This window comes from Quercus suber, unplaced genomic scaffold (assembly GCF_002906115.3).
Source record: "Quercus suber isolate HL8 unplaced genomic scaffold, Cork oak 2.0 scaffold_211, whole genome shotgun sequence".
Taxonomy (NCBI): domain Eukaryota; kingdom Viridiplantae; phylum Streptophyta; class Magnoliopsida; order Fagales; family Fagaceae; genus Quercus; species Quercus suber.
The window spans coordinates 208,246-352,424 of NW_027069669.1; the positions used below are offsets into that span (position 1 = coordinate 208,246).

At 35.6% G+C, this 144,179-nt stretch overlaps 8 protein-coding genes, 1 non-coding gene and 1 pseudogene across 9 annotated transcripts in view; 4 read left to right on the forward strand and 6 right to left on the reverse strand.

The window, feature by feature from the left end:
- Window positions 1–3,490: 3,490 nt before the first annotated feature.
- Window positions 3,491–39,526, reverse strand: LOC112004554 (protein NRT1/ PTR FAMILY 6.2-like; annotated as a pseudogene).
- A 23,612-nt stretch (window positions 39,527–63,138) lies between these two features.
- LOC136070116 (uncharacterized) lies at window positions 63,139–64,128 on the forward strand. Its single transcript, XM_065779545.1, has one exon. It carries the CDS (start codon window positions 63,139–63,141, stop codon window positions 64,126–64,128), a length of 990 nt encoding a protein of 329 aa, XP_065635617.1.
- Window positions 64,129–68,830: 4,702 nt separating this feature from the next.
- Window positions 68,831–82,738, reverse strand: LOC112008993 (protein NRT1/ PTR FAMILY 6.2). The gene is given in 4 exon segments (XM_024041350.2): window positions 68,831–69,351; window positions 70,063–70,403; window positions 80,975–81,525; window positions 82,526–82,738. Coding segments are annotated over 4 exon segments (1,602 nt in total). The 5' UTR covers window positions 82,715–82,738.
- A 13,837-nt stretch (window positions 82,739–96,575) lies between these two features.
- Window positions 96,576–99,126, forward strand: LOC112008949 (pentatricopeptide repeat-containing protein At4g32430, mitochondrial). Its single transcript, XM_024041309.2, has one exon. The coding sequence runs from the start codon at window positions 96,694–96,696 to the stop codon at window positions 99,001–99,003; it is 2,310 nt and encodes a 769-aa protein (XP_023897077.1). The 5' UTR covers window positions 96,576–96,693; the 3' UTR covers window positions 99,004–99,126.
- Window positions 99,127–99,357: 231 nt separating this feature from the next.
- TRNAS-AGA (transfer RNA serine (anticodon AGA)) lies at window positions 99,358–99,439 on the reverse strand. Its single transcript has one exon. It is a non-coding gene; the product is annotated as a tRNA-Ser (tRNA).
- Window positions 99,440–100,087: 648 nt separating this feature from the next.
- Window positions 100,088–107,934, forward strand: LOC111996535 (glutamyl-tRNA(Gln) amidotransferase subunit B, chloroplastic/mitochondrial). Its single transcript, XM_065779509.1, has 9 exons — window positions 100,088–100,735; window positions 101,051–101,260; window positions 102,646–102,786; window positions 102,902–103,105; window positions 103,788–103,985; window positions 105,258–105,326; window positions 106,900–107,016; window positions 107,131–107,222; window positions 107,308–107,934. Exons 1-8 carry the CDS (start codon window positions 100,097–100,099, stop codon window positions 107,209–107,211), a joined length of 1,659 nt encoding a protein of 552 aa, XP_065635581.1. The 5' UTR covers window positions 100,088–100,096; the 3' UTR covers window positions 107,212–107,222; window positions 107,308–107,934.
- A 1,346-nt stretch (window positions 107,935–109,280) lies between these two features.
- Window positions 109,281–111,314, reverse strand: LOC112034461 (UDP-glycosyltransferase 90A1-like). Its single transcript, XM_065779510.1, has one exon. It carries the CDS (start codon window positions 110,918–110,920, stop codon window positions 109,502–109,504), a length of 1,419 nt encoding a protein of 472 aa, XP_065635582.1. The 5' UTR covers window positions 110,921–111,314; the 3' UTR covers window positions 109,281–109,501.
- A 5,529-nt stretch (window positions 111,315–116,843) lies between these two features.
- LOC111996540 (uncharacterized) lies at window positions 116,844–118,774 on the forward strand. Its single transcript, XM_024028523.2, has 2 exons — window positions 116,844–117,262; window positions 118,327–118,774. Exons 1-2 carry the CDS (start codon window positions 116,844–116,846, stop codon window positions 118,481–118,483), a joined length of 576 nt encoding a protein of 191 aa, XP_023884291.2. The 3' UTR covers window positions 118,484–118,774.
- Window positions 118,775–119,009: 235 nt separating this feature from the next.
- On the reverse strand, window positions 119,010–123,263 carry LOC111996539 (uncharacterized). Its single transcript, XM_065779511.1, has 7 exons — window positions 123,187–123,263; window positions 122,737–123,096; window positions 121,955–122,024; window positions 121,640–121,695; window positions 121,177–121,252; window positions 121,038–121,074; window positions 119,010–119,359 (listed from the first exon to the last, which is right to left on the reverse strand). The coding sequence occupies exons 2-7, from the start codon at window positions 123,015–123,017 to the stop codon at window positions 119,142–119,144; spliced, it is 738 nt and encodes a 245-aa protein (XP_065635583.1). The 5' UTR covers window positions 123,018–123,096; window positions 123,187–123,263; the 3' UTR covers window positions 119,010–119,141.
- Window positions 123,264–127,527: 4,264 nt separating this feature from the next.
- Window positions 127,528–144,179, reverse strand: part of LOC111996530 (DNA mismatch repair protein MSH1, mitochondrial) — a 31,172-nt gene continuing 14,520 nt past the window's right edge. The window contains exons 9-21 of the mRNA XM_065779512.1: window positions 144,088–144,179; window positions 143,866–143,971; window positions 143,698–143,773; window positions 142,045–142,103; window positions 139,525–139,592; window positions 137,933–138,106; window positions 136,763–136,969; window positions 135,577–135,833; window positions 135,321–135,464; window positions 134,543–134,600; window positions 133,147–133,446; window positions 128,331–129,062; window positions 127,528–127,955 (exon numbers count right to left, since the gene is read on the reverse strand). The exon at window positions 144,088–144,179 is cut by the window's right edge and continues 18 nt beyond it. Coding sequence (XP_065635584.1) covers window positions 127,728–127,955; window positions 128,331–129,062; window positions 133,147–133,446; window positions 134,543–134,600; window positions 135,321–135,464; window positions 135,577–135,833; window positions 136,763–136,969; window positions 137,933–138,106; window positions 139,525–139,592; window positions 142,045–142,103; window positions 143,698–143,773; window positions 143,866–143,971; window positions 144,088–144,179 — 2,501 coding nt within the window. The 3' untranslated portion in view covers window positions 127,528–127,727. The remainder of the gene's footprint in view (window positions 127,956–128,330; window positions 129,063–133,146; window positions 133,447–134,542; window positions 134,601–135,320; window positions 135,465–135,576; window positions 135,834–136,762; window positions 136,970–137,932; window positions 138,107–139,524; window positions 139,593–142,044; window positions 142,104–143,697; window positions 143,774–143,865; window positions 143,972–144,087) is intronic.

Sequence of the window (144,179 nt, forward strand, 5' to 3'; positions counted from 1 at the left end):
TTGATGATTTTTTTAATATATGCTTTGAAATGAGTGTAAACAATAGAAAAGAAATGAATGAAATGGAACATACTGAGATATACTAGCATAGATTTTTTATTTTTGGGTCAAATGAAAAAAATGTTACTTGGAACTTGGAAGTTGGATGCCCGAGCATAGATTTTATTTTATTTTATATTTTTTTGAATCTTTCAGTCTTCAACCTTTCTATCTACCTCCCTTGGACTTATTATAGGAATTCAAGCTTTTGTCATTGTCTTGGTTTATTTCTTGCGCTATATAATTTTAACGGTTCATCAACTTCATCTAATAGACATTTTCATATCTTAGGTAATTCTGTTTTAGCATTAATTTCTCATGCATTGCAGAGTGTATATGTTTAAATCTCAAATTTTAACAAATTTTTGTAACATAGTGTAATATACTTGCTAAAGCTGAAAATCCAATTAAGATGGATGATATTGACACAAAAATATAATAAATATTCTGATAAAAAAAATAAACCATAATGTTAAATAATAGCATTGATACACCATGTTGAATATGCTAGTATGGATGTGGAAGCGAAAACATAAAGTATAGAACACAATAACACGTGAGAGTTACGTAGTTCAACCTAACGGCCTACACAATAAAGTATGGATGATATTGACACAAAAATATAATAAATATTCTAATAAAAAAATAAACCATAATGTTAAATATTAGCATTGATACACCATGTTGAATATGCTAGTATAGATATAGAAGCGAAAGCATAAAGTATGGAACACAATAACACATGAGAGTTATGTGGTTCAGCCTAACGGCCTACATCCACGAAGGAAACTCTAAAGGGCTACATCAATAATATATTAGAGTGTAGTACAAATTCTGTGTCACAATAAATCATAACATGTGTATAGAGAGTAGACTAAACCCTAGACTAATAGACTTCTAGTATAAGTAGGAGACTTGGTTTACACACAAAATAGAATTATGCTTGGGCCTATGCTAATGGGCTAATATATCTCTAACACCCCCTCTCAAACTCAAGATGGAAGTTTGATGAAATCTTGAGATTTGATAAGGTTGAGAAAATCTCTTAAATGAAGTTGGCTCCGTGAATGTAGTTTGAGGAAGGCAATGATCTTGTAGTGTTAATGCAACTTCTAACGGTGGCATGACTATACCGGAGAGTTTTGACGGCAGTAGTCGGAAGCCAAAGAAGATGAATGTAGCGAAAAAAACACCGAGGAAGACAACAATTGCTCTTAAATATATCATAAGGATAGAAAACCATGGCCACAAGAAGGTGGCTCTGATACCATGTTAGAAATACTGAATAATTGTATTGTATTTCTTAAATGAAAGAATATACATGAATGCCTTTATATAGGAGGCATATGAGTGCAGTACAAGTAAGAGTGGGTACAAGAATGTGTGCTATACAAGTAATTTAATCTAGTTGGGCCTAAAGCCCCAACACTATACATGTTAACAACCCCCTTTAAGCTCAAGGTGGATGTGAAACCAATTTGAGGTTGTCAACCAAAGTACGAAGGTGTCCCTTAGGATATGACTTGGTGAAGATATCTGCAAGTTGATCTTTAGAAGAGACTGAGATCAGCTTGAGAGCACTATGGACAAGATGATAACGGATAAAATGACAATCGATCTCGATGTGTTTAATCCGTTAATGGAAGACATCATTGTGAACAATATGAATGGCACTTTGGTTGTCATAATAAAGAGGAGTTGCAGAGGATGTAGACACACCTAAATCTTTAAGAAGTTATTATAGCCAAATGAGCTCAAATGTGGTATCAGTAAGGGCACAATATTCTGCTTCAGTACTGGAGCGTGCCACATGAGTTTATTTCTTACTTTGCCAAGAAATTAGAGAAGGACCAAAAAGAAAAAATAACCAGTGGTGGACCTGCGATCAGTGAGATCTCCTGCCCAATCAGCATTAGAAAATGCATGAAAAATAAGAAGAGATTGAGTAGAGTAGAAAAGACCATGGAAGAGAGTGTCTTTTAGGTATCGAAGAATACGCATAACAACAACATAATGAGTCAATCGTGGAGCAGACAGATACTGACTCACCTGGTGAACAGCATAGGAAATGTCTAGACGAGTAACAGTGAGATAAATTAGGCTGCCAACCAAGCGTCTGTAAAGAGAAGGATTAGACAATGGTTTCCCCCTGAGGGAGTCAGATGCGCATTAAACTCAATTGGAGTGTCAACAGTCTTGCTATCAGTGAGTCCAGCTCGAGACAAGAGTTCAGAGGCATACTTGGCTTGAGTAATATAAAGTCTATTTGTAGAATGAGTGATTTCAAGACCCAAGAAGTAGCTGAGATGTCCAAGATCTTTCATCTCAAACTACTAACTGAGAAAATATTTAAGTTCTTGAATGTCACTAAGGTCATCACCAGTTATGATCATATCATCCATATACAAAAGAAGTAAAATAGTGCCTTTATCAGTGCGACGAAGAAATAAGCAGAATTATAATGACTAGCCATGTAACCCAAGCGAGAGATGGTAGAGTGAAATTTGACAAACCAAGCTCGTGGAGCTTGTTTAAGGCCATAAAGTGCATATCGAAGGTGACAAACTTTGTTTGAGTTAACAGAGAGACCAGAAGGAGGTTGCAGATAAACTTCTTCACTTAAATCCCGATTAAGGAATGTATTTTTTACATCCATCTGAAAAAGGTTCCATTTACTGGTAGCAGCAACAGCTAAGAGGGCATGAATAGATGAGATACGAGTAACCGGAGTAAAGGTTTCTTCATAATCAATCCCATACTCCTATGTAAAAACTTTTACAACAAGAGGAGCTTTGTAGGGCTCAATGGACCCATTAGAGTGAGTTTTAATCTTGTAGATCCACTTATAACTAACTACAGATTTCTTAGCGAGGAGTGTCACCAAATCCCAAGTATGGTTTTTAGATAATGCATCAAGTTCCTCTTTCATTGCAATTTGCCATAAAGGGTCAGTGGAAGCCTCACGATAGATGTAAGCTCGTGTAGTGTAGCAAGGGCAGTATAACAATGATAGTTAAGTAAATGTGCAGAAATAGATCTTACCCGAGTTAAGTGATGAGGTGGAATGTCTTGTGTAAGATCCTCAGGTGGAGCAGGAGCAGAGACCCAAGCTCAAGGTTGGGGTTGGGTAGCTCGTATTTGACCTGTTCATTAAAGAGTGAACAAGGAAAGGGATTAATGATATCTGATGGTTAGACAGAGAAGCCTATAGGAGGATCAGGAGCAACTACAAGAGGATCAAGAGCAACTACAGAAGGAATATGTGCCTCATCTGGAAAAAGATCTAAGACAGAGGAGGAAAATAGGGAGGCACGGAAGTAAGAAAGCACAACAAAGAGGCGATGTTCCCAAAAGACAACATTGCAGGAGATACGAAGATGATGAGAGATAGGATCATAACACCGATACTCCTTTTGAGTTTCGCCATAGATAAGAAACAACAAAATCTTGACTAAGGGTCAAGTTTGTTATGCTCATGTGGTTGAAGAAAAATGAAACGAGTAGAACCGAAGGAGCAAAGGTAGTGATAGTTTGGAGGTGACCCAAAAAGGCACTTATATGGAGTTTGGTTTTGGATAACAGGACTTGGAATGCGATTAATAGCATGAACAGCATGAAGAGCAGCTTCGCCCCAAATAGGAGCAGGAACTTTGGTAGAGAGAAGGAGAGCATGAACAGTGTCAAAAATATGACGAACTTTTTGTTCAACTCTATCATTTTGCTGAGAGGAACTTAGACAAGTTAGTTAATGAACAGTGTCATAGGAATGCAAAATAGCTGGGAAAGCATATTGAGTGTATTTAAGAGCATTATCAAATCAAAAAAATTTGATGCATTTGAAAAACTGAGTTTCAACCATTTTTGCAAAATTAGAATATACTTGCAATAATTCAGAACGATGTTTCATATTAAAAATCCAGCTATAGTGAGAGTAATCATCAACAAAGACAACAAAACATCGAGACCCACTAATATTAGAGACAGACGAAGGACCCCAAACATCAGAATGAATAAGGCCAAAGATCTCGTTGGATATTGATTCACTAGTATTGAAAGGCAAAGTTGGTTGTTTTTCTAACTGACATGAAACACAATCAAAATTTTCTGTAGACACTGAACCTACCAAACCTCTAGAAGCCAATTGTAGTACCCAAAAGGAAAATGCGTGACCAAGTTAAGCATGCTAAAATGCAAGGGAAGGAATTGAAGAAACTGTAGCAGCTGCAACAACAGAAACATAAGCAACAAGTGGAAGACGAAGGTTATCCACGGAAAATATACGCCCAACTCTAGGACCGGTCCCAAGCTCCTGTCCCGTCCTCGGATCCTGCACAATGCACCTAGAATAATAAAATATAATGCGATAACACAACTTTGCTAATTGTCCCACAAAAAATAAATTTTAAGAAAGGTCAGGAACATTAAAGACCCCAGGAACTGAGAGTTTGAAGGTCGAAATAGAATCTATATTATGACCAGACATTGTGGAACCATTTGTTGTGCGAATATTAAGAGGGTGTGGTACAGGTTTAAGTTTAGAAAATAAGGATGAGTGAGGTGTAATGTGATTACAACAAGCAAAATCCATAAGCCAAGAGGAAGGAGACCTACCAGATAAAGTTGAGAGAGAAGATGAATAAGATGCATTACCAACCATACGAATGACATTGGCGATGATATTTTTAAGGTCATCTGTGGACATGGTGAAAGTGCGTCCTAAAGACTCAGACTGTGTAGAGACAGGAGCCATTGGTTGGACACTCTCAGTGTTAGCAATAGTAGCAGCAGAAATTGAAACAACTGATTTGTTACGATGATAGCAAGTCTCAATATTGTGGCCAAAATGTTTGCAAAAACATTTGATGGATTGGCGGCAACGATTGTTGCAATAAGAAGAAGATCTGTCGTTATTCTTCATTTATATGCAAAATATGCAAAAATAGACTGTAAAAATGAAATCTACGCAAAAAACTGGATAATGAGCACCTAGATTGCAAAAAGTCAACTCTGCCAAAAAGTCAACGGTCAATTCTACCAAAGTTAAAGTCAAAGTCAACGGTTGAAAGAGTCAACTGCCTGAAGTCAAAGTCAAGCTGGAGATGACATCAGCGATGACGCGAGCTGATGATGTAATTAGGGCTGACGTGGCAGAATGACGTCAGCAGGTGTGGCCTAGGCGTGTGACTGTGTGTGAAGGTGCGTGGAGGCGTACGGCGGTGCGTGAAGCGCATGACTAAGGCGCTGCTTCTTTAGGCAATGTGTGAGGGTGCGTGCAGGCTCCATTGAGTGTGAGACTTCCACGATTGAGTAGATCGAGGCGAGTCGATCACTGTGGTACCTGAAAATCACTTATCGGAGCAAGATGCACGGTGGAAACGGTGATGCAGTAGTTTGTGTGGTTCGGGACTCCTCAACGACGATGGTTGCCGGCTCGAAACCTAAGGACAACGGCTAAAAGATGTTAGAGGTTCAATGGTGAGTGGTTACAGTAGCTATTGTGACAACGGAAGCAACAAGAGTGGAGTAACTCCAAGAGAGACAAGACTACTAAGAGAAAGGTCATTGCAATGGCTTTGATACCATGTTAAATATTAGCATTGATACACCATGTTGAATATGCTAGTATGGATGTTGAAGCAAAAACATAAAATGTAGAACATAATAACACACGAGAGTTATCGTGGTTCAGCCTAACGACCTACATCCATGGAAGAAACTCTAAAAGGCTACATTAATAATATATTATAGTGTAATACAAATCCTGTGTTACAATAAATCATAACATGTATATATATATATATATATATTAGACTTAAACCCTAGACTAATAGATTTCTAATACAAGTAGGAAACTTGGCTTGCACACAAAGTAAAATTAGGTTTGGGCTTATGCTAATGGGCTAATATATCTCTAACGCATAATAAATATGAATAATATTTCATGAGGTAAATGGAGGATTTAAAATTAGACCTAGAAAAAAAAAAAAAAAAAAAAAAAAAAAAAAAAAAAAAAAAAAAAAAAAAAAAAAAAAAAAGAAAAAAAAAAAAAAAAAAAAAAAAAAAAAAAAAAAAAAAAAAAAAAAAAAAAAAAAAAAAAAAAAAAAAACCTAGACCTTATGGAAGGCGAAAAGCAAAGAGGGCTACTTCACGTTGAAGATCAAGCAGAAAAATTGGAAAGGAGAAATTGATAATTCATATGTGAATAATTCATAATTCACACGAAAACCTGTGCAGCAATTTTACCACTATGCAACAAAGATTCTGCTGTTATACATTTTCTTCTTCAAGATGAGTATCAATAGCACCATTCATCTCTGGAACAATTTCAGTAGAATTTGGTCTAAACCTTATGGCATACGCAATATAAAATCCAAAGTTGATCAAAGTTAATAGTGCTAGAACCCAATAAAAATAATCCAAGCTGCCGTCATTAATACTGGGAGGAAGCCAATTGTGCCCACCATTGCGTCTAGTAAAATTAGTTATTATTGTGACCAAAATTGTACTAAAAACCATACCAAAAGAGGTGGTTGTGAGGCAAAGACCAATGGTAATTGCTTTCATCCCATTAGGTGCATTGTTTGTGAAGAAATCCAATTCTCCAGATGATATAAAGGCCTCTCCAATGCCAACTAAGATGAACTATGGAAGTAAAAAAGAAAGCACTTATTGGTAGGGTTATTGATGAGAATCAACAAGCATTCAAGGACCCATTGCATGTTCCAGTTGGGCCTATTACTAAAGCAAGATCCAAGAAGATCACAGAAGCACTTAATGGGTTGATTCAAGAGATTTGGATTGATTCTAACGGAGGACATTCCAAACTTGGCCTAAAGAAAGATGAAGGCATAATGAATTTAATCCAAGCTATGGAGGGCTAATCTGGTTTAATTGGGCGTGATTTATGGCGTGGATTAATGGCTGATTGATTTTCCAACTCCATATCAGTTAATGGATATTTTTCCTAGTCTGGAGTATCTAGTTTTGGACCAGATCTACCTTAATTTTAGGCTTTTATTATTTAGAACGTTTTTAGCTATTTTTCCTATTTTGGATCTGCTAATTTAAGATCAAATCAACTTTTATTTAGGGTTTTATTATTTAGTACATTTTTTTTTATATATTTTTCGATTTTCAATCATGCCTTATAAATAGCATGCACTCATTGTAATAAGGGTTGGTTGAATAAAAATCAAAAAAGGTGAGGCTTTGCTCTTCTTTTGGTTCTTCAAGAACAGTGAACTTATCAGGGATTCTTTCTTGTGGCGTTCAAACTTTATACATTTGGTTCGTGATTCAATTATAATCATTGGGTCAAGGTTTGTTACTTATACTTTTGGTTCGCGTTTCACTTATAAACGTTGGGTTAGGGTTCTATCAAAATCTGAATTTTAGCTTTCTTGGGCAATTATTCCAATATTGTTTGTTGGGTCTCAAAGCGTGTCGATTGAGGTTTGCATCAGTTATCGACCTTGTGATGGTGCCTCTATTATTGGCTCCTACAACTGACAATCTTCTCTTTTCCACAAGTGTTGCCGCTGCCATTCCTAATATGGGGAAGAACAAGCCTAGCCCTACTTTTTGCAAATTTGTTAAACCTGAAAAAAGGAAAAAATGGGAATTAAATAAATAAATATTTTCAATTATCAAAAATTTGTTATTTTGGACAGTAAAAAAAAAAAAAAAAATTGTAATTTATGACTTGAATCACATTCTTAATTGAGTAAAACTTAGAAATAGTACCCTTTTCAAATTCAGTCACTTGTCTAACTACTTAACAGAGCAAATGTCATTAACACCTTTTTTTACCCCTATTAAAACCAATTCAAAAAAATATATATCTCTGTCTCTTTTCTCTCAGATCCTGATGGACCCATATTTCTATCTCTCTTCTCTTAGATACCGGCAGACTCATATCTCTGTCTCTCTTCTCTTAAACCCTGAAGTATATTTAATTATTTATTACTACTTTTATTACAAATAGATGCAATTTTTCATTTAGGAATGCCAGAACACCAATCTTAAGTTCACCATTTACGTACCTTGACTATTTCTAGATTTTTTCATGAGAGGCATAATCAGGCGGTCATATATAGCAAGAGTGATCATTATGGCCACAACGAAGAAGGCGTAGAGTGATGCCGCAGGAATTTGGAAATTTCCTATTGATCTATCCATGGTAGCAGATTGCTGCACAGCCTGCTCTGAGAAGCTAGCTAAATGTGCATGTGTCGTCCAGAAGATAATTGTTGGGTCCGTTTAGATTCAGCTGAAAACTAAAAACTGAAAACACTGTAGCAAAATAATTTTAAAATGTGTTAATAGTATCGTGAGACCCATTTTTAATAAAAAAGTTGATAAAAATTGAGAATGGTGGGATGCATAAACAGCGCTCAGTGCACTGTTCACTGGCTGAAAGTCAAATAATGCGGCTACTGTTCAATAAACAGTAGCCGCACTACACCTGAAATGCTTGAAAACCAAAAAAAAAAAAAAAAAAAAAAAAAAAAAAAAAAAAAAAAACAGAAACGCGCTTTCAGCAAAACGCAGTCCCTAGACGCCGAATCCAAACAGCCTCGTTGTCGCCCAAATTGGCAATAACTTGATTAACATTTTAACTTCTTCCACATTTGTAACTGTGCAAAGTCTCCATGGATTTGGAGTTTCAAAGTCTTTGCTGGTTATGATTGCCGCCTTGTCCAAGCAACTGTCATGGAAGTATCACTTGTTAGCTTTGAAATGATCGTTCCTGAAATATCTATTTGACACTACTAATTCTGACAATCTTTATTGTCAGCTTTTTTATTGGAGTATTCTATCTGAAAGTTCCTATTAAAATTTAAAATTGAGTAATTAATGCTACAAACACAACATTGTTATAATAATTTCACAAATCTTACGTGACAAATTATTACAAGTTCTCATTTGAGAGAAAGTATAATACATGCCCGGCCGTGGTGGTTGTAAGAATTTTTTTAGGGAGGTTATTAAGAAACTTAAATAAAATTTAATAAACAAAGAAGTTAAATATATTGAGTTATTAGCTCAAAAAAAAGAAAAAACACACACGCAAATGCATGAAGTTTTATAATTTCTTTTTACGACTTTTCATATTTCAAAATCCTTATATAGTTATTTGTTAGTTCATTATCTGTTATCATTATTTGTTGTCAATATAAATAGATGTAACCATTTTATTTTATTAAGTTTGTATAACATTTTTATTTTTATGTAGTTGTCATTTTCTATTTGTTATTGATTTATATAAAAATATTTTAAACTACATAACCAAAACTTAGCACTATATTAATTATTGATTATACAACCACACTCATTTATACATAAATAATACACTAAGTTTCTATTTAGCCAATCAAATGCTTAAACAATCACAAACTTTACTAGTTTTTTTTTTTTCTTTCTTGAATCACTAACTTTATAACAAAAATTATTATAACATGATAACAATACACACAAATGTAACAAATTCTTTGTATTTCCTAATTATTAAATTATATAAAGTTATGTTATATTTATACTATGCACACATCACAATTCACACAAATAAAATTGTAAAAATTAAATACACACAATTAGTATCCAACACACACTCACACATATATAATATAAATTTAAAATAAAGAGAGACACACTCGCAACTCACAAACATTTGCTCTTTACTCTTAGAGTCAAAGATATTAAGATAGTCAAATAAAGAAGATGGAGAGAGGTTTGTAATTAGTGATATGTGTTGTTGTTTGATTTTGGGTTGAGTCGATGTGATCAGGGTGTGCAAAATTTAAGTCAAGGTATGCAAAAATATTTTTAATTGTTTTTTGGTTAAAGTCAGGGGGTCCATTTGAACCCCTTCATTGCCATTTAGTGCTACTCCTGACGCCCAACATATAAAACCTATGTGAAAATGGCATGTGGACCCTGTAGTTGTATACGTTGGGTGTATACAAAATTTTTGCCTCATTTGAGCCTACCACTAATGTCAATTTTATACCTACCATTTATAGCTTGCCACTTATGCTTTGTTGTGAAATCATTATGCTTGTAGCATTATTATTACAAATTTAAATATGTATTTATTATCATGTTCATTTAAAATTTAAATGATATGGCACTCATTACACCAATAGATCCAATAAGTAATTTTTTTTTTTTACAATATTTTATAATTTTCATAAAAGTGATATCAAAATTTTCATAAAATAATTTATTAACAAATCCTTTAGGACAACTGTTAATTAGGCTTGTAGGTGGTAAAAATAAGTAGTTTATATATTTTTTTTCTATGCATTTGGTAGTTTCTTATGTATTTTAAACTCTTGTTCTTTAGGATCATTTATTTGCATGTAACTATTTGTTTATTTGGCTAGCTTATTTTTTCCCAATTTATTTTACTATTCATCTTATTTTTGCTACTATTCATGAGTTCCACTGCACTTTTTGGTATTATTTATGGATCCTACTGTACTATTTCAATTAACATTTATCTTTATTTACAATACTTTTAGCAAAAAAAATTTAGTTTTAACAAAATAAGTGGATCCCAAACAGACACTAAATGTGTGTACGGTGGACAAGTTTAAAGGTTACCATTTATGTTTGAAAAAATATCCATGTAATTGGTGTAGACGTGTAGTAGAGAATCTTTTTTTTTTTTAGAAACACATTGTACTAGAGAATCAATTAATTGAATAGAGAGAAAGAAGAAATTTACAGCTCCATTCTCTATCCATTGTTTAAGAAAATACTTACTACACTCTTTAAAAAAAAAAAAAAAAANGATTCTTTTCTTCGGTTCTTTATTTATTTATTTATAATGAAAAGTTTTTTTTTTTTTTTTTGATAGGAAATTTATAATGAAAAGTTGATTATGGTAAAAATTTAATCATAGGGATTAATATGTTTTGATTTGATTACGTGTTCCAATCACTGCCACTGATATAATTATATATCCACGGCTTCGATTAATTGGGTTTTTATTACTTTTACTATTACTATTACGTTGCTTCTCAAAAAAAAAAAAAAAAGGGTTTCGTGTCCATCACAAATTCGACTAGTCCACTTTTACGAGCTGAGCCCCGGTAAAAAAAAGGACCCAATGCCATTAAATTAAAATAAGGGATTGAGTAAAAACGTGCTATATAAATATAATAATTTCATCTTTCTACTTCTCTAACACTTTCCAATCCAATTAATAAGCAGATAACAGAACAATTTTGGGCATGTTTGGTTGTGTTATTTAATCAACAGTTTTCGTTGTTTAAGGCTCCGCTTGGGAGGAGAGAATGGAATGAAATAGAAAGGAACAAAAAGAATAATTTTAGAATATTCTTTTCTTCTCTTGTTTGGGAGTTTTAATGGAGGGAATGGAAAGTTCATTCCCTTGTTTGGGAGTTTAAGTAGGAGAGAATGGAATGGGTAGGAGGGAACACTCATTCCTTTCTATTCCCTTAAAACCTCAAATTTTCATTCCCCCCGAAATTGGAAGGAATGAGAGGGAATGGAATTAGATTTAATGATTTTTTTACTAAAACTCCCAAAATATCCCTATATATTGAACCCTTTATTTTAAAACAGGGGTTTAATAGTAATATTGTCATAAAATGATTCCATTCCATTCCCTCCATGTTGCTCCCAAACAAGATTACTTACATTCCATTCATTTTCATTCCTTTCCATTCCTTTATTTTAAAACATCCAAACAAGGTTACTTAATTCCATTTCATTCCATTTTTTTCTATTCCTTTCCCTTACTTAAATACATTCCATTCCATTCAATTCCTTTCCATTCCCTTATGATCATCTCATTCCATTCTATTTCATTCCCTTATGAACTTTCAAGCGGAGCCTAAATGACATCATATAATTTTTCATAACACTCTTTCAACCATGCGTATTTTCATAATATTTAAACAATGTTATTAGAACAACATTACCAAACATGCCATTTGTTTCCAAGATCCACAAGGAGAAATTATTACACCTTGCCGAAATAATGTCCTCGTCCACTTCAGTCCATTCGTTTTCACTTTAGTCTAAGTCAGTTCATTTTAGTGCACTAACCTACAAATAGGGAAAGATAGATTTGGGTTGACTGTACTTATTTTAAACCCAAATTTATTTAATAATATAGATCTCAAACTCATTCCCAATTTTATTAAATTTTAGCAATTTAATCTTAAATTTGTTCCACGTATATTTAATGAATCCAAACTCATTTCAAACTTATCAATTTATTTATTTTATTTTCCTTAAAAAGAGACAAATTAATATTATTTGTTGTTAAATTCTAAAACATTATTAGAAAACATTCAATCTTTAGAGCCACTATATTTAGTCTTGAGGCATGACATATATTTAGTAATATTAATTTATAGATATTTGCAAGATTGTTAAAATTGCGATTTGGATAGTAGGATTGCATGATTTTATAATCTTATCTCACCAAAACGTTTAGGATCGCACTAAGATTATAAAAACAGAAAGATCATAGGATCATATAGGATCCTACCAAAAACATAAATTTTTGGTTTTATTTTTTTTTATGGGATAAATTTTTTGTTTTGATGAAACTTTAAAGGTTTTTATTTTTTATTTTTAGTCTAGGAACTAGTTCCCACACATCATTCCGAACGAATTGATGAAGTTCTTCATGCATGGAGTTTACCCAATCAGCATCCTGAAGTGCTTCATCTACCTTCTTCGGTTCAAATTGGGACAGATAACATGAGTGTGTGATCACATTCAAGGCTTTTGATCTCAACCTCATGTTATCATTCAGACTGCCCAATATATTTGTGGAAGGATGATTCAATCTCACTCTAGAGGATGGACGTTTGACAAGAGATGTTGTAATTTCTTTCTGTTCAGATGAAGGACTGAGCTCATTTTGTATCTGTCGAGTGTCACGAACCGGAGTGGATGGTTCTGAACTTGATGGTACTGAGACTGTATCATTCAACACTAACAGCTCGTCCTCACTATGTTTCCCAACATACTCAGTAGGAAAAGAGTCATCAACTTCTAGGAGCTTATCTTGAGCAGGAACAATGCTTTCTGAAGATCCTTTATCATTTATCACAACATTGGAAGATTCCATGACTGTTTTGGTTCTCAGATTGTACACTCTATAAGCTCTACTGGTGGAAGAGTATCCTAGAAAGTATCCTTTGTCACTTTTTGCATCAATTTTTTCTAGGTTCTCTCTATCACGCAGAATGTAACAATCACTGCCAAATATCCTGAAATATTTGACCACAGGTTTCTTCCCTCTCCAAAGTTCATAGGGAGTCTTCTTGGAGTCAGGTCTAAAATACACCCGGTTGAGTGTATGGCAAGCAGTGTTAACTGCTTCTCCCCAGAAGGATTTTGGTAAATTTTTGTTGTGTAGCATAACTCGAGCCATTTCCTGCACAACCCGGTTTTTCCTTTCCACAATCCCATTTTGTTGAGGTGTCTTGGGTGATGAGAACTCTTGGTGAGTGCCTTGATCATTGCAGAAAGTAGCCAGCTTGGTATTCTCAAATTCTCTTCCATGATCACTTCTGATTCTGGCTATCACAGTATCTTTCTCAACCTGCAATTTCTTGCATAGATGTATCATCTTCTTAGGAGCCTCAGCTTTATCCTTCAACAGCACAACCCAAGTATATCTAGTAATGTCATCCACAACAATTAGAATATACTTCTTTCCACCCAAACTTTGAACTCTGGCAGGACCCATGAGATCAATGTGTAATAACTCTAAAGGTCTTGAAGTTTGAACACTAGTCACAGAAGGATGCTTGGATTTTACTTGTTTACCTATCTGACATGGTCCACAAATGCACTTATCAATCTTCTCAAATTTAGGTAAACCAATAACTGCCTCACACTTGGAAATCTTCTCTAACTGCTTGTGACTGGCATGCCCCAACCGTTGATGCCACAAATCAACTTGATCAATCTTTGCACTAAAACACTTGTTATTTACACTTGGTGTTATGCCATAACAGTTGTCAGCTGTCCTTACACCAACACACATACAGTCACCTCCTCCATCAAGTATCTCACATTCATACTTGGTGAAAAGAACATTCAGTCCATTGTCGCAAATCTGACTTATGCTGAGTAAATTGGCCTTCAATCCATCAACATACCAAACATCTTCAAACACTGGCAATCCTGGAATGTCCACAGTACCAATGCCTTTGATCACAGATTTGATTCCATCTCCAAAAGTGACTGTCCCAATCTTTCCTTCGAAGAATGTTTTGAATAGACTTTTATTTCCTGTCATATGCCTGGAACAACCACTATCCAAATACCAAAGACAAGAATCACGTGCCTTTAAGGCTGTTAAAGCAGTATAACATACATAATTCTTATCACATGTGATTGAGCCAAGATACTTAAGGAAAGATTTACCAATAACAACAACAGGCAAAGACAACAAATAGGCAAGTTGACAATTAAGCACAGAGATTTTCCAAGAATTCATGACAATAGGGGTCAAGGATCAGCTCAGAGATCAAGAAATCTCCAACTAAAGAGCAACCTGCTCTGATACCACTTGAACGATTTTAGACCCCTTAAAACACAACCAGATTGGTTAGCCTAGATTAATTAGCCAAGTTGTTACTTAGTCAAATTAAACAATTCTAGGTTAAAACAATCAAACAATCATATCAAGATATAAAGCAGCGGAAAATAAATGAACACAAGATATGATGACCCAGGAAACCACACGGTAAAAACCTGGGGAGGATTTGACCTAGCTATCCTCAAGGTAAACCTGAATCCACTATGCGAAAGAATTGAAGTTCATACAGAAAGACTACAAGCTCCCCGCTTGACTTCCTAATGCTACCCACCAGTAGAACTTACTGACATGACCACGTGCAAGCTCTGAATCCACGGACTTCTTCTTTCTTGGATTCTTCAATCAGCTACAAGCACCACCGCTTGATTATCTTTAAGCTTCAATGGTAGCAATCAAGTTGATTATTAAGATGTAGATAATATCTCCAACTTGAAAACCCTAAGCTTTGTGTAAAGGAAAACTCCTCAAAGATCTCACAAGAGATTTACACAAAACAGCAATGTATGAGCAACAATACAATTGGAGCAACCTTCAAAAACGTGGCTAGGGTTTTGTTTATATACCTAGGGTAACAACATAAAACCCTAAACGTTTAATGAAGTAGGGCTGAGTTGGAAATTCTACAGAAAAATCAACCTGTGCGATTTTCGATCGATTGAGTCTGTTCTTCGATCGATCGAGCCAGGCCGAAAGTCCCAAGTACTTCTGCAGCCACTCGATTCCAACTTTACAATAATAAACCAACTTTGAGCAAGCCTAGACAAGACTAAATACATTGTTTTGATCATGGTTTGCCAACATTACAAATTAGAGTTCTAAATACATAAAATCCTAAGACCTTAGAACCTAACAATACAGACAACAGAAACAGAGGGTAGTACCTGTAGAAATTGTAGATCTATGGGCAGAAAAAAAATCCTGAGAAGAGAAAGCAGCGAGTGAGTAAAAGGAAATACCCATACAAATAGATGAGAAAAGAAGAGAGAGAGGGTGCAATACCTGTGGAAATCGCAGACCTAAGGGAAGAAGAAAAAAAAAATTTCCCTGAGAAGAGGGAGCAGCAACTGAGGGTGAAAGAAAGACAATACCCATATAAATAGATCTCTAGTAGCGGGAAAATAAAATTTTAGAGAGGAGGGAGATGGAAAATTTAGGAAGGAGATGAAATTTTGGAGAAGATGCAGGTAGTGAGGGATTTTGGAAATTTTGTTAACAGAGCAAAGAGAAGGAATTTTGGAGAAAATACGGGTAGTGGGGGATTTTGGGATTTTTGTTAACAGAGCAAGGAGAAAGAAATTTTTGGAGAAGACATGGGTAGCGGGGACATTTTGGAAATTTTGGGAATTTTGCTTAACCAGAGCATATTACGTTTAGCAAGGGAATAGGGATTCAGTACTTTTAATAAGGAATGTCTATTCCTCATTTTAAGGAATAGAGATTCATATGGAATGATTATTACAAGTAATAAAAACATAACCAAACAACTGTAAAGCTAAACCATATGAATATTTATTACATTACAATTGCTATTACAGTCTACCAAACATACCCTTAGTGTATCTATTAATAAAATCTTTTTCACTTTTGTAAAACATTTATAGCACAGTAAATGAATAGTGTAGACTATGTAGTACTAGCATTTACGAAGGGCAAAATTAGAAATTCATCTTGCGCGTGGTGGAGGTGGTGAATATGAATAAAAAGTTTTTGGAACAAGAACGAAAAAGTATACTAAGGTGTAAGACTAAATTAATACATAGGAACGCGAATTCTAAGGACCATGGTGCGTCTATTTTTCGTCCTGTGGTCCGCTGGTTTCCTCTGCCTGATGATCATTTCAAAATAAATTTTGATGCAACTTATTTTGAGGAGTTGGGTTTAGCAGATATTGGTGTAGTTTGTCGAGATCATTCCGAGCAAGCTATTGCGGCATTGTGTTAGAATTTGGGCAAGGTGCAGTCAGCTGAGATGGCTGAAGCTTTGGCGGCTCGAAGGGCTGTGATCTTTGCAAGGGAGATGAGTTTATTCGACATTATTGTTGAAGGTGATTGTCTTATTGTTATTCAGGCTTTGCTGCGTTGTGGCCCGTCCATTGCTGTTTGGCCATATTATTGATGAGACAAAAAGACTTGGTGGAGTACTCCGAAGTTGTATGTTCCAACATGTTAGGAGCGATGGGAATAGATTAGCTCATAGTTTAGCAAAAAAAAGCAGTTCTATCTGCAGATCTTGAGCTTTGGGTAGAAGACTTACCCGAGGACGTGGAGGTTGTTTTTCAGTCAGATCTTCCTTGAGTTTGATGTTTGTTACATTTTTTGTAGTTTGCTGTTTCTTTTAATAAAATTTTGCTTACCTTTTTTCTCCAAAAAAAAAAAAAAAAAAATTAATACATAGGAAATTAGACGAGTATATATTAATAAACTTTTATAAATCATCCTTTTTTTTTTTTTTGGTTGTAAAGACTGATTTTTTGACAATACTTATTATTCATAGCTAATAATCCTTGTTCCGTAGTTACAATAAAAATGACTCCATAAACATGCATGTTGGTAGGATTTTAATTTACTAACCCTTACTAAACATTGGCGAAATTCTAAAATAAAATGATGATAAAAAAATTATATGTGATCTTCAAATCTATGTATAAACTGCCATCTACATCAAAATTTTGAGAAAAAGAAATTAATATGAAACATATTAATATAAAAGAAAGACACATATGCATGTTCAAGACATGGACCTACTTAGTGTAAAAATAAAACAATAACCTTGCTTAAAGTCTTTAAACCTCTTATTTCTCCGTTCACACTTAATTTTCTACTGATTAGGAAAATGTTTATTTTTGTACTAAAATAATATAGTATTATAAAATACAAAAAGTGTATAAAAAAGAAGAAGAAGAGTTTTATGTTAATTTTTTTTAGTGCTTTTGGAAACGAGGAGGGTCACATACCATGTCCTACTCGGCTGGTGATCTTGTTTTTTTTTAGTCACTTAACACCGATTAGATTCCTAAAGGATTTGATGTGTTAGAGACATATTAGAGATATTAGCTCAATGTAATAGGCTCAAGCCTGCTCTTACTTGTACTAGTAGTCTAGGGTTTATTCGCCTATATATACTCATGTTAGGATTCATTTTAACACAGGTAATTGTAATACACTCTTACATAATAAAGATGTAGCCCTTAAGGGATTCTTCTGTGGATGTAGGCCGACAAGGCTGAACCACGTAATCCTCGTGTTCTCGGTGTTCTTATTCTATGCTTCCCTTTCTGCATTCACTCTAACAGACACAACATGGTATAGTTAACACATCACGTTGCTAATATATTTAACATGGTATTAGAGCCAAACTTTATTCTTGACATCAAACAAACATCTCTACACAACAAAGAAATTTCCCACGTGCACAACAACATAGATTAACCCTTCTTCACAACTGCTTGCCTTGTTGCCTCCCTAATTTGGACTCCACGGAATCATGCAGCCACCGTTGCTCACACCTATGTCTAAGATCCACAAGCCAAGAAAGTCGTGCCCCTCCAATTGCAGATTTGTGCAAATCGAGTCTTCGCCTAATGAAACCAACCACACAGACATACTCTATGGCATCTTGTGACAAAAACCCAGGAATCTGGCCTCCATCGAAATAAGCACGTGCCTTCAGGCGTGGCTAAAGCTCAGGCGATAATCTCATGCGCCTCTCATGGATCTCACTCTTAGCTGATCTGTTCGTTGCAAGAGACGCCTTATCAGCCTCGGCATCTGCCGATCTACAAAGCGGTGAAATCTGGAGGTAATTTGCCGCTACACACACCTATACGCGCCACCTAGAATTCCTGTCACACGTTGTCTCCGACATGCGTCGGAAAACTCATTGACATTGAGACTGATGTCATCTGATGAAGTCATCTTGCCATGTCATTAGACACGCAAGCATAGTCATGTCAGCCTTAGTTTATGTCACTAACACATCAACATATGATTTTAGCGGCTTTGCAGCCTGATTTGTGACTTGACCCGAAAAACCTGGAACTGACTCGGACCGTGTAGATCGTTAATCATGCTAACTGTTGACTTTGACTTATTGCGTTAACCTTTGACCAAAAATCAAAATTTCCAAAATGACCTATTTTGCTCAGTTTTTCATGTAGATTCTGATCTTGGACTCTGTTTCTTCATTTGAAGCTCCGAAATCGATCAATTGATTCACATTTTTCTTCATGGTTTCTTTATAGGTACTCTTCAACGCATCTCCAAGGGATCTGCTCATACTTATCCAACCTCAAGCCTTTATCGAGCTTCCGCCTTGAGTTTAAGGGAGGGTTTTAGAGATATATTAGATATATTAGCCTAATGTAATAGACACAAACCCACTCCTACTTGTACTAGTAGTCTAGGATTTAGTTGCCTATATATACTTATGTTAGGGTTTATTGTGATAGGCCAAGAATGTACTGACCCCTTAGGTAAATTAACCAATTAATTAGCCAAGTGAATTAATTAAGTCAATTTAACATATAATACGTGTGGTAGCACAAATAAATCATCAAATAACTAAATGCAGCGGAAATTAAATTTGGCATAGGTGATTTGTTTACGAATGGAGAAAACCACCGAGGCAAAACCCCATTGGGTGAATTTAAGGTTACCACTCTCGACAATTCACTATTATCAAAACAAACGGTTACAAGTAAAGGAATCTCAGTACCTTATACCAACTTACAGTTGAACCTTTACCCCAATTCACAATTGGACTTGTAATGTAGTGATAATCTCTCCTTTCAATGCACGGCTCCAAGTACGTGACTAACCAATCGATGCACGGATTCCAGTACGTGATTAACACACCAGCTTGAGAAAGATGTTGGTTGCAAAGTTCTTCAGTTCATCCATACAATGAAGATCAAGAAACTCCTTGATCACAAAACCCTACGGCGTACAAACGCAGCAGCTTTTTCAAGAGAAAGTTGAACTAGGGCAGGTTGTCTCTAGTAACAATGTGCATGTAACAACAAGTGCAACAACCTTTGCATCAAGTGAGACGGCCCTTAAAATAATCCTTATATATGTCTAGGGTTGTGAGAAAAGAAAACCTAAACACAGCTTGGATATGCGTGAAAAACAAATCTGAAAATTTGAATTTCGTAATTCTCGATAGATAGGGTATCTTTTGAGCAGTTGTGGAGCATCGGGCTAAAATTGCATTGTAAACCTCGATAGATACAATATGTTGGGTTATCTGTCAAGTTTTAAAATACAACACTTCTTCACTTACTTCTTAAACAGATTTGCATGGCTTTAACTCTTAACTTGAACAAAATGTTTCTTGAAGACTTAAATCATTCTAGATCTACCCAATTACAAGTAAAGTACATTTTGTCAAAGGATTAGCCAACTTACATAACATATGTTCTAACAAGTTTCACATATGTCCTAATAATCTCTCCCTTTGGCAATCTGTGACAAAATCACAACAAACAAATGAAATATAAGAGTTCATGGCATGAAAGATTTTGACAACTTGTATTCTAAAACACTTTAAATAAAACTCATCAAGGCATCTTAGTGTGAAACAGAAATAAAAGATTACAAACAAAATAAGAAACATGTGTATAAAGAGAGAAAAGAAACCACACATGGAGAGATAGGTGAAAATGTGATAACAACATCATCAAATATATATATCAAAGATAAATACATGTTTGCTATCACTAAGTGGTCATGAGACCAATGTGCAGCAGATAATGTATCTAAAAGAGAAAGAAAAGAAAAGATACAAAAGTCCTCATTACATCCCTCATAAACAAAAACACTCCCCCTAACAAAAATGTCCTATGCAAACTCTCCCCTTATGTACATGACTACTCTCATACCCAAAACTACTCTCCCTTTTTGTCACGAATGACAAATGGCAAGTCATTGAGAAGCAGTCATTTCCTCGTCACCGGAAGAGCTAGCATCCTCATCCTCATTAGCATCATCATCACCATTAGAGTCACCATTATCGCTCTCGTCCTTTGAAGCTTGTGGAGATGGAGATGGAGACGCAGTGAAGCCACCCATGATAGCCTGTCGTCGTGCAATACAACTAACACAGGTATTCATTTGACATAGCTCTTCACTGAGAGTGTTAAGGTGAGCATCCATGCACTCAAATTGTGCCATGATGGCCTCGAGAGTCACACTACCAGCAGAGGAAGAAGGTGTGGAGGTGGATGGAGTAGAACGGGTAGGAGGAGTCACCATCTCGGTTCGTGGTCGATACGGTCGAAGGTGGGCCTCGCTTCGTCTAACGAACACCGCGTTGATGGCACCCGTGATAGAGAAATGAGGAGACTTGGGATAAGAGACATAGGAGTGGCGAATGATCCTTGTGATAGTAGAAGGGAAGATAAGCTTATCAGGGGTTGCCATGTCTCTATAGACATTGATGAGAGAGAAAATGAAGTAAGAAGGGAAGTCTATGATAAGATCCTCAATGAAGGAAAGCAAAAAGCGAGTACGAGGCTCAGTAATAGAATTATAGTGAGACAAGGGATGTAAAAAAAATGTCATTACCATATTCAGGAACCTCGGACCTTTTGCAAAGCCCGAGCAAGGGGTGTATTGATGATCACCCCAACATGAAGGTGTCTCACAAAAGAGAGATAAGAGTTCGTCTTTGGACACAGTCCATAGACTAGGACAACTGGGGTAATCAGGATGTGATACCCTCGGGACATGTAACATATCGGAGATAAGCTCTAGAGTGACTATTATATGGATACCTCGAATAGAAGTGATGAAATGAGGTATAGAATAATCGAATCCGTGCATATTGGAGTAAAACTCTTGTATGATCACGGAGGGACAGGTTACCGAGATCTCGTAAAGAGATTCCTAACCCCGACTGTGAATGATAGTGGGTAGAGCGGTATCAGAGAAGTTCTATAAGATAACGTGGCGTTCCAAATGAATGTCACGTTTGGAGAAGTTCTCCGAGAAGTCCTGACGGGCCTTCTCATCATGGAACTAGACAGAAAGTGGGGTAGGATCAAAAGATGATGCCCTGGAACGAAGAGGCACTACAACAAAATGTATTTTCAGTGATGAAAAAATTCATCACTAAAAGTTCAGTTTTTCGTCGCTAAGGACCTTTAGCGATTAAATCTACTAATTAGCAACGAAACTCATTTTGTTGCTGAAATCCCGTTGCTAAAAGTCCTGGCGACGAAATATTTTCTTTGCTAAAAACACTATTTAGTGACAAAAATATTTCGTCACAAAAACTATTTTTAAAAAAATTCAGGCACATATAGTGACGAAAATTTTCGTTACTAAAACCATTTCTTACAAAATTCTGCTACGTTTAGCGACGAAATATGTCGTCACTAAAACAATTTTTTGTTGCTATATTTTGTGACGAAAAAATTCGTTGCTAAAACTTATTTTTTGTTTTTAATTTTTTCATGGCTTTGATATTAACTTGTAACTTGTCAATACATTATTAAAACCTCACATTTGAATAACACATTTATTTCAACAACACATTTATAAAAAAAGATCCATACATTCAACAAGTAAAAAAATAAAACAAGTATTCAATTCAAACTCCTTCCTTACAATAATTGTTTGCAACACATACAATAACTTAAGATGTTTTATAACAATACAAAAAATGTAGCATAATATAATTAGAACCAACGGAGGATGTCCTCATATGTTTTCAAGTAATGCCAAAAGTAAATCCCCTAAAAGCCACCAAAAAGAAATCTGTAAAAATATAAAAACAATACTACATTACAATCGTAAAGTAAAAACAATAACTATGTTATAAGAAACATTTCTAACAATGCATAAATAGTAGCCACACCAATGAATTAAAATCACAACTCCTAATGTATAAGTTGTAGAAAGCAAATATAGAGTTTCAAGTGTAATATAATAGAATTAGTTTCAAATAATGCATTAAAAAAAAGTAGTCACACCATGTCGTGCGAGTCAATTGCTAAAATAAAGTACTAATCAATAAGTGTTTTAACTTGAAGATGAACCACCCCCATAAGTAAGAGCGTCATTATAACCCTTGCTTCTCAAAAAGTTAAGAATATTGTTTTGGACCTCTTCTTGCTTAGCTAGTGCCTCTTGCTCCCTAGTTTGCTCCTCTGTGTCCCTAGCTCTTGCCTGTTTGAGCCCAATTATCTCACTTTCTAGCCAATGAATAACTCATGCATAATGTATTTTAACATCTAAATCTATAAGCTACTTAGATAAAGTTTTATCCCATTCATGAATGCATAAGTTTATATTAATATTTAATCAAATATACATTGCATACTCAAACACTCCCAATATGAATTTCAACCATTTTATAACACCATGCAAGCCACCTACTTACTCTAACACAACAACTCACCATAAAACCAATCACAAACATCACAAGTACAACGCTTACAAGTATTGAAATCGAATAAAGTAATATTCATCACATCTAATTAACAAGTTCCATTCACATTTGCAAGAAACTAAAAACACTCCCAATATGAATTTAAACCACTTTATAATACCATGCAAGCCCGCTTGCTTCAACACAACAACCTACCACAAAACCAATTACAAACATCAAAAGTATTGAAATCAATTAAAGCACTATTCATCACATTTAATCAACAAGGTCCATTCACATTTGCAAGAAATTAAAAACACTTTCAATATGAATTTAAACCACCTTATAACACCATGCAAACCACTTGCTTGCTCCAACACAATAACCCATCACAAGACCAATTACAAACATCACAAGTATAGAGTTTTATAAGTATTTAAATAGATTTTACTTACTATGATCAAGCTAAATGTACAAGTCTGATTTGTTGGCTAAGCTTTGGTCTTTGACTTTTCGTAGATCTAAACATTTTTCTATTCCCCCATAGCAACCCAAACAATCACTAACCTTGTCATCACATTCAACCAAAAATCATTAAATTTTTTCTAAAGTACATAAATAAAAAAACACAGTTCAATTATAGATTAATTAACACTTGATTATGAAGCTAGAATTATTAAATATATCATAAAGCTTCAGTTTTTTGTTCTATTAAACACTCCTAATTAGTATTTACTTTTGATATTATACACACACACACACACACACACACATAGAAGTTTTGGCGATATTACACAAATGGTGTGTCCACTACACCTACCTAATGCACAATACTTAGAATTCTTAGCTTGAACTTAATAGATGTGTTGTATAGACAATATCAATTCCTTAATTTTTAAGACATATATATTTGTTTTTTACCTGACAAAGTTGAAAGATTCACTCTTTAAACCTATCAATAGGCAAGGTACAATGTATCATATAGCATATTAGAAAAAGTAAAATAAAATAAAAGATGCAAATTGTCATGAGTCATACTCTTTTTTTAAAACTTCTGTATAAAGTCAATTTAGCATTATGAAAAACTCCAAAAGGTTGGTGGACATGTTTTCAAGTCTTGTGATCAATAAGGTTAGTTTAAGTCTCTTAATCAAAATACATTGGGATCACTTAAAAGAAATTCATTCTTATAATTATGTTTTTGAGATAATCCTTATAATAATTTAGTGTGTATGAAATGGAGATTATATTTATGAGCAATGAACATTTCTATTAAAAAAAGCATTATAAAATTCACATTTAAAAAAAGCTATAAAAACACTCCCAATAATATGAATTTAAACCACCTTATAACTCCATGCAAGCCACTCGCTTGCTCCAACACAACAACCCACCACAAAAACAAAAATCATCATCACGATATATAATGCTTACAAGTATTAAAAACAATTACATAGTATCCATCACATATAAATCAACAATATTCATTCATGATTCCAAAAAATAAGACACTCCTAATATAAATTTAAACCACCTTATAACTCTATGCAAGCCACTCGCTTGCTCCAACACAACAACCCACCATAAAAATAAAAATCAACATCACAATATATAATGCTTTCAAGTATTAAAAACAATTACATAATATTCATCACATATAAATCAACAATATTCATTTACAATTCCAAAAAATAAGACACTCTCAATATAAATTTAAACTACCTTATAACACCATACAAGTCACCCGCTTGCTCCAATACAATAACCCACTACAAAACCAATCATCAACATTACTAGTATAAACTTTTTTAAGTATTTAAACAAATTTTACTTACTATGCTCAAGCCAAGCATACACTTTAAGAAAAAATCCAAAATTATCACAAATAATGAATATTTAACCTATAAAAGAAAAGTATAATTTATGAAGACTTTATCAATACACTTACTAGCTATCATAGCATAATTGTCATGACCCAAATCTGTATATCAAAATTTAGAGCATAACCGGCATGTTAATATCAAGTTTACCTCAATACTAACACGAACCAACCTAAGCTGAAGGTGTTTATCAAGAATAGTTTCTTATATTCCTTCTTATTTTCTTGCATAAAAGCCACTATGCTTTTACATAAATATTTCATAACAGTAGCATTACTTTAAATATTACTTTCGTGATATCAATATGCTAAAATTATCATATATATAGGATTCAATAAGTCACGAACATAAATCTTTACTTAAATCATGCTTATATGTAATATCTCTAATTAAAAGGTTTTGATGCATAATAATTTTCTAAATAGTCTTTATACTTATTAAATGCACATGTCACCCATCCTTTACTTGAAAATAGAAGACGCGAGAGATTTGTATAAGAGGAGCTCAAGTGTCTATGTTCTCGTTCTCGTCACCTATATGAAAGACCAAAACTTATTACTAACAATTCTTCCTAAATATATAAAATTATACATCAATCACAACCTAACTCTCAAATTCAAGAAAATCCTTGATTCGCATCACACAAGATTCCCTAAAGCACATGATATATTCATCAAAAAAATTATGTACCCAAAACATAGAGAAACCAAGGCATAAAATTTATCTATGATCCAAACATACCAAAGGATGAGCATACTAATTTATAGCTCAAAACATTCACCATAACTTTAGAATTAAATTCTCAAAGTCAGGAGTATCATATGCTATTCATTGCTCATTTTAGTAGCATATGCCTCATTTGTAAAATACAAATGGACTGTCCATACACATCCAAACATCATGAAATTTTACAAAACCACTCCCCTGGATATCTAGTATATACCATATCAATTTCAGAGTCAAAACATAAAAACCATGATTAATTAAAAATCATACAAGACAACATGCTCAAATCTATCTTGACAGAATTTCATGCAACTTAGAAATTAAACCATTGTTTTTATATTGATCCAAATTTTGCGAGACCACTTCCATGGCAACCATGTGTGTCTTATAATTCATAAACCACTCCCCTGGATGTCTAGTATATACCATATCAATTTTAGAGTCAAACCATAAAACCATGATTAATTAAAAATCATACAAGACAACATGCTCAAATTTGTCCTGACAGAATTTCATGCAACTTATAAATTAAATCTTTATTTTTATATTGATCCAAATGTTGTGAGACCACTTCCATGACAACCATGTGTGTCTTAGAATTCATAAAAACTACTCCTAGCATCCTAATTCATAGAATATGATTTAATCCAAATTTTTCTTATTGTAAACACCAAATTTGTCACAGTGACAGTTTTAACATGTTTTCTTACAAAATCATTAACTAATAGCAATTGACCTTCACTTCATGTGGGTATTTCATACCTATACTATACATGTTAGATTACATGAATAGGCATCTAAAAGACCATGATATCTTCAATCTTTCAAATAGCTAACACAAAACCACAAATTTCAGCTTTTAACAATCAGATTGGAGAACATAGAACTGAAACTAAAGCAAACCATTACACCATTAAAATAATCATAACAGAAAATAAATATATATACTTACCCATAACTGAAGCTGAAAATTTAATAAGAACTAGCTTTGATTCAACAATTTTACAAAACCCATTAACTCATACTTACACTTACAAGAAAAAAAAACTCAAAACCCCTATCATTTAATCAAATACAAACCAAATATTACCAAAAAAAAAAAAATTTACAATGCTGAAATCAGTGGAGAAGAACAAGCTTTGATTCAACACTTTTACAAAACCCATTAACTTATACTTACACTTACAAGAAAAAAAATAAAAACCCCTTATCATTTAATCAAATACAAACCAAATATTACAAAAAAAAAAAAAAACTTACAATGCTAAAATCAGTGGAGGAAGACAAAGGGAAGGAAGAAGGGAGGTAGTGGAGGAAAAGGGGGAGGGAAAGAAAGGAGAGAGGGAGGTCGAATGAGAGAGGGAGTGGGTGAAGGGGTTCTCACCAGCGACGGGCTGGTCGGCGGCGGCTAGGGGGTGGGTTGGTGTTGGCGGCCTAGGGTGAGGGACTATCGGTGTGAGGCTGATGTGAGGATGAATGTGTGAGGGAAAAAAGGGGCTAATGCGAGGTTGAATGTGTGAGGGAAAAAAGGAGTTAATGTGATATATATATGGCATCTTTAGTGACGAAATGCAAGTCGTCGCTATTGCTTGCCTTTAGCGACGAAATAAGATTCATTGCAGATACTTCGCACAATCTTTTGGTTTTCCTTTTCAGCGACGAATTATTTTGTCGCTACTTGCTGCCTTCAGCGATGAAACAGTTTTCATCACTAATAGCATGACCAACAACACCTTTAGCGACGAAAGCGTTCATCGCAAAAAACTTAAACTTTTAGCGACGAAAAAATTCGTTGCTGTAGATCAATTTGGTTTTGCGCCTACACTTTTGTTTGGTGCCCTTAATTCAGTACAACCTATAGTGATGAAATCTATGTTTCGTCACTAAATGTTACTAAATTTTTTTATAAATAGCGACGAAATATAAATTTTGTCACTATAAGGTACTTTTTTGCGACAAAAATATTTTCGTCACTAGAGTTACATTTTGTTATAGTGAGGGTTTCGAGATGAAGTAGATTTGCGCTTAGGTGCCATGTGCAAACTGTTTGGCTCTCTCTCTCTCTCTCTCTCTCTCTCTCTCTCTCTCTCTCTGAGAGAAAGAAAGAGAATAAAACACAACAGAAGTTCAGAATAAGAAAGATGAAAAGAACGTATGCATAAACATGTGACATGAGAATTTAAAAGCATCATGGGTAAAAACCCAATCCAACCTAACAACACTCACAAGTTTAATCAAGCACACAATCCTAAAATGCATGAAACATTGTTATAATGCAATGATGATGCAATGCATGAGCATATAACACTAAATCAATACAACCCAACCCAAAAATTTCACAAAAAATCTCAAAAATCCCAAAAATTTTCAAAACCCAAAACCTAGGTCTAAAAATGCATAAATGCATGAAAAAAAAGTGTTGAAGAACACTTACCAAGAGATTTAGGCTTGATCTAGGCCGAAACTTGAGTGGGTAAGGAGATTTGAGTAAGAGGAGAGTGTTTGGGTCGAGAGAGAAGTGAGAAAAAGTGAATTCTAAATCGCGCCTATCCTTTAAATAGAAAATGCAGCTCGACGGATCGAAGACTCTATTGAGGGTCTATCAAGCACTAAATCTCGACAGAAATGAATCTGTCGAGGTGCTGTCAAGGATCTGTCAATGGCAAAACTCACCTCAATGGATCGAACAATCTGTCAAGAATCTATCGAGCAGACAGAGAGCAAAGAAATTTGGCTCAATGGATCGAAGAAGTTGTCAAGATTCTATCGAGAAGAAACCCAGAAATCTCGATGGATCAAGAATCTATCGAGATGCTATCGAGAAAAGAGAAAGAAGGCTCGATAGAAAGAGAATTTATCGAGCTTGAAGAAAAGGAGTTTTCAAAAAGGGAAAAACAACACATAAAGATGAATGCAACAAGCAAGCTACTCAACCAAAGATCCAAACAACATATTAATCTCTCAAAACATCTCTCAACATATATGTAAAGCAGATAGATCCAAAAGCGCATTCACACACACTAAACAAGTCTAACCAATTTTATATTTCAAAAATAAGTTAAGACAATTTAGTAAGCATATATTAACACATGTATCTCCTGTGAAGGCCAAATCACATTGTACCTGCACATAAATCAAAAGTAGCAAAAAAATTGTGTGTTGCGTGTGAAACATAGCAAGAGTGCATAAGTGTCTCATATTATGAAGATTTGAGATATGAGAAAATCAAATACATTCACACACAATCATAACTGCTTGATAAGAACTATCACCTTCGAGGTACATCCTATAACTCTCACATCTCCTAGCAATACGCTTGCAATCATATTCAAAGCATTTTGTTTCTTTTTGCTTTTATTTTCTTTGCATATTTTTCTTTTTAAGCATAGCATGCATGGGCATATAAGGGAGAGAAGAGATACCCATTTATGTAAGCTAAAACATCCCAATTTTGCTGTGCCTAAGCATACAGATGTTATTCATGATTGACAGGCTTTGGTAGTGAGATGATTACTTATACCTTTCTCTTAGGATTTTCAAGTCATTTCCATCAAAAAGAGTGATATGCGTATGAGATATAAGAGACAATCTTAATCGTACTTATCACAAACACGAGCCACAAAACTTACTTGCTTAGTTGTGCATTGAGATGCTCATCTAAGTTACAAGAGATTTAAAGTTTAGAAAACTTTGTTCCAATGGCCATCCAAGGTACACAAGTACCAATATACACAAACACACTATTTTTGTATTTTTCAATTTTTCAATCAATTTTTTTTTAATTTTTATGAAATACAAAATAAAATAAAAAATGAAAACAACCAAACAAAAACATGAAGAAACACACAAAGCATAAAACTAGACTGACTCAAAAACAACTAAGAAAACCAACAAACAAGCAAGATATGCAAGCAAGGGGAGAGATAAAGTGAATAAATCATTTGGAGCCTTTTTCCTTCCATACTTTAGGTTTTGAGGAAGGACATTTCCTTTGCGCGAACCTTTTATCTTGAGGAGAGGGGGAAGAATTGAATCCATTAAGGTTCAAAAGGAACATAATGGTTTTAAGAAGATCTCCTAGAGGAGTAAGAGGGGATGGAAACTGATTCTGGTTTCCAGATGAGAGCATACTATTGCTTTGTTGAGTGGCTAACCACTTATAGCAATTTGGACGTGTATGCCCTGAAGCTATGCAGTGATGACAGAAATGCAACTTTTTTTGTTGAGACTTTTTGTTATTTTCCTTCTTAATCCTAGGGTTTCTAGTCTCTTTCTTTTCAACCTTCAAGGGTGCTCCTAGTATAGATTTGCCTTTGTTTAAGTTCTCACTAGCTATTTCAGTTTTAACTTCATTATTTTTAGCATCATTATCATTAGCTGCTGAAACAAAAACAATCTTACTAGAAGAGGCAATATTAGGAGAAGAGAATTCATACCCCAAACCAGTTTTATCAAAAGCAGCTTTTTGAATGCCTAGCATCTCATCGAGCTTGCACTTGAAGTCCTCTCCAATTAAGCTCTGACTTGAAACAGCTCCGCTTCAAGCTTCTTAGTTCTTTCAGCCAAGAAATTGTTCTCAAATTGTAGTACTCCAATGGTTTGATTGACTTCATCAACCTTGGTAGAGAGCTCCTCTCAATCTAGTTCTACATCACTTAGCTTCTTGGTGGCCAGCCTATACAATTTCTCATGCTTCTCAAAAACTTTGTACAACTTAGCATAGGCTGTATGAATGTCCTCTTAATCGTCCATTTTCTCAAATTTGGATTCCACCAAGTCCTCTTCTTCATCCACTGCTTCTATGATCCCCTTAGTAGGATCCATTATGGCAGTTAAAGCACTTAAAATTCTCTTGTCATCACTGCCATCTGACTCAATCTTAGGTTCAATATCACTTAAGGTAGCAGCAAGAGCCTTGCTTTTCCCAATTGACTTGAGATATGTTGGACATTCTTGTTTCATGTGTCCAAAACCGTGACATCCGAAAAACTTTGGCCTGGAGGGAACAGTAGACTGACCGCCATCCTTAGCATCCTTCTTTTCTCTGTCTTGACTTTTGAATTGTGAAGAATGGGATTGCTTACGGTCCTTATCAAAACCTTTCACATCGGCATTCTTCATGAACTTCTTGAACTGCCTAGTGATGTATGACTTCATCTTGGAATCTTCATCATCTGAAGACTCGTTAATCTCATTACTTTTGGTCTTTAGTGCCATGCTCTTACTTTTACTTCCTTTCCTAAGTCTAGTCAAACCTAATTCATAGGTCTGCAAGTTGCCAAACAGCTCCATCAAAGGAATGGTGTCAATGTCCCTTGATTCTTCAATGGCAATGATCTTAGAATGGAATCTCTCAGGCAGAGACCTGAGCACCCTTCTCACAATCTTGGGTTCGGGAATCTATTCTCCAAGTTTGAAGGCTGAGTTAACTTGTCTTTCAGCTTGGCATAGTTAGTGCCATCAAATAAATGAGGTATAATAAGAGACTGTCCTCTATCTATGACAAACAGGAGTCCATGGATCACATAGTAAAGATTAAACCTAATCAAAGTGTGCCTGCTCTGATACCACTTAATAGGGTAAAAATGTATTGACCCATTTGCAAACTAATTAATTACCTAAGTTAATTAATTAGGTTTAATTACATGCAATGGCGTGGTAGTATAAACAAATCACCAAATAACTAAATGTAGCAGAAAATAAATTTAACACGGGTGATTTGTTTATAAACAGGGAAAACCACCGAGGCAAAACCCCACCGGGTGATTTTAAGGTTACCACTCCCAAGAATCAACTATTATCAATCACAAGTGGTTACAAGTATAAAGAATCTTATTAATACCTATCTTGAAATATCAACCTACAGTTGAACCCTTACCCCAATACCCAATTGGACTTTTATTGTAGTGTCAATCTTTCCGTTCAATGTACGAATCCCAATATGTGACTAACCAATGATGCACGGATCTCAATACGTGACTAACTCACCAATTTGAAGAAGATTGTTGGCTGCAAAGTTTTTCATTTCATCAACGATGAAGATCAAGAAGCTCTTTGGTCACAAAACCCTTGGTGTAAAGACGTAGTAGCTTCTACAGAGAAAATAATGAATTAGGCCACTTTTTGCATTCAGTCACACAATGCATGCGCAACGGTCTTTAAAATAATTTTTATATATGTCGAGGGTTGTGAAAAAAGAAACCCTACACAAATATTTCAGCATGGGTCAGAAATCAAATCTGGAATTTCTGATTTTATAAGTCTCAACAGAAACAGCTTGTGTCGAGCTTCAACATTAAATCTCGATAGAAAGGATTTTTTCAAGAATTCTGTTGAGCTTTAATGAACAACTCTTCTTCACTTATTTCTTGGTCAGATCTTCATGGATTCAACACTTGACTTGGACAACATGTTTTTTGAAATCTTAAACTTATTCTAGATCTACCTAATTATAAGTAAAGTGCATTTTGTCAAAGAATTAGCTAATTACATAAAATATGTCTCTAACAGAAATGACAAAAGACATGATTTTATGCAATGGAGTAAATGTATTATGGAATTTTTCTTTAGCTTTACATGGTCAACAAAACATTCTGCCCAACTTTTTTTCATTAAATTATTTTATATATAACACAAGACGGTCATTCACAATTTGGGGGTGAGTAGGCGGGTAGCATAGGTTTTATAGAAAAAGGAAGAAAGAAGTAGTAATATATGTGATCCAGCCCACACTTCTTTTTTGTGGGTTTTTTAAAAATAAAATTTCACCTTTGTAAATTTTCAATTATAATTTTGTAGTATTTTGTTGCTTAATCTCATAGATAGTGTTTCTTTTAGTAATATTGTATTGCTTTATCCAATTCATTGAATAATATAATGAATCCGATTACATAACCCAATTAATGTTTTAAATTATATATATATATATATATATTACTAGATTCTTTTCTAAATGCATGCATGTATTGCTTATATAATATTATGATCAATACTTATTACAGTTGAGTTTTAGATTATCTATGTCACAAAAAAGATTAAGTAAATTTCTTATATTGTTAATTGAAAATGAAATGTTACCAAAACTTATATACAAAAACTTAATTAATAATTTTGCATCTAAAAAAATAAGAAAAATAATAACGAAAATTAAATAAATATTATTTAATTACAAATATTTATTTAATATTTAAATATATAAAATGTTAGGTTCTAAAAGTTTAGAACAATTGGCAAACCGTGAACACAAACTTGTCTAGATATAGATTCTAGAGTCTATAGGTATTATTAGACAATACTCAAGGTGATACAAGTCAAGATTCAAGAATATACAAGTTGCAGAAAGAAGAGTTTAGAAATTGCCTGGTTCAATTGATCGAAGAACAAGCTCGACCAATTGAAACACATATCTACAAAATTTTAAGTTGACCCAAATAGCAGTTCAAGCTCATTAAGTATTAAGGTTTCAATCTACTTTTCCTAGTATATAAAGGAAACCCTAAACACGTTTTTATAAGAGTTTTCAAAGAGAGAAGAGTGTGCCTCTTTTATATCTAGGGCTTTGTACCCAAAAAGCTCTCTCATGTCTTCTACCAATGTTATTTCTTGAAAAATTTCAAGATCCAGTATTGTAGAAGTTGTTGCCTTCTCTAGTCATCAAAGGTGCTGATGATTTAAACCTTCAAAAGTGGTCTTGGAGTCACAAATAAGAGTTTTTTTTTTTTTTTAATCATAAGTGTGGGTGCTTGTGTTGCAAAGGCCTAGGAAATAAGTAGTTTGTAGACTCGGAGCTATCATGGGGTCGTGGTAGTAAGTTTTCTACTCAAGGTAACAATAGAATGTTAGTGGTCTAAGTTCTATTATACAAACTTCAATTTTTTCATAGTGGATTTGCTTTTTACTTGAGGATAATTAGGTTAAATTCTTCCCAAGTTTTTTACCGGTTTGGTTTTCTTGGGTCATCTTATCGTTTTGTTATTTATTTTTCAACTAATTTGCATGATATGATTGTTTTGTTTTAATCTAGATTTGAATAATAAACCTAAGTATTCACTTGGTTAATTAATTAAGTTAAAAAATCTAGTTTACAGAGATCTAAAATGTAACATAAAAAATACCCCACTTAAATTAGTTGCCTTAGAGCTCTTGCATCAGTAAGTGTAAAATAGTGCAAAATAGAAAAAGTGTTGAGATTGCACATTTTGACCAAAAAAACACCCACATTAGTGGATGTAAAATTGTGCATAAATGCACAAGTGCTACAGTAACCGTGCATATATACACGGTTACTGTAACTCGTGCATTTAATATTTTAATATTTTTGGGTAGTGTTGGGTATGTGAGAGAGAGGGGTAGTGAATGAGGAAATAATAAAAAATTATAAAAGAATGAATATTTTATTGAATAGATGTGTAGAATAGATAAACTGATGTGAGCGTTTTGTAAAAATGAGTGTGTAAAATAATAAAAAAAAAGTAGTTTTTTGTGTGCAAAATAGACGAAAAGTTTGTATGAGTTGATGCAGTTGCTCTTAGTTCCCCATGTCACCCACGCTAGTTGTACTTCTTTATTTGCTACCATAGCCTCTACAGCACAGTAATGGTTTCCATTATTTTGAAAAGTGATGGAATCGTTGCCATGGCTCTTGGTGTGAAGGGCGTTTGGGATTCAAATGATTTTCTTTACTTTATTTAATATTTTTAATTTAACTAATGAAGTATATTATGATTTAATTATATTTGATATTTCAAAAAATTCTTTAATTTAATTTAATGTTTATTTTTTATTCCATGTGGCAGTACACATGTCATTTGATGTGGCATAAAAATAATTTTTTATTTGGGCTGTTAGCAATGTCAGCATTTTCTATTTATCATTTAACAACCTAGACTATTTTGCTACAATAACAAAAGATTAGTGACCAAATTGACACATTTGAAATGTCATGGACCAAATTGATATATACGACATAAAAGATAGGGATCAAATACCTAATTTATCATTTTTCTTGTTTCTTGACATCTTTCAGTCTTGAACCTTTCTATTCCTTGGACTTATAGAAATTCAAGTTTTTGTCATTGCCTGGGTTTGTTTCTTGCGCTATGTACAGTCCATACATTTTCATATCTTAGGTAATTCAGTTTTAACATTAATTTATGCATTGCAGAGTTTATAGGTTTAAATCTCAAATTTTAACTCATTTTTATAACATAGTGTGATACTTTCACCTGCTGAAACTGAAAATCAGATTAAGATGGATGATATTGACACTAAACTATAATGAATATGAATAGTATTTCATGGCGTAAATGGAGGATTTAAAATTAGACCTAGACAATTTCAATTAAAAAAAAAAAAAAAAAGACCTAGACCTCAAGGGAGGTAAAAGGCAGAAAAGGGTTGCTTCACGTTGAAGTTCAAACAGAAAAATTGGAAAGGAGAAATTCATAGTTCATATGAGAATCCAAATGAAAAACATATGCAGCAATTTTATTAATATGCAGCAAAGATTCTGCGGTTACACATTTTCTTCTCTAGGAGGAGTATTGATAACACCGTTCATCTCTGGAACAATTTCAGTAGAATTTGGTCTATACCTTAAGGCGCACACAATATAAAATCCCAAGTCGATCAAAGTTAATAGTGCTAGAAAACAATAGAAATTATCCAATCTGCATTTATTAATACTAGGAGGAAGCCAATTGTGCCCATCATTGCATCCACTATAATTACTTATTATTGTGACCAAAATTGTACTAAAAAACATACCAAATGAGGTGCTTGTGAGGTAGAGAGCAGTGGTAATTGCTTTCATCCCATTAGGTGCATTGTTTGTGAAGAAATCCAACTCTCCGGATAACATAAAGGCCTCTCTAATACCAACTAAGATGAACTGTGGAAGTAAAAAGAAGCACTTATTGGAAGGGTTGTCGACCTCATGGTGCCTCCACGGGCTTCAACAACTGATAATCTTCTCTTTTCCACCAGTGCTGCCGTTCCCATTCATATGGAGAAGAATAGGCCTAACCCTACTTTTTGCAAGTTTGTTAAACCTAAATAGGAAAAAAGAGATAATTAAATAAATAAATAAATAGAAAAATATTTTCATTTATCAAAAATTATTATGACTACTTTGAATCCAGATTCTTATTATATACCTCATTAAAAAAAAATAATAAAAAAAAGGAGAAAATTTGGTAGAATAGACTTAAGGGTGTAAATAAGCCGAATTAAGTAGAGTATTAAAAGTTCAAAATTGTTTTTTTAATTTTATTTTGAATGCAAGTTGAGCTCATCACCAAATTAAATTAACTTTTTCTTGTCAAAGCACAAATTACTTGATTAACTTTTTTTCACATAACATTTATAGTTAACATTAGAACTAAATTATTCTATCCCTTCACAAATCTATACTAATAATTAACAACTAAATTATTTTTGAAGTTTTTTTATTTGATATAATTAGATAGAATGAATTCTAAATTTATGAACTTATTGACAAGGGTAGCTTGATACATTTGGGGGCCTAAGGTGAAAACAAAATTGAGACATTTTATATATTTAAATATGACTTTAAAAAATTCAATATTACTTAAACTCTTTTTTTTTTTTTAGATGCAAAATTACTAATTAACATAAACTGCATAATTTTTTTTTTTTTTTTTGAGAAAGTCTATAGACACAAAAAATTTGGCAAAATTTTTCATACTTGTTGATGTGGCAAATTGAGTGGTAAGTAAAAATATGATGTTAATGGTAGACCTAAATGAGAACTAATAAAAGTTTGCCAACTTAACTATTGTGAAAAATATTATGAAATTTTTAATGTATTGCTCTTTTTTCTAGACTTAGTGTTAAAGTTGTTACTGGTTTTAGTTTGAACTTACTACTGAAATTACTTTTTTACCCATTAATAATAGCCAGTAACAATTTGCCATTTAGAGTTTAATTTATTGCGAAAAATATTGTAGACATAGTATTTTTTTTTCTTCTTTTTCATTTGATAAAAATATTTTTTTTATTGGCTAATATTTGTGCTTAATTAATACTATTAGAAAAAAAAAAATCATATTGGTTAAAATTTGAGGGACTTTTTCTACATGGGAGCCTTAGGCGACTGTCTCTTTCGCCTATACTATAGAGGTAGCATTTCTTATAGAGATTAGATTTACCAATCTTATATTGTTAAAAATTATAATAATTTTTATTATAAACAAGATTATTTGTATTATCAACAAATTACAAATAATAATTTTATACCTTATAAAATAATTGACATACTTACCAATCCAATCTTAAGTCTAAATAATAACTATATTTTTTCTTACATTTTAAATTATAAAATATTATATATACTCAAATTGAGTTATACTTACAAACTTGTTTATAAGCAAATTATTATGTTTAAGCTTATTCATAAACAAGTTATTATGTTTGAATTCGCTTGTTTAATAGTCAAATTTAAACTTAGAATTGAATTTGTTCGAGTAAGAATATCTCTACTTTACGTACCTTGACTATTTCTAGAATTTTTCATGAGAGGCATTATCAGGCTGTCATGTATAGCAAGAGTGGTCATCATGGCCACAACGAAAAAGGCGAAGAGTGATGCCGTAGGAATTTGAAGGGAGGGTTGGGTTGGGTTGGGTTGGGTTTGTGAGGGGAAGGGAGGCGAAGGGACGTTAGGAGGCAAAGGGTTGTCGGGAGGTGAACGGTTGGGAGTTAAACAGTCAGCGGCTGACGTTTGGGTTTGTGAGAGAAAGGAAGAAAGGAAGGGAAAATAGTTTGTGTTTGGGAGGGAAGTGAAATATATTTGCTGAAATGGGTTTAAGGGAATTAGAAACCCCTTTAGCGACGAAGCTCAATTTTGTCACTAAAGAACCCAAATTTTGTTAAGATTTTTAGAGAGGAAATTCAAATTTTGTCGCTAGAGTATACTTTTAGTGACGAATTGTGATTTCATCGCTAAAAAAATGAAAAGAAAAACCATGATTTTTTTTAGTGACGATTATTTTCCGTTGCTAATTCTTCCTTATAGAGACGAAATGATTTTCATCGCTAGTACTATCCATAGCAATACCTACAGTGAGAAAATATTTTGTCACTAAAAATTTCAACTTTTAGCCACGAAATATTTCGTCACTATAGATTAATTAAGTTCCCACCAAAGTTTTCCCTACTGGTGCTCATTTTTCAGATCACATTAGTGATGAAATTCATAATTCGTCACTAAATCTGTATTTTTAGCAACGAAAAATATTTACTCACTAATTTTCGTCGCTCAAAATACAATTTGCAAGAGTGCACTATATGCATACTTTCTCCCCTTTTGATAGGGCAGTATATGCATACTTTAGTTATAACAATTCTATCAATGATTTGAAAACTAGTTAAGGAGTTTAGGAAAAAAAAAATAGAAAAACATAATTTAAGAGAAGTAATTATTTTCATAGAGAAAGAAAACAATATTCTCAACAAACCTCTAAAATTAAGCAGTTCTAATGGTCACATACCGTAACTTATAATTTGTATGATATATGATTGATTCTTGAGAAGGGTCCTCATATAAGGCACTGGCATTAGATGGAAATGTTGTCTTCCTTTTCGTTACAGCAGCCACTATGACTTGAAGAATTTGAAGTATAGGGGTTCCTACACGTTTCTTGTACCTATGTCTTTTAGTCCCTAGTCCAAAGACCAAGAGAGCAAGTATCATTGAGGCCGAGCAAATCTCATATGCCCAGCTTCGTCCCACTTGATCTTGTATATAAACAAGTAGTGTACATGCCAATAAGGTGCCCAAGTTGGTAACTAAGAAGAACCTATCAAAGAAACGCACCATTTGAGCATTTTCCTTGTCATCATTTTGATCAAATTGGTCTGTTCCAAGCCCTGGAACACTTGACTTTATTCCACCAATTCCTATATTAGTTAAATACACAGCCTTGGTGAGAATGCCCATTTGAAGACTGTCGGCCTTTACACATTCATTGGATAAAGCAGGATCACAAGGAGGCAGGCGTAAGTTTGGCAAAGCAATGGATATGGCTAACAAGCATATTCCCTAATTATCAAATATAGAACTTCGCAAGCAAGGAAGCAGAATACTTAGAGATATATATATATATATATATATTGAAGTGTAGCATATAAATATCATATTAGGATTGCATGTTCACATGCTAAAAGAGTACCCACCCCTACATGAATTGCAATAGCAATGACTATTGTCCAATATCGGCCTAAAAAAGAATCTGCAACAATGCTTCCGAACAAGCATAGAAGATATGATGTGCCCCCTGATGTTGATGCGAAATTTTGAAACACTTGCGCTAGAAATATGCACTGTGTCAACTAAGTATGTCACAAGGTTCACAATTATTGCCATTGAGGAAAGTCTCTTGCACATTTCAATATCTTGGAAAATGATCAAAATCGGTATGAGTATTATAAAATATTTGAATTTTCTTTATTAGAGTTATGACTAAAACCAATTAGAATATGAACTAAATTGCTTTAATAGTTCTTCATGATAATTAAATGTTGCAATCAATTTGTAAATAGGTAGTAATAAAATAAATGGAAGCAACTTAGTGTTTCTAATAAAGATGTCTAAGATTCAAATCTCTCCTCCTTATTATAACTATAGAATATCAACAACAAAAAATATTTGAAATAGAGATAGAAATTGGAAGCACCTGCTTTGGTCCCTTCCAAGGAATATAAATTTACTGTAAGATTCAAATAAGAACATTTGGGAAAATTCAAGTAGCTAAAAACCATATATATATATATATATGCACAATAAGAGACAATGGAATTTACCAAGGATTTGACCTGTACAGAACCAACCACCAATTTTGGTCCTATCAGCTGGATTACCTTTGTGATCAAATGCATCTAAGTCGAAAGAATTCATTTTCGATCCCTTCCTCTGTGCTTTAAGAATTAAGATAAAGATCAATCACTAGTGTTTTTTTTTTTTTTTTTTTTTCGTTATTTGAACGACCACTTTAATTCAAGCAATTTTTTTTTTTTTTTTTTTTCGTTATTTGAACGACCACTTTAATTCAAGCAGGTTTTATATAAAAGACCAGCTATGGCATTTTTGGGGTGCGTCATACTATACATCAACAATCTCTAAAATAGATTTAAAGATTATGCAAACAAATAAGGGTTTAAAAATATATATAATATCTGAATCTGATACTCCCGTGGGAATATTTGATTCATATATTATAGAAAAGTCAACTATAATATCCGACCTTCTAATTTTTAACATTGACTTCCAAAAGAAAAAAAAAGAAAAAAAAAAACTATGTACGATATAGTGCTACCTATGTGAAGTTGTGAACCTTTATTTTTATTTACATTTACATCTTAACGGTTAATTTCAAGATTATGAATAAGATTAAATTTTTATTTTTTAAAATTTTTAGGTATATACAAAACTTTAATTTATAATTTCTCAAGTAGGACAGTATAGCCTTAGTTAAGGCTTATTTTATTAATTTATTTAAGTTAAATAATAAATTGGAATAAAAAAATAACTTGACCAATAATTTTAATTTATCCCAAATAGAGATTAGGAGCAATGAGAATAACACTTATAATTTGGCTATGATTGATTTCCTAAGTCTGAATCGTAAAATAATTGTCGATATAAAAAAAAATTACGTGCATACATTTAATTTTTGTTTATATATATATATATATACATTTTTATATGTCACTATTGTGTTGATATTTTTTTTAAGATAAATATCAAAATTTTATTAATAATAACAATATAAACTGTGTTGACGTAGCATTCATTACTTAACAGCCTCTATGAAATACTATTACTCGCATGTCATTTCGTGTTGATACTAGATACTTAGGGTGTGTTTGTTTGGAGGTTAAATAGGGTGGATGGAAAATTATGGTCACAATCAAACATTAAACAAATCAAAAAGATGAATGAAAACTATATTAATAAACCCATATGAAACGTATTAAGCAAAGAAAGAATCTATTGAAAGAATACTCGCCTTGCTTAGCTCAGATCACGAGTTTGAGGTTGTTTAACCAACCACTCAATGCCTACAATACTGAGATCAAATTGTGATTACAAGAGAAAATTAAAGAATACAATAGAACTCAAGAACAAACTTTAATTGAAAAGTATTTAGAAAACAATTTTGAAAACAAGTTTCTGCCCTAGTTGTATACTAGAGAGAGGTTTGGAAAGATAAAAAAACATACAATGGTGCTGTGTTTCAGACCTTTTTAGAAAAGGTGAATAGGGTTTAGATCTTGTGCACCCTAATCACATATCAATCCAACCCAAAATCGAACAATAGCACATTTTAGCTCATCCCAACACCAAACAACACAAATCACAGATCACTCTCCCTCTATCTCATGAATTTAATCTTATCTCTCTTCACTATCTATCTCTTGTATCTCCAACTCTAAGAGTAAAGAATGAGTATTGGTGAATAGTAAGTCTCTCTTTATTATAAATTTATATTATATGTGTCTGAGTGTATGTTTGATATTGATTGTGTATGCTATTTTTTTGTAATAATGTTATTTGTGTGAATTGTGACATGTGGGCATGTATAGTATATAGATATAATATAACTTTATATTATTCAATAATTAGGAAATACATAAGGTTTGTTACATGTATATATGTGTACTGTTGTCATGTGATAATAACTTATTGTTATAAGGTTAGTCCTTCGAGAAGAAAAAAACATAGTAAAGTTAATTATGTTAAAGGATTTGAAAGGTTAAAAAGACACTTATTGTATTACATTACAAGTGGGTTGAGTTTTGTCATTTGGTTTAAAATGTTTTTTTTTTTTTTTTTAATAATGACAATTTGATAATGACAATTGCATAAAAACAAAAGTGTTATACAAACTTAATTAAATAAAATGGTTACACCTACCCACATTAACAATAGATAATGACGAATGATAATAAATTATCATGTAACGATTTTGAAATATGAAAACTCATAAAAGAAAATTGTAAATCTTCATGTATTTGCTTGTGTGTGTATTTGGTGTCGATATTAAGATTCAAGTTTTTTTATATTATATTTTGTTTAATTTAAGTTTCTTAATGACCTGCCTAAAAATATTTCCTAGGGGCTCCACTAATTTTGGGGACTTAAAAAGTTCTAGTGACTTGAAAATGAGCCTGTGTAAGCATGCTTAACCCCATGCGTATGCATTCTTCCCAAAACCCTAATTTCTGACACACTGATAATCCGACTTCAAATGATCATATCTCACTCAATTTAAATCCAAATTACACAAAATTTATATTCAAATTAAAGCCCAGGATATCTAATTTACAATGAAACATTCACTAAAAAATAATTTGCGGATAAAAAAGTTACAGTCAAAAAAGTGAGAAAATGTCATTTTTCAACATCGTTTTCAAAGCGATTTGAGCACTTTTGAGTTATGATTACTTTCAAACTATTGTGAACTCTTTAATTACCCTTGGTTGACATATTTCAAGCTCATCATTGGGGCTTCTAGGGAGCAAAGGTTATTAACAGGTACAAAATGAGGCGTCTACAAAGGTGTATTGTTTTGAGATTGTCATAAATTATATATATATATATATATATATAGTTATTTATTTATATGTCCATAGGTCACCGTTCATACAATTTGTTGAAAACATTTTCTATTATGATGTTCATATATAATTTTATATATTTTTGGAGAAGATTTCATTAAATATCCTAGTCTTGAGTAAAATATCAAGATTTTAATAACAATTATATAATAGATATGGATATACAAATAATAATAATTAGCCTCATCACTTGTGCTCTAAGGCTTTTTTTTGGGTCTAGTGTCATAATTTTTCATTCATCTCCATTTAAGGTTTACATGTCTGTCCTCTAATATTACACATTTGTAAATGACTAATACAGATAGCACAGTTAGTAAAATATGATACATGTATATTGTGGTAATTATACCAACGAGTATAACATAGCACCTTTCAAGAAAATTACGTTTCAAAAATTATGTAAAAAAATACAGAAATGAATAAATAATGGGATGTGTATTGTACGAGTATAATATCTTTATTTTTTGAAAAAAAAAATCTCAACGAAAATATGGAAACATTTTCATATAGTCTTTTTAAAGATAACTACAATATTATATCATATGTATTTCTATCTTTATATATATATATATATATATATATATCATATCTTGGTAGGTATAAGAGAGAGGGATACTCTAAAAATAGATAGAGAGAAAGGGAGAAAATATAATAATAGATGAAAGAGATTTAGGGGGTTGGTGGCCAAAGAGAGTAAAATATATTAAATTACAAAAAATATAGTATTTACAAATCATATCATATATTATGTAATGAAAATTGGGTTTAGAAGTTGTGGTTGTACAAAGTGGTTTCACTAAATTGCTGCAATTTTTTCTAAGTTGTGGTTTTGCCAAATTGCTTCAGCAATATTTTGGATAAACATAAATTTTTAGACAAAGAGAACAACTTATTTGTTCTTATCAATTTTTTTAGATAAAATAACAGTAAGTGTTTTAACAAAACATGCATCTAAAGTTTAGTTAATAGACACAACAACTTATTTGTTCTTATCAATATTTTAACAAAACATGCGACATGCATTTTAGATAAAATAACAATAAGTATTTTAACAAAATATGCAACATGCATCTAAGTTTCAATTGATAAAGACAACAACTTATTTGTTCTTATCAACTTATTTGTTTATATATATATATATATATATATATGTATGACTAAAGCCGTACAACGCACGAGACTTTTACTAGTTACAATAAATAATTTATTGGTGTTGGAACTGTAATGCACAACCTTAGGCAAAATAACAATTGACTCTATTAGAGCACTCACATCAATGAGTCTAAAATACAAAAAATGGTCATATATACACACATTTTGGGCCAAAAATTACCCACATTAGTGGGTCTAAAGATGTGTAAATATACTATCTTGCTATAGTAACTGTGCATATATGCACAGTTATTGTTCATTTGTAAACCATTTTTTAATTCTTTTTTTCTCTCACTTCATTATAGACCCATTCTCCTCACCTAGCTTCTTCCTCAATTTTCTCTTCCCCTTCATCTTTCCTTTTCCCCTTTGTCTTCTTCCTCTATTTGTACAAAACCACCGCCCCAACCCAAGAACAAAACCACCACCTGACCCAACCTCAACCACCGCAGTGTAATATCACGTGGGAAGGGATCGGAGATGCTGGTAGTCGGTTGCTGGCAGTGGTGTGATGCTGGGGGTGGTGAGGTTATGTCAAGTTTGAGATGCCGCTTTCATTCTTATAAACTTGTGTCTGGATTGGTTGGATTTTTTATTTTGATTTGGGTATTATTTGAGTTATTTTGCTTGGTAGTTTATAGAAGAAGAAGATGATGATGATGATGATGTTAGGTAAACTTGTAGCTTGCATGTGCTTGGTTCGGATTAGATTTTGATTTCATATGTATTTGGGTTGAACGGGGTTTTGGGTATAGTGGATTTGGCCGGTTTGAGATTTCTTTAGATTTGGGTTTTTGGAGGATGGTTGCTTGATGAAGGGTGGGTTGATGATGGTGATTGATCCCGTTGATAGTGGATGGGTGGGTTAAGGATGGTGGTTGATCTCATTGATGGTGGCTGGTTAGGTTGATGGTAGGTGTGGATTGATCATTGATGGTGGATGGATGTTGGTTATTTTGGGTTATGTTAGGCCTATAAGAGAAAGAGTGGCAATAAGTGAAAGGGTTCTAGAGAGGAGTGTGAAGGAAATAATAAAAAATGTAAAAGAATGAATATTTATTGAATAAATGTTTAGAATAGATAATTTGTTGTGAGTGTTTTGTAAAAGTGATCGTGTAAAAAAAAAAGTATGTTCTTTTTGTAAAATAAATGGAAAGTTTTAGGCCCACTGATGCAATTGCTCTTAGTGTAATAGAAAAAGGTGAAGGATAATGCAATGGGCTTTGGCAGCTTTAGTTGTTAAATTTTTGAATTTCACTATTTAATATAATAAACATATTATACTAAATCTATGTGTAATAGGCTGATAGCTAGCTATAGGTTTTATTTAGAATTGTCTAATGATATATATTTTGTGTTTAACTGTGATTCATTTAGATTATATCTTTTAAGCACCAGCATCACGTGTTATAAAAATATGTCATTTTAACATATAAAAAACCTACTTTATTATTTAGCACACCATTTTACAACACACCATACATCACATCTTCTGTTGGGTTCTAAGACTTTAGGTTTAAATGTATTAGAACTTCATTTTGTAATGTTGGCAAACCATGATCAAAACGTTTAGTCTTGTTTTAGATTTGCTCAAAGTATGTTTATGTGTAAAGTTAGAATCAAGTGTATTGTATGATTTATTGTGTAAATCTGTCTGGCTCAATTGATCGAAAATTAGACTTGATCGATCGAAACTCTTGCAGATTGTTTTTCTGCAGAATTGTCTAACTCAGTCCAAGCTCATTTGACATGTAAGGTTTTATGTATTGCTTCAAGTATAAAAGGATAAACCCTAGCCACATTTTATTGTTGTTGTTTATGCTATGTATGTGAATCTCTTAAGTGAGATTTCAAGGTGTTTGCCTTCACATATACTTAGAATTATCAAGAATCAAGATTATGTCAAGAGCTTGATGATTGGTTTAGTTGCTGCATAAAGAGCTTAAAGAATATCACAAGTGGGAGTACTTATGGTTGCTGTGAATCCAAGAAAGAAGTAATCTGTGGACTTGGAGCTGTCACATGGTCGTAGTAGTAAGTTTTCTACTCGAGGTAGCAATAGGATGTTAGTGGTCTAAGTCGCTAGTGTGTAAATTTCAATTCTTTCATAGTGGATTTTTTTTACCTTGAGGATAGCTAGGTTAAATCCTCCTCAGATTTTTTACCAGTTTGATTTTCCTGAGTTATCATATCGTTGTATTATTTATTTTTCGCATTATTTCAATGATATGATTTATCTATGTTAACCTAGATCTGAATAATTTACTTAAGTTAATCACTTGGCTAAATAACTAAGTTAATTTGTTTGTATTTAAGGGGTCTAAAAACGTACAAGTGGTATCAGAACGGGTTAACTCTAGTATTTAGATCCTTTGATCTAAGAGTTGATCCTTGACGTAGTCATGGAACATGGTCACTCTCTTGTTATCCCACCTCACTTTGATAGGAATAATTATGCTTATTGGAAAGTAAGGATGAAAGCATTCCTAAAATCGATTGATGAGAGAATTTGGAATTCCGTTGAATACGGATGGAAGAAGCCCACTACTCTTATTAGTGAATGGCAAACTTCTTAGAAAGAAGCAACCGCTTTTAATAACAAAGCCATAAATGCTATTTTCAATGTTGTTTCTATGGAAGAATTCAAAAAAATCTCTAATGTTGAGGTTGCTCATACTGCATAGAATATTCTTCAAATTATGCATGAAGGCACAAAGGCAATTAAAATTAACAAACTGCAGCAGTTAACTTCTAGATTTGAAAGTATTAAAATGTCTAATGATGAAAGTTTAGATGAATTCTATGCTAAATTGAATGATATTGTTAACTCTGCTTATAATTTGGATGGAATCTATGATCAATCTAAAATTGTTAGGAAGATTCTTAGATTTTTTATTAAGGACTTTAGACCCAAAGTGACTGCCATCACTGAAAGCAAGAATGTGGACTCCATATCTGTTAATGAACTTGTAAGATTTCTTCAGTCCTATGAGTTGGATCTACCTAAGACAAGCAAATCCAAATCAATGGCTCTTAAGTCTGTTGATGATGTTGATGTTAATGAAATTGTTGATAAACTCTTTGCTATAGAGATTGCTTACCTTGCCAAGAATTTTAGAAATTTTTTGAGCAGCAATAACATAAGGGCAAGAGGTAAAAACAATGCTGAACCTAAAAATTTTAGAAGGAACGAACCCACTAAGGTGAACAATAATGAGAAACCTAAAGAAAAAATAGGTCAAATTTCTAATAATTCTATGGGTCAACAATGTTTTGGTTGTCAAGGGTATGGTCATGTGAAATCAGAATATCCTACATTCTTGAGATCAAAGGGTAAGGCTATGGTTGTAACCCTTAGTGATGATGAAGTTTCTGATAATGAATCTGGTAGTGATGAAAATGGAAACTTCTGTTAGGTTCTAAAGATTTAGGATTTTATGTATTTAGAACTCTAATTTGTATTGTTGGCAAACCATGATCAAAACAGGTTGTTTAGTCTTATTTAGATTTGCTCAAAGTTGGGTCTTTCATGTAAAGTTGGAATCGAGTGGCTGTAGATGCATTGGTGCATTTCAGCCTGGCTCGATCAATCGAAGGAAAGACTCGATCGATCGAATCTCGGGCAGAATGTTTTTCTGCAGAATATTCCAGCTCAGCCCTAGCTCATTAAACGTTTTAGGTTTTCTGTTTTTATCCTAGGTATATAAAAAAAAACCCTAGCCACGTTTTTAGAGTTGCTCCAGTTGAGTTGTTACTCATACTTTGCTATTTTGTGTAAATCTTTTGTGAGATCTAGAGGAGCTTTCCTTTACACAAAACTTAGAGTTTTCAAGGTAGAGATTACTTCAACATCTTGATGATCAACTCGGTTGCTACCATTGAAGTTTAAAGATTATCAAGCGTGGGTGCTTGTAGCTGATTGGAGAATCCAAAGAAAGAAGGAGTCCGTGGATTCGGAGCTTGCACGTAGTCGTATCAGTAAGTTCTACTGGTGGGTAACATTAGGAAGTCAAGCAGGGAGCTTGTAAGTCCTTTTGTATGAACTTCGATTCTTTTGCATAGTGGATTCAGGTTTACCTTGAGGATAGCTAGGTCAAATCCTCCCCAGGTTTTTACCGTGTGGTTTCCTGGGTCATCATATCATTATGTCTTTTATATTTCTGCTGCTTTATACTTTTGATATGATTGTGTGTTTGTGATAACCTAGAATTGCTGAAATTGACTAAGTTAATCACTTGGCTAATTAACTAGGTTAATCTAATTGTTTTAAGGGGTCTAAAACCGTTCAACTTCATTGGTTTCACAGCTACTACTGTAGTTGATGAAAGTGTTGCTGTTGAAGAGAACCCTTCTGATGGGGAACTCTCTGAGAATGCAGATTTGCAAGAAGCCTACAATAAGCTTTGCAAAGTTGCTACAAAGAATGCTATGAATGTTGATTTAGGTTTACAGAAAATTGCATCTCTTGAACTTGATAAGAAAAATTTGCTTCTTGAAATTGTTTGATGCTAATGAATTGCTTGATAAAGTGAAAACTGAAAACATGTTATTACTTGATAAAGTTAAAAATTTGGAACTTGAATTATCTGTTGCTAGAGAACAAACAAATAAGCCTGCTAGTTCCAAACTTGAACACATGTTAAGTATTCAGAAGTCTCCCTTAGACAAAACTGGTCTAGGTTTTGAAGATAGCATCTCTGTGACTAAGAATCATTCCACAAACTTTGTTTCTTCTTCTGAGTCTCCTGTGAGTGAGATTGTCAAACCAGTTGAAGTTACTTCTTCTAGGAAGATTAGGGTTGATCTTCAAGAGTCTAAACCTAAGACTCCTAACATTCTTAAGGACAAGTTGCATGATAGACCTACATAGGTTTGTCATTTTTGTGAAAAGTCTGGGCACGTTCGTCTAAACTGTTTCAAGTTGCAAGCTGCTAAGCAAGCAAATAAGCCAAAAGTACCTATGTTTCAAGCACAAGATCCTATGGTACTTATTGGTGAGTTGGTAAAAGTTTTAAACTTTTATTCCAATCCTTGAGTTCCTCAACATTCTAATTTGAAGAATAACTATAATGCTAGAGTTGCATCTAAAAAGTTTTGGATGCAAAAGGCTCAATCTAATTGAGTCTTTCTAATATGGTCCTTGTGCTCTATTGCTTTACTTTTTGTGACCACTCTTCTTTGTTGTTTTTGTTCCCTTTGTTTTTCTAGGATTTGCATTGCATAACATTCATGCATTTCATTCTAGGTTGTTTTTGTTTTTTGTTTTTTTTTTTTTTTTTTTAAATAGAAGCAAAATGTGTTTTGCATTATTTTTCTTGAATTTGAAATCAGGGTTGACCATATTACCTTTACATAACATGTCTATGTACCTTATTTAGCTTGGATGAGCTTATTTATTGCACATTACTAGTTTGAGCTTCGTAGTGCATGTTGTGTGGGAAGATGTTTATAGTTTATGATCACTTTGCCTTGATCTAGAAGTCACATGCTTTTATTTGTTGGACTTGAACTTATTGAGAAAGGCATAAATAACCATCTCACCACTGTTTACTAGCCAATCATGAACACCTTAGTGCATATCATTAGTTTTTGTGCTTGAGAAAGTGTAACACATGCACAAAAAGAATATAAGGTGTAGCCTTAGATTAAATGCTAAAATTGGTGTGTATATTATTGGGCCATAATAACTTTACAATCAAATAAAATTGGTGTGTACATTATCTTGGTTATTTTAATAAGATTCAAATCAAATAAAACTGGTGTGTACATTATGAGGCAAATCAAGAAACTTACATGATTGTAAGCTTTTATTCTAGGAGATGTGGGAGTTATATGATGTAACTCTTTAGGTAATGATCTCCTTAAAATTTATATGATGAATTTTTTAAAAATTGTAATTGATTACTATTCACATATCACCTTACATGTATCTCAAACTTTTGCTAGTTGCATACACTACACAAGTTATTCTTTGCTAAACTTAGTACATGTTATTGTGTGTAATCTTGTTATGGCCATCCAAGATTGAAAGTTCCTTGATTTTATTGCAAAATGTGTCTAATCTTTGAGATTTTAGGAAAATTTGGGTGAAATTTTTGTTTTTGAAGATCTGGCTTAAATTCAAGGGTTTTTGAAAAACTTTTAATCTCATACTCATGTATTTCATTCATGAAATACTATGCTTTAAGGAGTTTCTGCATAAAATTGCTCTGTTTGTCAAAATTTTAATTTTTCCAGATTGTCGATCGATCGAACCTATTTCTCAACCGATCAAAATTGCGATTAAAAATTTAGTTTGAATCTGCCTAGCTCGATCGATGCTCGATCGCTGCTAGATCAATCAAATGTAATTTTCGATCGATCGAATCTATTTTTCGATCAATCGAAAAAATTGTTCAGAGAGTTTTTTAAAAACATAAGCTTTTCACGTGCTCATCACTATTTCAACTTTTTCAAAAAGCTTTTCTCTCTCTCTCTCTCTCTCTCTCTCTCTCTCTCTCTCTCTCTTCGATTTATCCAGATTCAAAGTCAAGATTTTTGTCATTTTCCCTCAAATTGTTTCAAGGGTTTTTGTCTTCATACACTAGTAAGACCCTTTTACCCTTCCTTTTTCAATTATTTTCATGTTTCATGCATTTTTTTTTTCATGCATTTTAGGGAAAAATTTGAACCTATGAAAATTTGGGGGTTTTTTGTTGTTTTCAATCATTTTTTTTCAAAATTGATCAATGGGTTTTTGTTTTTCGATGATAGTAAACTGATCTATGTGATTTAATTGGATCAATTTGATGAATTGGAAAAAATTGGATTTTCTAGGGCTTAAAACTACCCGAATTGGGATTTTTGTTCAGTTGAGCATTAATTGATGAAATTGGCTTGTTTGATTGATTGATTTAGTCATTATATTCTATTATCTAACTTGTGTAATGATCAATTGGTCAATTTGTTGGGATTTTTGAAAGTGGGTTTTTAAAATTTTGGGTTTTTGATATAAACCCTTTACTCAAGCCAAATTCTGTGTTTTTATAGTAAAATTGAACTATACTCACTACATTAAAGTATGCATCATATGTTAATTCTGTTTATGCATCATATAGATTGATTTTTTTTTTTTTTTTTTGCTCTAACTGTGTCTGATGCAATCTGCCCTTGGGTTTTTCTTGTTTTTGTCTTTTGTCTCTTTTCTATCCTTTCTAATCTTTAACATCATGGTTAGGAAGACTAGAGCACATAGGACATCCACCTCTTCTTCTGCTCCTTCTTTTGATAGTGAGAGGTTTCTGAGTGAGAAAAACCAAAAGACGTATGAGAAGCTAAACATTCTTAGAAGAAACTTTGAGAGTAGGGGGTGGTTGCCTTTGTTGGATGTTGACCATCCTCCTCTAGCTACCTTAATCAGAGAGTTCTATTCGAACCTCTCTGTCCACTCCAATGATTCCAACACTCAGTTTATGAAAAGTTGGATAAGGGGTGAAGAGTATACTATTACTCCTACGGTAGTGGCCTCTGCTCTTGGGGTGCCTAAGGCCCAGCATCTCGTCTATCCTTATGACGTGTCTCCTTCCCTAGATGACATTATGTCATATCTTACTAGATCTTCTATCCAGTGGGGTTCTGATCCTTGGATCACCTCTCATGAGTTGACCGAGATTCATTATCTCTTTTTTCGAATTTCTTGTCATTCTATCTGGCCCATCTCTCATTTGCATACTATTCCTATCGAGAGATGTGCATTTTTGTATGCTCTTGTCACAAATGCTTCTATGAGTTTTTCTCATCTTTTCATTCATTCTTTGGTTGAGGTTCATAGGAGTAGTTCTTCTGCTTATGCTCTGTTCTTTCCAGTTTTTATTCATCGTATTTTGTTGCATCTAGGTTTAGATGAGTTTCCAGCTTCTGAGCTCGTACATATCATTGCTCCTATAGGTGCTACCTTCCTTAGGCAAAGGGTTGCTCAGATGCGAGCTAGCTCTAAACAAACTAAAGTAGATTCTTCCTCTTCAGGTGTTACGTCTCCTTCTCCTCCTCCTTCCATAGGTGATCTGGCTATTGATGCGTTCATTGATCCAACTGCTACTGCTGCTCCTCCACCTTCTACTTTGGATAATTCCAGCATTCGTCGTATGTTGGACACTGTCATGACCATTCAGGCGGCTCATAGTCAGCTTTTGGTGGACATTCTCACAGAGTTTCAGGTTTTACATGCAAAGTTGGCGAGTTTTAGACGGTCAACTCCACCACCTCCTTTTGATGATGAGTCTTGATTGCCCTTTGGCAATTCGTCACAAAAAGGGAGAGTACATATGGATGGAGATAGATGGAGATAGGGGGAGATTTTTTTTTTGTTGTATTGGAGCTTTGGAGCTTTAGATTATATCTAGGTGCTTCACTTTGTACTTATTTTGGCTCATGATGTATTTACTTTGATTTCTTTAGTTTTTATGAGTTGTATATGATAAGGGGAGACATCTTGTTTTTTTATTACTGTTTCTTATTTCACATTGTGCTACATTGATTATTGATTTATATTTATGAGGTTATTCATGATATATGTCTTGTAGTTTATGTTATGTGAAATCAAGAATTTATTTTGTTTTACTTGTATTTTTCACACATGCATTTATGTATTTGTTAAGTATTACAGGAATATACAGGTTGATTCAATCGTGCTGCTATCTATACTTGCAACTGATAGATAGTAGTTAGGGTGAATTATTTTTGTTGAGCAATTATATTGTAATGGGCTATTATTTTTGTAAATTTTAGCATTTTGTTTATTAAGTGTTTTGTCATGGATTGTCAAATGGGGAGTTTGTTAAGTTCTAAGACTTAAGGTTTAAATATATTAGAACTTCATTTTGTAATGTTGGCAAACCATGATCAAAACGTTTAGTCTTGTTTTATACTTGCTCAAAGTATGTTTATGTGTAAAGCTGGAATCGAGAGTACTGTAGGATTTATTGAGTAAATCTGTCTGGCTCGATCGATCGAAAATTAGACTTGACCGATCGAAGCTCGTGCATATTGTTTTTCTGTAGAATTTTCCAACTCAGCTCAAGCCCATATGACGTGTAGGGTTTTATGTATTGTTCAAGTATAAAAGGAAAAACTCTAGCCACATTTTATTATTGTTGTTTATGCTATGTATGTGAATCTTTTGTGAGATCTCGAGGTGTTTGCCTTCACATATACTTAGGGTTATCAAAAATTAAGATTATGTCAAGAGGTTGATGATCGGTTCAGTTGCTGCATAAAGAGCTTAAAGAATATCACAAGTAGGAGTACTTGTGGCTGTTATGAATCCAAGAAAGAAGTAGTCCATGGACTCAGAGCTGTCATGTGGTCGTAGTAGTAAGTTTTCTACTCGAGGTAGCAATAGGATGTTAGTGGTTTAAGTCGTTATTGTGTAAACTTCAATTCTTTTATAGTGGATTTGTTTTACCTTGAAGATAGTTAAGTTAAATCCTCCTCAAGTTTTTTACCGATTTGGTTTTCCTGAGTTATCATATCATTGTGTTATTTATTTTCTACATTGTTTCAATGATATGATTTATCTGTGTTAACCTAGATCTAAATAATTTACCTAAGTTAATCACTTAGCTAAATAACTAGGTTAATTTATTTGTGTTTAAGGGGTCTAAAAATGTACATCTTCTATTCCTCAATTCAATATATTAAAATTATACATATAATACATTAAAATAAAATTAACTCAAAACTCAACCTAATACAAACCATAACCAAGTGGGCCACATCAGTGGCCACCAACCAACAACCACTGCCACAACCACTACATCTCCACAACCCAAAATACAAAACAAGCCCAATCAATCCGGCCAAATACCTACAACAAACTCATTACCAAATTCACAACCACCAACGGCCAAAATACCTACCAACAACACCATACAAAACCCCAACCACTACCACCATATATTGCATATAGAACCCACAACAACAAAAACCACAACCCAAAACCAAAATGACAAAAAACCCATAAATCCAATTTGAAAAATTTCCCAATACCCACCACTGTGAGTGACTAAAAAAAAATAGTGGAGATGATCGGTCATAGGGGTTTTTGGAGTTGTGATGAGCAATGGCGTTTGATGGAGGACTGGTCATGAGAGAAAGAAGAGAGGAGAGAGAGGATAGAGTTAAGAGACACAGAGAGAGAAAATAATAAATATATAAGTTATAGTATTTTCTACTATACAATTCTGTTCATAGAATGGTCTTGTAGCTCAATGCTAAATTCTTTAGCATTTGAAGCATCAAATGGTGGTAGGTTTTTGGTGTATGGTGTGCTAAATGCTAAATTTTTAGCATTTAGAACACCTGATGCTAATGCTCTAAGTGTCGTATTTATCCTAATGAATGTTAAATGTTCTGATACTAACACAAATTGTATTATTACTCTCAAAAGAACACGTATATGACTGTATAATTGAACACAAAATGGGAGACGTGAGTAGTTTTAAATGTAATGTACAAATGCAAATTGTGCGTGTATATTAGGTGTACTTATTAACTAGGAGCCAAGAGTGTCATGAAGCTAGCTTCTTCACACACGCATAGGCTCTTCTACTTTTTTAAAATGTTAATAGTTTCCATTCATCATAATTTGTGGTTAATGCATTTTACGCTCACAAAAACACCTAGAAGTGTGATGAGATTTATGCTTTTATTGGTGTATTGATTTTTTTGTGCTACATCTTATCACTCTTAGGTGTTTTGTAGTTGGAAAATGCATCAACTACGAATTATGATGAATAGAAACTATTAACATTTAAATAATATAAGAGCCTCTAAGCATGCGCATAGTGTGCGCAAAGATGCTAGTCTATAGTTAATGTCTTTAAAAATGTTAAGAACCAAAGCACAAAGAGACTAGTCTATACTTTAATATCTTTGAAAATATTAAGAAGCAACACACATTTGAAATTATTATATGAATTAAAGCTCAAATAGTGTAAAACATTATAACTTGTTTAAACCCTCAATTTTAAAAACACGGCTTAATTGCTTTTACTCTAACTTATCTAAGTGCGAAACAATAGTAAATGATACGCAATAACCGAAACAACTCTCTAAGGCATAAGCAAATACTATAAACAATAAAAGGTAAGCTTAAAAATTAAGAGAAGAGAGATGCAAACACAAGATAACACAAAGACATATTATTGAAGAGGAAACCGAAAAACTCGTTACGCGACCCTCCAAGTCGAAATGATCCACTAGTGAATAAGTTGTAATAGAAAGATACCGAAAAGACTCTTCAAGCCTAATCTACCTAAAGTACTTGAGCCCTCCAAGGTCCAGCTACCAACGGACTTCTTAGAGTCTTGTCTTCACTAGCTTCCCGAATCTCGTAATATTACCCAATTGCATCCACCAAGCCTCACTGGCTTATTTTGGCAAATCTCCAATGCTTTCCAAGTTCCAAATCACTCTCTACACTCTGAATATGTGTGGGTTGTGTTTAGGTACAAATCTCCTCTCAATGTATAACAATGGAAGAGGGGAGGAGAAGATATTACAAGAATTTCTCCCTTGAGGATGAGTAGCTCTCTCTAACAAGGTGGGTATGTTGTAAAAACCTATCTAGGGTTTTCTTCTGAATAACCTCCTTACAATTTTGTAGGTAATGAGGGTATATATAGTAAGGTAAAGAAGAGGAATAGTCACACGTAAAACCTAGCTAGTCAGTGTATCTCGCGATTATCTCGCGGGTTGGCCAAGTCGCGAGTGACTCGTGAAACACACTGACTGTTGAACTTTCTCATGTGCTCCTCACATAGCCTTCTGCGGGTGCTGCAATCCAATCGCAAGCCAAGTCACGAGATCAACTTTCTTGAGAAATCTTCACCAACTTAGTATTAAACCCATTACAAATAAATCCCACAAAATTTAAGGAAATAAATTAATGCAATTACAATACTTTTTGTCATGGAATAAAGCCAACATAAATATTATGTGAAAAACCATATCTTAACGTTACATTTTTTGACTCTTCTATTCTCCAATGAATTTTTATTTTCTATCTTTTAATAATAAAAAATGACATTTTATCAAATAATAGTTGAATAAAGCAAAATAACACAAAATTGTGTACACTCCTACTTTGGATTTTAATGTGTTCATAAATAAGGATAACTGATAAGAGAGGAGAAAAATTATTAAGCAATTGGTTCTTACTCCACCTCCTCCTCCCCACTATATGATTAAAAATTTAACAAATTAAAGCATCTTAACTTTTAAAATTGTTTAATATAAAATTTTAACTTCTTCAAATCCTAGTACAAATATCAACCAAATAACAAAAAATTTACATGATGTCTTCAATATGTGATAACTGTAAGGACCCAATTTAAATTGAGTGTTGGGTTTTCAGCCCAATAAGCCCAAACAATAAATTTATAGAGTATGGGCTCAAGAACTAGTACTGTTTTTCAGGAAGGGTTCTACTCACCAAGTAATAAGGAATACTATTGATTCGCTCTATGAGGAAAAACTCTCATCGGCCCTCTTTTAATTGGTCTGTTCTTCTCTCTCTCTTTTTCCTTTCTTCTTTTTCTGGTCCGAATCCCCCCCGGTTTTCTTCGTTTCTACATTATATACTTCGTTTCTTTTTTTGTTTCCTTTGTACACGTGTAGTTCTTATCCTGGGGGCTCCTTTCTGTCCCATCTAGTCCCTACCGGAACCTTCAGCTTAGTGGTCATAAAGCTGTTTAGTTACTATCCAGGTATCACCTCCACATTAATGCGGCCAGAGTGTTAGGTGGACAGCATTTAATGAGGAGGTGATAGACTTTAGAAGATATTTTCTACCTTCTCCGACGCCTCTTTAAGCTATATCCAACTTCCAATTCAGCTACAACCTGGCAGAATCTTTTAGTCAGTACGAAGGTTACCTTCACCTCGGACTTTGTCGTCCTCGGATGTGTGCCATACCACTGTATATAACACCTATTTATACCTTTCATATCACCTATTTGACGTGAATAAAACTTCTTTAGGCTGTCCTCGGACAACTGCGTGTTCTCGGATCGGGCCTTTGGGCCCTGAGCCCAATTCTGAGGGCTACTATACCCTTTTTTAGATAACAGGCCCCACAATAGCCCCTCAAAATCTCGTTTTTTGCCATCTCGGAAAAAAGGAGATTTTGATATCCAGCCCTCATTTAATTCGTAGGTTTCCCCCACTTTCAGAATGTCTTTTTGTTTGCCCAAGGCGCGCTCCTGACGCTTCGGCGTTATGGGCACGCTATTATTAAATGGTAACTGCTCTGCTGTCCCACACGTTCAACGACCTGATGCAAATCTAACGGTGGGGGATACTTTGCATTTATGGGCGGGGCTTTTCCCGCTCCTTTTTTCTGTGCCCTCGTAAAGTGCCTTTCAAATCAAATCTTTTTTCAGTTACAGATTACTCTCTCTCAGCACGTATTCATTGAATCTGTCTTTCTCTCATTATTCTATACTCTCATAAATACCAAGAGTCCGTCCGAGGAGCTCATTTTCCACACCTGTAAGTTTCTTTACCTTTCTCTACTTTTTCATTTTCTGTATTAATTTTTCTATTGCTAGAAGATGGGTAGATTTAAGTATCTGGTCGATTCCGAGGAGCAAATGGAATCATTTAGGGCTAAGTACAAGATTCCCTCGACAGTGGGTATGAGATACGCTTCCTCCCAAGCTTCAAATAAAGTTGACCAAATAGCTATTTGTAATTAATTCTCTGAATATATATATTTTTATTTTTTTTTTATTTATTTTTTTTTTTTTGCAAGTTATAAGAGACCTCCAAAATTTTCGTCTATTATCTATATAATTTTATGCATGGTTACTCTTTATTACTTTCGTTTGTTTATCCATTGGTCTTATGGTTTCGGGTTGTAAGAAGGATAAAAGTTAATACGATAGGGAAGAATCAAAACTTCATACCCAGAATCATAGTGATGACCTTCGCAGCTTTATAAAGGCTCTTTATAACATTCATTAGAGGATTACACTTACCTAGGATAGTACCTTTATGATTCATCCAGAGAGGTACTTTTACGGTTTATAGTGTACTCAATTTCCATTAAGCTGTGGTCCGAGGACCTGACATGACTTAGTTTCTGTTTAATACTTCCATTCATAGTGTACTTAATTTCCACTAAGCTGTGGTCCGAGGACCTGACATGACTTAGTTTCTGTTAATACTTCCATTCATAGTGTACTTAATTTCCACTAAGCTGTGGTCCGAGGACCTGACATGACTTAGTTTCTGTTTAATACTTCCATTCATAGTGTACTTAATTTCCACTAAGCTGTGGTCCGGTATTTTATCCTCAGTGGCTAGCCAATACAGTCGTAGTGAAAAAGAAAAATGGAAAGTGGCGTGTGTGTGTTGATTTTACAGATCTGAACAGAGCGTGCCAAAAGATCCTTTTCCCATGCCCCGTATAGATCAGTTGGTGGATGCTACAGTGGGTCATCCTCGAATGAGTTTTTTGGACGCCTTCCAAGGCTACCATCAGATCCCACTCGCGTTGGAAGACCAGGAGAAGACTGCTTTTCTCACTCCCACTGGAAACTATCATTATAAGGTAATGCCCTTCGGATTGAAGAACGCGGGGTCTACCTACCAGAGAATGATGACGAAAATGTTTGAGCAGCAACTGGGTAGAAACATTGAGATTTACATTGATGATATGGTCGTGAAGAGTAAGGTAGTGGCCGAGCACGTGGCGGACCTTAACCACACTTTTGAGATATTAAGGAGGCATAAATTGCGACTGAACGCATCCAAATGCTCATTTGGGGTAAGTTCAGGTAAATTCCTAGGTTAATGGTAACTCATAGGGGAATTGAAGTCAACCCCGACCAGATTAGAGCCATTGTTAACCTGCAGCCACCTCGGAATCCCAAGGAGGTCCAGAGACTGACCGGGATGACCGCCGCCTTGAACAGATTCATATCCAGATCGGCGGATAGGTGCAGGCCTTTCTTCTTACTGCTCCACAAGTGGAAAGGATATGAATGGACCGAGGAGTGTGATTTAGCATTTCAGCAGCTGAAGGAGTATCTATCTCGGCCACCCATTATGTCTAGCCCCGAGGTAGACGAAGTTCTTTTTTCCTACCTGGCGATCACCACTCACGCGATTAGTTTTGTTCTGATACGAGTGGACAACGGAGTCAACGGCCGGTCTATTATGTGAGTAAATCTCTTCACGAGGCTGAGGTACGCTACCTGCCATTAGAAAAGGCCATCTTAGCAGTAGTGCACGCCACCAGAAAACTTCCCCATTATTTTCAGGCGCACACAGTGGTTGTCCTGACTCAATATCCGATCAAAGCAGTACTTCGAAGTGTAGACTAACTGGTAGGGTTGCCAAGTGGGGCACAATTTTAGGAGCTTTTGATGTCAAGTACATGCCCCGCACTTCCGTAAAGGGTCAGGTGCTCGCCGATCTAGTAGCCGAGTTTGCTGAAGGACCTGAAGAGACAGAGACCGGCCCAGGTGGCATGGATGAAAAATTGGTTGGCCTCATTTCCGCTCAACCTGTCTTACTCTGGACGGTATATGTGGATGGGGCAACGAATCAGCGGGGGTCGGGAATAGGACTTGTATTGATATCCCCCAAGGAAGTCGTATCGAAAAGTCTCTTAGGCTGGGATTCTCAGCCACTAATAATGAAGCGGAATACGAAGCCTTACTAGCAGGAATGGCAATGGTCGATAAATTGGGTGGAAAGTCTGTGGAAATCTTCTCGGATTCGGGGCTTGTGGTGGGCCAGGTCAAAGGAGAGCTAGAAGCTCGAGATGCAAGAATGCAGGAATACTTGAGCCAGGTTAGGCGTATGCAAGCTAAGTTTGAATTTTTTAAAGTAACCCATGTCTGTAGGAGTGGAAATACCCACGCGGATTCTCTGGCCACCCTGGCCACTTCCTCGGCTCAACATTTACCTCGGATGATCATGATCGAGGACTTGGGCACACCTACCCGAGGAGCGACAGAAACGCTACAAGTCAATCAGGTCAATTCGTCGCGTAACTGGATGGATCCTATAATACTATTCCTCGAGAAGGATACACTGCTCGAGGATAAGTCAGAAGCAGAAAAGATACGGAGAAAGGCTCCCCGATTTTGGCTATCCGAGGATAAGAAGCTGTATAAGCGCTCTTACTCTGGACCTTATCTGCTTTGTGTACGCCCTGAAGCGTCAGAGGATCTGCTAGAAGAGCTACATGAAGGAATTTGTGGCAGTCACACTGGAGGGAGGTCTTTGTCTCATAGGGCAATCACCCAAGGTTACTGGTGGCCAGGCATGTAGAGGGAAGCGCAAGAATATGTGAGGAAATGCGATCAATGCCAAAGGTTCGCACCGAATATTCATCAGCCTGGAGGAGTCCTTAATCCTCTTTCTAGTCCTTGGCCTTTCGCGCAGTGGGGCTTGGATATTGTTGGCCATTTCCCTAGAGCAGTGGGAAATAAGAAGTACCTGCTGGTTGGAACGGATTATTTTACGAAGTGGGTTGAAGCTGAGCCTTTGGCTAACATCAGGGATGTTGACGTCAAGAGATTCCTGCTAAGGAACATCATTACCCGGTTTGGGGTCCCTCAAGCTCTTATCTCGGACAACGGTCTGCAATTCGATAGCAAAGCTTTCAGAAAATACTGTGCCGACTTGGGGATAAAGAATAGGTACTCTACCCCAGCCTATCCACAGGGAAATGGGCAAGCTGAGGCCGTCAACAAAGTCATAGTGGGCGGACTTAAGAAAAGGTTGGATGAGGCGAAGGGAAAGTGGGTGGAAGAACTCCCGCATGTTCTCTGGTCGTATAGGACGACGCCCCGACGATCAACAGGGGAGACCCCATTTTCGATGACGTATGGGGCTGAGGCGGTGATACCTATCGAAACTGGCTTTCCGACATTGAAAACCAGTAATTTCACCCCGGACGGGAATGATGAGCTGCTAAGAAAAAGTCTAGACTTAATAGATGAGCGACGAGAAAAAGCTATGGTTCAGCTAGCATACTACCAGCACAAGCTAAAGCAGGGTTATGATGCCAATGTCAGATTAAGGCCGTTATCTCCGGGTGACTTAGTGTTAAGGAAAGTCTTGGGAAATACCAAAAACCCAGCCTGGGGAAAGTTGGGACCCAATTGGGAGGGGCCATATCGTATTACATCTGTTGCGGGGATAGGGGCTTACTACTTAGAAGATTTAGATGAAAAAACCATACTCCATCCCTGGAATGTAAGTAACTTAAGAAGGTATTATTATTAACAAGTTATGTTTTACTTTCCCTTTAGTTTATCCTGCTTCTGCAATATGCGTTTACACTATGAATGGAAGTATTAAACAGAAACTAAGTCATGTCAGGTCCTCGGACCACAGCTTAGTGGAAATTAAGTACACTATGAATGGAAGTATTAAACAGAAACTAAGTCATGTCAGGTCCTCGGACCACAGCTTAGTGGAAATTAAGTACACTATGAATGGAAGTATTAACAGAAACTAAGTCATGTCAGGTCCTCCGGACCACAGCTTAGTGGAAATTAANCACCCCCCCCCCCCCCCCCCCCCCTTCACACCATTAGTGTTTTTAAAAGTAGAACCAAAGAAAAAAAAAAAACCCCATTCCAACAGAGAGAGAGAGATCTTAAATTTTCATGACTATAAAGAAAGTTCAAAAACCAAATTACTATACATTAAACTATATGTTGTATAATGAAAAAAATTATGGTCAATGTATAGGAGTGGCAAACCGGCCGAGAGATAAGGTTTCTCTCTCTCTCTCTCTCTCTCTCTCTCTCTCTCTCTCTCTCTCTCTCTCTCTCTCTCTCTCTGTGTCTCATACGTGGAATTGCTTTTCAAGGCCGAGAATAATATAGTTGGGGAAGCAGGGTACTCAAAGTATTGTTTAGATAAATGTTTCATATTATTGTTGTTATATAATTTGATTTATATATGCAGATCTTTTACGAGTTCCAGAAGTTCCATTTAGACACAATCCTTTCGAAAACTTCTATGGTGAATTTACAAATCTCAAAACATAGCTTGAACAATGTATATGATTATGGTCTTTTAAAAAAAACATTATGTATCATTAAATCTTTCAAATTTTAACGAAAAAAATTTGTAGCAGAAAGCAATCTTTGAATAGAGTAAAAAGTTGGGAGAGGTTATAAACTTTTATGAAGAAGACTACTATGTAAAGAACTGAAGAGAACGAGTTTGTGCAATGGCCAAGGAGAAGAATTTTTGGGCAATTTTAATGGCCAAATGAGAGAAAGTATTTTTGTGCTTTTATAGGAATACGATATGGTTTATTGTTATTGTGGGGCCTGTTATCTAAAAAAGGGTATAGTAGCCCTCAGAATTGGGCTCAGGGCCCAAAGGCCCGATCCGAGAACACGCAGTTGTCCGAGGACAGCCTAAAGAAGTTTTATTCACGTCAAATAGGTGATATGAAAGGTATAAATAGGTGTTATATACAGTGGTATGGCACACGTCCGAGGACGACAAAGTCCGAGGTGAAGGTAACCTTCGTACTGACTAAAAGATTCTGCCAGGTTGTAGCTGAATTGGAAGTTGGATATAGCTTAAAGAGGCGTCGGAGAAGGTAGAAAATATCTTCTAAAGTCTATCACCTCCTCATTAAATGCTGTCCACCTAACACTCTGGCCGCATTAATGTGGAGGTGATACCTGAATAGTAACTAAACAGCTTTATGACCACTAAGCTGAAGGTTCCGGTAGGGACTAGATGGGACAGAAAGGAGCCCCCAGGATAAGAACTACACGTGTACAAAGGAAACAAAAAAAGAAACGAAGTATATAATGTAGAAACGAAGAAAACCGGGGGGATTCGGACCAGAAAAAGAAGAAAGGAAAAAGAGAGAGAGAAGAACAGACCAATTAAAAGAGGGCCGAGGAGAGTTTTTCCTCATAGAGCGAATCAATAGTATTCCTTATTACTTGGTGAGTAGAACCCTTCCTGAAAAACAGTACTAGTTCTTGAGCCCATACTCTATAAATTTATTGTTTGGGCTTATTGGGCTGAAAACCCAACACTCAATTTAAATTGGGTCCTTACAATTGGCGCCGTCTGTGGGAAGAACTTGATCTGTTGAGAAGGAAGGGCAGGTGTGATACTCACGATGGAAGAGGGAGTACCGCAGCAACCATTGGCGGGCCCGCAACAAGCAAACGCCAATCAACAACAAGCAGAGTCTAGGGGCTCTCAGCACGGCGATCCGTCGATAGGCCGCGAACAAGGAGAGGATCACGAGGGAAGTACCCGTACAACCCATACAGATAGAAGCCGCTCCCGGGGGAAAGGCCATGTTTCTCCTGTACGGAGTGAAGGAAATCTGCAGCGTGAGATCGACAAGTTGAAGAGGGAATTGCGATATGAACGACGAAGGCGTAAGGCTCATGACTCTAAGCACTCTTCTGAGGAGTCAGATGACGCCAGTTACAGGCAGAGATCGAGAACTCCCCCAGTGAGTCTTTTTCGTGCGAGGAAGAACATCACCGTAGGCGAAGAAGCAAAAGTCCGACTCGCCAGGGTCAGGAGAATGATGCCTTGAACAAGGCTTTGAATCAGGTCTCTAAGTCGCCTTTCACACGATATATTGAGGACGCTAGTCTCCCTCGACGATTCCACCAGCCTGTGTTCACCATTTATAATGGTCGGACAGACCCAGTGGAACATGTTAGTCACTACAGCCAGAGAATGGCTATTCATGCCAGGGACGAAGCCTTGATGTGTAAGGTTTTCCCGTCTAGCCTGGGTCCGGTGGCAATGAGATGGTTTAATGGCTTGAGAACTAACACTATTGACTCTTTTGAGAAACTCACTCAGGCCTTTGGCGCTCGCTTTATTACCTGCAGAAGGGTTGTTCAGCCCTTGGGGTCGCTACTGTCCATGTCTATGCGAGAAGGGGAAACCCTAAAAGCCTACTCAGACAGATACTGGGAGATGTTTAACGAGGTGGATGGGGCTCACGATGACGTGGCCATGAATACTTTTAAAGAGGGTCTTCCAACCGAGCACGGTCTGAGGAAGTCCCTGACCGGCAAGCCTGTCACTAGTGTACGTCAGCTTATGGATCGAATAGATAAATATCGAAGAGTAGAGGAAGATCAGATGCAAGGCAGAGGGAAAGCTAAAGCGGTAACGCAAGAGAGGAGGGATTTCAGGCCGGACCGGTACAACAACAACCGACCTCGGAGGGACTTTGGGGGGCAGTCGGGGCCTGCCAACTCCCAGGTGGTTAGCGCCGTGTTCCGAGAACCAGTGCAACGAGTTTTGGAGAAGATAAAGAACGAGCCGTTCTTTAAGTGGCCCAACAAGATGGCGGGGGATCCTGCGAAGCGTAATAGGAATCTCTACTGTCAGTATCATCAAGACCACGGGCATATCACCGAAGATTGTAATAATCTGTGGGATCACTTAGAACAGTTGGTGCAAGATGGAAAGTTGACCCAACTCCTGCATCACACCGGTGGCCGAGGAGGTCACGTGGGCTCGGCGTTTCAGGCGGACGCCTCGAGAGGACCTCCCTTGGGCACGATAAACGTTATATTCGCTGCTCCGGGGAGGACCGGGTCTTGCCCTTCCAGGGTAATGTCTGTATCTCAATGCTCGGGGAGGACCCCGGCACGAGGCCGAAGAGGGCCAGACCTGCACCTCGTTGGTGTTGGGCTTTTCAGAGGAGGATAAGAGAGGAACCATGCAGCCGCATGATGATGCTCTAGTGGTTACGATTAGGATCGGAGGGTATGACGTTAAGAGAGTGATGGTTGACGATGGAAGTGCCGCCGAGGTAATGTACCCTGACTTATTCAAGGGGCTGAATTTGAAACCTGAAGACTTGACGACATATAATTCCCCATTGGTGGGATTCGAAGGCAAATCGGTCACCCCGTTGGGAATGGTTAGTTACCCGTGCAGACTGGGTTAGATACGGTGGAGGTAGATTTTATCGTGGTGGATGCTTTTTCTCCGTATACAGCGATTTGGGAAGACCATGGTTGCATGCCTTGGGGGCGGTTTCTTCCACTCTTCATCAGAAAGTGAAGTACCCCTCGGGAGGCGAGGTTTCAGAGATTTTGGGAAACCAGAATATGGCTAGGCAGTGTATGATAATGGCCATTCAACATCGGCCAGAGGTAAGTGCTTTGGCAGTAGCCGAAGGTGATCTATAGCAATCAAGGGGTCAGGGAGCCCAGTTTGGCGCGTCCCCGGAGGAGATGAGGTGTGAAGACTTGGAAAGGGTGAACGTCGGTGATGATCCAGAGAAGTATTTTCAGGTTGGGGCTCAATTACCCCTGAGGGAGAAAGAGCAGTTGATCGAGGTTCTTAGAAAGAACGTTGACGTGTTTGCATGGAGTGCCTATGAGGCCCCAGGGGTGGATCCGGAGTTCATTGTCATCATCTTAATGTTAACCCCTCGTGTATTCCAAAGAAACAACCACCTCGGCGTCCGTCCAAGGTACACGTCGAGGCTATTAAAGATGAGGTGACTAAGTTGAAGCAGGCTGGGGCAATCAAGGAGGTATTTTATCCTCAGTGGCTAGCCAATACAGTCGTAGTGAAAAAGAAAAATGGAAAGTGGCGTGTGTGTGTTGATTTTACAGATCTGAACAGAGCGTGCCCAAAAGATCCTTTTCCCATGCCCCGTATAGATCAGTTGGTGGATGCTACAGTGGGTCATCCTCGAATGAGTTTTTTGGACGCCTTCCAAGGCTACCATCAGATCCCACTCGCGTTGGAAGACCAGGAGAAGACTGCTTTTCTCACTCCCACTGGAAACTATCATTATAAGGTAATGCCCTTCGGATTGAAGAACGCGGGGTCTACCTACCAGAGAATGATGACGAAAATGTTTGAGCAGCAACTGGGTAGAAACATTGAGATTTACATTGATGATATGGTCGTGAAGAGTAAGGTAGTGGCCGAGCACGTGGCGGACCTTAACCACACTTTTGAGATATTAAGGAGGCATAAATTGCGACTGAACGCATCCAAATGCTCATTTGGGGTAAGTTCAGGTAAATTCCTAGGTTACATGGTAACTCATAGGGGAATTGAAGTCAACCCCGACCAGATTAGAGCCATTGTTAACCTGCAGCCACCTCGGAATCCCAAGGAGGTCCAGAGACTGACCGGGATGACCGCCGCCTTGAACAGATTCATATCCAGATCGGCGGATAGGTGCAGGCCTTTCTTCTTACTGCTCCACAAGTGGAAAGGATATGAATGGACCGAGGAGTGTGATTTAGCATTTCAGCAGCTGAAGGAGTATCTATCTCGGCCACCCATTATGTCTAGCCCCGAGGTAGACGAAGTTCTTTTTTCCTACCTGGCGATCACCACTCACGCGATTAGTTTTGTTCTGATACGAGTGGACAACGGAGTACAACGGCCGGTCTATTATGTGAGTAAATCTCTTCACGAGGCTGAGGTACGCTACCTGCCATTAGAAAAGGCCATCTTAGCAGTAGTGCACGCCACCAGAAAACTTCCCCATTATTTTCAGGCGCACACAGTGGTTGTCCTGACTCAATATCCGATCAAAGCAGTACTTCGAAGTGAGACTATACTGGTAGGGTTGCCAAGTGGGGCACAATTTTAGGAGCTTTTGATGTCAAGTACATGCCCCGCACTTCCGTAAAGGGTCAGGTGCTCGCCGATCTAGTAGCCGAGTTTGCTGAAGGACCTGAAGAGACAGAGACCGGCCCAAGTGGCATGGATGAAAAATGGTTGGCCTCATTTCCGCTCAACCTGTCTTACTCTGGACGGTATATGTGGATGGGGCACGAATCAGCGGGGGTCGGGAATAGGACTTGTATTGATATCCCCCAAGGAAGTCGTATCGAAAAGTCTCTTAGGCTGGGATTCTCAGCCACTAATAATGAAGCGGATACGAAGCCTTACTAGCAGGAATGGCAATGGTCGATAAATTGGGTGGAAAGTCTGTGGAAATCTTCTCGGATTCGGGGCTTGTGGTGGGCCAGGTCAAAGGAGAGCTAGAAGCTCGAGATGCAAGAATGCAGGAATACTTGAGCCAGGTTAGGCGTATGCAAGCTAAGTTTGAATTTTTTAAAGTAACCCATGTCTGTAGGAGTGGAAATACCCACGCGGATTCTCTGGCCACCCTGGCCACTTCCTCGGCTCAACATTTACCTCGGATGATCATGATCGAGGACTTGGGCACACCTACCCGAGGAGCGACAGAAACGCTACAAGTCAATCAGGTCAATTCGTCGCGTAACTGGATGGATCCTATAATACTATTCCTCGAGAAGGATACACTGCCCGAGGATAAGTCAGAAGCAGAAAAAATACGGAGAAAGGCTCCCCGATTTTGGCTATCCGAGGATAAGAAGCTGTATAAGCGCTCTTACTCTGGACCTTATCTGCTTTGTGTACGCCCTGAAGCGTCAGAGGATCTGCTAGAAGAGCTACATGAAGGAATTTGTGGCAGTCACACTGGAGGGAGGTCTTTGTCTCATAGGGCAATCACCCAAGGTTACTGGTGGCCAGGCATGAGAGGGAAGCGCAAGAATATGTGAGGAAATGCGATCAATGCCAAAGGTTCGCACCGAATATTCATCAGCCTGGAGGAGTCCTTAATCCTCTTTCTAGTCCTTGGCCTTTCGCGCAGTGGGGCTTGGATATTGTTGGCCCTTTCCCTAGAGCAGTGGGAAATAAGAAGTACCTGCTGGTTGGAACGGATTATTTTACGAAGTGGGTTGAAGCTGAGCCTTTGGCTAACATCAGGGATGTTGACGTCAAGAGATTCCTGCTAAGGAACATCATTACCCGGTTTGGGGTCCCTCAAGCTCTTATCTCGGACAACGGTCTGCAATTCGATAGCAAAGCTTTCAGAAAATACTGTGCCGACTTGGGGATAAAGAATAGGTACTCTACCCCAGCCTATCCACAGGGAAATGGGCAAGCTGAGGCCGTCAACAAAGTCATAGTGGGCGGACTTAAGAAAAGGTTGGATGAGGCGAAGGGAAAATGGGTGAAGAACTCCCGCATGTTCTCTGGTCGTATAGGACGACGCCCCGACGATCAACAGGGGAGACCCCATTTTCGATGACGTATGGGGCTGAGGCGGTGATACCTATCGAAACTGGCTTTCCGACATTGAAAACCAGTAATTTCACCCCGGACGGGAATGATGAGCTGCTAAGAAAAAGTCTAGACTTAATAGATGAGCGACGAGAAAAAGCTATGGTTCAGCTAGCATACTACCAGCACAAGCTAAGCAGGGTTATGATGCCAATGTCAGATTAAGGCCGTTATCTCCGGGTGACTTAGTGTTAAGGAAAGTCTTGGGAAATACCAAAAACCCAGCCTGGGGAAAGTTGGGACCCAATTGGGAGGGGCCATATCGTATTACATCTGTTGCGGGGATAGGGGCTTACTACTTAGAAGATTTAGATGAAAAAACCATACTCCATCCCTGGAATGTAAGTAACTTAAGAAGGTATTATTATTAACAAGTTATGTTTTACTTTCCCTTTAGTTTATCCTGCTTCTGCAATATGCGTTTACACTATGAATGGAAGTATTAAACAGAAACTAAGTCATGTCAGGTCCTCGGACCACAGCGGGGCGGTGGTGGGGGGGTTTGTGTTGTGAAGGGAATTGTTTGAGATTTGTTTTGGTACATTTATTTAAAAAGTTTGAGGTTTAAAGTGTCCTATTTGAAAGCGTGGGGTTGAATGTATTCCAAATATAAAACTATTGGGTTTTTTTGAATTTTTTCTTTTTTTTTAATGTACTTTTCACCTTTGTTTTCTTTATTTTTATGATATGAAATATATACTAGTAGTCGATTAAGATTATGGAAAAACTCAATCATATTAATGAGTATGGATCAAACAAATCCTATTTTAAGAATAAAATTATCCAATCACCATCCTAATGACAGAAATCAAATTCAAAGAGCATAACTACCAAACACGTCTTGTTAACCAATTAACCATAATTTCAAATCGTCGATTGCTGGTTGGAATATATGATTATAAAGTTTACATTTATATTAAATTTTTTTTGATAATTATATTAATATATAATTTTTTTATTTATTTTGTTATTGATATCAATTCATATTCTACAGATTAATTTTACTTTTACTGCCCTTAGCCTAAATTAAAATCTTGGCTTCGTCGCAGGATTGAAATTCTTATTCCATTAATTTTCTTTAAAGGGGAGAAGGGATAATAAATGGGAGAGAACGGAGATTCAGGTAGAAGAAATCTCAAGCCACTTTATTTATAAGCGTTATTACTTTAATTTACAAGAGAAATAGAAAAGAAATTAAACCAAAACCATTCCTAAATAAGTTAATAATGTAAACAAACTTGGGAAAAATAGACATTACGTGCTTAACCGTAATGACTGATTACTAGCACTTCTACTCAGCACCGGACCCATTAACAATTGAAGCAGATTTAGCTTTAGTTGGCCTGCACCAAGCTGCACAAACAAGATACATAATAAAGTTTATAGCACCAAGTACGGCTAGGAGTGCATAGAAATAGTCAAGCCTCCCATAATTGATATTGCCAACCAGCCATCCTTGTCCATTCTTGCTTCCAGTGACCTTCTTCACCACCGAAACCAAGAAACTACTACCAAAGTAACCAAGAGCTAGAGTTGTGAAAAATAGACCGGTGCTCATGGTTTTCATTCCTTTGGGTGATCCAGTTATGAAATAATCGAGTTGGCCAGTGTAGATAAAGCCTTCACCAGAACCAACCAAGAAATATTGTGGGATTAAGTAGAAGACGCTTATAGGCAAAGTAGAGGTGGTGCCACTCACAGCTTTTACCACTGACAACCGTTTTCTCTCACATAGGGCCGCAGCTACCATTCCGAAAATTGATAGGACGAGTCCTATAGCAATTTTCTGTAAATTTGTAAAGCCTGTTGCAGAGAAATTGATGAATCATATATTCTTTCTTTTCAACGTATATATAAGCAAGGAAAAATGCCTTCAAGAAGTATAGTTTTAATTGGTAGTTAGAAACAGTTACTATTTACTATTGTGCACACACTAATACAATTAACTTAATGCATACATACATGTATAAGTAGACTGATTATGTCTCCGCATGTATAATTTTATATGTATCAATTATTAAGGTGGAACATTTTCCTCGAGTCAAACTGGGTTGCAGTAAAGTCATGAATGTATTAGTGCAACTGTCACAACATTTTTCAAAACTATTGAGATGACAAAGTATTATTTATTTTTAAACAGGCTCACCACTTACACCAATTTATCATTACATGCATAAACTTATTAGGTTTCTGTATGCCTAGTTCATATGTATCAATTATCATCATGGAACATATTCAAGAAGTCAAATTGGTTTATTGAAAACTTGTGAATATTATGATGCTACAAACTTTAACATTTTTCACAACTACTAAAATGATATGTTATTGATTTTTATATAGGTTCATCAATTTATTTGTCAATCATTCCGAATTTATCATCTCAATTATAAAAAATTTATGAAAAAAGGTCATTTATGTAAACTTTGTTTTTTAGAAGGTGTGTATATTAACTTATTGGTACAAAAAAGATTGATCAATGATATATATATATATATATATGAGATTAGTATGAACCTGGTTTCCCTTTCCATTGCTTCCATAGAGGCATGATGAGACAGTCATTAACAGCCAAAGTGATCATAATGGCAGCTACAAAGAAGGCAGTAAGAGATGCTGCTGGAATTTGAAAATTTCCAATCCTTCTGTCCATGGTACTTGCTTGCTCAACTGCAAATGTGATCATCTGCGCTTGTGTAGTCCAGAATACGATGGTTGTGGCCCATATTGGTAGCAGTCTTATAATCATTTTCACCTCCTCCACCCTTGTCACTGAGCATAACTTCCAAGGGTTTGGAGCAGAACCAGCATTGTTCTCAACCTCACCTTCCGCAACAATGGATGCCTTGTTCAAGAAACTAAAACAATAAAAGGAGAACTAATAGTTATAGCAAAAATCCATAAAATGTCTATTACTTAGGTTGAGTGCTCCTGTGCATTGAACTGTCAAGATCATTGATGAGTATAGATTAGAAGCAAGGTTAACCCGTCAGCTGTAATCCTGTGGCTTGTGTTGAAGAGCATAAAGTGGGCCGACAACCCTTCATGGCTGAAGGATATGAAGAAGGCCGACGACCCTTCATGGCTGACGGATATGAAGAAGGCCAACCACCCTTCACGGCTGAAGGGCATAAAGTAGGCTGACAGGCCTGAGGTTGATGGTTCTAACAAAACCATGACTTGGTCACCACGTATAAGTATATAAGGAAATAACTTGTATCCCACGCTGAATGTTAGTCTCCTACAAGGAAAGGGTTCCACGATCTACGGACTCTTATATGGAAAAGACTTCTATTCCAAGGAAGAAAGGTCAATCCTCGACTACTATAAAAGCCCCAATACCCTCACAAATTGAGGTATGCATAATTAACCCCTCTCTAGCACTCTAGAGTTGAAGTAAGTTCTAACTTGAACTTCAGAGGGTATTTGGCCGGCACCACACCGGTGCTCTCTGTTAGGTCATCTCCTTTTTGTTGTGCAGGTGCTATTTAGTGTGCGAGTACTGTGTAGCTCACTGGTGGTTTTTCCGGCATCATCAGTTGGCGTCGTCTGTGGGGATGGAGCATCGTTTTTACAACTTGTAAGCCATATTATCGCTTCCCGGACGAAGAGTTGCATGGTGCTTACTCGCTCAATGGCAACCACCAACAGCATTCAAGGAGATGAACCACACCCAACTACACTCAAGAGATAGGTGCAGACTCTCACTGCAGCTATGGAACGCCTCACCAAGCAAAACAACAATCTAGAGGAACAGTTACACCAAAAAAATGCAGGTCACGGCACTTAAGAACAAGACCAAGAAGGCACCAACGCCGATAGAAGAGAAAGAGAAAGGCCAGAAGGCAGTAACACTCCGAGTGAACCAGAGCGACAGAATTTGAGTATGCCATCCCTCACAGATGCGACTCAACCACACATTGCCACAGAGATACAGGCAATAAAGGAGCAAATGGAGGTCATGATGAACGCCCTCAGAGGGCGGGTATCCAGTGACCTTGACGATCTGGTAAATTGCACTGACTCACCGTTCACCGCAGCTGTCAATTCCTTCCCCCTGCCGCGTAAATTTCGCATGCCGCATATAGACAAGGACCCTCTGGATCACCTGGAGACGTTCAAGACTTTAATGCACCTCCAAGGGGTAGCGGACGAAATCATGTGTAGGGCTTTCCCTACAACGTTAAAAGGCCCTGCAAGGGTATGGTTCAGTCGTCTGACGCCGAACTCCATCAGCACTTTTAAGGAGCTAAGCGCCCAGTTCACTACCCACTTTATTGAGAGACACAGGTATAAAAAGTCCACGGCATGCCTGATGAGTATCAAGCAACGAGAGGACGAGACATAAGATCCTACAAAACGCGCTTCAATAAGAAAGCGCTCTCGATCGACGAGGCCGATGACAAAATACTTGTAGCAGCTTTCACAAATGGGCTGCGAAAGGGTAAGTTCTTGTTCTCACTATACAAAAACGACCCAAAGACCATGTCGGAAGTACTCTACAGGGCTACCAAATACATGAATGCTGAAGACGCGCTGCAGGCTCGAGAGGAAAAACCGAGAAAGAGGTAAAGGCAGGAAGATGGACGACAGGACCAAGGGAGGAAAAAGCCGAGGACGGAAGACCGAAGGGATGAAAGGCGTTCCAAGCCCCCAGGGGGAAGGTTCACAAGCTTCACCCTGTTAACCACCCCGATAGATCAAGTCCTAATGCAAATCAAGGACGAAAGGACCCTGACCTTTCCCGGGAAGCTGAAGGGAGATCCTAGCAGGCGCTCTAGAGAAAAATATTGCTGCTTCCACCGAGACTACGGTCATGACACAGCCGATTGCTACGACTTAAAGCAGCAAATTGAGGCCCTTATAAGACAAGGAAAATTACAGAAGTTCGTAAGCAAGGAAAGAACGGATCCACCGCCTTAAGAGCAGCCACAACATAAGAATGATTGTAGAAGGAACGACTACCGGGTTATCCAAAAAGGCTCGGAAGACGTACCTCAGGATGGTCCAGAACGTCCAGCTGACGGGCCCAGTACCAAAAACAACACGAAGAGAAGGCCCCATCATCGGGTTCTCAGAAGAGGATGCGCGACGTCTTTACCATCCGCACAACGATGAGCTTGTCGTCAGCCTACGAGTGGGGGACTACAACTTGCACCGGGTGCTGGTCGACAATGGGAGCTCGGCAGACATCTTGTATTACCCGGCGTTCTAGCAAATAAGAACCGGCAGAGAACAATTAATTCCAACGAATACCCCTCTTATCGATTTCGGAGGAACAATGGTATTACCCTTAGGTGCGATTACACTGCCTATGACGGTAGGCAACTATCCTCAGTAGATCACCAAGGACGTGACGTTCCTCGTGGTCGACTATTCGTCCGCCTACAACGCTATCCTGGGGCGACCTACCCTCAATTCTTGGAAGGCAGCGACCTCGACTTACCATTTGATGATTAAATTCCCTACCGATCATGGAGTATGAGAACTACGCGGAAACTAAGTGGCCGCACGCGAGTGCTACGTGGCCATAATGGAAATGGAGGACCACCTCCAGGCCATGAGCATAGAAGAACACCAGAGTACGACGAAGCCCGTGGAGCAACTCGAAGAAATTCTTCTTGACGACTCCGCATCTGATCAGATAACAAAAATTGGAACCCTTGCCAGTCCCACGTTCCGACAAGCACTTACAACCTTCCTCAAGAAGAATCAGGATGTGTTCGCCTAGAGTCACAAGGACATGCCAGGAATAAACCCTTCAATCATGGTGCATAGACTGAATGTGTCGCCCTCCTTTCCACTCGTCCAACAGAAGAAGCGGGTGTTTGCCCTGGAGAGAGATCGGGCCATAGCTGAAGAAGTCCGCAAACTACAAGAGGCAAACTTTATTAGGGAAGTTTACTACCCCGATTGGCTAGCGAACGTAGTGATGGTCAGGAAGGCTAGCGGGAAGTGGAGGATGTGCGTAGACTTCACTGACCTAAATAAAGCATGCCCAAAAGACAGCTATCCCCTCCCGAGGGTCGACACTCTAGTAGACTCTACAACTCAACACCAACTACTAAGTTTTATGGACGCTTTCTCCGGTTACAACCAAATCCAGATGCACAAAGCCGATCAAGAGAAAACTTCATTCGTAACCAGCCAAGGCCTCTTCTGTTACAAAGTAATGCTGTTTGGTCTAAAAAATGCGGGCGCGACGTATCAAAGGCTCATGAACAAGATGTTCGCACAGCAAATTGGGAGGAATGTTCAAGTCTACGTTGATGACGTGCTAGTGAAAAGCCGAAGGGAGGAAGATCACCTAAAGGACCTCGAAGAGACATTCGATACTCTATAGTCTTACAACATGAAGCTTAATCCGAGAAAGTGGGCCTTCGGGGTGACGGCAAGAAAGTTCCTAGGATTCATGGTGTCACAGAGGGGCATCGAAACCAACCCAAACAAAATCTGGGCTATAGTAGAGATGGCACCACCAAAAAATGTGAAGGAAGTGCAAAGTCTCAATGGCAAGATAGCAGCACTAAATAGGTTTGTATCAAGGGCAACGGACAAGTGCCTGCCCTTCTTTCGCACACTGAAGAGATCTTTCGAGTGGACTGCCGAATGCCAATAAGTGTTCGAAGAATTGAAAATTTATCTCTCTTCCCCACCACTGCTGAGTCCCTCGCAGCCAAGTGAAGAACTTTTTATCTATCTTGCTATCTCCCCAGCCGCTGTCAGTGTCGCCTTGATTAGAGAAGAAGACAGAGTGTAGAAGCCTATCTATTACACCAGCCGGGCACTACGCGGAGCCGAAGAAATATATCTGCCTATGGAAAAGCTTGCATTTGCACTAGTTACGGCAGCACGCAAACTCAAGCCGTACTTTCAAGCCCACACGATGATCGTCCTAACTAACAAGCCTTTGCGACGGGCGATGAGTAACCCTAAAGCTGCTGGACGATTGGCCTTATAGGTTATAGAGTTAAGCGAGTTTGACATCCAGTATCGCTCACAAACCGCCATTAAAGGACAGATCATTGCAGATTTCATAGCTGAGTTTACAAATGGCGAGGACAGGGGGGCAGAAGAATCTCCCCAATGGAGCATACATGTGGACAGATCCTCCAACAGGCAGGCCGGGGGTGCCGGCGTCATACTACAGTCACCCGAAGGAGACACAGTCGAGTGTATGGTCTGCCTTGAGTTCCCCACCACCAACAATGAGGTAGAATACGAAGCTTTGGTAGTAGGGCTTAACCTCGCCAAAGCTGCAGGAGCCAAGAATGTGATCATTTACTGTGACTCTCAGGTCGTGACTAACCAGATAAATTGGGACTACGAGTGTAAAGGCGAAAGAATGAAGAAGTATCTGGACCAAGCAAGGAAGAGGGTAAATAAGCTGAAGGCCGAAGTTATACAGATCCCCCGGGGAGAAAACAAGCGAGCTGACCGACTAGCCAAAACCGCTTCAGCCGAACATATGGCTACCCTTGATAATGTACTCTCCTTCGTTCAACTCTCTCCGCTCATAAATTCTGTCGAGGTACAAGAGCTTGGTACCAAAAGTGATTGGACCGCGCCATTAGTCTCTTGCTTGAAGAACGGCGTATTGTCGGACGGAAAGGAAGCTGCAAGAAAACTAAAAGTCTAAGCAGCGAGGTTCATTCTGATAAGAGACATCTCGTACAAAAGAGGTTTCTTTCGACCCCACCTACGATGCTTGGGCCCTGAAGAAGCAGACTGCGTCATGAGAAAGGTGCACGAGGGAATCTGCGGAAACCACTCAGGGTCGAGGTCATTAGTGCACAAGCTAGTACGAACAGGGTACTTTTGGCCAACCATGCAGAAGGATGCCGAGACTTATGTGAAGAAATGCGACAAGTGTCAAAGGTTCAGCAATATCATCAGACAACCACCTGAAGAACTTACCTCGATAACGGCGCCATGGTCGTTCGCTCAATGGGGACTGGACATCATAGGGTCGTTTCCTATGGCAATACGACAACTGAAGTTTCTAATTGTAGGCATCGATTACTTTACGAAGTGGGTGGAAGCAGAAGCCTTGGCCACCATTACAGAAAAGAACGTACGTAGTTTTTCCTGGCGATGTATCATATGCAAATTTGGCATCCCTAGAGTCTTAGTCTCGGACAACGGGAAGCAATTCGACAACGACTCCTTCCGAGACTTCTGCTCACAGTTAGGGATACGGAACCACTACTCCTCCCCCACCCACCCCCAAGCCAACGGATAGGTCGAAGTCACGAACCGATCCTTGCTAAAAATTATCAAAACTCGGCTCGAGGGGGCAAAGGGCATATGGGCAGAAGAGTTGCCAAGCGTACTTTGAGCCTACAGAACTACGGCAAGGACACCAACAAGAGAAGCACCATTCTGACTAACATACAGAAGCGAAGCAGTTATCCCAGCCGAAGTTGGCATCACGAGCTACAGAGTGCACAACCATGACAAAAGAAAAAATGACGAGGCCATACATCTACAGCTCGATCTGATAGACGAAGTCATGACAGCAGCAGAACAAAGGCTCACACGGTACCAGGACCGAATGGCCAAGCACTACAACTCCCGGGTCAAACACAGAGACTTCCAAATTGGAGACCTCGTTTTAAGGAAAGTCATGGGCATAGCAAGAGACCCGGCTCAGGGAAAACTTGGTCCAAACTGAGAAAGACCTTACCAAGTCACGGCGTGGCAAAGGAAGGGCACCTACCATCTAGAGACACTAGACGGACGAAAGTTGCCACATCCATGGAATGCTGAACACTTGCAAAGATACTACCAGTAGAGATGACGACGTGAAGAACAACACCCCCCCCCCACCCCCCCCCTTTCTTTTTCTTTTTTACAATTTCCTCAGATTTATTATTTACTTTTAAGCTTTTGCTACAATAAGCCCAAAAGGGCAGGTTTTATTTTTTGGACTACATTTTATATAAATGCATGGCAATAAGAAGAGTTTATTCAAAACAGCTGAAGTTTCTACCTACAAGTCCAAATTCTAAAAATATATTAAAGTAGATGTTGGCAAGTCCACAAGAGGGACGAACCAAAAAGCTGACGGTCTAATAAAAGAAGAGGGACGAACCAAAAAGCTGACGGTCGAATAAAAGACGTTGGCAAGTCCACAAGAGGGACGAACAAAAAAGCCGACGGTCTAATAAAAGACGTTGGCAAGTCCGCAAGAGGGACGAACCAAAAAGCTAACGGTCTAATAAAAGACGTTGGCAAGTCCACAAGAGGGACGAACCAAAAAGCTGAAGGTGTAAAAAAGACCGACGACTTGGTCGTCAACAAAAAAGACGTGCCAAAAACCTGATGGTCTAAATAAAAAGACGTTGGCCAAATCCATAAAATGGACGACACCTAGAGCCGACGGTCCCACATGAGTGATCTCTTTTCAAAAAGTAATAAAAAACATGGCAAGTTCATAAGGTGGACGACCTTGTCCCTGGATAATAGAGAACCATTAAAACTCCCTAAAGCAATAGATAGAAAATCTATAACGAAGACAAGTCCTTAATGTAAAGGAACCCAACATTCAATAAAATTGACAAGATCATCAAAAGTCAAGGCTGACGGCTTTACTAAGCTAACGATACTATAAGCAATAGTCGAAGCTAACGGTATTAATAAGATGATGGATACACAAGTCCGAGGATATATATAAAGATAACTAGGCTGACGACCCCCAACCTACAGATGGGGGGTAGCCTTAGCATCTACAAAGCAAGAAAAAGAAGCGCATAAGCTAACGGCCATACACACATGTTTAAAAGCAACGGGTATCATAAGCGAAAATAAATTAAGTACAAATAGAAGCCCCAAAAACCAAGGGGGCACTTAAAAATATTGTTTACATATGGAATAAAATACAACTGTTGCAAGAAATGGAACATTGGCTAGGAAGGAGGAGCATCAATTAAAGCCTTGTTTACTCTTTTTGGACAGGAGGGTCGGCTGCATCTAGAACCTCCATAAAAGGATCGGAGATAGTGACGGGAGGGTTCACGATAGGCTGAGCTAGAACAACATCGTCACCTTAAGGAAGATCTGCCAAGTCGTCACCTTCGACAATGACGGTGTCATTAGCAGGCGTCGCTGGTGGGAGTCCATCTATAGTTATCCTGGATAGATCCAACTCAGGAAAGGCCGACGCGACTTGCTGTAGGCAGTCGTTGAACCCAACACCATAGTACCCACCGCAGGAATTAATATAAGACTCTGACTCCTTGAACTCCTAGACAGTGTTAGCCCTAACCGTCTCCACCTTCTTACGAAGGGCCGTCAGCTCTTGTTCTAGTTGCTCCTGCTGAAGACCCGCCTCCTCTAACTTCTGTTTCATTTCTTTCAGCTCAACATTCAATAGACGCATGGCCTCCTTATACTGAGCCTGCTGATTTCGCATATTAGCGTTATGTGTGCTGACGCGAGTGACAACACCCTCCTTGGCCACGCACCGGTCCTGAAGCACCTTTACGCGAACCAAGGCCTAGAAAAGGATACAACTGTCAGCCATTAAACATGAAAGAGATAAGAGAGAAGCCAATTAAGAGAGACGGCTTACCCATGTGGGGTCAAACAAAGCTGATGCCCCCAGCTCCTCCGTCCCCAACAATGCACAAGGATCTATGTCCATCGGCTTTATAAGCGATTCTACTGCTTTGACGGTAAAGTCCTTGTGCGTCAACAGGCAACGGGGCCCCTCTAGGACAGGACCAGAAGAAGTCATCACGCCCTTCCCTGCCCCGTGACTTGACTTGGGGGTTGACTTCTCTGGAGGCTCATTCCCAAAAGTGATGGCTACCTTCTTAAGGGGACAGTTGGCATCCCCGTCGGGTTTCCTTTTTAAAGAACCTTTAGTGACGGTCTTGGGGGTTGACGAGAATGTCATCTCCCCCTTTGCTTTCTTTTCCTCTTTCAGACAGGCAGCGGCAGCCCTTTTCCGTTGCTTAGCTGCATCCATCTCTGCAAAAGAAATACATAAGAGAAATTGACGACAACACAAAAAAATGAAATGAAATAAAATAAAATAGCTGAAAATAACGGGACCATATGATCAAGCTACTCACGGTGACGAGAAAATTCTTCTAGCTTGAGAGCCTCAAGCGTCAGTTCAGGACCCCCGCAGTATGCGTGAAGAGTGCCAAGAGTAATTAAATCTCGACACGATTGCTCTTCTAAGGGAATCTCTAAAACCTGACGGATAAAATCTTCCTACTCGTCGGTTATTAAGGGGCGAATGTGGGCTAACAAAGACAAACAAGTTGACAATGTTAGAACCATTCAAAAACAGATAAGTTATTACATGTAAAAACTGACGGGGACAAAAGCTGACGGCTAAAACCTGACTACTTGACAAACGCCCAAGTATTATCAAAATAACCATGGCGTATCGTCTCCCATTCTTCTTGATGGCACACCCAATCCGTCCCTTTAACAAAAAAGAACCTACTCTTCCAGGCTCTATTAGAATCTGGCATCTCAGACACCAATTTCAAATCCTTCTCCCTGACGGCAAAGTGGTACATCCCCTTAGAAGAAGAAAGGTGTCGGGGCCTGTAACAGTAAAAGAATTCATCCAAGGAAAGCTGACGGTGCCCTCCACTCAGATGACCCTACAATATCTCGGCACCTATAAAAATCCTCCACGAATTTGGAGCAATCTAACTAATGGACAAACCAAGAAAATCAGCCAACTGACAGTGTAAGGCCGTCAGGGGCAGTCTGAGCCCCGCAGCAAACATGGCATCGTACATACCAACGTCTACAGTTCTTCCCGTATAGCATTTTTTACCTTCCCTAGGGAAACGGATGGGAATATGGTCGGAAATTTGGAAACGAACGCACAACTCTTTAAAAATTTTGTCAATCATTTTTGGAAGAAACTTATTTACGGCCCACTCCTTGGGAAGGATGAAAGGACGGTTACCTCCAGGACTTCCAGAAGTCCCTTCACAAGATTCCTCGTCGCCTTCATCCTCGTCACTACCTCTCTCTCCTTCCATCTTAACTTCACCCTCCTCACCTACTACCTCCTCCTGACCGACTCCACGACTTCCTACCTCCTCGTTAGAAGTTTGGGCTGATGTCTCCCTCTCTGATGACCAGGAAAAGCTCCCAGACTCACTACCTGAACCAAATACCTCGTCGTAGCCCACTCCATCGCGGACCAACGATCGGTCACTCGACGCGTCACTCGACATCTGACTACCTACAAGTGACGGGTGTAATCTAAGAACCTAGGATGACGACCTCGCTTTAAAGAAATCAAACGAAATAAAGCATGTGCAAAAGAAAAAAGATGAGGAACTAACAAGTTTCTCAAAGGTGATGGTTGAAGAAGTGACGGTAGAAACGTAGCCAAACGGTAAGGAAGGACTGACGGAAGATAGGCGACGGATTTACTCTCCAGGAATCAGTAAAAGTGAAATAGGAAAAGTGAGGAGAGGTGGACCATATATATAAAAGGGAAACGCACGGAAGATGAAGCGACGCCCTCGTCTAGAAGCGGAGCCAACCGAGATTCGCCACGTGTCCAAGCATTTAATACTGACTGCGTCGCGGGAGTTATTTTCTCTCTCCTGGCCAAGAATAAAAGGTAACAACAAAAAATATACAACTCCACCTACCCGTCAATGTAAGCTGACGGGAATATGGAGTAAGGGGCAACTGATGAGTATAGATTAGAAGCAAGGTTAACCCGTCAGCTGTAATCCTGCGGCTTGTGCTGAATAGCATAAAGTGGGCCGACGACCCTTCATGGCTGAAGGATATGAAGAAGGCCGACGACCCTTCACGGCTGAAGGATATGAAGAAGGCCGACGACCCTTCACGGCTGAAGGGCATAAAGTAGGCTAACGGGCCTGAGGTTGACGGTTCTAACAAAACCATGACTTGGTCACCACGTATAAGTATATAAGGAAATAACTTGTATCCCACGCTGAATGTTAGTCTCCTACAAGGAAAGGGTTCCACAATCTATGGACTCCTATATGGAAAAGACTTCTATTCTAAGGAAAAAAAGTCAATCCTCAACTACTATAAAAGCCCAAATACCCTAACAAATCAAGGTACGCATAATTAACCCCTCTCTAGCACTCTAGAGGTGAAGTAAGTTCTAACTTGACCTTCGGAGGGTATTTGGCCGGCACCACACCGATGCTCTCTGTTAGGTCATCTCCTTTTTGTTGTACAGATGCTGTTTAGTATGCGAGTACCGTGTAACTCACTGGTGGTTTTTCCGACATCATCAATCATAATGATATGTGGTCATAAGTAGACACTTGTCATAATCTTGACAAGCTCAATGCTCGATTGAATCGTTGACCTTAATAGTTAATACTGTTATGATCAATTATTTTTCCATATAACAATGGTTTTGAAATATTAAAGACATGAAATCTCTAAGAAATAAACTTACCGGAATTGATTCGTGTGATCAATTCTTGAAGCCTCAGGAGAATCCCCGTACAATGATCCAACATTAAAAGGGAGGTCCATATTCCTTTTCCTTGTAGCGGCTACAATAACTTGGAAAATATGAACCAAGGGGCTTCCCAAGCTTTTCTTGTTTCTGTATCTCTTAGTCCCAAATAAGAAGACTATAATGGCTATGAACATCGAAACAGAGCAAATTCCATAAACCCAGCTTCGACCCACTTTTTCTTGTAAATACACAAGCACCGTGACCGCTGTCAAAGTTCCTATGCTAATGAAAAAGAAAAACCTATTGAAGAAGTAATCCCTCTTAGCCTTCTCATCCTCATCTTTCTCGTCGAATTGATCAGCTCCAAACCCTGATACACTTGATTTTAGGCCACCAGTTCCTAACGCAATTATGAAGAAATCCATGTATAGAATTCCCATTTGCAATTTATTGGCTTGTTGGCAGTGAGTAGTACTGGCAGTTGTACCGCAAGGAGGTGGGCGTAGCTGTGGTAATTTTGTTGATAATGCTAATGCACCAGTGCCCTAAATCACCATGCAAACAAAAGAAAAACGAAGTAAAGAACTTAATGCTTGGAATTAATATGACTAAATATATATATATATATATGGCCAAAACTTAGAGAAAATTCAATTAAATTTTAATTGAATTCTCAATTTTGCGCCACTCATTTAATTTTAATTTTGCGCCAAGTAAAATATTGAGTGTAAAAAGCAAAGAGTCCAAATATAATTAGATTTTAAATTAGATTACAATTGAAATCTAATTTTCTATCACGTGTCCATCTAAATTTTTAATTTTTATGATAAGCGAATTATTTGGTACAAAAATCGAAGAGTCTAAAATCAATTAATTTTATTTATTTATTTATTTATTTATAATAAGAAACCATTATATATTTTAGAAATGTATGGTATAAAAAAAACTGTAAGTTAATATCATCTATAATTTGAACATCTTCTAAAAAAATATGTATAATTTGAATCGTATAAGTGTGATTGTTTTTAATTATATCTATGCATATGCACGGTGCTACACACTAGTAACTTTAATTAGGGTGAACTGATTTGTATTTACTATGGAGTTAGACAATCAATGAAAAGAAATATAACTAGAAGAACAAGTGAGAATATAGTTTAAGAGTGATACTAAAAATACTACAAATACAAGAAGTCTAGAGAGTAGAGACGCGTAAAATTTCAAAGGTTACAAATTGTTATTAATAGTGGGAAATATGATATCAATAGTAAACCTAAATGAGAACCAGCAAAAACTTGTCAACTACTCAATTGTAAAAAAATAATAATAATAATAATAATAATATTGTGAAAATTATTGTCCAGTTGAATTACTCTTTTCCATATAAGCTTTACAAACTATGTGTCAATTTTTAAAAAGTAAATTTAAATATTATTTTGTTACGTTATTGAATGACAACAATCATATTTATTCTCATATTAGTTTAATTTGTAAGACTTTTGTGAAATCTTAGTAATTTTAGTATTTTCCATAGTTTAAACTTACTAGTGCATCTATTGCAGCAAAAATTGCAGCTGTCTTGTATCTGCCTAGAAAAGTATCAGCAAGAAAGCCTCCAAGCAAACACAGGAGAAATGTTGTGCCCCCGAAGTCAGTAACAATATTGGCTGAAGTTGAACTAGGCAGGTGCATTGTTCCAGTTAAGTACGTCACTAGGTTGACTACCATTGCCATTGTTGAAAGCCTCTCACATAATTCAACACCTGTACTAATTAAGAAATGAGTAGATATAGTATAAGTTATTATTTAATTTAAAGTTGGGAAATGTTAACATGCAAGGTGCTTTTTAAGGATGAGTTATTTTGGAGTCCAACTAATAAAAAAATTTAAAAATTGGCATAAATTAATGAATAAAGGGATTGAAAACATTACTAAAGTGATAAGTAAAACTCAAAACATTGGTTTCATTGGATCCACACCCTATAAAGCAAATAAAAAACTTGACATAAAATATTTCCTTAACAGACAACATATGGTGCCTGCTAACACTACCCTTTAAAGTTATAACATTAATATCTTTGAGTTCAACGCAGGGAGCAGAAATTTAGGAAGAAATTAATGAAGAGACAAAAGCTTTTTCTATGACTCCTAACAAAATAGAGTATGATAATTTAAATTTGATGCCAATACTGTTTTACTGATGAATAAAGTATTATTGAAAAGGTAGAGCCCCATAGTTTAGTTGAACTAAAGAATATAACCAGAATGTTTTCTCAAAAAAAGAAATAATATAACCAGAATGTAGCTTAATTTTGATCTTTTGGAAAGTTTTAATTGAATTATAAGATCTCAGCGTTGAATATTTTTTAAAAACTTCTTACCCGAGGCAATGTATCAGTGTTGAAATCAGATGATGGACTTTTATTTTATCTATAAAAAAAAAAGAAAGTTTAAACCTGAAACTTATCTATATACGATCTTATCACTTTGCAAATTGCTAGTGCTACACTGCTACCTACGTACATATCGATACATTTCCAATTATAGTAATAAGAAATTCAGCACCTAAAGTTTAGTGTAGCACTAAGCACGTATGAACAAACAACCAGTAGCATTCATAAATGGGCATGCTTGAATTCAACTTAGAAGCAATAGCTCAGAAGTATTCCCTACCTAAGGCAATATTAATTTTTAGGATGGGCTTCCTTCTGATAATAAAGCCTTAACAATCTTAAAATGTTAACTTCAATAAATGCACCGGAGGAAAGCTGCATCCTTATTTCAAGTTAACTCCAGGAAAGACGTAGGAGAAATGCATTGTTTGAGATTTGTCATTGCGAAAGTTTTGTCAAAATAATAAGTTTAACATTCAAGATGAAAGTTTCAAATACTCTGCAATAAATTTCACTACACTCAAATAAAATACACAGAAAAATTATCATAAGAATAAAATCTTATCTATGTACCACCGAGAGGGGTGGCCTAGTGGTCAAGGTGTGTGATCGCTATCTTGAAATCCCACATTCAAACCCTAGCGAGGAGTGGGGTTGTCTCTTACAGCTAACCCTTGATTTACTAACTCTCTCGTGGAGTTAGGACAAGGTTTGTGGTCACCCCCGACCACTATGACTAAATCTAACATTCTCTAACAAAAGTGCCCCTGTGGTAATGCCCAAGGGGTGAGTTATAATGATTGCTCCTGTCCCTTTTTGTTTAGGAAAAAAAATTCTTATCTATGTTTAAAACATTTCACACGCTTTACCACACACCACTCACTATTTTGCTATACTTTCTTATTTCCTTACACAATACACGTGCACTTTTCCTACACTTTGTGGAATAGTTTATATTAATTTTTGGATGCTGATTCCATTACGTAGGAATTACGAAGTAATGACTATATATAGATCTCAAGAAGGAGACAAGATCGTAAAATAATCACTCACCTATATATATAATGGAAAGAAAATGTCAACAATAGAAACTAAAGTATCCTATTGTCCCTATATTGCTTTCTAACCAACATAAGGACATGCAAAGATACATCACACATTCACACGTGTAAAAAACTTGAACAAATAATCATCGGCCTAAGCAAATCGGTGATGATTTCTATGCACAGTGGCAACTCCAAAAAAAATTTCTAGGGGAATCAGCATTAGCGGAGCCAGAAATTTATTGTGGGTAGGAAAGAAAAAAATAAAATGGCTAGATTTTTTTTTTCTTTATATACCACTTCCATACAATTTAGTATACAATGCAACTATATTTTACAATAGTCTAAAAAAATTATTAATAGTTTAAAGATCGGTAAGACAATAACTATTGAATATATAAACAAATAGAATTAAATAACTAATCATACATTTAATAAACAACAGATGTAGAAGAAAAGTGCAAGAATAAAAAAAACTTTATTCTGTTGTCAATGCCAAAGTCCAAGAGAGTAGTGTTATTAACACAACACTTGCATAAAAATATCACAACAAAATCTAGATGGTAGGTAAAAAAGTTATGTTAGTTACAGGTCCAGATAAAAGCCAATTACAACTTACTACTTAACTTTTATTGTGAAAATATTATGAAAGTAGCAGTAAGATAATCATATTTAAGTTAATTTGAGTTGAATTTAAAAAAAAAAATTAGGATCAAGCTATTTAAATTTTTATTTTAGAGGGGACAAAACAAAAAAAAAAATTAATTTTATATATAATTTTGTTTTAGGGGCATGCCAGGGGGTTCATTTGAACATTTCAACATCTTCTAAAATATATATATATATATATATACATATATTGGAATAGTATAATTGTGATTTTTTTAGTTGCACCCGTGCATATGCACAGGATTACACGCTAGTAATATATTTGGAGAAAAACAGAAAGGTAGTGTGGAGACTTTATTTGTGGAGTACTGTTAGGACCACATAAAATGACACAACATAGGTAATTTGTGAGTGATAAACATGTCATTTTATATGATCCTAGCATTATTCTTGCTTGTGGGGTAGAAAAACCCCTTTGATTAGATATGGCTTAGGTCCTAAGGTACTTTTTAATACTTGTTAGTAGAACTATCTATCCTAGCTACCACAAAGAAGAGAATCAAATGCGAGACTGAAAATGCTATTGGTGTTGCCCGTTCCAGATTCCAATTTTCCTCTAACCTTACTTAACATAACCTTTATAGTATTCTTATTTTCTAAAAAATAAATAAAGTTTCAATCTGTCATAGAACCTTCCCCAGCCCAGTTCCAGTCAACGTGTGATAAACCTAATCTATCTCAATTGTACAATGAGGGGCCACTTTAAGATAAATATTAATTGGTTTATACTCTTTGCTTATAAAAGTGGAAGCTCAAAGCCCCAAGAAGTACAGTCAAGTTGTGAACATAGAAGAAAAATATTCCTTATTTCCTTAGCCTTCTTTTCCAGGTTTTGGGTAATCTTTTCCCTGTTAGAAAACTCAACTGGCTAGTATTGCATTAAATACCATCTAGTTTCTCAGACATTTATTTGATTATTGGTAGTTGAAATACTTTCCCTCGAGTTCTTGAAAATTTTCAATAATATGTTGTCTCTTTCTTTTTATTTTTAAAATCTGTCTCTATCTCTTAGGAGGAGAAGATGAGTTTGACAGTTGCTGATGCTATGGATTACAAGGGTTTCCCTGCTAAAAGATCTGAAACCGGTGGTTGGGTGCCTGCTGCACTTATTCTTGGTTTGTTTCTCTCAACTCTTATCACTCATGCATTTTATTATTACTAATTTTTTTGGCTTGGCAAAGCTTAACATTTTAGCCAACGAGCTCCACCTCAAATGTTCAATGGACACCTCATCTATCTACTTTAAAAAAAAAAAAATTGGCATTTCCTTCCCATTTCAAATAATGTAACACTAATTTTTTTTTATTTTTATTTTCTTAAAAAATAACTGCTAACTAAACTTTCTTTATTTTAAGTTAAGTGGATACATACTCGGTAGATGGTAAGCTTGTGGGTTCAAGATCATTGGGTGTATGTGTAACTTACCAATAATAATAAATAAATAAAACTGAAAAATTTAATAATATCTCATGCATGTAAGACAAGGGCGGCATTACACACACCCCAGGGGGTTCAAATGAACCCCCTGGCATGCCCNATCACCACATGTTTCTCAATAAATAAATAAAATAAAAATCACCACACGTTCTATCTATATAAAAATTAGAAAAAAATGATTATAAGTAGTATTAAATTTAGGTAAGAATTTTAATATGTGACTAATTATGTTTACTTTTAAAAAATAATTTGACTAATTATCTATATTTTATGATAAAAATTGTGTTTAATTTTAAATATATCTATATGTATACATGAATGCATGTGTTACATGCTTTAAAAAAAAAATTGACTAATTATTTATATTTTATAATAAAAATTTTGTTTAATTTTAAATGCATCCATGCATTTGCATGGAGTTATATGCTAGTTAAGTATAAAAATCGAAAGTCCAAATTCAATTAGATTCTAGATTGGATTTCAATTGGAGCCCAATTTTGCGCCACATGTCCATCTAAGTTTTTAATTTTTGTGGCAAGTGAATTATTGGATGCAAAAACCGAAGAGTCTAAATCCAATTAATTTATTTCTCAAAAAAAAAAAAAAAATCCAATTAATTTCTAAATCTTATATATATATATAAAAATTTATATAAATTAGAAACCATTACATATTTTAAAAACTTATGGTTTAAAAATGATGTAAACTAATATCATGTATAATTTCAACATCTTCTAAAATATATATATATATATATATACATATAATTGGAATAGTATAATTGTGATTTTTTTAGTTGCACCCGTGCATATGCACAGGATTACACGCTAGTAATATATTTGGAGAAAAACAGAAAGGTAGTGTGGAGACTTTATTTGTGGAGTACTGTTAGGACCACATAAAATGACACAACATAGGTAATTTGTGAGTGATAAACATGTCATTTTATATGATCCTAGCATTATTCTTGCTTGTGGGGTAGAAAAACCCCTTTGATTAGATATGGCTTAGGTCCTAAGGTACTTTTTAATACTTGTTAGTAGAACTATCTATCCTAGCTACCACAAAGAAGAGAATCAAATGCGAGACTGAAAATGCTATTGGTGTTGCCCGTTCCAGATTCCAATTTTCCTCTAACCTTACTTAACATAACCTTTATAGTATTCTTATTTTCTAAAAAATAAATAAAGTTTCAATCTGTCATAGAACCTTCCCCAGCCCAGTTCCAGTCAACGTGTGATAAACCTAATCTATCTCAATTGTACAATGAGGGGCCACTTTAAGATAAATATTAATTGGTTTATACTCTTTGCTTATAAAAGTGGAAGCTCAAAGCCCCAAGAAGTACAGTCAAGTTGTGAACATAGAAGAAAAATATTCCTTATTTCCTTAGCCTTCTTTTCCAGGTTTTGGGTAATCTTTTCCCTGTTAGAAAACTCAACTGGCTAGTATTGCATTAAATACCATCTAGTTTCTCAGACATTTATTTGATTATTGGTAGTTGAAATACTTTCCCTCGAGTTCTTGAAAATTTTCAATAATATGTTGTCTCTTTCTTTTTATTTTTAAAATCTGTCTCTATCTCTTAGGAGGAGAAGATGAGTTTGACAGTTGCTGATGCTATGGATTACAAGGGTTTCCCTGCTAAAAGATCTGAAACCGGTGGTTGGGTGCCTGCTGCACTTATTCTTGGTTTGTTTCTCTCAACTCTTATCACTCATGCATTTTATTATTACTAATTTTTTTGGCTTGGCAAAGCTTAACATTTTAGCCAACGAGCTCCACCTCAAATGTTCAATGGACACCTCATCTATCTACTTTAAAAAAAAAAAAATTGGCATTTCCTTCCCATTTCAAATAATGTAACACTAATTTTTTTTATATTTTATTTTCTTAAAAAATAACTGCTAACTAAACTTTCTTTATTTTAAGTTAAGTGGATACATACTCGGTAGATGGTAAGCTTGTGGGTTCAAGATCATTGGGTGTATGTGTAACTTACCAATAATAATAAATAAATAAAACTGAAAAATTTAATAATATCTCATGCATGTAAGACAAGGGCGGCATTTTTTATTGAGTATATGTGATTTTTTTTTTTTTTAATTTTGTAGTTAATTAATATTAGATTCTTAGTATTTTGCACTTATTAACTCATTTGACACAAAGATTAAAAAACTTAAGTAGACACATGGCACAAGCTTAAGTGGATAATTATGGTGTAGTTCCCACATAAATTTAGACACATGGTGCAAAATTGGATTATAATTTCAAATTCTAATTCAGTTGTTTCTAAGCTTTACCTATTAATATATATATATATATATAAATGACTTATAAATTTGAATTTTTTTTAGTTATATGATTATATTTTTTATGGTTTAATATATTGGACTCCTCGTTTTCTATACTAAATTAATTAATTTGGCACAAAATTTTAAAAATTTAGATTAGATTGGACACGTGGTGCAAAATGGAACTCTAATTGAAATTCAATTTTTACTCTAAATTAACTCACTTGGCACAAAATTCTAAAATTTAGATTAGATGAGACACATGACGCAAAATTAGACTCTAATTAAATTCTAATTTGAAATTTAATTGGATTTTCTTTCTGATTTATCTATTATTATTATTATTTATTATTATTATTATTATTATTATTATTATTATTATTATTATTATTATCTCCAAATAGCATTATAATGAAGTATTGTTTCCAAAAGCCATATTTTTCAAATTTGTATGGTTGCTTATTTTAATCCTCATACAGGATTTAAGTTTCATTTATACATTTGAATATTGATATTGTTAAATTCAGTGGTTAGTTATGAAGCAAAAGAGTTGTTAATCGTAAATAAAATAAAATAAAAATAAAAATAAAAAGTGAGAAAAGGAATTGACTATGTTTCATAAGTCAATGAATATGAATAGAAAAGGGGCTGCAAGTTTACTTACAAATCTGTTTGTTGTGCATTAGGGGGTTACCGGTGTGTTGTTAAGAGTTGTTTGTCGATGGTAGCAAGTGGTTATGGGTTGAATTACTCTCTCTACTCCCGCTACCTCCTCCCTCAGTCCAAATGGGGATCAATTGGTTTTTAATGTAGGCGAATATTAAATTTAATGAATAGATCCCTTCATGAATGTCAGAGGAGGGATCACTATTTTCCGTGCTCCGATCCGGGAATATCTAAAAATTACTCCTCCTCTACTCCCCTTACCTCCTTCCTCAACCCAAATGGAAACCAGTTGGTTTTTAGTTTAGGCAGATATCAAATTCAAGTTATTTTATTTGACAATAAAAGACTTTACTAATTGAATTTACTTAATCTACACTTTTTTTCTCGGAATTTAATTATTCTGGATTTATGGATTATTGGTAGATTTCCCATTCTCTTTGCATAACAAATGATCCATCGATGAATTGATGTATGGATTGGTAGTGAAGTATGACACTCAATTATTGACTAATGGGGATGGTAGCAAGTGGTTAGGAGTTGTTTGCCGATGGTAGCAAGTGGTTAGGGGTTGAGATTATATTTAGAGAAACATTAAAGAGAGAGAGAGAGAGAGAGGAGCTTGAGAGTCTACATAGAAGTGTCCAGGTGACATGTTCTTATTTAGGTTATTTTTGTGGTCTTCTTGGTTTTTATATTAGGTGTTATTGTATTATTTATTTTGGCACAAAAATTTCAAAAATTTAGATGGGACACATGGCGCAAAATTAAGAATCCAATTAACTCACTTGACCACAAAAAAAAAAAAAAAAAAAAAAGACACGTGACGCAAAATTGAGAATTCAATTGAAATCTAATTGGATTTTCTCTCTGCTTCATATATTATTATATATATAGATAATTCACTTGGCACAAAAATAAAAATTAAATGAATACATGCCGCACAATTGGACTTCAATTGAAATTCAATTCAAATTCTAATTTGATTTTCTCTTTTTTTTTTTTTTTAATATATATATATATAGTCCCATACTGATAGGCATAGTAAATTTGACAATCATTATAAAAGTTGACTCCTTGGCATGAAAATTATGTCACTGTAATTGTTTGACATTGATTTATAAACTAGTATTATTTTTTTGTGATGCACAGCTTAATGAAGATTCATATATAAGCTCAAAAAAAATTTAAAATTATTAAATAAATAGTAATTGTGGGCACCCAAACTCTGGCTTAAAGACCAGGCCTAGAATTGGGCTCACAATTTATTTATTGAGTGGTCCTAGTGTTTCCTACTAAGGGTAGTTCCACTCCGAGTTACACTTTGACTTCCCTTAACCCCAGTAAACACCCTTGCTTTCCTCTCTGTGCCACTCTCTTCCCCAGCTCTGTTAATTCGCTTTCTCTCTCTCTTTCTTCTCCCTTTTCTTTCCAAAGTTTCCAACCACCTTTCTTTACTCAATCCCCCTATTTATAGCTTGAGGTTTGTGGGGGTTTCATGATTGTACTCTGGTCTCGTATGGGTAGGGTCCGATGTGATTATTCTTGACATGGAATATATCTTGTTGGAAATGGTGGTAGTAGCTTTGGAACTGATTTCCGCCTCCAAAAGATCGCCTAGCAACGATACTCCCTAAGGCAATACCGAGCCATGCAATCCCGAACAAATCATAGACGGCCAGACATGGGCTTATCTATCACGAACTCAAAACTGATGTGGGCTTACTATGAGGGTTGGGCCCAACTTCGACTCTTGAGAATGTTTGGGCCAAGGCCCATTAGGCCCGAGGCCATACACCGTACAATAATAATAAATTATTTTAATAAAAAAATTACTTTAAGTTGTGATTGTTTAGAGTTTAGACTCTATCAGTGTTTATCAATTTTCATATTTTAAAATACTCTTTGTATTTTGTGTTAATTTCTTAATATGAGATATAGAACAAGCTTGATCTTTCCTACTTGGGTTATGTTTGATCTATGCCCTAACCAGTATAAACAATAATAAACAAAATAGTACTTCCTTAATACCAATTTTTTCCTAATGATAGTCTAATTGAAAAAATCAACACACTTACAAATTAAATACAATAACCAAAACCGAAAATCAAAACATACACAAAAGGATTTGTTGGGAGACCACAATTTGACTCCCTACAACCACTCTTAAAACAGACCCATGTGGCTGTGAGAGACGTGTCTCTCAAAAAAGAGATTCAGGTACCTTTTTAGAGCACCTCTCTTTTTGGGTAAATGGTATAGAGTCACCACTTATTTTTTTTTTATACAAAAAAATGAAAAATACTAATTACAAAATACATGACTAAATAGTTCTCTTCATTGATTGAATAAAAGAAATTACATATCTGAAAGAAAATTAAAAAGTTACATAGCCTTAGGTCCTAGTTACATTCCACCCAAAAAATACAGAAACAAGACTAAATCTACTTAACCAAAACCCAAATCCGGAGGCTAGGTTACGGAATGGGAACGTGTTAAGCACCCATTCTGCCCAAACAGAGTATGGTCTTCTAGACTCTTGTGACCAATGTACCATTTATGCATGTCATGTATGATATATTGAGCATGTGACATAAAACTAAATCACATAAATTTATTTATGAATGAAGTCTCTTCTTTTGTTTAAGAAAAATCAAATCTAGTTTTAGTTGGTAAAAAAAAATGGTTTTTATTTGTCAAAATATCAGATCTGATTTGTAGAATCTAAAATTGAGTGTCTACAGTGGCTTGATGTCAAATGCCATAAAACATTTGGGTGTATCTTCCTCATCACTCATTGTTTTTGAGGTGAAATGGCACAGCTCACAACCCATCAAATGGTATCAAAGCCAAAGTCATGGGTTCGAGTCACGAGAGTTGTGGACGCCCAAAAATTTGGAAAAGGTTTCCAAGTTTAGTCGCACATTAAGTCCTTGGCAACATGACTCTTGTGTGCTTATGTATCTAGAGTGGAGCATGTGTATGTGAGTCCCTTTTTCTTATTTTTATTTTAAGAGTCGCCACCAACCATTGGTTATTTGTTAAGTGTGATTGGTCACCTAGAGGTCTAATTCATTTTAGGTTACCTAATTAACTAAACCAAATTTTAAGGGTTCATTAATTGAGGCAAACCAAGAAGGCTTGAACCAGAGATCATGGACTTGGAAGTTTGGTTATGTGTGGGGACAATACCTATCTGAAGATAGTACCTCATTTTAATTTATTTCAAACGTTATCTTTTTGCAAAGAAATAGAATATTTGGCATTTTGATTTTTTTTTTTTTTTTTTTGAAAAGGTTTTGTAAACAATATACATACATATATACATGTGAGTAATTATTTAACATTAACATGTGAATATTAACTCCAAAGAATAATTACAAACAAGATATGTAAGGTGTGGGGTACAGAAATTTAATAAAGTAATCATGCCACGTGTCATACCCAAGGCCGATGAGGCTAATACAGTTTCGAGGAGTCTAACACTCAGATGGTAAGGCCGGAGAGGTGAGCCATGACCACGTCAATGTCACATTACTAGAGGGGGCCACACTGTAGATGAAGAGCTTTAAAGAGGGGATTAGCCCTAACGTGCTTAGAGGGATGGTAGCTACCACCACATTTAATGTACCTCACCAAACACCCTGGCCGCATTTATGTGGAAAAAACCCCTGAACAGTATTGTCTTGGTTGCCGTAACTCACAAAGACTTGGGAGGGCGTCTGATGGGACAAGTACTCGAGTAGTAGCCTGCATGATCAACAAATGGAGGACCAAGATCAGCCAAAAGAGGCTATATAATATGAGAGATCCTCCAGAGAAGGGGGAGTTCATCTGAAAATCTGAAAAACACTGTAATACAAAGAACTAAAATTGTAATCAAGTTTAGGAAGAATATACTTCGAAACTATTCTCCTCGAACTTTGCTGAGGAAGGGTTTCTTCGCATAAAACCTATTTTCCTTTGTTTTATTTCAATCTTAAATTCACTAGGGGCGTTATCCAACTCACCAAAACCTAGTTTTCAACCCACTCTCTAAAAATTCACTGTTTTGGGCTCTTTAGGCCTGAACACCTTTTGGGCATATGAACCAAAACTTGCCCTTACATAAGGTATATACATAGGTAACATGTGAGAGAACATTCAAAGTAAACACAAAGACGCGTGAATAGAATATGTAATATATACATAGCATGTGAATACTAGCTATTATAAGTAAATGAGCTAATAACACAACAAAAAAAAAAACAAAAAAAAAAAAAAAAAAACAAAAAAAAAAAAAAAAAAAGAGGGAGTTGGAAGAATAGCACTTGGATGTCATCCACATTTTTTTTTTTTTTTTCCAACATGAAAAAAAAGATGACAAATAAAATTCATTAGTGCCAAAGAAAAATATAGTGACAATGTAAGTTTATGTAAGTTTAAAGGGTGTTCAAGGACTTAAGGGAATGAGCCATGAACACAAATCCTTAACTACAACTATTCTAAGAAAAGCTTAAAATGCATGAAGAAAATTTACAACGTTAACTTTTATTATTTTGAAAAAGCACATTTTTTAGAAAAAAAATTATTGAGAAGTTTTGAGAAAACATTTTTTTTAAAAGGCCCTTATTTATTGTTTTCTAAAAGGAATTCCAATGTGGTAAAAGAAACTCATTTTTCTTTTTTTTAAAAATTATTTAGGCACAATTTTCGGATTTTAAAAATAAAGGAAGAAGGTTTTTGAAACATTTTCTTTAAAAACATTTTTTTTAAAGTTGGTAAAAACACTTTTTTTTTTAAGATTTTTTTTTGGGGTTTTTTAAGGGAAGGGAGAAAACATTTTTTAAGGGAAATCTAACTTGGTAAAACACATTTTTTTAAAATATATTTTTCTTGAAGAAACATTCTTTTGAAAACATTTTTTTTTTTTTAGGGAAAAGCATTTTATTTTCTCTTGAGAAAGCATTTTTTTTAAAGAAAAATATCGATTTCGGATTTTATTTTAGGAAAACGAAAACGTTTTTTTGAAAAGGTCTTTTAGAAAAGCATATTTAGAAAACCCCTATTTTTATTTGAATGACTTGATTTTATTTTATTTTTTTAAAGATTTTGAAAAGCATTTCCTTAGTATAGTGTGTAAAGGACTTGTTTTACCCAAGCATATTTATTTTATGGCAATATTAATGATGAAAAAGGTAAAGAGACAACAATAATAAAGTGCAGAAAAAAAAAATTCAAGGAAAGTAAAGTGCAGAAATTTAAATGACATTAAAAGTAAAGGGCTGAAATTTAAATGACATGAAAGTAAAGAGTTGAAATATTACAAAGGTTGATTAAAAAGTTTTTTTTATGTCTCTCTTAAATAGAGTTTAATCTCTTTCAAGCTTTATGGGTGCTTCATCATAAAAAAATGAGAGTTCTAAGCCATCAACCATTCTTATGAGACATACTCATATTTTGCTTTATTTGAGATTTAAAAAACCATTTAAGAGGGAGGAAATATAAAATCTTATTTATTTAGGTGTGTGCATGTGTGTGTAGCAAAACTTAGATACAGTACCTTAGATACCATTTTTAAAATTAAAACACTTGTCTACTTACTTAACAGTGAAACTGTCATTTTCTTCTCCGTTTATTTCTTTTCCTTCTTTTATTTTTCCCCTGTTTCAGACTAAGACTTCCCATGAGAAAACCCCAAAACTCACCAGCTTCTAGATTTCTCTACGACGCTCTCTTTTCTTCTCTTTCTCTCTCTCTCTTTCCTTCTCTCTCGCTTAAATTGGATGAAATAGATGAATCCAGCTTTCTGAATTCTCTATTTCGCTCTGTTTTTACAAATTGGTTGGCTGGCACTAAAAAATTTTGTTGGTATGTAATATGTATTGGCTAAATCTCATTATAGGTTTCAATTCTAGTTACTGGGTTTGTGTTATTTTGAGGTTTGGTAGAGTTTTTCTTTGTTGATTATGATCAGGGTATCAATTTTTGTTATTGGGTCTATGTTATTATTGCTTTGGTTTGTTTTGATTTGGGTTTTCAATTCTAGCTGCTGAGTTTGTGTTATTTTGAGATTTGGAAGAGTTTTCCTTTGCCTATTTCTGATGAAGGTTTCAATTTTGGTTAATGGGTCTGTCTTAGTATTGCTTTAGTGAATTTTGATTTGGGTTTTCAATTATAGTTGCTAAGTTTGTGTTATTTTGAGATTTGGAAGAGTTTTCCTTTGGCTATTTCTGATGAAGGTTTCAATTTTGGTTAATGGGTCTATCTTAGTATTGCTCTGGATTATTTTAATTTGGGGTTTCAATTCTAGTTGCTGGGTTTGTGTTATTTTGAGGTTTGGAAGAGTTTTCCAATAGCTGAGTTCACCTTGATGAAGCTGAATTCTAATTTATTTTTTTAATGTCTGATGTTTGTCTTTGGTGTTTGATTGATAATTCAAATAAAAAATTAGAAATTGGAAAGGCAAAATATTGTTAGAACAGCAATCATATACTAATCTTAGAGAATCAAATACAAATATCTTGATTTGCATATTTTGGAAGTCGTTGGATTGATATTAGTAATAATAACATAGACCCAATAACAAAAATTGATACCTAGATCATAATCAACAAAGAAAAACTCTGCCAAATCTCAAAATAACACAAACCCAAAAACTGGAATTGAAAACCTATAATGAGATTCAGTCAATACATACCAATGAATTTTCTTAGTGCCAGCCAACTGCAATCTACGAAAACAGAGCGAGATAGAGAATTCAGCAGAGAGCTACATCTATTTCATTTAATCTGAGCGAGAGAGAAGGAAAGAAAGAGAGAAAGAGAAGAACAGAGAGGGAGAGGGAGAACGATTGGAGCAAAGAGTTTTTGGCGAGAGTTCAAAAGTCAAAAAGACAGAAATAAAATAAGGAAAAGAAATAAACAGAGAAGAAAATGACAATTTCACTATTAAGTAAGTAGACAAATGTTTTAATTTTAAAATGAGGACCTAAAGTACTATATCTAAATTTTACCCGAAAATTGAATTACTAGCGCAGTGTACAATTCAGCCCAATAGTTTGGGGAGCTCTTGAGAGGGTTTGACTTGAAAATCACTATAAATTGAGTAGAACACAGAATTGGCCCATATTCACTACACGTGTGCATGGGTTCTTTCACTTCACACGTGTGGACTGATAATTGTAGTAAACAAAATACAAAGAGTTTTATCGTATTTGTCCAAAGAGCTTTCTCATGATTACCCGCCAACTTAATTTCAAAGTCCTTCACGCCAAGCCACGGACAAATAGCCTCAAAAACTTTCACTCACTCAAACATGGACACCACATGTTCGATCAAATTCCTCAACCAAACGCTGCCTCAACCAACCGTTCCATGCTCAATTGTTTGCGCAAAAACCTTCCATTTCAAGCTCTTGACATCTTCAAGAAGCATCTTCAATTGGGTTTTGTCGACAATGTTGATCACGTCACTGTGGCGCTCGCGCTCAAGGCTTGTCATGGAGACCCAAAACCCGGGTGCCAAATTCACGGTTTTGCTGTTTCTTCTGGGCTTGTTTCGTACATTACGGTTTCGAATTCCTTGATGAATATGTATTGTAAATCTGGACAGTTTGCAAAGGCTTTATGTATCTTCGAGAATCTGATTGATCCCGATATTGTTTCTTGGAATACTGTGCTTTCGGGGTTTCAAAAGAGTGAGGACGCATTGAGTTTTGCTCTTCGGATGAATTTGAATGGGGTTGTTTTTGATCCAGTGTCTTATACTACAATTCTTGCATTTTGTTCAGATGATGAGGGTTTTCTTTTTGGGTTGCAGTTGCATTCCCTTGCAATGAAATTTGGATTTGATTGTGAAGTTTTTGTTGGGAATGCACTTATATCGATGTATTCAAGATGCAGACAGTTAGTGGAAGCTCAAAGAGTGTTTGATGAAATGCCAAATAGAGATTTGGTTTCGTGGAATGCAATACTATCAGGCTACACTCAGGGGGGAGATCACGGATTAGAAGCAATTTTTACATTCATTGAAATGGTGGGAGAAGGGATGAAGCTTGACCATGTCTCATTTACTAGTGCAGTTTCGGCTTGTGGTCAAGAAAGAAACTTAGATTTTGGGAAACAGATGCATGGTTTAATTATGAAAACAGGGTATGGGAGACATGTTTCAGTTTGTAATGTTTTGATGTCTTTGTATTCAAAGTGTGAGGTCGTTGAAGATGCAAAATTAGTCTTTCAGATCATGAATGATCGCAATGTTGTCTCTTGGACTACGATAATTTCTGTGAATGAAGAGGATGCAGTGTCGCTCTTTAATGAGATGAGATTGGATGGAGTATATCCAAATGATGTCACATTTATTGGATTAATCCATGCTATATCAATCCAGACATTGGTCAAAGAAGGCCAAATGATTCATGGGTTTTGCATAAAGACTAGCTTTTTGTCCGAACCAAATGTTTGCAATAGCCTAATTACCATGTATGCTAAGTTTGAGGCCATACAAGACTCACTGAAGATTTTTGAGGAGCTTAACTACAGAGAAATCATATCATGGAATGCTTTAATTTCTGGATATGCTCAGAATGGGTTGTCTCAAGAAGCTCTGTGCACGTTCCTTTCAGCAATCATGGAGTCCAAGCCAAACGAATACACATTTGGTAGTGTCTTGAGTGCAATTGGTGCTGCTGAGGATATTTCTTTAAAACAAGGCCAGCGATGCCACTCTTATTTAATAAAACTTAGACTTGACACAGACCCAATTGTGTCAGGTGCTCTCCTTGACATGTATGCAAAGCGTGGGAACATTTGTGAGTCTCAAAAAGTCTTCTGTGAGATGCCTGAAAGAACTCAATTTGCTTGGACTGCAATAATCTCTGCCTATGCTAGACATGGAGACTACGATTCAGTGATAAAATTCTTCAAGGAGATGGAGAGGGAAGGGGTAAGACCTGACTCAATCACTTTCCTTTCTGTACTAACCGTATGCGGGAGAAAGGGGATGGTTGATGTGGGCCGTCAGCTCTTTGACTCTATGGTCAAAGAATATCAAATTGAACCATCCCCGGAGCATTATTCTTGTATGGTGGATATGTTGGGTCGGGCAGGACGATTGGAGGAGGCAGAGGACTTGGTGAGTCAGATTCCAGGACTGCCAGGATTGTCAGTGCTGCAAAGCTTGCTTGGGGCTTGTAAAATACATGGTAATATGGAGATGGGTGAGAGGACAGCTGATGCTTTGATGGAGATGGAGCCCACGGAATCAGGTTCATATGTGCTGATGTCAAACTTGTATGCTGAGAAGGGGCACTGGGAAAAGGTAGCCAAAATTAGAAAAGGAATGAGAGAAAGAGGGGTGAAGAAGGAAATAGGGTTTAGTTGGGTGGATACTAGTGTTGCGAGGGGTTCCTTGTGTTTGTATAAATTCTCATCCGGTGACATGTCCCACCCACAAACTGAGGAGATATTTAGGATGGCAGAATGCATAGGATTAGAAATGAAATTTTTGAGAGAGAGAGAGAGAGGGAGAGCATTTGCAAGATAACCTCGAATAAGATAGATAGGTAGGAGCCCTCCAATTTGGAGGGTTAAATTTTTACATAAAATTATTTGAATGGAATTCATGATTGTTTCTCCTCTTCTTTGTGGAAAAAATTGCTTTATTTAAGCAGACACATGATGGATGCATACTGTTTAGTCATTGAAACAAAATGACATTCAGTAATATACCCAATTTAGGTACAGAAAATATGAAGAAGCGTACAGGTAAACAAACTTGTTAATAGTCTCAAACGAAGCTTTTATAAACTGCCAAATGATTTCAATATAAAAACCTCTGGGCACAGAGGAAGATGCATGCATGTTACTGCAAAATGATTTTGACTCAAAAACAGTAAAACGTGGGCGGCAGGATTCGAACCTGCGCGGGCAAAGCCCACATGATTTCTAGTCATGCCCGATAACCACTCCGGCACGCCCACTTGATGAGAAATGTCATATGTTATGATTTAGTTTGAGCTACATACGATCGTTACGCTACTGAAACGGATTTCATTGTCTTTGAAATGGATGACTGTTGGTATGGTAGGTTGTGAAGCAATTCGGGTCTATCTTTGCTGCTAGAGGCTAGAGCAGGTCAGAAATGGTTTCCATCGATCATTATCCTGTTCTTTCCATCCTTTCTTCTTCACATATCTTTTCATTCCTTCTAAATTTTTTGAACTCTGCACTAAACACTTTGTGTGTAATGTAATTCTACTGTGACATTGCAACTCTTTTTTGGCATCTTCTTGACTAATTTTCCAGTGTTTTACATTAAAATCCTTTCTGGGTATCCTTCAAAATCGATTATTTTTATGTATTTTGAGGAAACTTCACTACCATTTTTGCAAAAGCCTGATTCCTTGCATATCCCAAAATTTGTTATTTGTGTGACTTCAACTGATTTTCAAGTTCTGAGCATGAGCTTCAAATATTATCTAGATATTCAACAGTTGGAGTCCTTCTAACTGATTTTGGTTCTTAATTTTTAAGTTATTTCCTTTTGAATATCTTTATAGCTTACCAATGCCTTTGTTTTTTTAATGCTATGCAGACACAGCCCTTGTAGTGTTTGATAGATTGATTGAATTAGTGCCATGATGGCTTCTACCATTTTTAGAAGCATTCAAAACCACCCTTTGTTGCTGTACCCAACTGCATTGTTTAGAAGAAAGAATGGCGTTTTTTATTGCACTATGAAAAGCACAGAAGCCCAAACTGCCACTCAAGAAAAGCAAAAGACCCAAATAAAAAATCCACCTCGTACCCAGACCAAAACAAGTGATAAATTCTCAAAAGATTATGAAGCAGTCATTGGTATAGAAACCCATGTCCAGCTCAACACCCTTACCAAAGCCTTCTGTGGTTGTCCTTACAATTATGGGTCTCCACCAAACACCAGTGTCTGCCCCATTTGCATGGGTTTGCCTGGTGCTTTGCCAGTTTTGAACTCAAAGGTCATTGAATTAGCGGTGAAAGTGGGTCTTGCACTGAATAGCAAGTTGTCTCTAAACTCAAAGTTTGATAGGAAACAGTACTTTTACCCGGACCTTCCAAAAGGCTACCAAATATCTCAGTTTGAAGTTCCAATTGCAAGTGGTGGTTACATTGATTTGGATCTTCCTGTGGAATTTGGCGGGGGACATAGGAGGTTTGGCATTACAAGGGTTCACATGGAGGAAGATGCAGGCAAGCTGCTTCATTCAGAAAATGAAAGTTATTCACAGGAAATTACTGCTACCCCTTTGCCTAAATAATGTGCCACTTTTTACTGTATTGAGCTGTATTCTTCTTTGCTTTCAAGAATATATATTGTCGCTTTCACGTTAAATCAGGTTCTAGTGTCAGTCATATGATTTGTGGGTTAAGTTGACTCTATACGCATGCTAATTCTATAATTTATTGCCTTCTTATCTAGTAGTATGAGTTCATATGCATTCAAAATGAAAATTTGTTTGTGACATATCTCTTTCCATAGATTTTGATGACTGCTGAAAATGGCAATTATCATGTATAGTGTAGGCTTGTTGATATGGTTGATTTTATTGCAGGTTGATTTAAATAGAGCAGGGGTGCCTTTACTTGAGATTGTTTCTGAACCAGATATGAGAACTGGTATTGAGGCTGCAGAATATGCAGCTGAATTGCAGAGGTTAGTTCGGTATTTGGGAGTGAGTAATGGCAATATGCAAGAAGGTTCACTTCGTTGTGATGTGAATGTCTCAATTCGACCAATTGGGCAAGCACAGTTTGGGACAAAGGTAGTTGACTTCTCGCTTCTTACTGTTTTTGTTTTCTTAGCAACTAGAAAAACTGAAACAGTTCAGAAAGTAAACAGTAAAGTGTTCTGATGTGTGAAGGAGGCCTTTTTCTTAATTTATAAATATAATGTAATATATAAATTTATTTCATAGAGAAGTAAAACTCAAATACAAAGGGGATGTATTAGTGCTACTCCTAAATAATTGCAAACTCCAGTTCAGAAGATCTAGAAAATCAAATAAAGATGTGGGTTGTGCATTGCCTAAAACAGTCATCCGGTTCTCCAAAGTCCAAAGTTCTCAAAAAAGAGGACTTTAATTGCATGCCAAGGACACTTAGCACCATCAAAATTCCTATTCTTCTCTCCATACTCATTGCACACAAGGGAACATGCCAAATCTTTTTCACCTGTTATGACCAAACTTACCATGCTAACATACAAGTACTTGATGCCATAAGATAATGAGAGAATACAATGACTTTTTTTTTTTTTTTTTTTGGCATGGTATTTTTTTTTTACCATCGATAAGATTTCACATACACCTAGTGGTTTTGAAACCACAACCTCACCCTCCACCCATTATTATAGGAGGAGAAAGTGCCATCTGAGCTGGAGCCCAATGGCCCTTGGACCAAATGACATCTTCTTTTCTCCATAATAGGTCACGAGTTAAATCTTGTATGGTTGAATGATTTATATCTACAAAACAAAACAAGAGAAAAAAAAAAAAAAAAAAAAAAAAAGATAGAAATTTACATCCCTAATTTAATTGTTACAATAATTGGGGAGGGGGGATTCAGATCCTAGTACTCATAAAAGAGACAGGCTAATGCCATTAAGTTACAAGGCCTTTGGCAATTATTGACTTAGGGTTTTATGATAAGATGTGCTTAAAAATAAGAAAAATCCATTGTGTATAATCTACCCTTTCATAAAATCACAAAAATGTATATAAAAAAAAAAGGCGAAGAATTATACTTGGAGGTTCCTGTATTGCTTCGACCTCCTTATCATGATCCTTTTAAATACATGTAGTTACTGGTAACCAGAAGAACTTTTCTAGCATATAATTTTTCTATGTACTACCATGATTAATCTTTGTATTTCATTTTAATTTTGGGGGTAATGACGCTACTTAAGAAGATAAATATATTCATGGATGTATAACAATAACAACAAAAGGCACTAATTCTTTTTCTAATTGGTGTTTTATATTTCTTTTAGTTGGTAAGTTATACACACACTCAATGGGTTTTGAACCCATGACCTTACCCTCTACCCACTCTTATAGGAGGAGGAAGTGTCATTTGAGTCAAAGCTCCAATGGATTTGATGTTAAAAGTTATTGGAAGTTCATTATCTAATTCCCTCTTGTATTGGCAGGTTGAGATAAAAAATTTGAACTCTTTTTCATCGGTTAGCCGGGCCATTGATTTTGAAATTTCAAGGCAGGTGCTTCTTCACAGCCAAGGCCAGGGTGATCAAATTACACAGGAAACTCGTCTCTGGGAAGAAGGCGCTCAGGTTATTGTTACATCTTTTATTCTAGTCATGTTATGGAAACAAGTACCAGATATATGGTTCACTTAGTTATTTTGTGTCTACTTTATGCTCCATTAACCTTTGTTATAATGTTTAGAAAACAGTTACAATGAGGAAGAAGGAAGGGCTTGCTGATTATCGATATTTCCCAGAACCAGACCTTCCGGGAGTTATCCTTACTAAAGAATATGTCAGTAGTTCTCGTGATTCATTGCCAGAACTTCCAGAAGTGAAGCGTCGGAGGTATGAGAAGATGGGCCTGAGCATGCAGGATGTTCTTTTCCTTGCAAATGACGTTAATGTGAGCCCTCCTTATTACTTCAAATGTTTTTGCTGGCTGGGGATTGCTCAGTTGGCATTTAAAAGATTTTGCTTTTCATATTCAGGAGTTTGAAGGAAAAGGCCAATCAAATTAAAAAAGAAGAATTTTCTATGTTTTAATACAATCTCTTATTACTTATCAAAATAAAAAATAAAAATAAAAAAGAAGAGTAAAAAGTTGACACTGAATTCATATTCAAACTTAGAATTAAAAGAATAGTAAGAAAAGCTAAAATTTGGGTTAGTCATATGATACAGTAATCCCCAATTTAGAATTGTGCCCAAGGTCCTTACAATCTACACATATTTTATTCAAAATGAATGTAAATAAACATGGATAGAGAGAGGGAGAGAGGGGTGTGTGTTAGCTCTTAATCCTGGAATACAAAACCCCAATATTTGCTAAGACATGTATTTCAGTCATATATCACAAGCTTCAGGCATTTTCCACGTGCGTCTTGAGTGTTGGTTGAGTGGTGGCCAAGGTCATTTAAGCCTCTAATTCTGCAGGCATATTCCTTAGTCTTACTTCAAGACAAGCCTGAAAGAAATTTCTTATAATCCTTAATAACCTTGTATCTGTTGCTTTATAGTATTGTTTTTGATATATATCATGCTAGAATGATCTGAGATATGGCTCTTTTGCTGAACAAATGTCTTAGGTTGCAGAATTTTTTGATGCAACTATTGCAAAGGGAGCTGATGTGAAGCTGGCTGCCAATTGGATAATGGGTGACATTGCTGCTTACATGAAAAATGAAAAGTTGACCATAAATGAGATAAAGTTAATCCCCCAGGAGCTAGCTGAGTTGATAGCTTCAATAAAAGGTGGGACCATCAGTGGGAAAATTGGGAAAGAGGTAAGAGTTTGCCTCTGGTAATAATGCTTACCACATGCAACATTTTCAAATTTCATTTGAACTCTGATGTCCTAGTTGATCATTGTATTCCCTAGTGCCTCTATATGTCATTGGTTCACTTGTTTGTAAATTTACTTTTTATTTTTCGTAATTTGTCAGACTGAAAGATTTATATGCTTACTTTTTCAACAATCTCATTGTATAAAAGATTTTCTTCTTTTATCTTTTTCCACTCCCCCCCTCCCCCCCCTCTCTCTCTCTCTCTCTCTCTCTCTCTCTTTAATTCTTTATAATGTTATTGGAATGTAAGAGCCTCCGTAACTTATAAGCAGGTAATATATCAAATAAAACTAGCTTATATTAATCTTGTAATAGCATGTGGCATAAGGGTTTAATAAAGTGCAAGGCTCCCTAAGGTTGCAAGGTTTTATTTTTTTTTTTTTTTTTTTTTTTTTTAAATATATATTTTATTGGTAACCCATACACACACACTTGATGGGTTTTGAACCATGATCTCTTCCTCTATCTTACTTTTACAAGGTGAGGAGGTTCCATTTGAGCTAGAGTTCCTAGTTGATGAGTTTTATAGCTTATTTGGATGGAGGGGGAGTAGAGGAGGGTAAAGTAGAGGGAGGGAGAATAAGTTAAATTACTTTGTTTTGCTGTTTTTTAATTGAGGAGGGGGAGAAATTTGGAGGGGTTCTAATTACTTCTAACCCCTCATTTTTAATTCCCTAAAATTGGAGAGATTTGGAGGGAGAGTAGAGTATAGAAATGCTTGACCAAATGAATTACCAAATTTACCCTTACCATATTAACAAAATTACAAATTATGAAAAGGCTAATTATTCCCCTCTCTTTTACTTAATTTTAAAAACATCCAAAAAAGGTGGAGGATAATAACTCTCCTCTACTCTCCTCCCCACTACTCTCCTTCCCTCTACTCTCTTCTCTCTCCAAACTTCCAAACATAACATTAATATATTGTAGCTGCACCATATGGAGGATAATTTTAAAAGTATTATACACATTGGGACCCTATGATAGTTTAGCAATGAGAGAGTTCAATTGGCATCTGGGGCATTGGCATTTGTGCAGGCCTAGATTTTGCAAATGTCCTTTGTCGCGCATGGTGCTGTGTTAAATTGTCCAAGTGAACGGAAAAGGAAGCAAGACCTTATGATAGTTTTTCTGTATTTCTACTCTTCTGTGGACATGTTTTACCATATTGTGTATTTCTAAAATTCTCAACTTATAATTTATAATTTGCAGATACTGTTTGAACTACTTGCCAAAGGTGGAACTGTCAAGGGACTAATAAAAGAAAAGGATTTGGTTCAGGTAAGTTATTTTATTTAGGATCTAGTATAGATATGATTCTTTCAAATGGTAAAATATATGAAATATGAAGCTCTCTATTGTTTGTTTTTTTGACTCTACAAATTTTATTTCCCATACCTTTGCCTTGAAATGCTCAAATGAGATGTTTAAATTTGAAAGACCTATGATTGGTTGCTCAATGTCAAAGGTACATGGTCTTGGATTGATGTGAGAGTGAGTGAGCAGGAAGCAAGAAAAACTGGTTTTAGTGAAAGTTATACCTAAGGATTTTAATGACAAAAAACTTTTTGAAGTAGAATTTGTCTATTGTATGCTAATTTTAGGTTAGTCATTGAAGAGATCACAAGAAACATTGTATTGACATTTATACTAGCTTCAAATATAGGATTACATTGTCCTGTTCCATTAAAATAAGAGCCAATTCTTAAATTTTGCTTCAGCATGATATGTGTGAGATTAAACAACTGAGTGGTTAACTAATATACAGTGTGTTAGGAATTTTTTTTTGAGCAAGAGGAGAGTAGAGTTGAGGGAACTAGTCAAGGGGGGAGGGAGAGGAGAGGGAAGGAAAAGGTGGGGAATGGTTACCCCTTCCCTTTGTTTGGATATTTTAAAAATTAAGAGGTGAGGGGGGATGATTGTACAAATTGACAATTATGAACCTCGTTTTCTAATTTTAAAGAAATAGATATAAATTGACATCATAAGGGCAAAATTGATAATTTAAATTTTTTTAATATAAGTGGAACACCTCCCCTCCAAATTCCCCCAAACCTCTCATTTTTTATTCCCCCACCCTCAAACCATTTCCCTCTCCCTTTAAAAAATCCAAACAAGGTTCACTAAACCCTCCCATCCCCTACCTTCTACTCTCCCTCTCCTCTCCTTCCATCCAAACACCCATTTACCTAGATTGCCCTGGATAGTACATTGTTTCAGATGCTGAATCTGCATCTGCAGAATATACAAAATCTTCCAAACCCTTTTTTTGTTAATATAGTGACAAAGATTTAAATAGGGACGAAAATGTATAAGCATGTTAATTTCTTGGAGATATGGTATGAACCAAGAGAAGCTAAATGGTTATTTAAGCTTAGGGTATATTTGAACTTCCAGTGTGCTTATTTTGATCTTAACTGATATGAGCCAAAACTTGAGCCTATTCATGGGTCTAACTGAGGTTGTTCAGTAGCCTAATTTGATAATTACTTTTATTGTAATTCAATATTAATTACAGCACTCCACCCCTCTTTTTTTTCCAAAAAAAAGAAAAAGAAAAGGAAAAAGCAACACTTTTGCATGGGATCCATCAACTGGTGTCAAGCATACTGCTGTCCAAGCCATGGCTTGTTTGGCAATCAGCATGATATATGAGAGTCTAATATGATAATGAAAAGGCGTGACCAAGTTATTCCCTAAATTGGGAGTAATTTCATTAAGTGATATCCTATGAGAGAGATAGTTTACACTGTCAATCAAACAGTTACAATTATTTGTATGCTAATGATGATTATAGTAACATTTGGCTTAGAAGAAATTGGGTAAAGAAGTCTCATGGTTTTGAATATAACAGATAGTAGATCCTATGGAGATTGAGAAGATAGTAGATAAAGTGCTTTCAGAGAACCCAAAGCAGCTGGAGCAATATCGTGGGGGCAAAACTAAGCTACAAGGTTATTTTGCTGGCCAGGTATAAAAGCTGTGGGTTTTAATATGAAACTTGTAATCAATTTCTTCATCCTGGTTAATTTGTTAATAATTTTCCTGTCTACCAAGATGATTCTGTATGTTTTGGGATGTGCAGGTAATGAAACTGTCAAAGGGTAAAGCAAATCCAGGGCTTCTAAACAAGATCCTTTTGGAGAAATTAAATGCCCAAAGCTGATGATTTTGTTGGTGGGTATCTCCATATATTTCCTGTTTATTACAAGAAAATGAAAAACACAAGCAACCTTCTTATTCATGCCATAACTCTTGCCAGGTTCCATCATAGAAACCGGTCTATCCTTGAGTATAGCTAGATGATGCGCTTACTGGAGGCAAATCGGTGTTGTTCCAGTGACGTAAGTTTGCTGATGATGTCACTCCATGAGCTTTTCTGATGAATTATATATTCCTGCCTACTGATGGTAGAAGAATATTGTAACTCTGACTGACATGTTTGATCTCTACTTCTGAACTCATAATACTTCACAGCAGCTTGCAGTTTACTTCTGAAATCATAATACTTCACAGTGAATTGCAGTTATACCTGTTCTGCAAGAAACATGGAATAGAATTGTGTGGAAGAGGCTGGTGGTGTTACTTGCTCGTCACTTATATATTCTTCTGTCACTTGAGCGGCTTTCCAAAGTGGGATAGATTAATAGTGAGTTGTAAGCTCATTTTGTTTTAGTATTTACATATAAATCTTGTAGGAAGTCAAGCACGATACTCTAGACTTCCATTTCTTTCTCTTGATGATTATAATTTGGTGGAAAGGGTTAGTATGTTATTGTTACTCTGCCCATTCCAATCTTTCCAAATACCTTGTTTCTTTCAGTTTCATTTTGAATATATTTGGTTGGCTGTGGCCTCGTAAATATTAATTGATGCTTATTGATAATCTTGCCAGGTTTTTAGTTTGCTTGTTGGTCACTGAGATTTTCCTTGGCTTGTTCGTCCCATACATTTCAGATTATCATTAGTCCCTTAAAAAAAAATTGGAACTAAGATTCAGTTGTTTAAAATTTGATTCAAGAAAAAAAGGATACATAATAATATGATAACATTAATTAGTGAAAGAAAAGAAAAGAGAACCTTTTTTCAGTTAATGCCATATTTGCATGTTAGATATTTTAGTCCTTTATAATGACTTTATCATGATGCAATGGACACTAATTATAAGAATAGCTTGAACGGATCACGACACTGTGGGTTGTTTAATGACGGGGATGTTAATATGCTGTTTATCCTTACCATGTATAGCTGGGATTTGGATGCTTTGCAATACCCAGGCATTGTATGGGCTGCAATTACCCTCATTCCTCTAACAAACAATTTTTACTTCACATTTTTTTTAACTTTTTTTTTTTTTTCCTTGAGATTGAAAGTTGTTTTTTTTTTTTTTTTTTTTTTTTTTTTTTTTTTTTTTTTAACTCTCAATCTCAACCATTAAGGGAATTGCGTATGGTGTGTAATATTTTAAGTATTGCACTTGATCGTTAACTCATTCTTTATTGAGCCCAAATTAGGATCTTTTCTGTGTATTTAGTCAACATAGGGCTTATATATCAACTCAAGTCCTTATTTTAGCCCAAATCTAGGATCTTTTCTCTGTGATTAGTCAACAATAGGGTCTATATAATATAATCAACTCAAAAAAAAAAAAAAAAAAACTGTAATTAATAAACAATGGGATCTATCAACAAGTGAAAAGCATTGTGTACTGGGTGTGGTCTTTTTTTATCCTAAAAATAATATTCATCTCCTATTTTTAGCTCAGAAAACTCAAACAACCCTCAGTGTTGGTAAATGGTAATGCAGTCTACCTTAGACATGTTAACCCTCTGTAAAATCTACCATTGTTTTGTATGATTAGAAGACAACTTTCGAGTTAGACATAATAAGTTATTAAGGCACTTGTTGTAACATTCTACATAAGCTTGCCTAAATTATAGGGATGAAAAGTTGTATAAGAAAGATCTAAAAAATTATTTTAAGAATTTAGCATAATTTAATTGGGGTCGGCTCCAATATTAGAGGCAAAGACCTAAAGTACGCAAGGAAAGTGAGTCTATTGTGTGAAAAAAAAAATTGTAATAATAGTTGTTTGGTAAATCTTATTATACAATCCCTATTATACATGCACACTCCCTTTTGAAATTAAGTTTTAAATACACAATTTCAGTCTATATGGCCGTGTATGTTTGTTGAGTGTGTATGTGTACAATAGGAGACCAAAAAACCCCTGGATTGCATCAAATAGATAAGTAGCTTATATTTAGATATTGGCTCTTGGTGTTCTACTAAAGTTATTTAATATAACACTACACAAATTAAGTGGAGAAGTCGCAAATTATTCAGTGCTTAATTAGATACAATGAAATAAGCTATGATATTATATATGCACCTGATGATCATGTCTTCTTGCCACATTTCAAAACCCAGTTACATTATATATATACACCTGATGATCATGTCTTCTTGCCACATATCTCATCAATGAGCAAGTCCAATGTGCACTTGGACGATCCAGCCTCCTCCATAGTTTTCTTGGCCATCTGTGCCACCTCTTTGCTCTTCTTCCTCACCTCCTTACCTTTCTCTTCTTCCATCAACTCCTTCACCATTTTCTCTAACCCCTCCCACTTCACAAACCCTCTCACTGACCCATTACATGTCTCAACCCTCAGTCCCACCTTTATCTCTTCCACAACCATTCTTGCATTCAAAGGTTGCTCTGCCACCATAGGCCATGCAAGGATTGGAACCCCAGCACATATGCTCTCCAACACAGAATTCCATCCACAGTGACTTAAAAACCCTTGCACACTCTCATGCATCAAAATCTCCCTTTGGTCAACCCATTCTCTCACTAAAATTCCTCTATCTTTCACTCTCTCTTCAAACTCATCTGAAATCTCTGACTCACTTTTTCTTATCACCCACAAGAAATTCACTTTGGATTCCTCCAACCCAATTGCTATTTCTTTGAGTTGTGCAGGTGAAATCTCTGTCTGAGACCCGAAGGCTATATACAGAACTGAGTTTCCCTGCTCAAGCTTCTTGTCGAGCCACTGAACCCATATGGGCTTATAATTATCGTGGGCTTCATTTCTAACCTTTGGTGGTTCAGCTAGGCATAAAGGTCCCACAGACCAAGCCTTGGGTATATATTTACGATTCCAAAAATCAACAAACAAAGGTTCAAGCTCATTGAAGCTATTGAATATAATACCATAGCTATTCTTTGTTGCTCTGACTGCTTTCATGGTGACCTCAAATTTCAGACCCTTTGGCTCCGGTTCAGTAAATGGGGGCTCAAAGTCATTTCTAGTAACTCTAATCCATGGAAAAGGAGTGACTGTTATTAACTCGTCGTCTAACTCGGCTCCAAAGAGAAGCCTATCAGTAGCCACAGCTCTGGACATTGACCTAGAGTAATAGCTCATACCATAGAGCACCAATCGTGGGATGTTGAACTTGGAGGCAGACTCTAGAGTCCACCAAAGAAATCCATCAGATACCATGAAGCTGACATGTGGAAGAGTATGGAGCGCTCGTTCGAAGTCAGATTGCATGACCTTTGTAGCGTTAGCAAATGAATGGGATAGGGATATTGAAGGCAGTTTTTCAGTGCTCTCGATTCCAGCAGGGATATCAGGCACGTTGTGAGAGAAGGGGAGGTCAAGAATGGAGGCTGAAGTGTCATTAAGGGACTCAGTGATGATGGCATGATTGGCTTGGGTGGTGAAGATGGTCACAGCTAGGTGGCGATGGAGGAGTAAGCGTGTAAGGTGGAGGATTGGTATGATGTGACCTTTGGACATAAAGGGGAAGAGAACGACATGGTGTGGTTGTGCATCAATATCACCACAGATACTAGAACTCATTAAAGTACTCCCTCTTCTTCTTACAACTCTCTCTCTCTCTTGCAAGTTATCTAACGCTGTTGGGTGATAAACTCAAATAGCATATTTTGGCGTTTTCAACTAGACTTTATTGTCATTTCCACTTACCATGTCCTAAATAAAAAGAAAGAAGAAAGAAGAGACAGAGAATAGACCATCATTGAGTGGGCAAGACATTCTCAATTCAATAATTCAACAATTGAATATAGAAACATTCTGCAATATAAAAGAAAAAAAAAATCTACATTATCAAATTACAAAAGACCGAGCTCCATGGTTCACGTGGGTGTGTGTCTTCATCTCTCCTCCATGGCTCCATCTCTTCTTCTGTTCTGATTTCTGAGAGCTCAAGGATGAGAGAACGAACGTTCCTCTGTATTTGATTTCTCTATTTCTTAATGTTTCATTATTATTATACCAGACAAGAAAAAAGAGTGCTATGTACCTCAGGTTAATCGTTATTATTAATTTTAACATAAACTAGATAATATCAATCATTCAAAATTGTAAAACGTTTCGTCAAACATTTTGTCTTTCAATTTTTATAGCAATTATTAATATTTAAATAATTTAATGATATTAAAAACTCAAAATATTATCTCACATCACATTAGGTAAGAAGTGGGCATGGTCGTTTGCGCACGTATCCTAATTATCACACCATAATATTGTGAGAGAAAAAAGTTGAGATGGTAAAATAATAAAAATGTTGAAAGTTTTGACTTGAGATTAAAAGTAAATTTTTTAACTTTTAATTTTAGCGATCAAAAGTGCTCATGAACATTATTTTTTATTATTATATAATATATGCGTTATTATAATTTTAAATAATTCGATAGTTAAGAAATGATGGATTGAACCGTAAATGTATTTATAGAAAAACTAATTGAAATACAATGCTCTTAGTAAGATCTTTAGGCATTATATATTCATTACATGCGGGTTACATGCAATTATATTTAAATACTAGTATTATGCTTGAGCGATGCACGACTTAATATAAAAAAAACACATGTAAATTAAATGCCTTGATAAAAAAATCATATATAAATTAAATATATATGTATATATTTTTTGATGTTAAATATAGATTATAAAAAATGAAAAATTATTTTAATTAGAATTGAATGTAAAAAGAGGGGGGTTTATTTATGAAATACTCTACTAATTAAGTAGTGAGAAACTTGAAAATCTAAATTAATTATCCTAATAGATAATATATGTAGTGTGTTTGAATAAAACATATTGTACATCATTAGGTAACCACCACAACATGTGTGTATATGTCTATCTATATATATGAGAATTATTTATCAAAAGATAATAGCTCATGATTTAGAAAGCAAGCTAACATATGAATCTACCTTTCTTAAAAGAGTTTAAAAATTTTTCCTTCCAAATTCATAAAATACAAGTTCTAGGCCTCTAGCTCATAATAAGAGTAAGACAACACAAAGTATAGAAAGCAAAAGATCAACAGCTTAATAGAAAAATATATGTAAATTAAACAATTTATTTCAATAATAAAATTAAATTACTTATCTTGAAAAAATTAAATAAAAAACTTTGAACTTATAAAGGAGATTTTAACTCTTTGAACAAAAAAAAAAAAAAAATAATAAGCACATATAAACATAACACAAATACAAACTCGCTGAAATAAAAAGATGAAACCCTTGTAGGAGAGAATACAAAATTTGATAATTCTTATATAATAAATAGATAAAGTGTAAAAACTTATAGAGGTTTATAAAATGGATTTCATTGATTTAAAATTGCCTTTATGACTCATAAGCAAAACCTTAAAAAAAAAACATACACACCCAAAACGAAGAAGAGAGATACATACTTGTAATAGTGTGGATGGTAGGTTTGATAAAGCATTCTACTATGGATTTCACAAACACTAAATTGCCTAAGTAATAAGAAAAAACAATGCAAAACAAAAAGAGAGTTAGATTTATAGTCAACACAGAAATTATGAAAGAAAGAGAATTATTGGTAATCTGGGAGAGAATTGATTAGAATAATAAGTAGTGTTTCTATTTATATATATATATATATATATATATAAAGCCGTAAAAATAAGAAGAAGCAGTTGTGGTAGAAATATATAAGAATACACTAAAAAAACTCTCTCTCTCTCTCTCTCTCTCTCTCTCTCTCTCTCTCTCTCTCTCTCTCTCTCTCTCTCTCTCTCTCTCTCTCTCTCTCTCTCTCTCTCTCTCTCTCTCTCTATATATATATATATATATATTAGAAATCCTAACTCAATTAGGACTCAAAAGTCTTCATCTAATAGATAATCTCAAAAAATAATATAATAATTATAATATTTTTCAATTCATGTAAATGGCACCCATAATCCAAACTTGATAATTTTAGAGGGTCCTAGCCGTGGATGTTTCTCTCTAATTGGTCTGTCTCTATAGAAAAAAGCCTTGAGTTATCATAAATACAAAAAATCAGATAATGAATTTATGTTTTTTTTAATAAATAAATAAATGACTTTATGGGGTTACCAGGTAGACTTGGATGTGTATGTATATTCCAATGCGTACATAACTCCTTCTATTCACTTAAAAAGGAAAAGAAAAAAAAAGTAACCGTGTGTGAAGAAGAAAAATCACAATGTTGGTTTATCCCAATACTCAAATAGATATAACTCTCCAACTCATACACATGTCTAACTCTTCCTAACTATGCACTTTTTTTTTTTTAATCCAAACAAAAAAGAAAAAGAAAAAAAGTAACCATGTATGACTGTGAAGAGGAAAAAAAAGTAAAAAATAAATTAATAATAAAAGTATTAGAATTTATATTGTAATCTAATTAAGATTTTTATCAACTTAGAAATTATAGGAGAAGAAGATAAGACCCAAAAAAAATTATATCTATTTTTAAAAAAATTTTAAAAAAAAATTTACAATTTGGTGAAGTCACTTGGTATGACCACAACTTATAAGCCCAACTTTTATTATATAGTATATGATATGATATAATTTGAAATATTGGGCCACTTTAGGTTGGAATATCATGATCAAATTAGAGAAATTTTGACAGGGACCGGTTAGGTGCGTAATCTGTAGGTAGTCGGTACGATGTTAATGTTATTGAGCGATTGTATCGGGATTCATGTGAAGTAATCAAATAGATGGGCATTTCTAGAAGGGACTCATTTGGGCATATTTTGGTCGGGCATGGATGTCGCACAATTGACCAGCAATTTAATTTCTTGGATTGCTTTTGAGTCAGATTTACCTTTCCTGATGCTGAAAAAATGCAGGAGATATTAATTGATATGGCAATCCAGAGAATATGATGCTTGCTGCATATTAATATGTATATATATATTTTATATTTAGCATGTATCATTGTATAATTATTATACGAGAAATAATATGTTTACAATATTTTTACAACAAATCTTAAGTGACAGGTTGTTATTGGTTGTTATTATTGGGGCAAAAAAGTAATCTTCGTGCTAGTTTCAAATTTGAACCAATAATAACTAATCACCTGTGATTTGTTGTAAAAATTTTGTAAAATTGTTGTAGATGTAATATCTGTCTTATTATATATTGCATACAATGTAAGGAAAATATTTTTTGCGGAAAAAGTTACATGGAACATTTGAAGTTCTAGAAAATGGTAGGAATTGTCAATACACTTTTAAATTGTAACTAATATACCCCCTTAAAAAAAAGGTTGTAACTAATATATTTAGGGAAATGTTAGCCAATGTGAGCCTTTCTTTAGAAGCAATTTTTAGAAACATTTTATTGGAAGAATGATAAAATAATAAATGTTATTAACAACTTTTTATATTTCTCATAAAAGTGGTGAAAAAACTTTTCTAATATGGTAATGAGTGCCCTTAGGGTATTGGTTAACAATATATTTTAAGAAAATTTTGACATCACTTTTATGAGAAATTAAAAAAGCTATCAGAATATTAATTGTTTTTTTTTTCCCATAAAACTTTCTTTAAATGGATTATTAACAAATATCCTAAGAGCATTTGTTAGGATTTCCCTATTAGTAATTGCCTTTAACATGACTTATATATTTATGATAAGGACATAATTTATATTAGTTAATTTGAATCGGGTTTTGGAGGGGCTTAGTTTGGAGATGACATGCATTTGAGAGTAAATATATTTAGAGTATTTAGGGCTTGTTTGGTAACGTTGTTTGAATAATAGTTTTCATTATTTAAATAACACAACATGTATTTTTTTTTCATTCACATGTATTTTCATATAACTTAAATAACATTACTAGAACAATATTACCAAATGGACCCAAGAGATTTGTGTGTTTCATACCAGTGTTGTTAAAAGTGCATTTAGGTGCTCTTAAAGCTTAAAACTCCAAAGTCCTAAAATTTAAAATATTTTGTTCAAAGAAACTCGTTTGAAGAAGCATGTCTGATCAGGCTGTCAGCATGCTTCTCCGATGTTTTTTCCAAAGCACATAGCACAGCTATAGTAAATGGAAGATAACTATTGAAGTAAAGACTAGAATTTATTACACACAAACGGTGTGAAATAGCTTGTGTGTAGTGTGTACACCAACATTTTCCCTTAAATAGATGCCACAATTATGATAGTCAATGTTTATTTAAATACTAAAATCTAAAATATTTTGTTCAAAGAAACTCGTTTGACGAAGCATGTCTGATCAGGCTGTCAGCATGCTTCTCGGATGTTTTTTCCAAAGCACATAGCACAGCTAGTAAATGGAAGATAACTATTGAAGTAAAGACTAGAATTTATTACACACAAACGGTGTGAAATAGCTTGTGTGTAGTGTGTACACCAACATTTTCCCTTAAATAGATGCCACAATTATGATAGTCAATGTTTATTTAAATATTGACCACGTGGTAAAATCAGTATGCTTATTTTCAAATTGATTACTAAGATTAAAAATTATAGAAACTCTATGGGATGGGGTTACCTTCATAATTATATATAAATAAATAAAAGAAAAAAAAATTAGAATTACCTTAAGAACTCTAGAGAAACTTAATCCAATGCTTTATTTTAATTGAAAACTCTTTAGTTTACATGGTGTATGAGATTATATTGGTTTGAAATTAAGGAAGAGATCATAGATTAGATATGAAAAAGAAAATACCTTTTATTGTTAAGTAGTATTAGGGGATTACAAATTTTACTATGAAAGTTTTAAAGAAGTGCTACTTATTCCATAATACTTTCATAATAAATTATAAGTGGTAAGTTGTTATTGGTTTTAATTTGAATTTACAATTAAAGTTATTTATTTGTTAACTCATAACAACTAATAATAATCTACCACTTAAGATTTATTATGAAAATGTTGTATATATAGCATTTCTCTAAGTTTTAAGTTATCACCAATCACATTTATTATCATATAAGTTTGTAGATGTTTTGTAGTGTAAAATTAATTAGTAGTAGGCTTGACATTTTATTTTATTTTATTGAAGAACTCATTTACACATTTATTTATTATGTTTTGAAATTATCAACCCAAAAAAAAAAAAAAAAAGTCACTTTCATTGTAACTGTAATGTAATGTTTACAGTCTTTTTTTTTTTTTGGTAGTAAAATTGGTTTTTTGTGTTAGAGCTTGACCGGGTCTCGAGGTTGAAGTTTCGACTTTCGAAAACAAACACATCCAAATTTAGCATGGAAACAAAGCAGAACCAGATCGTTATTCACATGATGTCAGCTAATTAAAAATTTGTTAATAGTTGTCCATCTTGATAAACACATATAGAAAATCATGACTTACCGCTTATTATATTATTACACACTTCCTAGCTCCTTCCAAAGCCTTTGTGTAGTGTTTGTTAATAATTCGGTCGATGATCAATAATATCAACAGTACTGGAGGAGGGCCATGCACGGCCCCCATGCAAGGTGGTAGTGAGTCTGTAGTTGCATTGCAATATGCTCTTTCACATGTATTGTTTGAGCAAGATGAATTGATTCTTCTTCACGTTGAGAATCAAAACCCATCATGGAAATACACATTCTCTACGTTTCTTAAAAGGCCTAGTGTAGGCTCATCATCCTCATCATCTTCTTCATCCTCAAACATGGGATCCTCGGAAGGAGGTGGATCATGTGGAGCTGTGCCTGTGGATGTGGATTTTCTTGAAGAAATGAAGAGTGCATGTAAGGTGGCTCATCCAAAAGTTAGAGTCCGTGTAGAGAGGGTGGAAATGGAAGGCAAGGACAAGGCAAATACTATTCTTTTCCAAAGCCACCAACTTGGGATCGATGTCATAGTTATAGGGCAGCGCCGGAGTCTTTCAACAGCAATATTAGGGTGAGTTTTTAGAGTAACATATCTTTTAGTTTTAATTTCACGTTACAATATGTATGGTGGATAGAAATTCTAGTTATTCTAATATTTCCTATCAAAAAGAAAGAAAAAAAAGATGTTCTAATAATATTACATGGTTCAGAATTTGAATAACAAGAAACGAAACTAGTTTTCTACATGGATTAACTTTCTTTTTCTTTTTGTAATTGGATAAATGTCATGTAAAATATCATCTTACACTCATTTTACAATTAAAAACCACAATTAATGTGTTGGTGTACACATTTGATATGAAGAAAAGGAAATATCCACATTTAAAATATGAAAGTAGATGTTAAAATGTAAATGTGAGAGTATCATTATCTTTAAAAAAAAAGGCTAGGCACAATTTTCCTACTATATATAAAGCAAAGATTATTATAAACCATTAATGATTAAAGAATGCATGTTACTTGCTAATGAATTTTAGGATAACCAGTACTTTCCTCTCTCATTGAAAGACATGCTTCAACAGTTATACATAATAATATAAAACAAAAATGGTATGATAGAAAAATTGGTTACTTCCACCGTACACCTCTTAAACTAACTCCATTTCCTACTATCTATTCATTCGAATTTTATGATAGAAAAAGCACGAGCACCCATTGCAGGTAAATTTCACAAAACTATTTTGAAGAGTAATGCTAGAGACACAACAATTTTCACAACAATTGTTTTAACAAGTTATTATTAATTCTTATATGAACCCACCACTGAAACTACTTTATTATCTACCATTATCAACTAGTTACCTTAGACAGTTGTGAAATTTGTTATGAATTTTGTTGCGTGCCTCTAAACTAATTGCATTTTGAAACCAAACAAGGTTTCCAACCTAGCAAACAGAAAAGTTGTTCCCTAGTCCTCGGAAAGCTAATTTTGGTTTCAAGAAACAATTTATAGTTCTTAACTTACACAAATTAATTCTTGTTTATATTTTTTTTCTTAACAAGTTCTATAAAATTTTAGACCGTGAACACAAATTATTTCCTAATCATTTATTGCATCTCTGTGTGTACCAACAGAAATAAGCGGCCCCTTAGAGGAACAAAAGTGGTAGACACGGCAGAGTACCTGATCGAGAATAGCAAGTGCACCTGTGTTGCAGTGCAGAAAAAGGGCCAAAATGCAGGCTTTCTTCTCAATACAAAAACCCACAGGAATTTCTGGCTCCTGGCGTAAGCACTCAAATCTATCCAAGAGTCACTCCCACTTCTTCAAGTTCTCTGTATGGCAGTCAATTGGCTCTATTCAGTTGATGTTTAATAGAAAAGCTTGACTGCTTTGAGTTCAAGGAATCAGTTGATTGTTAGATTCACTGAAATGGATTTCTCTCATTGCTTTCCTTTAGCTATGAAGTGAACCATATGCATGATTTTTCTCTACATCCAATGCAAGAAGATTGTATATATTTGCACAAGGCAGTCTCTTGATAACTGACCACACAAAAATAAGATTGAAGCCAACTTTACTTTTCCTTTCTCTTCTTAAATAACTTTTGGGCATTTTTTTTTAAATAAATAATTTGATAGTTACACCAATAGAGGAGGGAGGATTTAGACCTAGACATTCTCATCGGAATTACAAGAATGTGCCAATTGAGTTACAAGCCTCTTAATCTTTTCGGCCATTGAGAAATGAAGCAATTTACTTTGTGACATTTAGTATTTGTTTTGGGGGGGAGGGGGGGGTCTAAAAAGAAAAACTATTAACAGGGGATTATGGCACATTGCATTAGATATGGCCTTAGAGCCATGTAAGATAAGGGCACAAGAAAGCATGAGAGCCATTTTATAGGACACTGCTAACTGCTTTTGATCATGACAAAAAGAAAATAACTTTAAAGTTCATCACGCATAGGTCTATCTAAAGGAACATCCACCCTATGAACTGCATTGTCATTTATGCCATTTGCGACAGCCCCACCTCCAATCTTGGCTTGTCCCACCATACCAGCTTTTATGGCAGCAGTAACCTTTTGCTGCAACATTCGCATCAACAACGAGCGATGCCCTTTGTATTCACTTTCAGCCTTCTTTAATACTCCGGTTGATTCCTCTACAAATCCAACCAAAAAACCACAGAACAAAGTCATGTCCTAAGTTCTTGTAAACGGTTTATGTTCTTTTCTTTCTTGTTTTTGACAAAGTATGGTCTACGTTCATATACTGGGAAGCAACACAATCACATAAAACCTTGGCTAAATATTTCTTATAAATATGCATCTTGTGAGCATCTAACCAAAAAGAAGAAAGAAAACAGCATCACAAGATAAATCATAGGGGAAACATTGAACAAACAAATCACACAAAACTACACAACAAAAATATTAAACCAAATTGCATCGTCCTCATGGTGAAGCCTATATGATGACAAATCTGTCTCTTGGTCATTATTCACTTCAGGAGGATCTTTCTTTTCTAGATGACATAGAAGAACTTCACTTACATTAGTTGTATGTCATAGAGCATACTGCACAATTATCCTCGCTGCTAATCAAGCTCCCATAAGCAACTGACCCCACCCACCAGAACTAGTTACCGGGTAATATAGGGGCTTTTCACCCTTAATGGGCTAAGCAATTTATCCTCATGCCCAGGAGGTCACTTTAGGAGGATCGTTCTATAATCTTTGCATAGGCTCCCAATGTCTCAAGATAGATCACTAGGTGAATCTATGAAATTGGAGGTGGATAACTGGGGTTACAGCCATAGGCCTAACCACATGACTATTTTGAAGAAACTATAACCTCATCACTAGATCCAAACTAAAAACCAAAATCCAAGTCATTATTATCCAGGTACATGAATTTAAGGGACTAACCCCATGTTTTTTTTTTTGCATAATTGCACCACAATTCTATTCCATCAGACCAAATTTCCTGTCCCTAAGTCCATGTGTGTAATTTGATAACAAACATAACGTATATATTGTTATTTCAGCAAGCAAAAGAAAGAAAAACGAAAATATTGAGCTTTACTTGTTAGAGCTATAACTTCCAACTAGTTGTGTAGGCTTCCCAAAAACAAATCATAATACTCAAGATAAAAATGAGCCAAGCACTTACTTCTAACAAACTTAAATTTGAGTTTTTGGGATGACCAAAATTTTAGCATCCCCACAAAGGATGAACTGCAAGAAGATGGCCATAATAAAATTTCACAAGGGAATGGAAAATGATTAAGAATAAAAAATAAAACTGCATAAATCTTCTTACAGCTATAATGGGCAGTGGTTACATATTATATAGCTGATAAAAGAAATAAAAGAGAAGAGCTCCAAAGAACAATTTCTTTCAGAAATCTAGGTAATTCATCTTGAAATATGACTGAGTAATGAAAAGGGAGAATCAACCACATACCAAAAGAAAAACCCAGCATCTTTCCTTTGTGATGCAACCATAATAGAAAATGAATTAACATTTCTATTGCAGCTCAAATGAATCCCATATATTGGAAGATTCTATTCTTTTTTCCTTAGTTGATCGTTGGGTTAAAGTAGATTCAACATCATTGCTAAATCATGCAGTCATATCAAAATCATACCATAATTCTTTGATTCCTTAACTATATAATATCATTTTTTTTAACCGTGTTTATATCAAATCAGAAAGAGTACCCAAACTGATTACCTAAAATACAAGAAACAACCCGGATAAAAGATCAGATCTAATCCAGTATCATTATGATCAAACAATGTTAAATTTATATAAGATATTGGAATTAAAAGGACGTACCAACAGTCATGAGTGTGCTTGCACTTCTTTCCACCTCCTATAAGCACATAAAGATCCAGTGAGTAAATTAATTGCACATCCCACAAAAACACCTATTAGTCTATTACAAAACACGACAAGAAGAACTATAGCTACTAACCTGAACCATCAATTGGCGAGTACGCCGAAGGCTATCAGTGATGCTTTCAGCAGCAGATGTCATTCCAGCCTTTGTCCTGACAGACAATTGTAGATCATACACTACATTAACTAATCCACATTAAAAATATGACGAACTTTGTTGAAGTTCATAAAGTATGCCCAAAATTACAATCCCAGTATTAAATTTGGGAACAAATATATAGAGCATCATACATACTGTAAGTTGCGTCTGCGAATTGTGGACTCTCCTACAATTGGCGAGTACGCCGAAGGCTATCAGTGATGCTTTCAGCAGCAGATGTCATTCCAGCCTTTGTCCTGACAGACAATTGTAGATCATACACTACATTAACTAATCCACATTAAAAATATGACGAACTTTGTTGAAGTTCATAAAGTATGCCCAAAATTACAATCCCAGTATTAAATTTGGGAACAAATATATAGAGCATCATACATACTGTAAGTTGCGTCTGCGAATTGTGGACTCTCCTCCACCACCCAGCAATAGCTCTCTCTGCAATTAACACAACTATGTTAAACCAAACCTCATTTCAGAGGTCGCCAATGTGCTCTAACTCAACTAGAACCTCCTCCCCTCATAAGTTCTAGGGAGACCGGTGAGGTCGTGCACTCAAGACCCATTGTGTAAAATAAAATAAAATAAAAACTTGCAAGCTTTTCACAAAATGGGTTACTTCAGAGGTGGGGTATTAGAAATATATTTCCTCATTCAATTTTGAGGGGAGAGTATATCTAAACATGGAGTTGATTACCTCTTCCTGAGCAGCTTTCCTCATGTTAGCCTTTGCTTGTAAATTGGCATTTCTCAAACTCTGTCGCAAACTAGCAACAATCACAACAAAACACAAGCATTACCATTTAACATTTTTTTTTCTCTCTCATCGTTTTCAGCAATTCTAAGAAAACTAATAAAGCACAGGGCATTGTATTTGGTTGCTGAGAAATGGTAAAAGAACAGAGAATTATACTAATTATAGTTGAACTCACTATATTTCATTTCCAACATAATCCTCTAATCAATGCAATCGCTTTTCTTTCTCTCTATCCCTTTCCCAGTTCACTTTCCTACATTTTCTGGTACGCACAAGACTTGACCTTTACCTATTTTGATAATTAATGGGTATTGGATAAAGACTAAAAAGAAATTAGGATTGATCGAGGAATCCTTGACCTCTACAGATTACTCTGCATAAATAATTCTTATCTGATGATTTTTATTCAAATAAACCACTGCTCCTTTTATACAAGATAGGCTCTGCATTTTAGGAACAATCTATCCTAATAAAACTCAAACACTAGCTCCACTAGCCGTTACCCCCCAAACACTTGATAAACAAATTCCCTTATCCTACTAAAATGCAAATACAAATGCAATTGATCCTAAAATTAAGCAAACATCCAAATATTCTGCAGCAAGCATAACGTTAAAATCTGTAACAGAAACTCCACTTCTTTTGCACGTAATATTTTCTCAGCAACCAAACATAGAGTAAAATCTCAAATTTCATAGAGAAAGAGGGAGAGGATTGAGTACTTGTGGGATTCGTTTTTCCAGGAATCAAGCAGAGCTGTAGCGGATTGGACTTGATCATCGGTAGGCAACTGTGGCGCGAGAAGATCGAGCCTGAATTGGAGTGAGGAGAGCAAAGCCAAGGCGTCCTGTGCAAGCCCGTTCAATCTCGGAAGCGAATTCGAATTCTGTTCCTCCTTAGATTTACCGTAACCTTCGATCGCCTTTATATGCTCTTTGGCCCGACTATACGCTTCGTCCCATTCCTTCTTCGCCGTTTCTACAGCCTCCACCACCTTGTCCATCCAGATCTAGCAACAAGTCTAATTCCTTTTTTGTTTGGTTGCCGAGAAAATGCGGGAAAATATAAAAATGGAGATTTTCCTGGTTCAGAAATGAAAATGATGGTGGAGAAAGAAGAAAAAAGAGGAAGGAGAGAGAAAGGGAGAGAGAGAGAGAGAGACTGAAACGCACCGTCTGTACTCTTCAACGTTGTAAATGCAACGCACCGTTTTTGCATTCTCCCTTGGTCCTACTTCTATATGATTTACCATTATGTGACACCGCCGTGCGCTCCTCCGGTTTTATTATGTTTTTCATGTTAGAAAAATATTTTTAATGGAAATTAAATTGAATGAATTTAAAACTTAAAAAATTCTATTGAAGGAAAGTAAAATTAAAAGACTAGAATGAATTTCAATTAAATTTGTAGGCCACAATTTGCATTTTAGCTCATTTATATATATATATATATATATATATATTCTTGTAGGGACGGTTTTTGTGGCCCAAGTTCCCCAATAATACATTTGTAGAGAGTGGATCAAAGGTTTAGGCGCTGGCAGGCTTACAGCAGAGCACAAACCCATTTTTTCATTGAAATGCACTAAGTCTAATTTACAACTTGGGAATGCTCCTCGACCCATAACCGAGGAGGCTTTCCTTCCCCAAAACCCCTCCCCCTTTAACACTTTGCTCACATTTCTTATATATCCCTCTCTTCATCCTCCTGTTGATCATCTATTGGCCTCTCTTCTGACCGTCCGTCCCATCAGAGGTCATATCCGTGCTCAAGTGGCTCACCCTGATCGATGTTGCCCTGTCAAGGGGTTACATCTCCATTAATGCGGCCAGGAGGGTTAGGTGAGCGCATTCAATGCCGAGGTGACAGTTCGCCCAGGGCTTGCCCCTTCTCCATACTTCTGTTGCCAACGCGTGGCACTGGGCCCTTTCCTCCTCGGACAGCAAAGGAATCTCCTTTGATTGGGTGGTCCTTGTGTTCTCCCGAGGTCTCGGACGCCCGAGGGAGGGCACTCCTCTGATAGGTTCCTCGGGAGTCAGCTCTCGCATTTCTATCCTCGGACCCCTCACTCATCCTCGGCGTGGGCCCTTGGGCCTAGTTTGGAGTGGGCCGGGGCTACTTGATTTTCTGGCCCCACAATTCTCATTTGAACCTATTATCTACTATTAAAAAAACTTGCTAACTCAATAATTGTGACTTGTGAAATATTTTGAAAAAATTATTGTAACTTTTTTTTTGAAGCAAAAAAATTATTGTAACTCAAAAATTATTATTGTTGTATATTGTATTTCTTTCTTTTATCATTTTTTTTCTAGTTTTAGTTAATAATTTAGGGGTTTATAACAAAATTTTGGACCATTTTAGGTACGACTATAGAAATAAAATATTTTGATATCAATGAACTATTTTAAGAAGTCACCAATAGGCCAAGTTGAGTCAATCTAACCCATTTTTATATGGCTAATGGGCACAATGAGCTGGGCATAGTGGGCTATTAACTAGTTAATGGGCCGAGTCGGGCTATACCGAAAGAGAAAACTCCAGCCCATAACCTTGTCCATAAGCAATGCCCATTTTGTCTTTAGCGAATTAGGCCTAATAAGCTACCCATGGGCTTGTGTTTGCATTTTATTTTATTATTGTGGGGGAGTTTTTTGCTCTAAGGAAACTTATGAGTACTCCTTAGGCAATTTTTGCTCTTTGTCCTACATTGGAAGGGTTTCCTTCCTCCTATCACTTTATAAGGCATGAACCAATGGCATTAGAGTACCACTAGTTTGGTTCGAATAACTAAACTAATGGTACACTACTTCTTTCATTTTAAAGCTTATAAGGCAGCAAGTGGGGGGGTTTTCCTTCGATGTGGGACTCCTAGGACACCGTCCGAGGTGAATGCCAAGCATGCCGAGGTGAATGCAAAGCATGTCGAGGTGAATGTAAGGCCATCCAAGGACGGCCTAGGTGGTTGCCAAGCACGCCTAGGTGAATGCCAAGCACGCCTAGCAGGCCTAGGACGTGTGAAGCACTCCTATGGTACCCACAATTTTTTTTTAGAACAATTTTTTTATAAGTGAATAATCTATATTTTTTTTAAATGAAAGAATCAAAGAATTGAATACTTAAATAAATTTTTTTAACAATCAAATTTATTTAATTATTTTATTAAGGCTTTAAATGGTTTTTTATTTTTATCTTTAATATAAAAAAAATTAAAATGGTTAATTCAAAGTTGTTAGACTACTAGAAAATATATATTTAGTAAACTATGTTTAACACAATCACTTTAAGTATCATAGTGATTGAGGGAGTTCTTTTAAAAAATTTCTCTATAATGATTCAAGATTAATTCTTCATACTTCTCTTATATATTTTTGTTATGAATTATAAGTTATTGTGTTAGGTAACAAGTTGGGCCAACAGGCACCCATGGGCATAAACACTAGCCCACGGCCTGACCCCTAGGCTAGTGGGCTACCCATGGGCCTCAATAATAACAGACCGAGCTGCCCATTAGCTTGGTGGGCCATGTACAATGGGCTATTTGGTAACCCTTTATACCACTATCTTAATTTTTTAATTATGTCATCTTATTAGTCAGCATAAATTCATAAAAGTTTTATAATACTCAAACAAAGATACAAAAATTCATTAAAACTAATAGATAAAAGAAAAAGGTATATTTTAACAAACAAAATCACATAGGTTGGTTGTATTAGTATTCTAATGGTATCAAGTATATTTCATAACTTTAATTTATAGATGTTAGTCACAAAGATAAGTGAATCTCAGAACCACGCTGTTAGAAGTAAGGGTGGTAATTTTTACCCAAATTCATCAACCCATTACCCATCTAAAATCTAAAACCTAAAAAACATTTTAAAAACTAAAACCAAAACCAATTCAACTTCGGCCGCACTATCTCTTGCTTCTAAACTCTATAGAGAAAAATTTTATCTTTGATTTTCTTCTCATTTTCTTAGCTACCAAACGAGTCCTAAGCCTCTAACCTTCTCTCTCGCACACTTTTCCTTCTTAGATTCTCAAAGATCTTATGACAGCACTAGAGATGAACTCATTGGAGCTCATGGAAGAGAAACAAAACCTCCTGAGAGCATTAGAGATGAACTTGAATCGACTTGATTTTCCTTGACTTGCCAAATTGACTTTCCAGTCCTCGATCTCCTTTTTAATGGAGACAATACCGATTCTACTCACTTTCTCTCTTATTCTTGTACTTGTTTCTTTTGCTTTACTTTTGAAATTTGCTATTTGAAGTGAGGTGTGTATCAACTTTGTGTCTGGTGGCAGAGAAAATATAAGGGAAAGTGAAATATATGAACTTTCAAGCATGATTTAGTGAACTTTGTGAAATTCGGTGAATCATTTGCAGAAAATTTATGAATTTCAGGGTATTAAAACAAAAATTTGTATTGCAATTATTGTTATTATGATTGTTTTATTGTGCAATTTGAAGCATATGAAAACTCTCTGTTTAGTTGCTAGGAAAATGTAGGAAGGTTTAAAAGAACGATTCCTGCTTCTTTTCTTAGTAATTTCATTTGTTTTTTTTTTGTTTTTTTTTGTTTTTTTTGAAAGGGTAATTTTATAAGTTTTAAGTGTTTGTAAAATCTAACAATTGGTTAAATGAGAGGGTTTAGCAATTAGATGGGTTGCGTGAGAAATGAATATTTAAAATTTTTATAATTGGATAATAAATGAGTAAATGAGTAATTATATACCCGACCCAAAACCTACCCAACCCACTCAATTGCCACCCTCGTCAAAGGCAACAACCCAAGAATGATGAGTTAATTTTTTGAGGACTACATTTTGCGAATCATTAAACCCATGAATAAGTTTGCTGCAAAACATTGCTTAATCAGCCCAAAGAACATGATAATTTCTCATTATTTGCCCATCATTGAAACCTCGTGTGAGATTCATTGTCCATTTACTAACAATAATAGGAGTTTGGTAGAACTGTGCATGTCGCCAGCAGTTGGTCACCGGCTACAACGAGCCTAGTCATTGTTATACTACCTCAATATGCTCTCCTTCCAAGCCATATTAGACTTGGCACTCAACCAAGTTCAAAACTTGGTAAAATTGGTCAATACAAAGTCCAAAAAGAAGTGAACAAAGGAAAGAATGGACAAAATGAAATAAACAAAAGCTTTATGTACACGTAGGCGTTACTTACAGCGAGATTACATGTCAAATTACAAAATCTCACCCAACTTACTGGGGGTGAAGCATGAAGACATTACGCTTCAAGTGGAGCAACAGAGACAAAATTGTTGCTGCCACTGCCAGATCAATTTCACACCCTCTTGCTTGTCGCTTTAGGGATATCTGATAAAATTGGAAAGACAAATCCACTTGTTTTTTTACCTTTAATTACATACGATAACAAATCAAGGTCGACTATCTCTTTCTTGACTGGCTAGCTAAGGGTTGCACATGGGATCATGGGCTGTAGCATCATGAACAAACGGGCACACTTTCTATGAAGCAACAGAGACAAAATTGTTGCTGCCACTGCCAGATCAATTTCACACCCTCTTGCTTGTCGCTTTAGGGATATCTGATAAAATTGGAAAGACAAATCCACTTGTTTTTTTACCTTTAATTACATACGATAACAAATCAAGGTCGACTATCTCTTTCTTGACTGGCTAGCTAAGGGTTGCACATGGGATCATGGGCTGTAGCATCATGAACAAACGGGCACACTTTCTATGGAGACGGATGTGCCAAAATTTCTGTGCTTACCATCGGCAACATTGGCTAGTCGGAACCCTTGATTAGGAAGCTGGTTGATGAGAAGAGTTTCCAGTTGACAAGCCAGGCTCTTTCCAGGGACTACAAAATAAAGAAAAGACACATTCTGCAGCCCTTCCTTTGAACGATGGGCAGTGACTCGGCCCTCGAGATCATCGGTCTAGAGCAAAAGTTTTTGAAAAAGTCAATTTAGCATTATAGCTGATAGTTAAATATGTACAGGAAAAAAAAAAAAAAAAGCATATCAGATTATAAAATGAAATCAATAAATTGACTGCGCCAGAGAGTGAAGACAAATACATTGCACCATATTTTGAGCTAACATTGCTTGGGTTATCTTGCTGAAATAGCAGAACTACCAATAAAACTTTCTGTATGGCACTTTTCAGCCAGTAACGAAAACAAACCCTCATCATGATGTCATGGCGTGATGTATTTAATCATTCTTGAAAAAAACTTTCAGGACAACTTTCTGAGTATGAACTCATAATTAACAGGAAAAAAAAAGGAGAAAAGAATGTCAAAAGAGAGGTACCTCTCCAACATATAATTTCTTGTCAGGTCTAAGCATCACATAGACACTTGAAGCACCTATTGTTGATGGAGGTGGCCGTTCCCTAGCACCAATTAGGACACAGTGTACCTCAGCAAGTTCTGATATGTTTTTCTTCTTGTAGAGCTCAATCAGCTTCTTCTGACATATTACTGTGACAGCACTCTCAACTTCCTTCTGTAGAAATTCTGTTCGGTTTGTTGACCCTGTCCAATTATGGGCAACTCCTTCTCTAATTCTTCTCAACTGAAAGTGAGATTCATCAGAACCATTAATACTCATATTAGAACAAACGTCCACTAGTTCTGAGTCATTTTTTGCTGAAACGACTTCTTTTGCATAAGCTGATAGATACAGGCTTTCAGCTCTTTGGATTATTGATTCAGAAATCCCCTCCTTTTTAGCTGTTTCAAATGCTAGGCTTTCTCTACATATCCCGTCTATCAACTTCAGTGTTGGTTTTGTTTTGCCATCAACAGATACTGTTCCCATTGCTTTGTAAACAGTGTTCTTGGTATTGAGTGGCAACGTAAATATTCCATGCAAATGAGTGGATACAACACCCAAACAACCAATTTTATCAAGAGTTTCAATAATGCTACCAGCAATACAAGTCCCTTTTGCTGTTTCTGTTCCACGGCAAATTTCATCTATAAGCACAAGGCTTCTTTTAGTGGTTGCAGAAATAATGGACCGAATTTCTGACATTTCTACCTGACATGTTAAAAGCAAGGTAAATAAATTGAGGGGTGCTTATGATGATATGAGTCTATGACTGAATGACACAAGGTTTAAAAATCAGCATATATATATATATATAAGCAGGAAATATAGCCATATAAACTTTGCATTATGTCAATGCATTAATTAATTTCCATGTATTGATAGGGTAAATGCATTGATTTTTCATCTATTAATTATTTATAGATGGTGAACTAATTATTTATAAAAAGAGAATTTATATGTTTATTTTTATTATATATGTATTATTAAAAAAAAACACAATTAATTTGGAATGTAACATTATTTGTCATGTTGCCCTAGCAACAAAAACATCAAAAGGCAAAAGCAAAATGAATAACACCTGAAATCAAAGATATAAAAGATAATTGTATGCTTGAATTAGTTGAAATAATTAAATATTTGTGAATTTACCTAGGATGCGCGGACACAGGTATGGGTATGATATAGTAACACAAGCAATTTTTGAAAAATTATAACATGACACGGTAGATAAGACACCGTTACGACACGAGTTCAACACCCCAAATGAAGTGTTCGTGGGAATTTACTGAAGATATATGTTCATATTTTTAATTATATTAAACTTAAAAATTTACACTTCCTAAATCTTTTTAGTGACATGTAATATATGTATGAACCAAAACTGTAGTATTCTATATTCTATATTTTGGCTATGTAATTAAATAGAATATTAATACGGTAAATGCATTTATTTTCATGTATTAATTATTTATAAGTGATGCACTGATTACTTACGTAAAATGATTTTTTATGATTATTTTTATCAGATTTAAATAAGAAAAAATTTTGGAATATGACATTCCAGCTCAAATTCAGTTCTCTTGGCAACAATTGAAACAATGTACAAGAAAAGATACAAGCAAATTTAATTATACACCAATCAAGGATATAAAAGATAATTTTACTATTATATTAGTGGAAATAATCATATATATGTCAATTCACTCAAGCAATTGGTTCATATTCTTCATTTTTCCATGTTATAAAATTGAAGTTAATTACCCAAATAATATTATAACACATAATAAGAATTAAGAAATTAAGAATTTATATTGCCCAATTGGTTCATATTCCATGTTATCAAAAAATTAGGAATTTATGTTGTTTCTTTGATAAATCCAAAAGATTAAGATCAAAGGAATGATTTTTTAGATAATAAATTTCTGTTTACCAATAAATAGGATAGAAAGACAACACGAGGTAGGAGGGCCAAAGATTTTTTAGGTTCTAGTACATCAAAGGGAAAGATATAGATGAAAGAATAAAATTTGAACTCAAACAAGGCTAACCTCTTCATTTGACCAGTAAAACTTCATTGAAATAACTTATTAAAAAAAAATTCATTGAAATAAAAAGTAAGGAAATTCAGAGGAAAAAAAAACACGGGCAGTGTGCTAAAGGCAACAAAGAAAGTACAAAAATGAAGCATATCAGGCAAAGAGTTGAAAGTAAAAACACCCGAAGTATTTGCCCTTTCAAACAAAGTTTGAAGGAAGAGAAGTTTCAACTCATGAATTGATCTTTCATTCCCTTCAAAGGTGAGTGTATTCCTTTCCCTCTAAATGACCCACATAAGACAATGAGGAAGCATTCTCTCTCTCTTTTTTTATAAGTAATAAAGAAGTATATTCAAAAACACTACCTTATGCAGAAAAACATAAGGCAAAGAGAAAAATACATAGAGATAAGAAACACAAGAGAGGAAAAGAGAAGGAAAAGAAATTAATTACAAAGGAGAGAGCTAAGGAACATGGGGAGAGAATCACTAGAGGTGAGTCCCCAAGCCCTAGACCAGTCAAACAAAGAGCCACTAAAAGAAGCCAATAACTGGTCATCCGAACTGTCCATGTCCTCAAACATCCTCCTATTTCGCTCCCTCCAAAGACACCACATTAAGCACAACGGAGCTAAATTCCAAATGCTAGACAAATGCTTTCCAAGCCAATTCCGCCAGCCAAAGAGCGTATCCGCAACTGATCTTGGCAAGACCCAAGAAATCCCAAACAATCTAAAGACCAAACTCCACAACCGATAAGCCTTACCAAAATGAAGTAGCAAATGATCCACCGTCTCCCCATTACAACAGCACATAATGCACTAGTTAACAAAATCCATCCCTCTACCCCTCAAATTGTCACCTGTAAGGATTTTATCCCATACAGCAGTCTACACAAAGAAGGAGACACGCCAAAGAGCCTTAACCTTCCAGACTCCTTTCCAAGAAAAAATTATGGGTAAGGGACTTCGTAACTTATTATAGAACGATCAGACATCAAAATCCCCATTCTATGTCAACTTCCATCACAAACGATCACCATTCTCATTGGGAGGTAAATTTGAAGCCAATGTACGGAGAAATTCCTCCACTCCACCCATTTCCCAATCATTTGGTCTACAAATAAACCGAACACCCCAGTTTCTCCGTTCCTCTATCCCCAACCGATCAAGAGAAGAGGCCATCGATGCCTCTTTATTGGAGGCAATCCCATACACATTCGGATAAATCAAATGAAGTGGAGAATCCCCACACCATTGATCTGTCCAAAGCTTAACTCTATCTTCCGCCCCTACCTCAAACCGAATATTTTTGCTAAATTCCTCCCAACCCTTACGTATACTTCTCCACAAATCGCACCCATGAACCCCTCTATCTAGCTTGGAGGTCCATCCTCCCATTCTACCCCAAACTTTAGAGCTACAACTCCAAAGCACCTTAGTTTTGATTCTATTAAGCTTGCCTGGCCAACATGCTATGAGTTCCACTACACTACGTGGCATGACCCAATGAACCCCAAAAAGTTAACACACCATATTCCACAACTCTTGGGCTACTGGGTAGTGCAAGAGTAAGTGATTGATGGTTTCCCCGTTCCTCTTGCACATGCAACAAAAATCCACCACCACCACTTTTCGCCTCCTTAAATTGTCAAATGACTAACCTCTTAATTTTAGGGATTGCAGAAGTCAACTGCTTGGGAATTTTATTTGACAGAAGATAATCTTATCAAGCATAATAGTGTTATAGTAGACTCATGTCGTATGTCTAAGAATTCTGAGGAAACAGTTAGTTATCTACTTTCGCCTTGTCCAATGGCTTGAGAGTTGTGGCCCCTAGTGTTCTCTTTATTCGAAGTACAGCAGGTGATGCCTAAGTTCATGGGCTGTTTGAGAAGTTTAGTCAAGCTAATTGTATTAAGATTTGGAAGGCATTTTCATCTTGCCTTAAGTGGACTATTTGGAAGGAATGCAATAGTTTCATCACATCACAGTATGTGGACATCTTAGTGATTTTGCTTGATGCTTAAACTGAATACATCATGAAACTCTTCAATGTTGGTTTTAAGGACAACTATAGTACCTTTTGGTTTTTGGGACATCAATAACATTTTTCTGAAATTTTGATATTGTATCTTACCCCTCCTTCCATAACAAGTTCACAATTTGATGCTTCAGCAGATATTGGATGATTCTAAATTTAGGGTCTTTCCTGCTTGAAATGGGAAAGCTTTTATGGATTAGAGGTAGGCATAAGACTAGAAGACCTAAGGAGACACTAGAGATATAAGTTAGCAATGTTTCAAAAGCACAAAATGGGCTAGTGACTTTGTTTTTTTGATAAATTATATGTTCAAATGCCTGATAGAAGTTTACAAATTATAATGTACCTTAATTTTTGAATGCCTTAACACTATTTATGGCCAAAACACAATTAAGGTGATTAATTACCTCGTCAAAGTGTTGTCCAAATTACATGGGGTAAGCTACAAGATTTATGGTTCAACATGCTGCTCTGCATTCATCACAGAGCAAGATGAGTGTGGATCTTCTCTGTTCCCTACCTGTTACCAATTTGCTATATGATGGGGCAAAAAGGATAACATTGCTATCCAATTGATAAAATAATGAGTACAGAGAGGTAAATCTAACAAGAAAGCCATTCAAGATACCAAAGAATGACTCCATTGCTAAAACACCATATATCTGATGCCTGAAAAGTATGAACACATAAAATGTAGATAATTTAATGTCATACCTGAAATGAGCTTTTTCCATCTGCAGGACTATCATAAGATTTCATGTGAAGCATGATTGAATCATATTGAGGAATCAAGGCTGACTCTGCAGGCACCATAAATCCACATATTCCAAGTAATGCAGCAGCACAAATTGACCGAAGCAAACTTGATTTACCACCCCCATTTGGTCCTGTCAAAAGAAACAATGATTGCATAGCAACTGTATTATGTACAGCACTGCCTTCTGCTACATCAAACCAATATGGTGATAGACCAATTATCTCCATCCCATATGCTTCATCTAATGGCTTCACATCCTGTAACCAATACAATAATGTCATACCACTATGTAAAAAACATAATGACGATGGTTTCTGTAATTAAATGACATTAGCATTTCTAGTAAATAAGAGTCAGCAGTAACCCTGATAATTAAACCTTATTATGTCAAAACATGTATACCTACAAAGCATAGGCAATTTAATATACATCATATATTATTTACGTTTGGGTTTTTTTCTTTTTCTTTTTTTATAAGTAATAAACAAACTTTAGTATATTGAAGGAAAACCTTAACTATACTATATGTATACAAAAGGGTCACCTAAAAATGCAACCAAAATTCAACTGATCTACGAAATCAGGAAGAGAAGAAAAATGGATGCAGCCAAAAGTAAGCATCCACTTATACAATTGTCTTAAAAAACAAAAACTTAAGCTGCATCTTGGGAAATTCAACACCAGTACACATCCTATTATTTCCCCCCATTCAAATAGTCCACATAAGACATAGAAGAGTAGTTCCAAATCAAGCTTCTGCTATGTCTTTGAAACAACCCTTCCCAACAAAATGAGACATCGATGACCTTCAAAGATGTCACCCAATGAACTCCAAATAAAGAGAAAGCAAACGCACACAATGAAGTAAGAGATGTTGATGGGATCTAGTGCACTAGTGTTAGAAAACTGTAAGATATCATCCAGTGCAACATATACACAGTCACAATACTGGAGTTCTGACAACGACTTATCATATTCATCAAAAACCTAAAAAATGATGCTTCTATATCAGTTAATAGGACAAGGTACTATCTACGTTAAATTAAAACACACCACATACACATGGGATCTATTATTCACACCTACAATATCAACAAGGACATGACAACAGTTTCACAACTCTAGCATGCATTGATTACAGTTAAAAGATTAAAATAGAAATAAATAAATAAGTTGCATCCTGTTCACGAACATCTTCATTGGGATAAACAAGAACATAACTAATAATCATTCCTATAAAGGAAAAAGTACATATGGTAATATTAGCGAATGAAATATGGCAAGTATGATTAGTATTGCCAGATGGAATGATGTAATATTTGCTCAATCATATGTTGATTTCTTGAATACAACCTTGGACCTACGTGACTTGGCAAGAGTGGGAAAAACCCATTTCCTTCTTCTCCCTTCACTGCAAAATATCAATCATCATAATTTAAATACAGTCAGCCAGATTAATAGGAGACTAGTGGTGATGAAACAACATAGTATATCAACAACTAAAATTTTGCAACACTATACAGCACGATGAAATTGACAAAAGGTTGAGTTGGAGCTCGGATGTAACTTTGGAGAAGCCAACCAACTCCACAAAACCTTTAGTTAAGGGGTAGACTGTATGCCGCCAAAAAAAAAAAAAAAAAAAACAGGGTTTTTAAAAAAAAAAAAAAAAAAAAAAAAAAAAAAGCAGTGTTTTTCTTTAGTTGAATCATTTCCATGAAAGAATTAACAATTTATACAACTTAGTTAAAACCTAAGAATATAAATATGAACTGATCTGCATATTATTGTCTTCTTAATGTCTGCAGTTCAAAGGCTGAGTAGTGAACGACAATTCAGATGATTCTCATATGGATACAGAAAATCTAAATTGATTTCAAGCCAACTCTGTCCTAACCAACTTTTACACCTAGGTATTAGGCAAAAGATATATGACAACATCCTAATTCTTCGAACTTATCCTTTTTTTTTTCCGCCTGAGATAATTCTTCTAAGTTATCAGTAAACAAAGTCTACAGTTAAAGAAAGCAGAAGTTTTCTTGTCAGAAATGCAACTAATGGGCCAGATGATTTATTGTTATAGATATGTAAGGAATGTCACAAAAGCTTAATGATGATATGTGATCCCAACCTCACATGAGCAAATAACGCCTTTGCAATAACGAGCAACATAGAAGCAAAGACAAGGACATTGATTTTAGATTGCATTTCAAAAGAAAGTCCCCTCAATAATTCCAAGACCTTTACTTTTGCCTTGGCACCAGCCTCATGATACCTGAAGCAAAAAAGAAAACAAACACTTTATCATTATCAAAAGATAATTATCATGAGGGAAGTATTTTAATTAGACGAACCATTATAAAATTTCCTTGGCTTTATTTGGATACCTCATTAAAGCATCCTCCACCTTCATTGTGGTAAACCATTCCTCTCCAACCTTTCTACCTCTTGAATCAGCAGCAGGTTTAAGTTGTTTAATTTGTTCCTCCCCAGGAGTCCCAGCCCATACAGATGGTGCAAACCGTTTGCCCTTGAACCAAACAGCTTCATGCTCTCGGGCATATAAAATTTCTCCCTTTGGACCTCCAAATGGAGCTGTGGTAGCCTTTATTCTAGAAATTATTGGGAGGAAATCTTCAGTAACCTGCAAGTAATTGCCCATAAATAAAACCATAGAAATATAAAATATATGCAATTATAAATTTATAAGCATAACTAATTAAAAATTTTGAACAAAAGGACTCACAAGAATATAATAACACAACTTGCAAATTTGCTAATGTAGTGAATAAAATGAGAATATGATAATATTCATTTGACTTCGAACACATGGGTGGTACATGCAACAACATGCATAGAGTAGCAATTGTTGAATTTGAATAAGTAGTAGTTATGCAGCTTTGTAAGGAGATGTGCAATCTAGTGATAAGATCTACAAATTTGGCAAGGATTTGTAAGTAGATGTGCAATTTACATAGCAGTTGTAAAATTTGAGGATCTGTTGAGAATGGAGAATATTTGGAAGTAGTATCCATACTTGCAATAAGTAAGCTACTGATACTTCTTCCATACTCCTCAATATGTATATGACATTCCATAAACCTTGAAACTTTTTCCCCTTTATTTATTTTAATAAGACCTTTTTTCCCCTTTTATTAAAAACTTGGACAAACATTGGATGAGGAATATATGTTTATTAAAATTCTTTCCAAAGGTATAAAATCATATTATAGACGTAAAGATAAATGTCATAAGAGTTTATGACATGGATTTGACCCTTTTAATGTTAGTGTTATCTCATTGAAGGATGAACAGATTGAAATTGCATGCAAATTACTAAACAATAGCTTACAATTGCAACTCTGACAATACATACAAGCACGCATTCATCATATTGCGGAATTCATATGAAATGGTACTTCTAATTTCTATCCATATCCATGCTTAACAAATAAGGATAGATTGCACACAACTGAAGGCAAATGAGAAATTATGATCTGCTTGGAAACACTGAACATCACAGTAAAACATAAAGATATCCAGTCATGGCAAGTTTGAGTTCTCGAGACCTACTGCTGAAGATAAGGCCTCAGCTGCACTTTGCAGCTGTGCAAGTTCTTCCTCTATATGGATCCTCTTCACACGACCTTTCCAAGAAGACTCCATATCCTCAAAAAAGTCACTCGGAAAAACAGAAGAGGAACTAATCTTTTGATCACTTTCCCCATCTAGAGAGATCGTTTCACCAATTCTACTTGAAGCCCATTCACATTCAGTAACCTGGAAGAAAACAAGGACAATAGAAATTATACACCATAAATATTGAGCTGGGCAGACGAACAAAGAAATTATATATTGACAGCATCAACTTCAATTTATGCTTAATTCAAACCACCACAAACCATAGTCTGACAATCCATGAAAGCATCAAGTACAACTGTTTATGAAGCTAGCACAAGTAAATTGGACCTAAGACAATGTTATGACTAACCAGATTAACGATAATGAATAAACACAACATTTGAGTTCTTCCAAAATTATTTTGGAAGATAAATTAAAATGATGGTGGATATAGGGAGGTTTGACATTTTTTAAGTAGGTATGCCAATTGGGATGAGCTGAGTCTTGCATAACCTCAGCCCAAAAGAAAATTTTCTTGTCCAGGTTCATCAAGACTTGAGATGAGTTATTATACAGCCTGATTTAATCACATAACTCGGGGGTGCAATTTGGGTTGAGTCTGGCTGACCTGCGATTGTCATTAGTAAAGGAATTAGCGGGTAATAATGCACAAAACAACCTGACTATGACTCGAACCATCTTTAATCCCCCAGTTTGACTCCTTCAATTATATGCTCAGCCACTTGCAAAAAGAATAACAATAATCTAGACAAAGAGAACAACTTGGGTCATAAAAAAGCAATTTGAATAATGGAGTCTACGCTCATGGCAGTAACACCAAGTGTTATCTCTCTCTCTCTCTCTCTCTCTCTCTCTCAAATCTAGAACATTCTGAGTAGAACTGTAGGGTTCTTACAACATTTCACAAGGTAATTATGCAACAGTGCAAAGGTTCATTATTTAAAAGTGATCAGTGCAACTTGTCAATTTTAGATGTACCTTGTTCATTTATGAATTCACCCCTTTTAATACTAAATGAATTACTACCTCTCTTTTTCCCTAATAAAATAAATTTAGGACAGAAGTGCAAAAACAATCAACAAGGTTAGGTGTTATACTTACCAATGTCTCAAAGTCAATTTTTAATCCAGTTGCCACCCATGTTGGATCCATCAACAATTTCAGGATTTCATTGAGCTCAGAATTTTTATACATGTGCAATATGTCATCCAGTAAATTTTTTATTCTACAAAACTCAATATGATTGGCCTCCCTCTGTTCAAGTAGCTTCACAAGCTGCACAACATAAAGAAAGACACAGACAAACCAAAAATCAGACATAGATGTACTCAATATATTCACATATATACCTACATAAACACATTGTCAAAAAAAGAAGAAGAAGAAGAAGAAGAAGAGAGAGAGAAAGATCATACACGCATTCCAAGGAAAATGTTAAGAGGATATTTGGTCGGTTTTGTGTTTTTGTTATTTGGGATATCCTGGGTGATGCGAAAATGGTGATATAGATGTTAGACTAGTGGCATGGGAGATTTTATCATCACAGGAATTCTAAGATTTGGAAGGCCATTACCTTTTCCCGTCTAATGTGGACAATCTGAAGGGAGAAGAATGGTAGATTTTTCATGGTATTGAACACCAAAGTTATCACAGTCAGTGTTGGGACTTCTGTATAATTAGTTGACTACCATGGGTAACATCCATTGTCTTCTCTATCAGAATTTTTAGATGTCTTGAGATTGACAGTATAATTCTTTAGGAGTGGTTTAATACGCATAATGCGGAGTTAAACTATCTACTCTTTTATAACAAAATCAGTATTACCTAATAAAAAGAAAAATGTTAAAAGCATATGAGAGTAAGAGAGAAAATTACCCCATAGAAAATAGAAAAATGGTTTTTTACCATGGATCCACAGAAAGCAAAATAGAATTCCTTCAAAATTATTGGTTTACAATTACATAACACCACGTTGCAGTTCATGGTAATGAGCTCCAGAGAACTAACATTTCAATGTCATATTGCCTATCCACATTTATAGAAGTTACTGACACACTTTATTGGTAGTGACAACACCTAACTTAGCTAGAATTTTATTACAACCTTGTACTCAAACAGTCAATAGAATGGTTAATGTCACCAAGGAATTAGACACCGTTGGGGCAGGATGACTAGTAAAATAGGAATTATCAGTTCCACGCTGATGAAGTAGAATTTTACATAATCTAAAGATCCACCTTGAACAGAGCAACCAAAATTTGTAATGATAAAGCAATAATGAACTGATCCATAGTAGCTTTTAGTCTAACCCATTACCTATATTCTCACACTACCAAGAAGATTATTATAGATCAAGTGCATAGAACTTGAAAAGTGGAGACGAAAGCTATATTCTTTCAAATAACAAGAGCTCAAAGTTTTCCTCAAGTTATTTACTATAAATCAAAAATATGTAAAATGCAAGTTTAGGTTATAAAATTTAATCACTGTCTATTAGGTGACAAAACATATTGGTTCCACTTTCTTATTAATATCACTTAGTACAACGAGGAAACAGATTCAGTCGGAACAATATTTCACAGAAGCTTTCAAAAGGGAGAACAACATATAGCATGTGCAGGTATTTTTGTATGAAACACACTGATAAAGAAGTTAGGGAAAAAAACACATTAAGAGAGAAATTGTAATACAACCTTTGCAGATGAAACACAAGTAAACTCGGGAATGGAGCATGTCACGTTGCTCATAAGCTTGCAAGTTGCTGCCCAAACAGATACAGCTTAGAGAATATTCACAAAATATTCAATTATGAGATAAAATACTATTGTAGTAACACGGAGAAAGAAGAAAATGTTTAATTTACAATGAAAATTGACTCGGGTTTAAGTACAAAAAAAGCAGGAAACTTTCAGGTTCACAACCCCACACAAAGGTTATCACAGGTTAGTCATTCCTCTTTCTGTCACACTTTTCATTTTGAATTACTTGTAGTTGCCTCTATTATCTGTTAGGGGGAATAAAGCCATAGCAAATCCGACCAATAGCAAACTAAATCATGGAAATATGCCAACCAAAGCATAACAGTGAAAAGATTAAGTCATGCATATTATTATTTGACTTGCTGTTAACAATAGCAATCCAGCACACATTTCGTTCTAGCAATCAGTTAAATGTTATAGAAGCCCCTAAATAATAATTATTACCAAAACTTATTCATTACAAGAACTTAAGAGAATGCAGTTGGGCCAGTTAAACGGTTCAAAAATTGAATATCCAAGTGAAAGTAGATTTTGTCAGGAACTTTTCACTGTTTTAGCTTTACCTTGTCAACACCTGCTGTTGTACAGAATGAAAATGACTCTAAATGGGTGTCTTTCTTCTTATGGAAAATAGCTAATGATGGGATACTCACCATTGATGATCTTGTTAAGAAAGGTCAGTCTCTGGTTAATAGGTGCTGTTTATGCTACTGCGATGGGGTATCAGTAGATCATCTTCTTCTTCATTGTAAGTTCTCACGTCTAATGGTGTGAAGCTTATGCAGTGTTTGGGATCCAGTGGGTAATGCCGAGGTCGGTCAGCTCTTTTTTCTTTATCTAGAGAAACTGGTTTGGAAAGCACCTTTCAACCATTTGGAATATGGTCCCGGCATGTTTAATGTGGTTAGTTTGGCAGGAATGCAATACCCGCATTTTGAAGACAAGAAGAGAACATTAGATCATCTAAAATCTCTACTCTTTGGTACTCTGCTTCATTGGGCTCGTATTTGAGGGTGAACGAATTGTATTTCTTTATCTGAATTCTTAGTCTCTATTTCCTTTAGTTCTTGATTATATTGTATTTGTTTCTTGTTTTGAGTGTTCACTATTGTGAACATGATGTTCAATTTTTTTCAATAAAAGTCTTATTATCTATCAAAAAAATGAAAATGACTCTAAGGGTGTGTTTGTTTGGAGGTGGAATAGGGTAGATGGAAAACTTTGGAGAAAAAATAAGAAGGAAAACTTTTTGAAGTGCGTTTAATTGGGTAGCGAGAAAAGAAAATAAACAGTGGGACCCAGGTGTTTTCTTTCTGGGTCCACCAAAAAGTTCTATCTAAAATGGAGAGAAAACTGAAGAGAAAAATTGGACATCATTTTTGGACAAAAATGCCCATGTGCAATTGCACAGGACTTGTCCACGTTGCTCTACTTTCTTTTTCTTTTTTCTTTTTTCTTTTTCTTTACTCCTACACGTCGTCTCTTACTACTTTTTTCTTTTCTTTTTTGGTAGGCTTCCTACACGTCCATGCTCATATATATATATATATATATTTTTTTTTTGTTTAGATTTTTTTTTCTAGGCATGATTTTATTTTTTTAATAAATTTAGGTGATTGATTTTTTTTTTTTGTTGTTTATCCTTTTTTGGTTTTAATGTGGCATCATTTTTTAACAAGGGTACATGCGTAAATTTATACACTCACTTTTTCATCCTTCCACTTTTCCACTCCCAACTAAACAAAAATGAAGGAAATTAAAATCTTTTCTATCCTTCCACTTTTCCATCCTCTCACAATTTTCTATCCTCTTACTTTTCCACCCCTCCAACCAAACAGACCCTAAAGTAACTACATATTTTTTATTTATTTGAAAGTTACCCGTGCACCCCATGTGTATTGAACCCACAACCTCATCCTTCCCCCCCCCCCCCCCAAAAAAAAAAAAAAACCTTAATTCCAGTTGCTAAAAATAAAACCTTTTTTTTTTGCATAAGAAACATGACTTACCCTACCAAAAGTTTAGACTCAATTCTTGATGGTTAATAATTTAATTACAGTACCTTTGCCACTTTGGTTTGTTTCAAGAGTAAAAGAGTTAGGGTGGGGGTTGATAGGGCCTAGGTTCAGAACTTTAAATCTTACCAAGCATTAGGAAGACCATGTTCTAATTGACCAGTGGCAAAAGTTTATTTAATATCTCCGATGTACAATCTTTAAAAAAATTAAAAAATGCTCAAGTTGGGTTCTCAGCTTGTAACTCTATAACATTCTTGTAACCAAAAAAACAAGTGAAAACATAAACAATAGTAAATGAAATAAAACCTGATCATATTATCACCATGTAATTTTCAACAACTCATGGAGAGAATATCAAAGATTTCAGAGGCCTATTTTAGCTCATAATCATATCCAACTACATATTCACATCTATAAAATGCACTTCACAACTCACCTTGAATTTTGGATGCAATCTCATAGGCAGGAGGGTTAAGAAGAAGATCTCTAATATACCTGGGACATAAAGAAATCATCATAACTAAGAAACAAAGAGTCAACCCTACCATGGTGCATAATTCAGAAAACAGAGTTGCATAGTAAATTTATTTTCATATGAGAATTTGAATATCAACAACAGAGAGTTGGAAATGAATTATTACTGTAAAAGAAAACTTAAAGCCTAAAATTACGAATAAAACAATGACTTCATGGGCTCCAATTTGAAATCAACATATAGATGTTTGCAATTTAAACACAAAAGTTGAAACCTTATAGAAAGCTTTTAATACTGTGCAAAGAGCTCTTCTCAAGGATGGATGTCACATCGAATTACTTAAATATCATTCACAACCAACATTAATACCCACTTAAGGCTAATTTTTGAAAATCAACGTGCCCATATTCCAAGTTAGCTTTCAACCGCCTCTTCTTGCTCTCCCCACTTTCAAGACTTTTTCTCCCCTGTAAAAACTGCATTTGTCTCCAATAAACCCTTTTTTCTTGAGGAAAATTTACAAAATGCATTTCCTTTAAATCCTTAATCTACTTCTTCAAATCAAACCATATGATCAACAAACTAACCTATCAAAAAAATAAACAACTCTAAACTACTCCAACTAATATAAAGAACTTAAAAAAAATGTTATACCCAGTGCACAAAACTCCCACTTTTATGGAAATTAGGAAGGTAGGAAGTCTAAACCCCAAATTTTTTTTTTTTTTTTTTTTTTTTGAGATGCTGATTCCCATACTTGAACCCACGACCTATCACATTTGGTGGAAGATACCTGCCATTGCACTAATGCCCAACCTCTTGGTACAACACACTTAACAAGTCTAAACTACTCCAACTAAATACTTCTTCTGCCCTATTTCATTGTAAGTGTTTTCTTTGTCTCCATATCTCATTTTAAGTGTTTCATATAATCCTGCCAAGAGCCTTGTAGCTCAACTAGTAACTCCTGGTGTTTCCAACAGAGATATCTAGGGGTCAAATCCCCCTCCCCTGTTGTTGTAACTGATTATAAAATTAAAATTAAAAATTAAAAATTAAAAAAAATTTAAAAAAAAAGGTGTTTCATTTTATCCTCATTCACTCTCTGATAAGTGTATTATACTAGACACCAACAAATTTGGCTAGAAAAACCATACAAAAGAAACCAGGTTTGCAAGCATCTTTTCAGATACAAGGTTCAGATCAAAATTATATAAATCATATAATGTACAAAATTAAAGGTATAGTTCAATGATGTAAATGGGACTTTTAAATTTTAGAATTAAAATTACCAAATCTTACTAATGAGATCACAGTCAAATTAATATTTAACATCAAAATATCTGGATCCCAAGAAGTTCAACTTGATCATCTCCAAGATTCCTCCTACTGTTATATAGTCTCTCATTTTTACTTAAAAAGTAGCTATGAAGGGAAAGAGGTCTACAACTATCACTGTAATACTTATTGAACAAATTTTTTAACTATAACCATTAAAGCCAAAGTTCAAAAATAAGATGAATAAAAAATAGAATTAAATTACCAGAATAATTAGATGACATGTCCTTATAATCTAATAATATAACAAATCATGCAAAGCAATTACTGACTCACAATACAGGTAGACCAGTGCAATTAGATGGAAGCAACACCTTCAACAAACAGGGTATTCCCTCCGTTGGTATGGCCCCTGGAAGATGCAACACAAGGACAAATAAGTTTAATACGACTTTCATTTGGAGTTTGAAAATTAAAAATGAACCTTGCCGATAAGTCACTAACCAATTTGCGTTGCTGTTCCTAGGGTTAAAGGTTGGGGCCTATTTTCTGAAGACACAGTGACATTCCTAAATGCAACATCATCATCAAGACCATAGAGCTCCTTTACCTACAAATGTTCAATAATTATGACATGCATTATTTTCAAACAAAGTAATGTAGTAAACAAAAAGGCAGGCTCATAATTTGATTAGAAATAAAGCCAATTGGCAATCGCATACAAACCTTAAGCAAAAGCTCATTGACAGGATTCCCTTCAAACCATTCAAATTGTCTGCCACTACATTCTCCCCACAATAGGCCACCCTCACCAAATT

What these genes read in the sequence shown, in the direction of transcription:
- LOC136070116 (XM_065779545.1), top strand. Translation starts at nt 63,139, where the DNA reads ATGGCTATTCATGCCAGGGACGAAGCCTTGATGTGTAAGGTTTTCCCG.
- LOC112008949 (XM_024041309.2), top strand. Translation starts at nt 96,694, where the DNA reads ATGATTACCCGCCAACTTAATTTCAAAGTCCTTCACGCCAAGCCACGG.
- LOC111996535 (XM_065779509.1), top strand. Translation starts at nt 100,097, where the DNA reads ATGATGGCTTCTACCATTTTTAGAAGCATTCAAAACCACCCTTTGTTG. An exon ending in AAGAAAAGGATTTGGTTCAG is followed by an intron (nt 105,327 to 106,899) that starts GTAAGTTATTTT and finishes TGAATATAACAG; the next exon opens with ATAGTAGATCCTATGGAGAT. An exon ending in AAGGTTATTTTGCTGGCCAG is followed by an intron (nt 107,017 to 107,130) that starts GTATAAAAGCTG and finishes TGGGATGTGCAG; the next exon opens with GTAATGAAACTGTCAAAGGG.
- LOC112034461 (XM_065779510.1), bottom strand. Translation starts at nt 110,920, where the DNA reads ATGAGTTCTAGTATCTGTGGTGATATTGATGCACAACCACACCATGTC.
- LOC111996540 (XM_024028523.2), top strand. Translation starts at nt 116,844, where the DNA reads ATGCAAGGTGGTAGTGAGTCTGTAGTTGCATTGCAATATGCTCTTTCA. An exon ending in CTTTCAACAGCAATATTAGG is followed by an intron (nt 117,263 to 118,326) that starts GTGAGTTTTTAG and finishes GTGTACCAACAG; the next exon opens with AAATAAGCGGCCCCTTAGAG.
- LOC111996539 (XM_065779511.1), bottom strand. Translation starts at nt 123,017, where the DNA reads ATGGACAAGGTGGTGGAGGCTGTAGAAACGGCGAAGAAGGAATGGGAC. An exon ending in TGGAAAAACGAATCCCACAA is followed by an intron (nt 122,025 to 122,736) that starts GTACTCAATCCT and finishes GATTGTTGCTAG; the next exon opens with TTTGCGACAGAGTTTGAGAA. An exon ending in AAGCACACTCATGACTGTTG is followed by an intron (nt 119,360 to 121,037) that starts GTACGTCCTTTT and finishes TTGGATTTGTAG; the next exon opens with AGGAATCAACCGGAGTATTA.